Source organism: Ascidia mentula, chromosome 7 (assembly GCF_947561715.1).
Source record: "Ascidia mentula chromosome 7, kaAscMent1.1, whole genome shotgun sequence".
Taxonomy (NCBI): domain Eukaryota; kingdom Metazoa; phylum Chordata; class Ascidiacea; order Phlebobranchia; family Ascidiidae; genus Ascidia; species Ascidia mentula.
Genome location: NC_138572.1, coordinates 1,309,918 through 1,423,831, shown reverse-complemented (window position 1 = coordinate 1,423,831; position 113,914 = coordinate 1,309,918). Strand labels below are relative to the sequence as shown.

The 113,914-nt window shown below is 37.8% G+C and overlaps 14 protein-coding genes and 1 non-coding gene across 18 annotated transcripts; 7 read left to right on the top strand and 8 right to left on the bottom strand.

Annotated features, from left to right (window-relative positions):
- Window positions 1-6,101: 6,101 nt before the first annotated feature.
- LOC145908858 (uncharacterized) lies at window positions 6,102-14,585 on the bottom strand. The gene is made up of 11 exons (XM_082996180.1): window positions 14,431-14,585; window positions 11,483-11,567; window positions 11,187-11,316; window positions 10,758-10,960; window positions 9,986-10,086; window positions 9,388-9,646; window positions 8,121-8,672; window positions 7,115-7,277; window positions 6,925-7,039; window positions 6,411-6,616; window positions 6,102-6,179 (listed from the first exon to the last, which is right to left on the bottom strand). The coding sequence occupies exons 1-10, from the start codon at window positions 14,583-14,585 to the stop codon at window positions 6,430-6,432; spliced, it is 1,950 nt and encodes a 649-aa protein (XP_082852306.1). The 3' UTR covers window positions 6,102-6,179; window positions 6,411-6,429.
- Window positions 14,586-17,104: 2,519 nt separating this feature from the next.
- On the top strand, window positions 17,105-26,477 carry LOC145909129 (uncharacterized). Its single transcript, XM_082996443.1, has 11 exons — window positions 17,105-18,174; window positions 18,746-18,809; window positions 18,935-19,104; window positions 23,964-24,031; window positions 24,192-24,319; window positions 24,561-24,635; window positions 24,708-24,806; window positions 25,008-25,184; window positions 25,312-25,392; window positions 25,632-25,704; window positions 25,778-26,477. Exons 1-11 carry the CDS (start codon window positions 17,182-17,184, stop codon window positions 25,845-25,847), a joined length of 1,998 nt encoding a protein of 665 aa, XP_082852569.1. The 5' UTR covers window positions 17,105-17,181; the 3' UTR covers window positions 25,848-26,477.
- Window positions 23,217-23,949, top strand: LOC145909130 (mitochondrial glutathione transporter SLC25A40-like). Its single transcript, XM_082996444.1, has 3 exons — window positions 23,217-23,477; window positions 23,592-23,761; window positions 23,861-23,949. The coding sequence occupies exons 1-3, from the start codon at window positions 23,411-23,413 to the stop codon at window positions 23,876-23,878; spliced, it is 255 nt and encodes an 84-aa protein (XP_082852570.1). The 5' UTR covers window positions 23,217-23,410; the 3' UTR covers window positions 23,879-23,949.
- A 1,824-nt stretch (window positions 26,478-28,301) lies between the features above and the next one.
- Window positions 28,302-38,246, top strand: LOC145908563 (inter-alpha-trypsin inhibitor heavy chain H3-like). Its single transcript, XM_082995863.1, has 20 exons — window positions 28,302-28,433; window positions 28,739-28,944; window positions 29,255-29,417; window positions 29,833-29,933; window positions 30,006-30,134; window positions 30,376-30,515; window positions 32,044-32,226; window positions 32,383-32,508; window positions 32,815-32,962; window positions 33,240-33,420; window positions 33,705-33,849; window positions 34,267-34,387; window positions 34,744-34,939; window positions 35,250-35,466; window positions 35,799-35,961; window positions 36,018-36,092; window positions 36,289-36,462; window positions 36,988-37,170; window positions 37,449-37,654; window positions 37,942-38,246. Exons 1-20 carry the CDS (start codon window positions 28,385-28,387, stop codon window positions 38,126-38,128), a joined length of 3,093 nt encoding a protein of 1,030 aa, XP_082851989.1. The 5' UTR covers window positions 28,302-28,384; the 3' UTR covers window positions 38,129-38,246.
- Window positions 38,247-38,785: 539 nt separating this feature from the next.
- LOC145909264 (cyclic AMP-dependent transcription factor ATF-7-like) lies at window positions 38,786-49,772 on the bottom strand. Of its 3 annotated transcripts, none has more exons than XM_082996607.1 (17): window positions 49,647-49,772; window positions 49,265-49,370; window positions 49,027-49,136; window positions 47,856-48,008; window positions 47,353-47,548; window positions 45,954-46,006; window positions 45,616-45,747; window positions 44,962-45,116; window positions 44,287-44,437; window positions 43,994-44,086; window positions 43,685-43,744; window positions 43,159-43,325; window positions 42,728-42,809; window positions 42,239-42,300; window positions 41,072-41,211; window positions 40,662-40,765; window positions 38,786-40,255 (listed from the first exon to the last, which is right to left on the bottom strand). In XM_082996607.1, exons 1-17 carry the CDS (start codon window positions 49,722-49,724, stop codon window positions 40,187-40,189), a joined length of 1,911 nt encoding a protein of 636 aa, XP_082852733.1. In that variant the 5' UTR covers window positions 49,725-49,772; the 3' UTR covers window positions 38,786-40,186. The 3 variants fall into 3 exon arrangements, with proteins under 3 accessions (XP_082852733.1, XP_082852734.1, XP_082852735.1); XM_082996608.1 differs by having other exon boundaries at window positions 43,159-43,322; XM_082996609.1 differs by having other exon boundaries at window positions 44,293-44,437.
- On the bottom strand, window positions 49,771-50,890 carry LOC145909265 (SUMO-conjugating enzyme UBC9-A-like). Its single transcript, XM_082996611.1, has one exon. It carries the CDS (start codon window positions 50,769-50,771, stop codon window positions 50,292-50,294), a length of 480 nt encoding a protein of 159 aa, XP_082852737.1. The 5' UTR covers window positions 50,772-50,890; the 3' UTR covers window positions 49,771-50,291.
- Window positions 50,891-52,177: 1,287 nt separating this feature from the next.
- On the top strand, window positions 52,178-60,333 carry LOC145908205 (uncharacterized). The gene is made up of 23 exons (XM_082995429.1): window positions 52,178-52,357; window positions 52,680-52,787; window positions 52,854-52,899; window positions 53,100-53,187; window positions 53,353-53,506; window positions 53,720-53,840; window positions 53,950-54,049; window positions 54,160-54,236; window positions 54,294-54,459; window positions 54,635-54,730; window positions 55,053-55,178; window positions 55,559-55,709; window positions 55,881-56,005; window positions 56,169-56,357; window positions 56,799-57,731; window positions 57,866-57,979; window positions 58,084-58,218; window positions 58,281-58,468; window positions 58,613-58,708; window positions 58,776-58,877; window positions 59,133-59,228; window positions 59,383-59,546; window positions 59,615-60,333. Exons 1-23 carry the CDS (start codon window positions 52,247-52,249, stop codon window positions 59,726-59,728), a joined length of 3,600 nt encoding a protein of 1,199 aa, XP_082851555.1. The 5' UTR covers window positions 52,178-52,246; the 3' UTR covers window positions 59,729-60,333.
- Window positions 60,334-60,589: 256 nt separating this feature from the next.
- LOC145908857 (cytochrome P450 2B1-like) lies at window positions 60,590-64,453 on the bottom strand. Its single transcript, XM_082996178.1, has 9 exons — window positions 64,190-64,453; window positions 63,663-63,808; window positions 63,129-63,231; window positions 62,933-63,042; window positions 62,498-62,622; window positions 62,224-62,348; window positions 61,850-61,994; window positions 61,091-61,254; window positions 60,590-60,904 (listed from the first exon to the last, which is right to left on the bottom strand). Exons 1-9 carry the CDS (start codon window positions 64,451-64,453, stop codon window positions 60,590-60,592), a joined length of 1,497 nt encoding a protein of 498 aa, XP_082852304.1.
- Window positions 64,454-66,343: 1,890 nt separating this feature from the next.
- Window positions 66,344-70,950, bottom strand: LOC145908856 (cytochrome P450 2U1-like). The gene is made up of 9 exons (XM_082996177.1): window positions 70,773-70,950; window positions 69,907-70,052; window positions 69,496-69,598; window positions 68,615-68,724; window positions 68,140-68,261; window positions 67,879-68,009; window positions 67,460-67,604; window positions 67,004-67,167; window positions 66,344-66,661 (listed from the first exon to the last, which is right to left on the bottom strand). The coding sequence occupies exons 1-9, from the start codon at window positions 70,833-70,835 to the stop codon at window positions 66,344-66,346; spliced, it is 1,302 nt and encodes a 433-aa protein (XP_082852303.1). The 5' UTR covers window positions 70,836-70,950.
- A 2,181-nt stretch (window positions 70,951-73,131) lies between these two features.
- LOC145909131 (uncharacterized) lies at window positions 73,132-74,176 on the bottom strand. The gene is made up of 3 exons (XM_082996445.1): window positions 74,020-74,176; window positions 73,593-73,739; window positions 73,132-73,310 (listed from the first exon to the last, which is right to left on the bottom strand). The coding sequence occupies exons 1-3, from the start codon at window positions 74,174-74,176 to the stop codon at window positions 73,132-73,134; spliced, it is 483 nt and encodes a 160-aa protein (XP_082852571.1).
- A 1,654-nt stretch (window positions 74,177-75,830) lies between these two features.
- Window positions 75,831-83,328, bottom strand: LOC145908855 (regulator of G-protein signaling 6-like). The gene is made up of 15 exons (XM_082996176.1): window positions 83,232-83,328; window positions 82,689-82,756; window positions 82,055-82,126; window positions 81,022-81,229; window positions 80,373-80,494; window positions 80,130-80,181; window positions 79,348-79,409; window positions 78,660-78,736; window positions 78,381-78,562; window positions 78,244-78,316; window positions 77,907-78,026; window positions 77,184-77,387; window positions 76,683-76,901; window positions 76,464-76,487; window positions 75,831-75,909 (listed from the first exon to the last, which is right to left on the bottom strand). The coding sequence occupies exons 1-15, from the start codon at window positions 83,326-83,328 to the stop codon at window positions 75,831-75,833; spliced, it is 1,659 nt and encodes a 552-aa protein (XP_082852302.1).
- Window positions 83,329-85,839: 2,511 nt separating this feature from the next.
- On the top strand, window positions 85,840-93,473 carry LOC145907870 (putative ATP-dependent RNA helicase DDX23). Its single transcript, XM_082994963.1, has 17 exons — window positions 85,840-86,111; window positions 86,334-86,427; window positions 86,503-86,568; window positions 87,046-87,184; window positions 87,551-87,669; window positions 88,024-88,145; window positions 88,396-88,539; window positions 89,206-89,316; window positions 89,439-89,556; window positions 89,780-89,925; window positions 90,341-90,518; window positions 90,777-90,918; window positions 91,123-91,220; window positions 91,434-91,585; window positions 91,911-92,019; window positions 92,299-92,473; window positions 92,864-93,473. Exons 1-17 carry the CDS (start codon window positions 85,945-85,947, stop codon window positions 93,085-93,087), a joined length of 2,304 nt encoding a protein of 767 aa, XP_082851089.1. The 5' UTR covers window positions 85,840-85,944; the 3' UTR covers window positions 93,088-93,473.
- Trnat-ggu (transfer RNA threonine (anticodon GGU)) lies at window positions 86,833-86,906 on the top strand. Its single transcript has one exon. It is a non-coding gene; the product is annotated as a tRNA-Thr (tRNA).
- A 363-nt stretch (window positions 93,474-93,836) lies between the features above and the next one.
- Window positions 93,837-98,713, top strand: LOC145908090 (prolyl hydroxylase EGLN3-like). Of its 2 annotated transcripts, none has more exons than XM_082995273.1 (7): window positions 93,837-94,568; window positions 96,222-96,412; window positions 96,774-97,004; window positions 97,183-97,302; window positions 97,490-97,629; window positions 97,780-97,866; window positions 97,969-98,713. In XM_082995273.1, the coding sequence occupies exons 1-6, from the start codon at window positions 94,466-94,468 to the stop codon at window positions 97,862-97,864; spliced, it is 870 nt and encodes a 289-aa protein (XP_082851399.1). In that variant the 5' UTR covers window positions 93,837-94,465; the 3' UTR covers window positions 97,865-97,866; window positions 97,969-98,713. The 2 variants fall into 2 exon arrangements, with proteins under 2 accessions (XP_082851399.1, XP_082851397.1); XM_082995271.1 differs by lacking the exon at window positions 93,837-94,568 and adding an exon at window positions 95,587-96,086 and having other exon boundaries at window positions 97,780-97,867.
- Window positions 98,714-105,318: 6,605 nt separating this feature from the next.
- LOC145908853 (uncharacterized) lies at window positions 105,319-113,440 on the bottom strand. Its single transcript, XM_082996175.1, has 12 exons — window positions 113,299-113,440; window positions 112,924-113,054; window positions 112,198-112,268; window positions 111,828-112,000; window positions 109,412-110,298; window positions 108,825-108,957; window positions 107,568-108,367; window positions 106,872-107,289; window positions 106,634-106,702; window positions 106,273-106,424; window positions 105,817-106,003; window positions 105,319-105,608 (listed from the first exon to the last, which is right to left on the bottom strand). The coding sequence occupies exons 1-12, from the start codon at window positions 113,375-113,377 to the stop codon at window positions 105,319-105,321; spliced, it is 3,390 nt and encodes a 1,129-aa protein (XP_082852301.1). The 5' UTR covers window positions 113,378-113,440.
- Between the last annotated feature and the right edge of the window lie 474 nt (window positions 113,441-113,914).

The following is a 113,914-nucleotide window of genomic DNA, read 5'->3' as shown; positions in this document are numbered from 1 at the left end:
TATAGAACTGATCTTTGACCTTCAAATATTTCACACAAATAGTTTTGAAATGTAAGGTTACTTACGCCATTGTTAATTTTGCTGGAATATTCCAACCCCCAATAATACGTTAGCGACAACAAACATAGACACCCTGTCAAAGGGTACATTGGTAAACATAACATAATGGGAGGATGCTACCACGAAACCAACGACGCCTCTACTTATTTCCGTTTAAAAATTTCCTATACAGCTAACGCTGTTAGTTTTTTCCTTTTTCATGTATTGCTCAGTAGAGTGCGTTGCCTTACTGTTGATGCTAAGCAATACCAATCAGAAGCCAGCAATATTTCATGTGTAGGACGAGTTCAGAAGTGATGGGGCGATTTTCGATTGTAACATGCAATTAACCAAATGCTGGAAACATTTTTTGATAAACTAGTTGTGATTATGCATGGCCACTGACGTCATGCTTAACAAAGATTGGGAGTCAACGAAACACTCAAGTCTCATTATCGACAACGAGTGCAGATTTAAACAAGTAAAATTACCAGAAAAGGTCGGAGAATGTTAAATTTTTACCAATAGTACCCACAGCCTATCCTTGCGAACACAAGACGACATTTTCAAGCAAACCAAAAATAATGTATCACTTTATTTAGTTTCGGTCATCTACCACCCAAATTAGTGAAAATGAACGGCAAAGAGATAACAGCGACAGTTCTATCAGCTTTGGCTTTAATTCTTACCTTGGTGGCTGCTCTAAGTCCCGGATGGCTTCTCAATACCATTGGACTGTTTTACCATTGCATTGGAACCCACTGTGCTTTTACCAGTAAGTAGTAACTTCCCAAAGACAAAGTGCTGCAAAAAAAGACATACTATATTAATTAAAGCAAGCACTTGCTGATATTTTTTAAAGTAATGTTTTCACATTTGTATCTATTCGTGAAAACGTTTGGCTTGAAAAATCAAAAACTGAAAAGATTGCTTAGAATTTGGCTGACTTCGTTGCATGAACACATATTTCGCTGAAGTAAGCATCGTCAGTGCCTTACTTTAAAAAAAAAGAATGCCACTGTCAAAAAAACTGATTTTAGGCAGCGGAAACAAACGTTTCAAGGCTGAATGCGAGACGATGTCTTTTTGGGTAAAAAATAAGAAAGTTAATCTCTTCCATCGTAAAAGAGGACGATTTTAATCCTCTCGTATTGTTTGTATTTTACAGCAAGTTTTACCCCCCTTCTTACAACTATTCTGGTAATCACTGGATTGGCCGTGTTGCTGCAGTTGGTTGGAATGGGGTTTGCTTTGGCAGGATGGAGAAGCAATAAATATAAGCATTTCCAAACCTCTGGATCTCTTGTTATGCTTGGAGGTAATTTTAGACACAGTGTATTTGAGTTGTAGAAATCTTGTAAGTTTGTAACAATGTACCCGGTTTATTCAGACAAATATTATAATTTCAATCAGCTGCGTCACTAAAAAGCACCGTGCTTATTTTTTGGTCTAAGTTTATGACAAGTATATTTATATATTTCATTCTTGCAGGTATTTTGGTATTTATTACTCCTGCTGTTTACACAGCACAAACAGTGAATCAATACCAAAGTCTTCTTCCAGTCATTAAATTGTTTGGGTATAGCTATTGGTGTGCTTGGGTCGCAGGCCTACTTGCTGTTGTCGGTGGATTGCTAAATGTGTTTCCGTTGAAGCAATGATCATCAAGAGATCAGTAAAATTGAGAGCAATGCTACGCTAATGCAGTCTTAACATAGCTTGTTCTGGTGCAATGGTTATATTTACCTTCTGTTGTGTTGTGTAAGGTACGTTGTTTACATGTATTTATCAACTATATTTAAAATGTTTTTTGCGTGTACGGCTCGTATTGTGCTTTATTTTGTGCAAAGGTTCGTTGTGCTATATCTCAGTCGTTTATTATTAAACATATGCAATCGATCTTATAATTAGGTAATAACAACCCATGAAATAAACGCTTTTGCTAACCGCTCATCATACTTGTGCTTCATGTTTGCGGAAATACATATTATTCAAATGTTATGTGCGGATGTTTAATGCATAATTACGACTCGGACCAACTGTGAATCATACTTGTGTGTTTTTACCCCAAGCATGTAGCAGTTCTACGCTTGTAATGGTTTAGCATAAAATAACCGGTAATCCTATTGCAATGCGGCGCAGTAAGCGTATTACTGTGAACAACAACATAATCACTATTATATTTGGGGTCTAGTGTACTATTGTACGTACCTGTCTTCTAAAAATCGGGGAAACCCCAAATTACGTCACAATGAAGGTGGGGTCAAGTTATAACGTCACACCAAAAATTACGTCACTAACCGAAAATATGCAACGACGAAGTTTCTCGCCTACACACACATACGCGGTTCTCCTGCAGGCATCTAAAGATCGGCAAAAGGCACAACAGCAACGAAGAAATGCGTTTTTACGCTTCATTGATGCCTGAAATTGGGTACGATCAACCACAAGGGTGCGTAAACCAATATATGAAAAAATGTAAGTCGGGCCTAACGCGCTTCAGTGACGTAATGTTTGGTGTGACGTCATAACTTGACCCCACCTTCATTGTGACGTAATTTGGGGTTTCCTCGATTTTTAGAAGATAGGTACGTACAATAGTACACTAGACCCTTATATTTGTTCTGTTTAATACAGTGTATACAGAAAACAGCTAAATTTATTTGAGAATTATGTCCATTGGTGACATAAAGTACTTACTGCAGAAGAAATTGAAGAATTCTTGAAGCTGTGGTCAGTTTCCGGCAGTGCACAGCCAAAACGTTGAAGCTCTATTAATTAAATTTACGCAAAGTTGCACAGCGTACATCTACAAACGAGCTAAAAAATAACAAAACAACTGCAACTGCATGCTTCTTTCCCTAACCGAAAAACGGACAAAGCTGGAGGCATTGAAACGTAATTCTTTAATCTTTGTGACGCTACAAGTTCTATTATTTAAAGGTAAACGAGTAAAATACAATTAAAGGGTAGTGGTAGGATTTGTTTTTAAAAAGTTGAAATATTGCGTATTTAACTTATGGAAGAACATTTAAAAACACCTGAAAAGGCTGCCAAAACTTTAATGAACTCCAAAAAACAGATTGGTATTATTCTGCATCAATTGCATCATAAAAATTTATTTGCATAAAAAATAAATATCGCAGTAAAAACACACAAAAAAATAAATATTGAGATAAGCATAATTTTTAATAAATACCAGCCAAACAAGCATAAAAACATTATTATACGAAATTAGAACAGAAGCATTTTAAAGCCCTCTTGTCGATTTGAGCCATAAGAGAACAAGCTCTTTTATTCCAGTTGTCTTTATTCACAAAAGTTTTTCTCTTTTTTGTCCCTTTCGTTTTTCCACCGCTCTGGCAATTTTTGCAGAAGCGAAGCTTTTTGCGAAGATGTTTTATCGAACTTATCTTTTTGATGTTGGTCTGTGACAAAAAAAACATTAAAAGAGCAGGAAACGTAGGGTGCACTCCTTGTTTACCACAGTTTTCATTATTTCATAACTTTTAAGTTTATAAACAACAGTATGGGCGTCCGCAGAAAAAAATTTTATGTATTTTTTGTGTTTCCGATTCACGCCCCTACAAGCATATTTTAGTTGTCGTTTTGAGAAAAGCGTTTAGGTTTCTAAACCTTTTTCTAGTCAAACAATACCGGAAGTTTGAAATCCACAGGTTGGCCGAGAAGTTTGATGAGTTGGGCTTTGGAAAAAATTTCCAGATCTTGTATATTTTGCGGTTCGTAAGTTGCATTGCAGTGTCTTCGATGCTGCAGTAAAAAAAAACATAATAGTTTGTTGAAAGATGCGTTTTCAACCCGGCTATAAACTTGCATGGACGTTAGATAAGGATTTTAAATTTATTGTCTCTTGTAAACAACGAGTAAATCTCAAATATTTCGAACAAATGTTTCTCAAAAAATTACGAAATGTTATTGACAGAAACAAACCTTAATCTTTCTCGAAGGACAATTGAATGTTTCAACTTTCGCCTAAAAATATCAAATTGTTCACTTATTTTTACATTTCGTTGTATTTTGCGATTTTAAAGTTAACAGTTTGTTTTGAACGTATCATTAGGGAATAAACAAAGAAATTTGGCAAAAATTCTCAACATTGACACAAGACAAAAGTAGTTGCGCTGTCTTTATAGTCACAGTATAATGTAAATGTGTGTTGCGATACCTAACTAGTTTATGTAACTTTTTCGTGATTACTTACTGCTTTCATGTGATAGATGATTGACTCAGCAAGAGTAATCACCCGGTGAAGGTTCACTCCATATCGTAACGCATCAACTTTCCATGAAGGCAAGTTTAAACCCTGGAATAAATTTCCCATCCGTTTAAAGACCGCATAATACTTTGAATATACGATGAAACTTTTCAACTAACTCGTAATAGCTACCATCAAAATTGTATGAGTGTAATTAATATTTTTTATTCAGATTTATTGCCAAAAACATCATGAAAATAATTTAAATATTTTTAATCATACATCGTACCTTTTTCCTTTTGTTCAGCTTAGTCACCCAAAACTTTTTTGACTTCTGTGCAGAAAAACAATAGAATATAAACCAACTTATGACGTGAAATAAACAAATACTCTTATTACGTAAAACTTATCAATTAAGCTGTACCAGTCTTTTGCTACTTGACACTAGAAAAGAGCAATCATAAACATTGCATTTAGACAAGATTGGGCTGTGGTTAAAAATGAGTTTTATTGCATCAACTTACGCCGGCACAATGTTTGTTGATGCCCAACTCTTCCAGTCTAGCTTCAATTGATGAGGAACGTTTGCAATACTCAATAATCTGACTTTTGTTCAGCGATTCCAAAAGTCCGCAACTTCCGTGGCTCACAAGTGCCCAGCATACAAGGGCCAAGCAAGTCACCGAAGCTATGTGATTCATATTGCTGTTTTGTACTAAGTATACGCTGACAATGCTTGTGTTCAATCTAATAGATTTTGTTCGGTGATGTAACGTGCTTTTATATACTAACCTTCGTGTCGAGTACCTTGGAAAATTTCCGAAACGGAATTTTAAAAGGGATTTTGGAATAGTGACGTAGGTCTTTCGTTATTTTCCACGTGTAAGGACCATCGTCTGGTGGAAATGTGGTGGAATGTCGTAGTACAAAGCAATGGTTTGCACTAAACGAAACCGTTGCTCCTTGGAGCATTTGCCAGAACATAAACGTGCGGAAACATATGCTGATATCAAAGTTTGAGGCCTTTATTTAAAATTTATTTATAAGCAATGGTTTCCGCGACAAAATTACATTTGCGGACGGAAATTTTGACTGTGCTTTCCGAACGCGTCTTGTTTGGCTTTCCAGACAAACAAAACACAAATGTTCAGAGGCAGGAAGCGAAACTAGTGGACATGAGAGAAGGCAAACATTCACGATCGGTCAAATCGATCTCTTTATATAGTTTAATGCGACAAACATGGCATACGTCATTTGTGTTGCGTTATTTTGTACTGGTAATGACGCAACTTTAAAATCCAAAAACGGAACCGATTTCGATTTTATCGATTTCCGGGCAAGGCAAGGAAACGTCTTTTGATAAAAACAAACGCAAAACTGTGTATTTAGTTCCCTTCTATAGGTTTGTGAGGTACTTTTTAACGACAACTCAAAACATGTTTCGACGCGTTTTGAAAGTGGAGTAAACAAATGAATAGCTTCAAAAGTTTGACCGGAATAAACAAAGGCATGATGTAATAGATGACGTAAAAGTATTACGCTGTAAGGCCAAACATATGTTTATGCAGTTTAACGTCATAGTATTGCTAAGAATATCACGGAATGGAGTTTTTCTCGAAACAGATTGAATTATTAGACAATTACAGCTTTTTCTTGGAGGACGCTGTGCTCACTAAATAAGTAAGTGGAATAATTGCACTCAAATCTTCTCCATTCAATTCGCCACTTTTTATTTCATTCTGCTGGTTACAAACGACAACACTGACTTTTAGAAGGAAAAATATGTAACACTGTCAGTATTTGGAAATACAGTGAAAAGTTTTTCGAGTGACAACAATAAGTCAACGGAAAATGAAAAGGTAGTTGTAATCTATTTGCTTTTGAACTGGCCGCTTGGTGCTGAAAGTTGAATAGATGCCATTCTCTATAAAAAAAGTAATCTTGTCATTTAAATTATATATCAGTATTGTTTTAGGCCAATTTAAAAAGCAAACACTTTCTGTTCGCAGTACGGAGGTTTATCCAACACACGTAATTCCCAAGACATTGCTCAAAGGAAAAGTAAAAATTCATAATCGGGGCATTCCCATCCGGTACTTCACCCCTTGAACAACAAATGTGAAAAAGCAAAAAAATAATCAACTTTTAGTCCGACCTGGCGATAGTGAATCCTCTCACACGAAGTCGTCGCCGCCTTCCACGGCCACGTTTTCGGTAAAATCCCCTATATCCATATTCTCGTTGTCGAACATGGAGCTGAGGTCTTCCGAGTTGAACGACTCCTGATCATTAGTGGAGTCGGAATCTGATGATGAGGAGTGAGTCTTGCTGTCGGAGGAGCTTTCATAGTCGAAGTCGCCGCTGAATAAAAACGAAGGGTTGTCAAACTTTTAAATGTGGAAACAATCGTTTTTACAGACAGGTATTTTGTAGATTAATACGTTTATTCTGCAGAAAAAAACTCCAAAAAGTTGTAAGCTTTTGTAAGACTATAATTTTACAACCAACGGCAACCTTCTGAGAGTCAGTCGAATGCGGCAAATTTACTATGAAAGTTTAATTTAAATCCTTTTAGGTGGGTTTAATGTTCGGTAAAAAGGCAAAAAATGCTTGCTTGGTGTTCACAAGGCACCACTGGCGGGACTCGAACACGCAACCTCTTCACTTACTTCCTTGCTTGAATGTATTTCGCATATCTGTCCAGCAAGAAAATATCATTTGCATCGCATTTCGTTTTCTTCTCTTTATTCCCGGCGTGGGTTAGGGTTGCCAACGAACCTGCTCCTGTGTCACAATACCAATTATAGTTATGTCACAGAATTTATAACCAATGCCATTGTGACGTAACAGCAGCATTACCTGCCAGTTTTTGTTTCATTCGTTGGTCACGCGATTTGCGACACATTCGCCAACACAACATGACGATCTCGTGCCACGTGAGGGCGATACAGAGCGCTGAAACGCCGAACATGAAATAAAGTAGAGTTGATTTTTCTTGAGGTCGGGAAATGAAACAATCGACCTACGTGGAAAAAAAATCAGCTTTCGAATTGTCAAACTCTGGCCAAAAATTCAACACAAAATTCTTCCATGAATTCAACACGGTAAACTGTTCACAAAGGTGTTACAAGTTGTTTGGGAGAAACTTTTGGACGTTTAAAGAAAAAGTTTGTTTGTGGACAACGCATTTTTATGTACCCTATATTTCTTTTTACCCAAATGGTTGTATTATAGAAAATGGTTTTGAGAATAAGATCACATTCTTATGGTTTGCATCGAAAAATAAAAAACAAAAAAAGGCAATTTGTCTCAGGGATAATTCAGGAGTTGTTCGAATTGGATATTCGATTTTATTGCCTGCTAATACAATTGGAAATCAAGATTATCTCCTGACAGTGATTATTGGCTGTCAACCACATCACCATACGCAATAACACACATTCCTGTTACGTCACACTGAGTGGAAAATTCACAATGGACAATAGAACAGACATTGTACTATGGCTTTGTTGTAATAGAATGGCATGTGTTTAAACAATGGCATGTTTTGTGCCAGAACAAAGAAACGAACAATCGATAATGGTTTTATGGCGGTTCGATACATTTTTCTATTTTAATCTCGTTATATCTTAATCCAAGCAGCTGGACGGGTGACAACACAATTGTGCCCGTGTCAAAGGTGGCAAATATGGACGTTGGGTCATATGGGGTCAAAGCACCCAGACTTTTCAGCCACATTTGAATCAAGACAATATATAGGATTTTGAACAACGATAATATTTTACTCGCAAATTTAGAAATAGGAATATGTTAAACAAAACTTTTCTCCGAATGTGAAACAAAGGTTTAACAACTGTTTACTTACGACATGCGGACACGGAGATCTTTCACACTGGTAGATTTCTGGTACGTGGAAATTAAACATAAGGTACTGAAGAGCGAGGAAGGCTGTCTCCAGGAGTAGTCTCAGAATGCATTGCATCAAATACGCTATCGCTATTCTATCTTCAAGTCTCTTGATGACAGCTCGGGCCCGAACTGACCTGTGACACGACGAAATCCTGCTGGGCGTAAAAAATCTACCAGAGCATCCACTTGGTGCTCCCGCGGTTTTACTTGGGTCGCTGTTAGCGCTATACTTGACGTCACAATGGGAAATCGAAGTTGGAGCACCTTCCGATCTTTGCGGTTTGTTTTGTGACGTAACAAAGCGCGTGGAGTGCGTATGAATAGAGCTGCATCGTTCAGTGGCCGCCGCGGGTCGCGGTGACGGTTTCATGACGTAAACACCCTCTGATGACGTCGATTTTTCAGAAAAAGCGCTGTCTACTTCTGATTTCATCGTGGAGGCAATGGCTGGTTTGTGTCGAGTGCGACAATCACTCCAAGAGTCACTTCTTTCCCTCCAGATATCGTTCTGAGAATATTGATCGTACTTAAGGTTTGAAAAATCGGATCAATTTAAACTATAAAATGTCCAAAAATTAAATTCCTCTAGCAACCATTAAAGGAAGTTTACATTTTCACGTTGTACTTTTTTCAGTTAATTCCCATTGCAGTAAATCGTAAGATGAACTCCAGAAAATTTAACAAAAGCTTGCATTTTTAACCATCTCATTCACCGGACCCAAGTCGTTTGTGGCAACCCACCAAATGCTCGTTTTCACAAAGCTTTTGATTGACGGAAATGGGCAACAGTTATTCTCCCTAATTAACCTCTGCAAATCGCCTTCGAAAATCTGGTAATCTCCCAATAGAGAGGCTTCGGCATCGCGCGCCAACGTTCGATTGATCGAAGAATGCGGCCAACACCCAAACAAGGAAATTGCGGGCTGGGATTTACTAATGAAAACCATTATAACGCTAACCTGTTTAGCGAGGTAGGTTCGTGGTTTATTTGCCAAGGTTTACTTTTGTTTTTCTACGACAGGATTTCAGCGTGATATTTCAGCATTATTTCAACATGATGCAATAGAGTAAAATTCTTGTTGCCCAAATGTAAAATCTCTTTTTATAAAGGCCCTATATTGTTGGGTCAAATATATTATCACAACCGCAACGGTATCTCTGCAAATTGATTTACACTGTTTCTAATTCAAAATAAACAAAAAAGGGCAATTATGAAATCTCACCAAGCTAAATTCCTTCGCCACGGTGTAGCGTCGCGATGTGACGTCATCATATGACGTCAGGTCACAAGAGGATCCAGAAAAGGAACCGAAATATGTTTGGAAACTACGCTTCCCTCCGCTTGTCGGCGTGATGTCGCTTTCACTGTGACGTCGAACCCGGCGTTTCGGAAACGATCGGAACTTTCCGGAAAACGGGGAGAAAGGACTCTTCTGTGTTCCACGCGAACACGTCTCTTTGGGAGTGTACAAGTCATCTTGGCTGCGTTGTACGTAATATTTTGGATGAACAAGTTGCTTTATGTGAAATAGGTTGCAAAATAAGTTGTTAAACTTGATAGCGTAGGAACAACTATATGAGAGGTTTGCCTGTTGGTAAATCTACTAAGTGTGTAATGTACGAAGCCCGCGAAATAATTGCCACATTGATTTTCCAAATTTTCACTTATTTCTAACAAAATGTTATACCCACGCACCCCAAGCCTCTAAATGAGCTTGCGACGCCCAAGCAACATCAAAATGCCACACTATGTAGAAACCGCGGACGTTAGGACAAAAAGACAGAATCACTCTTTACGATTACAGGGAAAATCAAACAGACCTTGTTTGGCTTCGAACGTTCTGTGAGTTTGGGAGAACGTTTCCAACCGAAATTTCCTTGTAATAGAAGCTTGGATGGTGGTTATAAGCTGGTGGGCTTTCCTGCTTAAATCAAAGTAAACACAGTCTTAGTGACAACCAAATCAGTAAGGCAGATTTAAAGACGCACATAAAAATATAAACAAAATATTCTGAATCAAACAGGGTGAGGATATGCTGTCATTTTATGAACACGAAAAGAACCTAGTTTTTGAAATATTGTTTAAAATAATTTATATGAATGCCCTTAAATTTATTCAAGTAAATTATGTTTAAAACTTGTTTGAAAAAGCATCAGAACAGAGGTCAATTCCTGGCGTTACAGCCGAGTGCTAAAGTGTGTCAATTAGAGCAAAGCGGTAATTAGCCAAGTGGCAACAGAGCGTTGAGTAAAGCTGCGAATATCGATCTCATAAACGGTCGAAGGGTGATTCCATTCATTTTCTACCATTCATTTATCACACCTACTTAATTTAATTGGATGCAATCTTCAGCCCATGGTCCAGTTTCTGCGGCCAACCTACGGTTCTGGACACGACGCTATTTAAATTTGCCTTACGACACAATTCGAAAACCACTTGAGGTAACGCCCCTAAAAGGTGCTATCTCTCTTTTGTCATAATCGTGTTCTAATAGTCAATTGTTTGTTAATTGTTCACTCATAAAACTAAAAAAAAGTGATTTGTTCTTTAGCTCAAGTTCCTTTAACTCAAGGCAGAAACATTTATTCTTACCCGATCAGAGTCCTCGATTATGTTAGGGTAATCCCCAAAACTGATGACGTCAGCCAGATGTCCGCCTAAAAATCGTCTCTGTTTGAACGGTTCGTACTCGTTGACTTGTCTTTGTGTTTTCGATGACATAGTTTTTTCGTCTTCACCGGGGAATTTCCCGCTGGTGAAAGTGCTTTGCTTGGGTGGTAAAGATCCGGAACAGCCTGGAAATTTGAAACGTGTTACTTGTACGGAATCAAACATTTCAAGAGTTTAACGATATAGTATTCTCATAGGTTAAAACAAAGAGTTTTACTTGTACAACAAGCGGCGTTGAAAAAAGGGGGAGTTCAGGAAGAAATTATTAAACCTTGCAAAAGAGTTACAGCAAGGTGCTTTCAACTACTGATGCTATGTTTGATCAAAAACGGAACTAAAATCCGTTCCAACCTTTCTTTCTGTTCTTAAACGTTGTCACTTCCACTTGCCGTCCGCTGAGACGGAATATCCGAGGCAACTTTGATACGACGTGTAGGGCGTAGACGATAAAGATCATAGATGGAGTGGCAACAATTATCACCTGAAAATTACGGATCATTTGAACCGTTTTTTTTTCTGACAAATATGGTTTGGAATTTGGGTATAATCAAACACGATGTACAGATATTCCATCATGTATTCTTTTCATTGAAAACTCCATTAAATTTAATTGAACTTTACACTACGGCGTAAAGTTACAGACTTACTTGAAACCCCCAAAAGCGAACATGAGAAATTGGAGAGAAATCGTTAAAACAAACATTTTCGCACCCCGGTTGTTTGGTGTTGCATCTACAGGAAGAAAAATTAGAATAGTAAAAGTGGATGAAAAATCAATGTTTATTCTTACGAACATAACTCATGGCTTTGTGAGTCTCCGGGACAATAGCCAATATAGCCAATATGGCTTTCGTGAAACTTATTTGCAAACGTTTCAATGGTATTTACAATAAGCAGTTTACATTGGCAATGATTGTAAATCCAATCGAATCGTTTACCAATGAATTTCACATTACCTATATGGGCTACATTGTCCTCCAGGGATTCAATGTTATTGTTCTTTGTCAAGACGACCAGCAGGTAAAACGTGAATTACTCTGGGAGAATAATTCAGTTATTGAGCGATCACATTCGTGTCGCAAAGTCATGATCGGCGAACAATTTAAAAGCGTTTAAACAGATTGCAAATCCATGTTTATTTTGAGCCAAGCATGTAGGTCACTATCACAAAACCTCAAGGGTTTTCAAACAGCGGCTTTTCAATTTATCTTCAACGAATCAATACTGTTATGACGAAGTGGAGAACAAGGGTATTTAATCGATAAAGGACATCTAAATTGGTCGGTTAAGTCTACACAGGTGTTAACATTTTGCCTTTGGCGCTGGTTGGCCCTCACCCTTTATTTTCCGAAACAGCAATGTCCATTTCGTAAAGAAAAATGTTACAAATAATAATTTAGCGACAACAAAAATATTTATCCATAAATACACTGGTTGTTATAAGAGATAGCGAGAGTATTTAGTGCCCTAAAGCATGCACATCCTTGTTTGTGCAAAGGTTACGGAGGCCATGAGCATCTGCGGGATGATTTGGAACCAGAAACAATGTAGACATTAAGAAATTTATGTGAAGAGTTCTTTGGAAACAAAGCCAAGTGCTTAGCGCACGATTTCCAACGCTTCGTCGCCTTTCCAACTGAAGAACTTTCAATTTCGTGCGATTTCTTCGTCTGCATTATTTATGTGAGGATCAGGCAGTTTTATATCGCTCGACAAAAAGACAGATGTTGCAGAGGATGCCGCTAAATTCAGTTCCCAAGTGGGAATCCTCGTTACGGGAATAAGATGTAAAAATATTGTCGGGTTGATAGTTAACGATCGCTGCTTTATCGCTGCCATAAACAAGTTTGGAACAAGTTAATACATCAAATTGAATAAGAACAACCTCGGGTAAATAGGAGAAACCTATATATTGAACCCAGTTGACCTCATCGTATAAGTTCAGAATACGTTTGACCAACAACACTCTTGCCTACAGCTTGCCCAAAGGCTGTCTGTTTAACTTTTGTATATCACAATATAGATATAACATCAAATGAACGATGGCACTTTCAGAGTTGTTTATTTATTGTTTTTTTTACAACTTTGGCAAAATACATAAAATAAAAGTCAGTCACAGAAGATCGTTTAAAAATGTAATGCGTTTTTTGAAAGCCGCCGGTTATAAATATTAAAAGCACTCATGGGTGCTTTCACGAAAAGAAAATGGATTTTTAATGGTACCCAAATGCATGACAAATGTCGTTGTTTTCGCGAAGAATAAACAAAGGTAATATTCTATTGGCAACAAGCAGCTGTTATGCGAAACGACTGAAAAGTTCGACTGGTTACGTTTTCGTTGTGAAATTTAAGCCAATGTTTTCCATGTCAAAAGTACCTCATATTGAACATCGGGAAATTTTCTACAGCAAGCGCATTTCAACACTTAAAGTAATGAAGAACGTCAATTTTCCACCCGTTTCTAATCAACTTAAGGAGACATTAAACCGGCAACATTACGTCACTTACTATGAGTCACGTGTCGCATACAGGGGAGTTTACGTTGAAAATATGGAGTAGTGATTTTGAAATGGCATGAGACGGCGCGCAGAGTTACGTTTGTCCTTGGAATAAAATTTAAAACAAAGTGCCACAATATTAAACATGGCATAATTAGAATATTTTCCGAATGGCTGAAGGCAAGGACAACAATAATGGCTTGATCCGCGCCTAGAGGGTATAGCTACCCGTATTGTATTGTAAAGGAGCAATGAATTATGAATGCGCGCCATTAAGAATGTTTGCAAAGATGTTGAAGCAGGTCTTGGCGTGTCTTTGTATTCCAACTGTTGTTAAGGGTGGCAAATTTCGCACATAGAAATTTAGATAAACCCTTTGGACCGTTCGTATTCACTTAAATCTATATTTTACATTACGCCAGACAAAACACTCTGAAATGAATATTTTTGCCATTCAATAAAACAGAATTGGCAAAAGGTTGGGACAATTTAAAACAAGTTTTCTGTGCAAAACGAGATTCCAAGAATGACAACAAACTTATTTAACCGCGAACATTTCCCATATACTTCAAAGGTTTGTCCGTGATTCAGAGTGTTAAATTTAATGTTGGAGTTTAAACGATGATGGGGCGAATTGAAGGACTTGGCACGGGATAATTGAATCTCGCGGCACTTACGACCGAATGTAGGGGAAATAATTTTAACATTTTCGTCACCGAATGCCCGAAATGTGAATTTCAAGTTTGTCTATTTTGGGATTACCGCGATTATTTTTAACAGTCAGTTATCCATTAGAAATTTTCAAAATAGTCAACTATCAAATGCGTTATTTCAGAATATTAAGACACACTTTGTTGTAAAATTACATGCAGTAAAATTTGAAGAACGTATTCGTATGCACCTGTTTTTTATCACTAACATTTTAGGAAATTAAACTTCCTAAACTTCAACTGCAAAATATTTAAATACCCTATCCGCAGTTCAAAATAATTTTATGCAAGATCAGCGTCGCACAGATCCAGTTCAAAGACATAAAATGTTTTACCAAAGATGAGATGCTTGAGGACTTTCATATACCGTGATGATAAATGACTTACTTGAAGGCGGCCTGTTCGTCGGCGTAAACGGTGTCCGCTATGCGGGTGATGGCAACGATTCTGAAGACGAACAGAAGTGTGATCCATACTTTACCCACGAATGTCGACTGTTTCGATACTTCATCGAGTAACTTTTCCAGCAAATGCCAAGACATGACAGGTTGTGGCTGTTGATATTATTGTGATCATGCGCTGATTGCCACTTCATTACATCACACTTTCAAGTTTCAATTGGATGTAAGACTGCTTTGCGAGTTTTACGACGACAGGAAATTGAACCCATGTTTTTAACAGCTCTGCACGACAGTAACATATATGAATACATTAGTATAACAGAAAGATCAAAGCTGTGTCTATTTGCATTCCTTCGTTAACTCACAAAAGCCCAAATTAATACAGTTTTCTGCACGTTATAACAAGTATACTTATAACTATAGTTTAGACCAGGTACCAAAAAGCTTCTGTTTGACAAACAAACTACGCCAGATTCTGCAAATGCGTTGCGGGTTTTGTAATATACACTTCACATAGTTGCAATGAGCAGACTTTATAGGTCGAAACAGTGACATCTGTATGCAGCTCACATAATTCATATTATTGGCCCCATGCTTATTTATACACACTTCACTTGATCCTACACTTTACGGCTAATAATAAATCTCTCGAGCATTTGGAACGTCGCAGTACCTCACTAAAGAAAATGGACGCTGGAGAGTTGCGCTATAGCTTGCAACCAACTCCCAAAACGAGATTTTGCTTCTCAAAGTGATCAATCGTAAAATGCTATTTGCCAATTGCTGACCACCCTGGCATCGTTCAGCTCATTGCCCGCAAGACCGCCACACGACCTGTGGGCTTACAGGCGCCTTTTTTTCTTTTTTTGCACGATGGAGAGAAAAGAAAAAAAGCAGACATGCGTTAACGGATTGCTTACATCTGATCTTGACAGAAAAACTTTAAGCTTGCTTTAATAAGTAGTCTGTGGACCTAAAATCGTTTCTGCAATCGCCTTAATTATAAAACCTATATTCCGGGTCATTGCAGAGTTATATAACTTTGTTTCTTTCAAACAGAAGCTACCATATGTCGGGTTTAAAATATTGTTGATTAGACCTACTAATCAAATAGATTTGTTGCTAAATCCTGATCAGTGCGACGTAATGCAGACCTGATGTAGTAATGCTACAACACAAGCTGAACTGCTACATAGCAACCGAAACGTTGATGTAATAAAATTATTATCAGAAGAACTGTATTGTAGCGTTACGACATGCCTGGTAGCATCAATGGTAATTTAGCAGTTCGAAACGCTTCACTTTTTTCGTGACAATAGACCAGTGATTCTCAAACTTTTTGTTCACCCGTTTATTCGTCACCGTCCCCTTTATGATGGCAAACGCCCCTGGGTTGGGAGCACCGCGGCGGTATCGTTGAACTCCAACCCCTTCCCATCAGCAGGGAAGTGGAAAACACAGAATGTAGAATACCTTGCAAATTGCATGCAAAAGCAAATGATCATCACGAAGATGACTGCGCCAGCGTGACATGTTAAATGCTTGAACGCTACTGTTTAGCGCTTGCGTTTAAACGATCCAGACTTAACTTTTTTCTTAAATTTATTTACGCGTGTCCACAAAAAACACATTCACCCGTGTCCAGTCCGAAGCTAAATAAAACGTCATTCATTACCAATGCCCGCAAATTGAATTTGATTTAAAAAGATCTTAATTTCGTTTCCAGGGTGCATTAAAAATTATTTATATATAGCGACTGCCATTCGGCTTCCGTTAGGGTCGTTCAAACCCTCTAGTCTGTAGTTCTATGAAATGGCAGTATTGCAGGGATTCGTCAATGATTTGGTGGTATTCTAATATAACGTTTCGTATGAATGCATCAAAAGCACATGGTTTTTCTTTTATCTTTACTTCTCTACAGTACCTTAATAGTTTGTTACAAACCGATTTGATACCTTAGGCCGCATGTAAACTATCCCTCCAGCCCCCCTTTAGGGCCATCCAGACTTAAAATAACGCAAAAATGCCCGCATTCTTATGCAGTAGCGCCAACTAGCGCTTACATCCATCTCTTCGGGCCAATAATAATTTTTTTATTTGGCGTGACTTCTGTGTATTGCATCAGCTGCCCCTTGAACATTGCACTCAAAAAGCAAAGACAATACAGATAGAGTTTTTGTTGTTTTGTCCGTTTGACAACATTTTTTATTTATTGTGTTGCGACCTAAAAGGTCTCATCAGTGCAGCTGGTGTGACGTTCAGACGACTTTGCTGATCAAACAGCCAAGCAAAGACTTTGTGGTGACAATACAATCACCGTCATCGGTCGTCTGAAAGTCACACGAGCTGCACTGATGAGACCTTTTAGGTCGAAACAGTGGCCATCTGTCTGCAGCTTTGAGTGCAACTTCAAACCCTAGGTTTCTTTTACTTGCAGAATTTTCCTCACAATATTTCTCTGCAGTCCGGATATTGTACCTTTTTTGACATTAGGTAATTCTCTCGTTTTGCAACATGTGTTGATCACTGATCTTTATGGTGTCTGTTGACGATGCGTTCTCTCCTTTGATAAGTTTTTCCAAGTCTTCACGCTTTGTTGGCGAATTCGGGTTCCTCGTAGTTTGATGCTATGCAAACTTGGTATTCCAGCTCCCTAGTAAACTGATGCTTTACTTTACAAACTTGGTATGTTTACAGACCCCGTTCTTTTCTTAGAAATCGTTGGATAAATATAAAAATGTCAGTTGAACAACTGGAAAAGAAGATTGCGGCTCTTCAAGAGGAGAATGCTGCTTTGAAAATGGCTGCAAAAAATGCGGAACAAAGCAATGTTAGAAGTAAAATTGAGACTATGAGTTCTGAAGTTGTGGACAGTAATCCATACAGTCGCTTAATGGCTTTAAAACGAATGGGGATTGTTGACAATTATGAATCAATAAGGGATTTCTGCGTGGCTATAGTTGGGATAGGTGGTGTTGGGAGTGTAACTGCTGAAATGCTAACCCGTTGTGGAATTGGAAAGCTAATTTTGTTTGACTATGACAAAGTGGAGTTGGCTAACATGAACCGCCTGTTTTTTCAACCCCATCAAGCTGGTCTAAGCAAGGTCCAGGCTGCTGAAATAACGTTAAATAACATAAATCCTGATGTTGAATTTGAAGTTCACAACTACAACATTACGACTATGGACAATTTCCAACATTTCATGGACCGGATTCGCCTTGGAGGAAAAGTATCGGGTCAGCCAGTTGACCTTGTGCTTAGTTGTGTAGACAATTTTGAAGCCAGAATGGCAATTAACACAGCATGCAATGAAATGAATCAAGTGTGGTTTGAATCTGGGGTGAGTGAAAATGCAGTGTCTGGCCATATCCAGCTTATTAAACCAGGTGAAACTGCTTGTTTTGCTTGTGCACCACCATTGATAGTTGCAACTCACACTGATGAACGAACACTTAAAAGGGAAGGAGTTTGTGCTGCAAGTTTGCCAACAACAATGGGTGTAGTTGCTGGACTACTTGTTCAAAATACTCTCAAATACCTTCTAAATTTTGGAACTGTTTCAAAGTATCTTGCTTACAATGCATTGGTGGATTTTTTCCCGACCATGGAAATGAAGCCGAACACAGACTGTGATGACAAAGCTTGCATAAAATGTCAAAGTGCTTGGCAAGAAAGGTTGAAGGTTTTAGCTTCAATGGAACCTGTTCCAAAAGTGGAAGAAATAATCGAAAAACCATCCACTGAAAACACTTGGGGCATAGAGCTAGTATCAGAAACCACTGAAGAAGAGTTAAATGAGGATTCAAAAATTGTCCCAAACCTTCCAAAGGGGGTTAAAGCTGCGTATACCATACCAGCAAAATCAAATGATGAAAATTTACACACTGTTGAAACCTCTGCCAATGGTGCATCTTTAGATGACCTAATGGCTCAAATGAAAGGCCTATAACCAATGCTGTTGATAATTATTCTTTAAATATATTGAGGAGAAAGTACTTTTTCATAGATTTTACAGAGTTTGTATTTATCGATGTGTAATTTTTTGTACATTTCGGTGTCTGTCATACGGTTTGCAGCAAAAAAACTCTTGACAAAGATAAGGAAAAAGTTTTTTTTAGGATTTTTTCTTGATAATTGTGTGATTGGTCGTTATACGGTGTGCAATTCAAGAGGTTGTTGTATTTGCAAAGTGTTCTATGTTGCTTTTTTTCGAAATAAAGTGAGTGGACCGATTTAACTTTTGTGTTATATTGCAGATAGTTTCTTTTAAATTAAAAAATATATATTCATAAAAAATGGAAATTACTGCAACTCAGCAACTTATATCGTCGTGTTCAGGGGCGATTTTAACTTCACTTGTTGGTATGTAGACCTAAGGAAATTGTCTTGCAGGCCCAAAATGTTTAATATTCCTAGTATAGTATTTTTATGCATGAGCATGTGTAATTAAATATCATTCCACAACTGAAATAACCATACTTTTACAGTTACACCCCTCGATGTTATAAAGATTCGACTTCAATCGCAGAAGACGCAGAGTAAATGTTTTTTGTACTGCAATGGTTTGATGGACCATATGTGTTATTGTGTCAATGGAAATGGAGGTGGTGGCAATGCTAAATGGTATAAAAGACCTGGCCAGTTTAATGGAACCATTGTAAGTAGCATATTCTTGGTTTCATGCAAATTTCTGCATCAACAATTTTGCGTTGTTTGATCAACATATTTTTATATGCTGGTTTTTCTTTGTGTTCCTATTTGTGAAATACAGTTGGTCCCAAATATGTGTTAGGCTGAGTTTAAATAAAAAAACAATAGTGTGTCAATAAATGTTATTTTTTTCAGTATGCTATGATCAAAATAGCACAGAACGAAGGAATAACATCTCTATGGAGTGGATTATCACCAACATTGTAAGCATTTTTTGTGGCAATAAAATCCAAACCTATTTACATACAACATAGAAGTGTTTCACACCAATGTAGAATCACTCCTGTGGGCAGGACCTTAACTTGGTGATCTTGGGTATCATATAACGATAGTAAAGTTCATTGGCATTGCAGCCATGTTGGTATAGCCACTGTTCTGATCCTGATTGACTTCGATGCTGTTGAACCTTATTAACATACATGAATTATTTTCAGGTTGATGGCTGTCCCAGCAACAGTTATGTATTTTGTGGTATATGACAACCTTCGAATTTATTTTACCAAGTGCTTTGAACCTTCGAAGCAACAGTTTGCTCCATTGATAGCAGGGGCAATTGCAAGAAGTAAGTGTTCTCGTGTTTTAGGATATTGGTGATGGTTATACATTATGGCCAGTGTTATCGTCTGGCACTGCTGTGCCACATGAATTTATGAAAACACAAGCATATTGGCATAAAAAAAAATAATCCAAAATTTGTGTTTCCTAGAAATCAGCACAATTTTATTTTTTTAAGCACTGTCCATTCAAATAAGCCCAACTCTTAGAAATAGGCATGTACCCTTATCAACTAGCAGCGTTAATTAAACTATTTGAATATTCTCCGAATTAGACATGTGCGTTTGGTAAATAACAATGTAAAGTTTTTAATAATCTGCAAATATTATTGATGCAAAATAAACACCATGTTTATTGTTTCTTTAATTTAGGTGGGACTGTTGCATTTATTTCACCTTTGGAGTTGATCAGAACCAAAATGCAATCAAAGAAACTCAGCTCCCGGGGTAAAACATAAAGTTACTGAAAAAATAACACGCTAGACAACATTTGGATGTTTGTTCTTCAACAGAAATTGTGAAAGCTGTACGAATATCTGTCGATGTTAATGGATATCGGTCTTTATGGATGGGTCTTGGACCTACTATGCTACGAGATATTCCATTCTCAAGTAAGTATTTAAAATGAATGCAGCAAGTATTGAACTAAAACTATTAAACATGCCGTATCAGTCTTTACATGGCTATGAACTTAATTCTCTTGATTTGGCACTATTTTAAAAAAAGACTGACTTTTGTATCCAAAAGCCTGATGAAGCAAGGGGTACTCGCGAAAGATAGTGTGCATTTTTGAATACAAAAGTCTGTCTTTTTAAAAGAATGCCAAATCAAGAGAATTAAGTTCGTTAACTAAAACTGTATATGTTACATTGAAAAAATTCAATTACTGGATAGCAAACCAACAAACAATTTGGGTTTGTTTCAGTGCTTTATTGGTATCTTTATGAGCGATTTAAAGCAGCCATAAATATACCATCAGTGTTTGGAAGGTCTTTCGTCAGTGGTTTTATGGCCGGCACATTAGCTGCTGTTGCTACGCAGCCACTAGATGTCGTCAAAACAAGAAAACAAATTACACTCGGAGAACTTGAAATGATGGGAGGTGAGCAGAGCAATGAGACATAAGTTTGTTAATGACAAATAAATTTATAAAAAAATATTTGTTTATCAATGTCTTTGTATTAAGTTTGTTTCCTTGTGTGGAGTTTTAAAAGGTTAAATATTCTGAAAGAGAAAAATGTAAATGAGCATTTCGAGCAACTATTTTATGTCTATTTTAAGAACTTTAGCACAATTGTTTTTTGCGACTTTGTTGCAGTCACAGCAAAAGGAAGAACCACGACCTGGAATGTGATGAGACATATCATCAATGACAGTGGATACAGAGGTCTTTTTGTTGGTGAGCAAACCATTTGGCAATGGTCACAAATATTCAAGATACAGATTGCTACAACTATTATTATGGCACCTGCAAAATTTGATGCATAATAAAATATATAAGCAAAGTGGAGCCAATAACATGCAATCTTACAGGTTGAAACATTGGCCGTCTGTCTGCAGCTCACAGAATTTATAATAAAAAATTATAGCGCACTAGCATTTACATAACAACAAACTATGTTATGTGACCATGTTTCTTCTTGTTTTGCTTTAGGGATTCTTCCCAGATGTGCAAAACTAGCTCCTGGTTGTGCGATTATGATAGGTTCTTATGAACTGGGTAAAAGGTAAGGAATCTGTGCAATTTATTTTTTTATCAGAAATTTTTTATTGGTCCTTGTTGGCTGACTACAATAATTTCATGCAAGATATTACCCTGTTTATTTTTGTTGGTAAAGATAACCATATGACCTGTATATACATGCTATGTGAAAACTGCAAAATAACACAAACAGACAGTAAGGGTCAGAGCACTTAACATTGCTTGAGCCAAAACATATAGGTTGCTTGTGTAGAAAAAGACCTTAAAAATAAAGATGTATGTGCATAAATAAGGACAATAAGGCCCTGAAATTAGGATGGCATGGAAACCCTGGATATAATCCATTTGTTTTTCAGCTTTTTCCAATCCCGCAATCAACTGCTTTAAATGCAAGCAATTTCGAAACTTCAGTGATTACCAATAGCAACAAAAGAACAATGCGGGATCTACAACCTTCTTGAGAAGGATTGACCTTGAATATGTTTTTGTAAATGTTTAGCATCGCAATATGCAAATATTAGGAACATTTGACTTTGCAATGTTTGTTTTTACCTTTTTGAAAACTATGCAGTTGCTTACTTTTTTATTTATACGTCAAGAATTAGTAAACGTGACGACTCTCAATATCGTTAAAATTTAAAGGAATCCTTTTTGTAAACTAACCAAGCCTCTGTCTTCAATCTATTTAAAAGGTTCCCATCCATTGTATTTCGCTTCAAAGGTAACGCACTGAGGTGGAATTTGGTGTTTGAATCTTCCCCTCAGCTATGCAATATTTGTGTATAACCGCTATGCAAATCTGCCGCCCAAGTGTTAATATAAGTGTGCTTATAGTGCAAACTCGCATTTGCTTTTTTAGTTTGTCGCATCCAGTGTTTTGTTTTATTGATTGCTAAAATAAAAACTATAAAAAGCGAATATTTTATGTCAAGCGAAGCAGTATTTCAACAATTTCAGAATCACTTGGATGTTTGGGCACGTTAAACTCCAATCTCCTCCACATTCAGTTGACGTTTCAAACGTGGAATTCCAAGCAAAAACAGATAATGATCAGAGGGCAAGAGTGCGCCAGTGGGCCATGTGAAATGGCTGAAAGCATACATTAAGGCGCGAACGATATACTGCGTATTCAAGCTCGGTTATGTTTAGGACATAACCCATTAAAAATCGATTTGGTGGGAATATTTTACCCCACTTCAGCCGGCTCGGCGCCAGTAATGCGAAAATATGACTCTTCCGCACTAATCAATTTTGGAAGCTATGAAAGATGACCCTTGCAGTGGGGTCTGACCAGTGGTGGGATTTAAATTTGTTGTCAGCTGGTTCTAACACAAAAGTCATATTTTTCAGCGGGTTCTGTTACAAAAACTCATATTGACAGTAACCAGTAATGCTAACCGGTTCGCTGATTTCATAAAATTTTGTGAGACAGTTCTATAGAACCGGTGCGAACCGGTTGAATCCCACCACTGGGTCTGACGCCAGGCGCCAATCCCGGCATGATGTTTCTTGTGCAACAGCGCCCACTAGCGCTTATTCTCTCCGGACGAATAAAAAAAATAATTCCGCTTCATTTCCATGAATTGCATCAGCTGGGTTTTAAACGTTGCACACAAAACTATGGAATTTTTACCAAAATATTTCTCTGCCGTCTTGATATGTCCTTTTTTTGACATTAAAATAATATCTCGTTTTATAACATGTGTTGACCAATGACCACTGATCTCTATGGGACCATGTTTTGCACAAATGAGAAAGTTTATTTTATAAAATGACTTCATGATTGTGCAATTGGTTGTAAGACGGTGTGCGATTCCTGGGGTTGTTGTATTTTCAAGATATTCTTTGTTGTGTTTTTGAAATAATGTTGCAGAGAAACTGTTTTATTTAAACGTCATTTTTTTGTGTATTGAAATTCCGTACAAAGCGCAGCAATGAGCAGTCAAATTTAACTTTTGTGAATTGTTGCAGATGATTTGGTTTAAACTACATGAAAAATGGAAATAACCCCAACTCAGCAAATTGTATCATCATGTTCAGGGGCCATTTTAACTGCACTTGTTGGTATGTAGACCTTGTTTATTGTCTAGGCAAGCCAAATTCTTTCACAACATACATATCTTTCATGTGCAATTGTGTTTGTTATCATTTCACAACTAAAATAACCATACTTTACAGTTACACCCCTCGATGTTATAAAGATTCGACTTCAATCGCAGAAGACGCAGAGTAAATGTTTTTTGTACTGCAATGGTTTGATGGACCATATGTGTTATTGTGTCAATGGAAATGGAGGTGGTGGCAATGCTAAATGGTATAAAAGACCTGGCCAGTTTAATGGCACCATTGTGAGTATAACATTCTTTTTATGCAAATTTCTGCATTACAATTTTGCATTGTTTGATCAACATATTTTGTGATGCATGTTTTTCATTGATCTGATGTAGAGTTCTTTATGGTTGTGAATTGCATACATCCCTTGTTTGTTGAGCCTAGGTTTAAAGGTAAGACGTCAATGTAAATAAAATTAATTATTTTTAACATTTTCAGCATGCTATGATTAAAATAGCACAGAACGAAGGAATAACATCTCTATGGAGTGGATTATCACCAACACTGTAAGTTTTTTTTAAGCAAGATCAGGTTTTCTTAACTATGGACTGTGCCCCCCTGCCAGTCTGCAGAGTATGCCAGTTCACTAAATATTTTCCAACAAAAGGTTGAAAACGACTTAGGTTTATTTGCACATGCCTACTTTCTTACAAGTCTCATTTGAAGGGTGATGGCTATTCCGGCAACAGTCATGTACTTTACAACATACGACAATTTGCGGGTGTATTTTACAAACCGAATTGATCCTTCCAAGCAACAATTTGCTCCCGTCATTGCAGGAGCACTCGCAAGAAGTAAATATGCTTAAATTTTAGAATATTGGTCGAAGAATGTGGCACAATTATTCAACTTAAGGTTCCTGTTTTTTGACTGATAAAACGAAATTGGCAAATCCCGATAAATATTCAACTTCATATGATTGTGTCAAAGTTCTGAATTAACCGATTTTTAAAATTTTGCTGATTTCGATATGCATACAGTTAGATTTGTTGCAGTGTGATAAACTGTAAATACTTTGTTTCTTCCTTGTTTTAGGTGGAACTGTTACATTTATTTCACCTCTGGAGTTGATCAGAACCAAAATGCAGTCAAAGAAACTCAGCTACCAGGGTAAAATATAAACTTACTGCTAAAATTAAACACTGCAGACTTGAGACATTTTGATGGTGGGTATTTAAATAGAAATTGTGAAAGCTGTTCGAACATCAGTTGAGATTAATGGATATCGGTCTTTATGGATGGGTCTTGGACCTACCATGCTGAGGGATATTCCATTTTCAAGTAAGTAGTTGGAACAAAAGTAGTAAACACAATTGACGTGTTTTTTTGATTAAAATTAACCTGTCAGCCATGCTACTAAGAGTATTTGGCTGGTGTTATAATTTTTAATTAAACTACAAAATGAGCATGCAATTACATGCTACTTTGTATAAAATTCAATTACTTGATACTAAACCAACAAACAATTTGGGTTTATTTCAGTGATATATTGGTATCTTTATGAGCGATTTAAAGCAGCCATAGATATACCATCGGTTTTCGGGAGGTCTTTCGTCAGTGGTTTTATGGCCGGCACAGTAGCTGCTATTACTACACAGCCACTAGATGTCGTCAAAACCAGAAGACAAATTACACTCGGAGAACTTGAAATGATGGGAGGTGAGTAGAGTGATGACCATGTGATGTTTAATAAAAGAAACTTTTTTTTGTAAATAGAGTTTTGTAAAAAATTTTGTAAAAATCTTTTCAAAAGATTTTAAGCCAAAAAAGCTTATTTTTGTTGCAGTTACAGCAAATGGTAGAACCAGGACATGGAATGTGATGAAACAAATAATTAATAACAGTGGATACAGAGGTCTTTTTGTTGGTGAGCAATTATCTAGTTTTTCAAGTAGGCACATAACCTTAAACAGCTGCAACAGTTTTGAGTAAAACTTTTCGAGGCCACATGCGCTTTTTTTGGCAACATGCTTTGCTGTTTAATGCGATTGACAAACTTACATTTGTGCAAGAGCGATAGCGACTGCTTGTACGTTTTATTGTTTCCTGTAGCGTTTGGGATGTACAATTAATTTGTTATGATTTCATAATCACCTATGTTTTCAGGGATTCTCCCTAGATGTGCAAAAATTGCTCCTGGCTGTGCAATAATGATTGGTTCGTACGAACTAGGCAAAAGGTAAGTGGCTACAAAAAAACAGTTTAATTGATGGAAAAACTTCCTTTTTATCCTATTCCTGTGTTCCTTTCAGCTTTTTCCGCACCCGCAACCAACTTTCTTCAAACGAGAACCAATTTCTGAATCCCAGTGAGTTGCGGTGACGTCTGTAGTATGAACGATGCAAGGACTTCAGATCTCGTCTGATTGGCGCCGTCCCATCAACGTCATACGTGAATATCCAGCATCGCCACATGCAAATGTTCGTTTTAACCTTGCGTCTTACGTACTATGCAGTTTCTTACTTTTGCTGATTTTCATTTTTATTTGTCTGTGTGAAGTAGTGAACCATGACGCCTGTCAAAATGATCAAATCACGAACTAAACAAAAACCTCCTAACTTCGATAAAAATAATCAAACCTCGATCTTCAATCCATTTAAATAGTTTCCATCAATCGCATTACGCTTCAAAGGTTCGGTGATGGCTAAATACGTCCATAGGCAGCTTTGAAATTTGGGTGTTTAAACGTGATACCACAAAGCGTCGCTGTTATTATACAAGTGCTTATGGTGCAAACCGACATTGGCTTTTTAATTTATCGCGTTCAGTGTTTTTTTTTTGCTGAAATAAAAACGATAAAAAGCGAATATTTTGCCTCTTTATTACGTCACAACCGAAGTTCAAACAATTTTAGATTCACTCGAATGGTAGCGCCAGAGGGCTACATAGGCTTCTACAAAGTCGTACTAGTTCAAAAATTGGTCGATTTCCCCGAGATTCTTATCGGTGTCTGCTGTAAACGATGACTTACATCGAAACACGTTGCATGCCAACTTTCACGACTGCATACTTTGCGATGAAATAACTATAAATCAACGTATTCGCGTTACCACCGCTTGTGTTTGATTTTTTGGTTAAAAACTAATAAAAGTTACAACTTTCCTCATAATGAACAATGGAATTACCGAGATAGAAAACCGGTTGTCCCAGCTTGAAATGTTCAAATTATCATAAATAGGAAAATGGATAAAAATTTCGAAGTGGGCGAACGTAAATCGTCGCCACCACAATTGCCGCGTGTGACGTCATAATTGCTGCAAGGCCTTATCGCGGCAAAAGACGATCTTGTTTTAGATTAAACGCCAGCGTCAGGAACGACTTTCTGTAGGTGTTACTTTTAGAACAACCTGGATTTCTGTCCACTGGTGGAAGTTAGATCCGAAGGAAGGAGCAAGCATTACGGGAATTTATAGAAACAATTGTAATGATAATTCTATGTTTATTTGTTTAACAATATGTTGTGTTCTGGAATCTGTAACGGATCTACGAAGGTTTGAACATTAGTTCTAGTTATCGCGTGTATTATTGGAGGCAGATGGTGTCTTGAGTTTCACCTCCGCTAGCGTGTAAATTGCATTTGTATGAAAGATAAAACGATTTACAGGATTAGTTGAGATATATCTTATAAGTTAAAGTTATTCCATGCCATTTGTTCACCGACAGCTAATCTAAGCAAAGGTGTTTCAGACATTATTGGTTTAGGAAAATGTTTTCATAGATGATAAACAAACGGGCTGAGAATTCCTCTTTGAGTCGTTTTTATTCGTTAAGTTTCAACCAAAGAAGCGCGCGCACGTAAATGGTTCCTGCGAAAGATTTAATTGTAGGACAGCACAGCAGTAGCCCCATATACTTTCACAGTTTATTTTAAATCACGCCAACTACACAAATTTTGTCAGCGCTTTCCGAATAAGGATAAACATATCCGACAGTAACTGATGGAGTTGTCCTAAAATTAACTCTTTTTATATGTTAAACCAGGAGAGCGATTCTCAAACTGCATTCCGCGCAACCTTAGGTTACCATAACAAAATATGAAGGGTTCCATTTCTGTACGTTGTAATTAAACTAGAAGAGCATAAAAAAACGTGAAGTGTTTGATTGAAAAGTTGTTACATCCATTAAGTCTTGGGGGTTCCTTGTAAACTCAAATAACCTTGCAGGGTTAAGGGAACAAAAATTTTAGGGAAACACTGATCCGGGTGAAGTTTATGTTAAGAAATATTCACACGCCGTAGTGCATTGTTTGCTGTGAGTAAAAACCTTTGCCAAGGGAGCGATGTTTGTTTTTACTCCGTTTGTTGACAACACAGAGCACTTGCCACACAAAGCGACCCCACAGAAGGTGTTCAAAGTTAAAAGATAAACATGGAAATAACGACTGTCCGAGTTTGACAAGAGAGCTGACAGTTGTAGTGTTTAGATTATGATTGATCAGCAGTTCGCATTAAAACCTTCGTGAGAACAGCGTTATTGTTATCGAAGCAATCTAAGAGTTCATTTTGAAGCAAAGAATATATCATCAATGACGTTATATGTCGTCACCTCATTTTCAGAGTGAGAGTGGCCTACGTAACAAATAACAATTTAGGCAACTCGAAAAGTTTTGAAAGTTGAATCTTGAACGGAAGTGCGTTGAAAATTTAGGCAGTGAGTGATGGCAAAGTCAGTTACTCACATTGTTGCTTATTTCTCTTTTGCATGTCTGGTCTAAATCGTGAATATTTCAATCAATCTTTACTATTTGTATTTTGTTCTTGTAATTATTCTGACTTTGACTATAGCGAAAACAGCGTTCTGGTAACAGCAACAGACTAAACGCGCTTGAAAAAATGGATTAAAACGAAGAGTGGATAAACATGGATGAGATGTCGACCGACAGAGTGTGGCTACGTCTCTTCCTCGGAGGTAAGTGGGAGGAAGACTCTTTTCGTTGTCCTTTTGTTTGTCAAACCAATGATTTTGAAAGTAAGTTAATTTGTCAAACTCTTCCATCTGAAGTGGAAAACTCTGACAACATTGACAATATTTCCTCACGTAAAATTGCATTCTCCAAATCTTATTGACCTCATTTTATGATAATTCCGAACCGATCGTTTTCACAAAGCAGAAATGTAATTGTTGGTCAATATTTGTTGAAGTTTTAAGAAATGTCAACATTTTCTTTGATGTTCTCGCATATCAACCGACTAAAACAAACATTTCATTTTCAGTTACATTTCTTGCATTATCGCAAGTTCAGTCATGCGACGTCACCCGGTATTCAACGTATCATGCCCAGTACATAAACTCCCCTAACTATCCACAACCATACGACAACGATCTCCACTGCTTCTGGTTGCTAAGGGCGCCTGACGACGAACAAGTTGAATTGGTTTTCGAAGATTGGCAAACTGAACAGGATTATGATTTCATTCAGGTATCAATATACCCACTGTGTTGTTCGTGAACATTGTACGTTTGAATGTGAACCACAATTGTGTAAATCCCATGACCCTTAAGACCTGGAGTGATTTCACATAAACTGTTCAGGGGGGATGTTATTTTCTGTCTCCAATGAAAAACGCTCTTATTACAAACTTGTGTACTTTTTCTGCTGCGTATATCGCTTATCTTACGGTCAGTGGCTTATGTGAAACGGTGCCGATGTGGGAACGAACAAATGACAAATTGACTGTAAACAAAGCATTTCCAAATAAGTTGGGGAAATTCCCTTGTTCCTTCACCAGGTTAGAGATGGTAGCACGGGAAATTCCCCGCTACTGATGACCATCCAAGGGGAACAGAAGGGAAGCAAACATGAGTTCGTTTCTTCCATGGGAGTTCTGACCGTTGTCTTTACATCGGATAGAAGTGTGACGGAGCGTGGATTCAGAGCCTTATACAGGACAGGTATAGAGTTGCACAAATATATCCCAATAAGCCCTTGGGCCATGTTAAGAGAAGATAAATGTCTACTTTTAATAAGGCCAATACGCCGTATTATATTCTGGTTTCCAAGCTTCCATAGTTTCTATTGCAGTTCTTTTAAAGGAAAAAACCAGTCTGCCATAAGTCTTGTACTAGAAACTAAAATCACATATAATACTTTGTACAACCCCGGGACGGCCATATTTGCTACAAGCGAATTTGTGATGATAATCATGTATAGTATACAAACTATCCTTATCTCTATGTATAGTGAACATTAAGGTAAACTACCCAGTACTCCATTCCAACAAGCAATAGCGAAAGCACCAAATATACATACTTTACCGTACGATTCCTCGAGTATTTTTAAGCCCAATGTACACTTTATGTGTTCCAGCAATGAAGACGGAATTCAACATCACGGCTGTGATCCAGTTCGGCTTCGCAGACACAAGGATTTCCTGCCGTGTTGTCAACCATGACAACGTCACACGGGAAGTGAGCATAGGTTCCAAATTTAACATTTTTTCAACACATCTACAACGAAAATCAATTCCATTTTTCGCCCAGATAAAATTCCAGTATCTATTACCGAAATCCGCGTCGGTGACGTCATTCGATATGACGACACGAGGAATGACGTATCGCGGTATATTGGAGGTTAAAAGGGAGGCGTTTGTGAAATACGAGGAAGCTTTTGTAAGTGCAATTGTGCAAGTATGAAAACCGTGCCGTTAACGCAGTTCCCAATAGATTTTATTTTGTAAAATTTGTTGGTAAATGAATGTAAATTATAAACCACATTCAATAACACAACAATATAGAAAGTATTTGTTTCGTTTTCGATACTTTAACCCGTCAGTAAATATTTACTGTGGTTGTTTCCAATGGTTTATTGTCGAGTTTTGCGAAGATATTTATTCCCTTAATATATGTGCAGATCCAGGCAATAACTACTCCGTATGTGAGTGATTTGAAATTGTCAATGAAACGTTTTGAAACTTCTTTAAATATTCAACCTGGAGACGAGGTCGTGTTCGTTCTAAGGTACCAAGAAATTCTTCCCAAAACACACTCCAGGTACGGTTTGTCGTTCGTAAATTCATGCTTTAAACTGTCCAACAATAAGTAACATAATAATCAAGCTACATTTTTAAGTTAGAAAACATATTTTTTCATGAATATTTTGTCATGCAACAGGCGTGATAAAAAAAAGATTATCAGGAAAGTTCAACTTGAACTTTAACGCAAACTGGTCTTCGGTGGCCAGACCAGCAGCCTGTGGACTCAGTTGAACCTCCTAAGTCTACAACTCTACAAAGAGGTCACTGTGTTTAAAAACTGCCCAAAATATTGACCAATTGTTACTAGGGGGAAAGTGGAATCCAAGGCAAATAAAACATAGCCATAAAATGGACAAAAACTTGCCAATAAAAAAAAAACTTTGTCAAGTTCAACTGAGTTCAACGAATCAATACAATCGTATTTATAGTAAAGTGAAACCGTTCAAACAGATTAAGATAAGGGGCAAATGATCGACGAACAATAGCCTGAGACGATATGGTTACAGAAGCTGTAACAAGATGACCGAAAACCAAACACATTTATCTCAAACAAAATGGTGCGACGCCTCTCCCCCTGACCGTGACGGTAGATGTTTACGATAATAATCGCAAGAAAAACATACGGTCGAGCAGCGGGCAATACTTCATAGCTCGGGGCTCCTGGAAACGTAATAGGATACCGAAAGTTTTTGGGTGCCATCATACGTCAACTATCGGTGATTGACCTTTATCCCCGCGGTCACGTGGTCTAGCGAAAACGCTTTTTTTTGTCAGGGAGTTTGTTTTGGACATTGTTGGCATTGTTCCCTGAATTTTGCTTTTGCCATCATAGTTGCATCCAGCAATCCATCCATTCCGTTCAGAAAAGTTTGACTATCAAGAAAATGACGTAGAAAATAAGTGCTGTATTCATATTCGCACTTGATTTATGTTAGGTTTGTGCACTTGACCTTCACAGCAAATTGCTCAGACTATATTCAAATTACATGTTTCGCAGACACAACACTCGTTTTGAGAAACGTGTTCCACCGCTAGTCCGACCGGTTTTCAAATACATGTATGGACCGCAATGTGCTGTTGGCGGGCTATCTGGAAAGGGTTTTTATCGCCCCTATATCTACACTGGCCTTTAAATAGCAAGATTTAACCATTCCGACACGCTTCCGGTGATCATATCTACAAAAGTGCAAAGATAGCCTGTTTTTTCATATTTCACAATCCGGTTTCAACTTCATTTTGTTTGCGTATTCCGTTCTAACAATTCGTTACTGATGCTGCCAGGCATATTATGAAAACAAAAAGGCATCACTAGTAAAGATATTCATAAAAATAAACGTTTCGGTTGCTATGCAGCAGCCTTTCATTATGATGTACTCGTATAAATGTGAAAAACAGCGCGGTGAAAAGCCGAGACGCATATTTTCTTTTGTGTATTGCTTATTTGAAGCAAAATTGCAGAGAAAAAACGGAAATTATCGCGATTTCGTTGGCATGACGTCGACGCACAACAAAAGCTTTAATTGTAGGTTTCATTATGCCCTCAGGTACACATACAGAGCAGCTGTGTTGAGGACGCAGTTGTTTTCATCCATTCTGGTTGACATTTACCTTTGCGCGAAACGTGAACTCGACTTGCTCCGTTTGCCTCCCATCGACAGCGCCACCAGATTAATTGAGTCAAACTCATCGCTCTCTTTGCCAGCGGGGTACACCATAACCCGAAGAAGGTAACAGTACCAAAAACACATATGGGCTAGGTTTTTAGACGAGGTTGGGGGTTGGTATTGTGAATTGAATCACAATTAACATTAGACGTAAAAAATTGACAATTAGGAAATTCTATACATTTTTTCACAGTGTATCTCATTTCAATCATTTTTCAGAAACTTTGTACACGTTTCCTACCGCCCTCCAGCGGTTAGAGAGCTAGCGCCGTATGGTGGCCAGTTCGAACTTCAATACAACCTGACGTCACAGCTTCGGGCTGGTACTTTTTACATTCAGAACGGGTGAGTGCGTTCAAAGTATTTTTTACATAAACATGTCAATTATGCATAAGCAATGGATCCAATATTATGTTTGAAGTGACATCTCTCTTCACTATAGTAACCGAGCTGTACTAGGGAGGCCTATAATAGGCCGAAACAGTGGCCTTGTTTACAGCCCAAACATGGTAAACTAAGTTAACTGTATTAGTCATTGCGGATAATATGACAGGGCAAGTTCCTTCCTGCAAATGTTGAAGGCAATTTTGTAGCCATAAATCACATGTAAAAAACATTAAACCTTCTTTGACTTTTGAATATGTTGGTTAGATACTTTCTCCACACCTTTGCTCCTGACCTTCACGAGATCCACCGAAGAATCGTTTTTGTTCTCGATATATCGGGTTCTATGGCCGGGACGAAAATGAATCAAGTTCGAAGCGCCGTCCGAAATATCATCGACGCCATGGATAAAAATGTAAGTAACAGAAACAGGTTTGGTCTGGTTGTCAAGGCGAGCGTTCTTGTGGTCATGGCGTGGTAGAAATAATGTAAAAAGCAATAGTTTTTAAGACGAAAAAAGGAATAGAAACTATGCTGGATCCGTTAACCAAGCTACCTTGACAGACTGGCGATCTATAGTTTCGAAGACAGTCATTTGAATTTTATAGTTGATTAGATATCAAGACATTTCCTGTCGAGAAAATGATTCTACATGAAGTGTATAATGTACATTATTTTTGCGGTCGCTGCAGGTCTTGCTGAACATCGTGCTTTTCGAGTCGGTGATTCGAGTTTGGAAACCCAGAGAAGGACTCGTCCCAGCCACCGAACAAAATAAGAGACTTGCTTTGAGATTTATGAATAGTCTCGAACCAGACGGCGCCACTAATATTAACGACGCGCTGTTGACTGGCCTGAGACTACTTATTCAAGGTAAACTTGTGTGAAAAGTGGCAATGATAAGTACAAAACTAAATCTTTAGAAATACCACTACTGTTTGTTGCTTTACCTGTTTCATGATAACTTAAACTCACAAAAGTTGACAAATGTTGTTGTAAATCCAGCCGACAACGTCATCGTAACCGCCGAACAACCATTCGTAAAATTATTTCTGAAAAACCTATGACACGATTTTTTTTTGCAAAACCAACAACTTCGCCAACCTGAAAAAGCAGATATTTTGGCAAAGATTTGTAATAAGTTTCTGTTATTCCAGATACCACTGTGGAAAACCGCCCTCTCCGTTCTTTCATCCACCCAACCACAGACTACATCATATTTCTCACTGACGGAAAACCAACGATCGGAGTGAAATCGGCCTCAACCATTCTCAGAAACGTGCAGAGGATAAACCGTAAAGGGTAAAAGACAAACAATTTATGAATCAAGCCACATGAGAGAGAGTGCAGCCGGTCCCATATCAGTCTAGGCCCAAGACTAGACTCTTATGGCAACCATGAATGGATAAAGGGGGACCCACGAACACCATTGTTTGCTTTGAAACTAAGGGATTTTGTATCGTGAAGACTGGGTTCCACTGATATTTTCACGTGATCTCCATTACAAAAGATCCACGCATCGCCACAATTTTTATCTCTCAGGGCCCTGCTATCCATAATAGAAGAGTAAATATTATTTTTGTCAAAAATACACAATTCAAATAGGCCCATCACATGCATAGATGCAAGCATCAGTAGCAATAGTTTCAGTGATGTAACGGTTGTTAAGGGGTAACCATTTCCAAAGCGTGATCATAGCCACTGGTTTTTTTTGTTCAGATACGGAATTTATTCGATCGGTTTTGGTGAAAACGTCGATGTTGATTTCCTCAAACAACTTGCAACTAAAAATGGAGGAACTTGGAAACAGATTTATGAAGATACCGACGCCGGAATTCAGGTAAAGAAATATGTTCTGTCCTGGTGTGTTTTAAATATTGATTTCTAGGAAAATAACAGACGTAAGCCAGGCATGAGCACTTTCGACAAACACCCATTATCTGTTGTTTCATATACTTTTACTACAACTGAGCTCTACTTGTCTGTGTCCCATATAAATAAAACAAAATTGAAACTTCGTTGGTCGAAACACCGTGCATTGTCAGCACCTCACTGACCATTATGACTTAATTACTTCTGTAGACGCAAATTATTCTAAAAAAAATTCAAACTGGACTGTTTTGTCATTCATAAGTTATACAAGTGGACCAATCACATCAAACAACCCCCGCACCAATATTGGATATTTATTCTCAGATTCAGAATTACCTTGCGACCATAGCGGGTCCACTCTTGGTCGAGCTGTCAATCAAATACCCCAATGGCGTGGTGGGAAATACGACACAGTTACAACATTACGTGCTGAGGGTGGGAGAGGAGATACTAGTGACCGGAATGCTCCATAAGAACTCTACACTGAGAGACGGGGATGAAGTTACTATCACAGTAACTGGTAAGTTCAATACATAATATTAAACTTTACAATGTAACCACATGGTTCTGACTGATGTCATGTAACGGTGCATGGCAATAGGCAGTTTCATGGATACATAAATCCTTGATGGCGAGATACATAGATAAATCGCTACATGGTGATATTTGATGTAGAAGGTGTTCACCGGTACATTAAAGGTACTATAAAATATAATAAAAGTTATAAGCAAACGTTCTTTTTAGAAAATAATTCATTATTTCTGTGATATAAAACCTGGCTTCGATGAAACCTGGCAAAATGAAGACACTGAAATAATTATTTTTTCAAGGAATGTCCGAAGCAAGAGATAAGACGGTCGACTACAACCTAATCGTGAAAAACGTTACGTCATGCCAACAATCCGAAGTTTTCCGAAGCGTTCCGAAAATCACCGACCGTATATACGCGTTGATGCGTCTCAAAGAACTTCACCAGAAATTGGAGGCGGCCGAAACCGAACTGGAGCGACGAAAGTACAGAAAAGAAGCAATATTTCTATCCATGAAGTAAGTATTAAAGTTAAAAGTGATCAATTTAATGAATGGGATGGACGTAATGAAAATATACTGCTGCATGTTGCAGTTGATGACCTTTTGTACAACAAAAAAACATATTAAGAGAAAAACTACACAAATGGCATTGTTCATGAATATTTAAGGAGGAACACAAAATTAGACACTCATATTTTCGCTTTAAAACTTAAATTATGATGTAATTTCAATACAATCGTAAAATTACTAGAGTTAACAATCTCTTCAAGATCTATCGTGTCCGACCTTTAAGGTACAACAACTAACAAAAATATATCCAGCCAATAAATATTGTGACCTCAATACAGGTACGGGTTTGTTACAAACGTCACGGCTCTGGTCATACGAGCAGACCAAGGTGACGTCACAGGAAGTACGACGCCACCGTCAGAAGTTGTGACGTCATCACCGCCGGTGACGACAAAGCTTGTCCGACCGGAGACCAAGCAACCGCTGCCGTGGATATTTCAAGTGAGCAAAATGAAAATAAAGCTTTCGTCAAGTTGTAAAGTGAGTTTTTGCTTTAGGGAGATCCCCATTTCATTATTAATCTTCACGATGACGTCACTGTCTGTTTTACCTGGGGTGGGAAACCTGGAAAGGTAAGCTGGCAAAATACAATTAAGATTAAAAGATTGTCCTTAAACGCTGATTCTGCAAACATTTTGAAAAAGTCTTTGTTGATAATGAACCCCAAATACTAGACCAAAGTTCGTCCGTTTGTTGTTGAAATTCTAATATTTTTACAACAGTTAGAACAACTTAGCGGCACTCCATTAAACCTCCACATTGTAACAGATCTACGACCTATTACATTCACCGAACCATGGTCTGAAGGTAAACGGGTTGGTTGTGAAGGCGCCACCTCGTCCACCAGATGAGGAGAAGAAAGTGATTTGTCCGAACTACGAGCTGGAATCATATTTCTACTCTCTGGCTCTTAATTTCGCAAAACTAAGAGTCGCATTTGTGGTAAGGTGGTTTTATGAACTTTAACAGAGCAAATGTTTTTCTGCAGGAGGTGCAATAGTGAACAATACACAGGTTTGAAGCCAACATAGGGAGAACAAGTCAGTTGTCTTCAAACTTAACTTTTGTGACCAAATGTCAAACCACGAACCACTTATAAATTCAGATCCAATGACTTTTGTCACTGTGTCAGTTTGTGATTTACTCAACCGGTTACAACTGATGGGGTAGGGAGTAGAGGTTGCCAACCTAAGTAGCTTGAAAGTTTGTTCGGGGTCGCTACTAACTTTGATTTGTGAATATCTTGGTTTTCAAGTTATTTTATTATTTGTTACGTCAAACTCACTGCATGCTTGGGTCGCAAGAATTTTGCGAAATAGAAATCTTATTAAAAAATATGGTTCGCCTAAAAAAAGTTGGGAACAGCTGGGGTAAATCCCTTGACTGAGACTGACCACTCGAGTCACAGAATCTTACCAAGTTGATGTAGTGTTACCCTGTTGTTACCAGAAAGTTTTCCTTGTGTAGGTTTCTCCACATAACATCACAATTTACAACGCAACGGACAAGAAACGAGTGAAAATAGAAGTAATTGACGCCTCGGACGATTCCTTGACATTCGAATACTCAGCTGTCAGGCTCACAATATACGATGTTTCACGAATGCATTCCATGGTGAAGATAACGTTGAAAGGGGTTACGGATTTCATAGTGAGTGCTTTTGCGCGCGTTTTTCCTTTTACAACCTGCAACGACCGTATTTTCTACTTACCAATTTGTGATAAAACCTACAAATGGTGTTAAGTTGGAATTGTCCCCACGAAATTGACAAATTGTGGTAAAATTCCTTCATATAGTTATATTTATTTATGTCTAGAACCAAAATTAAAACCCCCTTTATTGGCTATGACGTCACAATTATCAGTTATGACATTACAAGTGTGCGTGTTCTCGGCCTCGCAACAAATCAATTTAACAATTGCACGCAGATCAACCTGCACCGAACACGTGACAAACTGCTGCTCAATCATCCGAAACCGATGGGAGACCACGTGGATCTGGTGGTGGACAACACGCAACGACTCTCTGTTGCCTCAAGTGGCATATTCGGAGAGTTTATGTCACGCAAAATGCAGAGGCAGTCGAAAAGAGCGCGTGTATTTGAACGAAACAACAAGGAGTTTTTAAAATACAGGTTGGTAGATAGAAAGATACATAATTTCGCCCACGAAACAACATAAAGTTGTAAGAAGAGGACATAGGGGTGCTAATCACAGGCAACTCGTGCCAATTCTGACACTATGGGTTTAATAACGACACAAGGGCTAATTTCTGACTTAGAAAGTCAGAACATAAGCTTTTGCAAAATGCATCACCCCTGAAAAAATCACACGAATGCTTGTCACGTGACGAATAATAACAACAAATATCGCGTAACTGTTTTAGTCGTGCAACCCGGGATTAAGAGATATTTGGTTTCAGACAAAGGCACGTCCAAGTTCACCACACATTGATGGTGGATCCTGTGACACCACGTGGTCAACTCCAGTGTTTCTACATTTGCAACGCAACCGATTTCCTACGACGGGAGACGAAATTCTACGAAACTCCTCATTTGATCGATCCATTATTTACCGCGAACAAGAAAGAGGAAAAATTTACCACGTGATGTTCGTGTTTTAAAATCGCAGTAAACTCGATTCCATTGTGGAATTCTGACACTTTAAGAATGACTGAAAATAACTGCAGTCGGGCTATTCTCTGTTCAATGTGATACAGGACGATACCACAATAAATACTCTTCCAAAAGTCACAGTAATTCATAACAACACGCGATACGAACCAGCCTTGGAGGTATGGTAGATTTATGAAGCATAACGATGTATCAGCAGAAACCACGGCACAGAAATAAGACAAGTTTATTGGTGGCTGCGGGGGTGCAACAGGTTTTGGTTGCTGTGGTCACGAGCCGCGTAGAATCTTGCAATCATGACCCATAAATTGATCTTTATGTACGGATCGATACAGATTCGCAGCCCGGTGGGTAGGGACCCTGGCCCCACGAGAGGGGGGAGCAGTCAGTCCGGCGCACCAGGACTCCTACCCGTTTAGGGGGCCCATTAAGGGATTTCTATCGTAAAAGGCTGGATTTCACCACTTTTTTTTTCTCTTGCCCTGTGGGGATCCCTGTCTATAAGGTATATGATTGAACATTTGGCAAATTACGCACAAACCAAGTCCGCAAGACCTTCAGCTTCCACTTCAAAATGTATGCATTAACTCTACCACTGTTCCTGCTAACTCGTAACACACAAGATATAGAGAGGAAAAGGCGATATGCTTTGTTAATACAGCACATTTTCAGCAGTCGCAATACACTTCTATACAGAAAATATATATCGTGCATAATCAACACAATACTGATTGTATTATTGCCGCTGTTGCTTTGGCGGGTTTTGTGACAGAAAGTGTTGTGTTCGTGACAAATTAGCGAGGCAACAGAATGACACACTTAAAAGTTTTACACACATAATTTTCCATTTTCATATTCGGTATTCATCCTTTAAAGAGGTCACTACTTTGGAAGCAAACCCAAAATAGCTTTGCGAAATTTAAGTGAAAATAACTGTTGTCAAAAAACGTTCCAAAAATCCAGTACAAAAATAAATATTGTCTGTGACGTAACAAACAGACGCCAGTCCACGGACAAAACACAAATAAACACATATCTTTGGAACATTTTTTACTGAAGTAAATTCAAATAGACTTTTAGTGTAAAATATCGTTAAAAAACTAAAATATCACAAACGTGGCAACTTTTTTGTACCACTTGGCCTTAAGCAGCCTCAGCAAGCATGTGGAGGTTTGAGATTTGTTCAGATTATGACGACATAATGGGATAAACTCGTAGTTCAAAACGTTAGCAAGAAACAAACAATTGGGTTAAGAAATAAAAGTGATTAGTAGAAGAACGGCGAGATTTTGCTACAACGCAAGAGTTTGTATTAATCGGCATCAAGGGGAGGGCAACGATACGTCATCAGTGACGTCATGAACGACCAGAGTGATGTATTTGATCAATTGCGTCGTCATGCATGCAAGAGAAAGCCGGGTATTTGCAAAACCACGTGTTGTGACATTTAAATTGTCATGGTTCGTTATTTTGTCTGTGTTTTGTGAACTCGATGTGGAACAGTAATGGCCACGTCCCTGGTCACGTGTGTTTAGAGTTGCCACGGCAACGTAATTGTGACAATGTAAACGTGAAAACCCTGAAGATTTGAGTGATTCGGCGTCGGGGTTTGTATCGAACTTACACAATTAAACTTGTTGGTTTCGGACGGTTTCGATTGTACAGAAGTTGCCACCAAAACTTAAAAGGTTTATATTTCACATTTTAAGACTGTGAAAAACCACTTGAAAAACTTAATTTGTGATTGAACGGAACAACGAATACTTGAGTTCCAATACACCTAAATCTTTTACAACAAATTAGGTAAAAACGACTTTGGAACATTTTTTGGTTTCAAGAAAAGAAATAACAGCCACGAAAAAGCGCCGCGCGCCGGTAAAATACTAGAAAAAATAAACGAACGAAAGTTGGCAATGCACTGGATAAAAAGGCAAAAAGAAAAGTAAAAATAAAACTGTCGATGTACCATAAAATGCCTGCCCGGAAGATTTCACGAAGGCCGCATTGTTTGAAAACAAAGATCATTGTCGGTGGTCACGTGGTACCGGCCGATGACGCAATAATATTGGAATACATCATTTGACCGTTTGACATTGATCCTGCCTAAAAAGTATAAAATGTGATGTTTATTTAAACAATGAAGACTGGTCGTTTTGTGGGTTCCTAGAATTATACCTTACATCACAAGCAGCATACGAACGTTTCTTTTCGTAAATAAGTTAGCTTACTTACTCAGGAACAAATATATTTCGCTAAAATAAACATCGTAAGTGTCTTATTCAAATAGTACACAGTATACAAGGTGGAAATTGTGACAGCGATTGCAATAGAACGGTGAGAGATTTAAGAATCAATTACAACAGATATAAGCGCCCTAATATTTTGAATAAGGTAAACCCACAAAAAGCAGTGCAAAAAATCATTAAGTGCACCAAGCAAATATTTCAAACAATCCAATACCCCCCAAATAGTTAAAATAACGCCCCCAAATTTGTGTTAAAAGCCCTACTTGTGTAGCTGGTTGTTGCATGGCAAGGTTGGGATTTGAATTATGTAAGTTTTCGTCCATGGAACCTGTTGAATGAGTGGCAGTGAGAGATGGGTGCGGACCCTCTGGAAAAGTTGAATGCAATCTCTTATTACCTTTCTCCATGTATTTACAGAATGTTTAATTGATTTAGTATACAATAGACATGCAACATGAATATTAATGCCACCCTAGGTGATTTGGGTGTTTAAACTGTTCAAATGGAAAATCTTGTAGTAGACACAAAAATACTGGCTAAGTCATTCACATTTTGATATAAATTTGTAAACTGGCATGTTGCATTTTAAAACATTGCCGATCCCCTATAGTATAAGTGAAAATGGTTAAGTTGTATATTAGACAGTTGCAAATATGAAAGCATTTAAACTTACCACCTCCACTGGATCCAGGAGATTCCGATTTTACCATGGAATCCAAAATAATAGTGGATGGCGTGGAAGGTTCGAGTGTGTTTAGGTTTATTCCGGCCATTGCCATACTTTGTTGCTGCATTTTGGTGATTGGACAATCTCTGAAATGTAGAATATGGAAAATGGTTGCAAAGAAATAGTTTTTAGTTTGCTGCATACAGGAACCAAAGACTATTTTATCTGACCAGGTCTTATCAGTTTAGCTTTGTGGTGACAATACAGCGATCTTGACCATCAAACGGCCAGACAAAGACATCTTTGTGCTGACACACTTAATGGGTATTGGCCCCATTGCTTATAAAAAACGTTTTAATTTGTAATGCAAATCACATAATTAACATTTAGCCAACATCTAGGCTACCTGTTGGGCTTCACAGATTTATTTGGTTGTTGCTCTATCAATCCTGAATAGCTGAAAACTCAAATTAGAAAAACTTTCTCGAAATTCTAGACCTTCATATGCTGTTTGGCAACATACTAAAAACCAGAGATAAAACAGGAAATATCTTCTGTACATTAATGAGAATACTCTACAAAATATTTTACCCACTGATACATCTCTCAGATATTCTTCTTCATATGTCAACTAGCCAACACCATGACAGAGCAAGACACAGTTACTGCACTGTTTATCTTAAATAAGCAAACTACTTCCAAGCACTCACATAGTCTTGAAATAACTGAAATTCTCAATTCTTGCATTGTTTTGCCTTGCTCAAAACTTCTGTGACACCACAGTAGCAACTGACATACTCAACAGGATGTGTGAATGCCTTTATATAAAAACTATATTAGGCATTTACATAGGCCTGCACCAACTAATATTCCCAGTTCTCTTTGACCAAACATAATTTGGTCCAAGAATGTCTGGTTTTCTGAATTGAAACATGTGAATAGACTTTTGTTGTGACTTGATCAACCCAATACTGTTTTTTGTTGTGTTCCAGCAGTACTTAAAAATCAGCCTATCTTCATTATAAATTTCTAAAACCCTCAAGTTATAATCTTTACCTTGTCATCAAATACAGTGTACCACAATCCTGGTCCAACTGCATAACTCAACTTTATACGCTTGTTACTTGAAATAATAATTTCACAAAATTTCTGAAAATCAACAAACAAACTCACCGGTGTGAGAGTAGCAACTGCTTCAGGGAGGCAATCTCATCTTTTAAGGAAGCAATTTCATTCTAGAAAAAGATCAAATATTAATTTAAAATGATTGGAAATAAAAAGAATGCAGTTTTTGCAAAAAAGCATAGAATGAAACCATGTAGAATGCGACGCATACAAATAAAACTTTCCATATGAACATGTGGTCAACAGAGTACATAGATATAAAGTAAACTAAGGCAATTAACAACACACCCAGCAAACACACAAAATATTCTATATTCTGGATTCGGTTTAAACTGTTCTAGGACATTTTAGTCAAATCTTGCCACCTTGAGCTATAAGATTAGAACATTCTAGTATAGTGTTTTATTCTATATTGTCCATGCCTATGAGAAGAATAGCTTTGGTGGTAATTTTTTTAACCACAATAAAAATTATGGTCAAAACCACCAATGGAAAAGAACTTTAACACTCATCTTCATTTAAGAATACTGGTCTCACCTGAAGTTGGACGTTAAGATGTGTTAAGCCCTTGGCTTTACTTTCTAATCCATTCACCCATTTCTTCTTTTTATTTCGACACCTAAACATTAAGCAAAAGGAAAATTATTGACATCTATGAGTGGCTTGTCGATTACACCAACTTCTAAATTTCCAACCATCAGTTACATCAGGACTTCTATATTTTACAAGATCAAAACAAAATAACAATAAAGCGTGGGCCTGTGTTTATGATTCAATCTTTAAATGACATTCACTTATCTCACTTCACCAATTTGAACACAAAAAGGGGCCAACTGACATTTTGTAGGACTGGCCACAAGCAGCTATTGGTGGGCCACAGATAAAAAAAGATTGGGAACCACTGGTTTAAACCTTTTGAAATGACCACTTACTGAACCTGTCTTGTCAGAGAAACACATGAGACATACCTGCTTGCAGCTGCTCTATTACGCTCAAGGAATCGCTGCCTTTTAATATCAGGGTCAATGTCAAGTTGTTGGCGACCTCTTCTACGTAGAGGTTTCATGTCATCGTTATGTGATGTAGATGCAACCGGGTACGGAGCAGAGGAATCACTTGATGAGCTGACCTTCTGCTAGGACAATACTGTTGGGTAATTCTGTACGCTACTTAATAGTATGAAAACATATAAATGTGAAAAGTGGTTGAGACATCTTCACAGTATGCGCAGAAACTCTTAAAGAATTAAAGCATAGTAAATTTATCAATAGATGTGAAATAACTGGGAGCAAATAGGGCAGAATAGTAAAGTTAAAAAATTAGCCACTAAAGTTGGTAATGTTTGAAATGTCTACATAACCATGTCCATCATCACCAATGGCTTTACTATTAAAATAAACCCTTAAACTTTATAACTTTAAACATACATAATACCTTTAATAATACTTGAAGGAACAAAGAGAAAAGTAACAAAATCTACATGAGTGTATTTACCTCAGCTGCCATGGCATGCTGTAGGTTTGGGTTGTTGCTGGTGAGAGTTTCTTTTAATTTCTGTTAAAACATGAAACAGGTTTTTTAAAAATCATGCAGTACTAAACCATGATTCAATATAACAGTTGGCAGTAAAATTCTTGGCAGCCAAACTGTTTACTATCCAAGTAAAATTCTTACTAAACTATCAAAGCAAATGCTGCATTTTCTCGTAAGTTTCATTACATTACAGAGACATTACCATGAACACAACAAAAAGGTATTTTTGGTCATGTTGCAGGAACTTGTAAAGAAACAAAGCAGACATACCTGTTTTGCATCTGCTAAGTTGGAATTGCTTCCAAAATCATTTGACGAGGAAGTTCTGCTCAACGGTTGTTGTTGTTGTTGTGGATGGTTTGGCTTCACGACAGAGAATAATTACAATCTAAAATTCTCGGTACTTATTTGGCCACAACAAGCAAACCTTTCTCAAAAAACAGTTTTTGATGTTGCAAATTATGTTAAGCCTGGCCTTATGCAACCATTGTTAGTACACACGTTACCATCAAAGCAAGGTACATACATTCAGTTGGTCGAAACAGCTTAAAAACAAAACCCACCAGGACGGGATGTTGCCCTGCCATGGACAAACTTGACACAGAAGGTAGCGATGTATTGGTCGGCATGGTCATGTGATTGTGGTTTGGCATGGTATTGGACATTTTTCTTTCATTCATCTCGTTCATCATTGAGTACGGCACCATGTGACCCCTGCAAGTAATGTGACCATAAGCTTAATGTTTAAACATGAGGCAAAACACTGAATAAATCACTCCATAAAACTTGTGGCTGTTGAATATGACTCAGTCTATATTTACAGATTGATAAATCTAGAGCAGGGTTACTTAACTATGTATGTTGTAAATCTGTTCTTAGAGGTTCATGCTAAATACTTAAATGCTTGTTCATAAAAATACTCATATTAGAATGGAGAGATGTTTGGTTGAAAAAATACTTTGTTACATCTATGGCAGAGAAGGGGGTGAAAGAAGTGGAAAAAAAAAGAAAAAAAGTTCGCTTTCCTAGAACCTATAAATAACCACAAACAACATTGCTTGTCGTCCTTTTTATGCAGTCTTTTTATGAAACTATCATTGCTATAAACTATCAAGAAACTTATTATAAAGAAACATAACAAGTCTAGTACGCCTTTTTGTTCAGCAAGAAGTTTTTCAAAGCTGTAAAACTTTTAGCTGATCAAATGTTTTGCTTGATTTTTTTGTATGGCAACTTACTGTTGTTCGTATGATTGCTCATTTGAACCTCCTGAAGCTCGCTGTATGACAGAAGTTCCGTGTGACATCGGACCAGAACCATCACTCCCTACAGATGCAACCGACATCGGACGTTCTTGTTTTGGGAGGATGAGGGTGGAAACATTTTGATGGGGCTGAAATTTAAAAAATATAGAACGAATTTTAGTTGGGTTGTAGTTTCATACGAATAATAATGGACAATTGAGAAAACGTCAGAAAGTGAATACAGGAATCAGCCAGTGCAAGTCGGTGACCGACGGATCTGTTTTTACAAATTAGGATAGTAAAGTTAGGCGAAATTAATATTTCTGTAAATAAAGATCTTATACTGGAGCTGATCGTCTTTTACTCCTTTTGGAGCTCTAGGAATATAATAATGAGCAATTGATATTTTCAAAGGTATTGTCGCAAGGTCTCATTGGGTGACATATGTATTAATCTGATTTAACAATGACAAATTAACAATTGATATTATTGATATTATACAGTCTTGGTGACAAATTTTGGTACATGTACTTCTGAAAAATCTTAGTAAGTATTACATTAACATTTTACTCGCACTAAACATTCTTGGTAAAGTTAAATATATAGAAAGCAACAACTTTCAGAAAAAAATTAAAGTGATCAACATACAGCGTAGTTGTTCGAGGATATTGTTCGAGTGGCTGAAACTTCCTTTATTGAGTTTTCCATGGGAGCTGCAGGTTGAGAAGCAGCCGATGTTGCCAACGGCGACGCCGCTGAGGCTGCAGCAGCAAACACGGCCTGGTTTGGGAAAAAGGAAATTGTTGGGTATCACACAAAACCACAGCATCAGGTTACTTATGACACTTCCAATCAACGGAATGTTTGAAACATTGAGTCACAATTATTAAGTGGGCCAGTTTACTTGCGAAAAATTATGTTACTGTAAACTACACATTTCAACAGAAATGATAATAAAGTTTATGAAAGCAAAACTTATATCTGACCTGAGCAAATGCTCTTTGTTGGGCGTCAGCCATCATAGCGTTTGGAATCAGTCCTGAAAAATGCAAAAAAATTGGCAATGAAAATTTTATAAACTAAATATAATGTCTTCGTAAATTAACCAAATCACTTTATTAATGGCTCAGACTAATTTTGACAAAATGTACACAAGCTTTTATGCAAAGCAATGAAGAAAGTTATATTTTACAAGTTCTGGTCGTGGCGTATATATATAAAAAAGTTACACAGATAAAGAGGTTTACAGATAGAAAGACCCAGTTAAGATCAATTAATTTTACAATATTTGTATGTATTGTGGTGCTTAATTACTTAGTTACACTATAAAAAGACTTGCTTTGGATGTGTTTGTGTTTATCATTAGGAAATAGTAAACGTTCATTTGAATGAATGGTCAGGTAAATTGAAAGCTTTCCACACACAATGTGACTGGTTGTGTTTACTCACCGACTGGCATTTTAATGGGAAAATCTCGAAACTATAATTGCCCAACCCTTTTCCTGTAATGATGCAATACATAGAATGGGCAACTGACTTATTGTGTGCTCTGAGCCTATTTATAAACACAGCCATGCAACATTATGGTGGTATAAATTAATGTTCTTCATAGGTTTATTTATAAAATACTAATCATCCCTGTTAAGCTAAACTAATCGCTCATCACAAAACACCACCACGCTGTCACTAAAGCTATTTTCGACAACTTTACTTTAAAGTTTGTCAAGTTTTTAAAAAAATACTACAGTTTTTTCTATTAAACAACATTTTATCGCAAACCTCTGTGCAATATTGTATACCACTATTAAATAATACCACTATAAATCTCCTCCCACGGCTAATTTCTTTCCATACATCTGAATTAATGCTTAAAAGTGAAATGTAAACTGGATACAGAGAAAGAAATGTTCTGGAATGCTCACGACTCAGCAATTAATCTTATCTTGGTCTGCACAGCAGGAAATGATGTCCATTTCCTTTGTGAGTAGTTTTTACAAACAAAACTCATTTATGCCAACAAATATCTTGAAAAAAATGGCCTAAATTTTTTTGGAGGTAAAAGTAGTTGTTCATTTTGTCACCCAAATGTATGTTACAACAAAATAACTACCCTATTATGAGTTTACAGTATATACATTGAAGTGTCGCTATGCATGACAGAATTTAAAAATTTCTTGTAAACAAACCCATACTATTTTGTTGCAAAAAACCCCATAATATTTTGTTTGTAATACCAACACAGCAAACTATAACGTTGCATAATGGAACTTGGAACTTCTGAAGGGGTTGTTATTTTTACTGTGAATATTTTTTTTTACAGCTGATTCTTGTGTTACAAAAGGACACAATTTGGAAAAAAAACATCAAATTTAATGTGAAACAAACCTGTTGGGAAGGGCATTAGAGTTGGACTGAGCAGCGTGGCTGGAACCTGCATAGGTGAAGTTGCATTATATCCTGGCAGGGCAGGAATCGGACCTTGCGGGGACGGTATGAGAGGTGGAAGAAAGTATTGACCAGCCCCAGATAGTAACCCAGGTGAGGGGAGAGTTGGTGTAAGGGCAATAACATGAACTGGTTGCTGTAAAACAAAGTGTTCTTATCTTTAAAAATGCAATGGTGGGAATAGATTTAAGTTGATGTATTTATGCTAAAAAAATAGTATATATATATATATATGTGTGTGTGTAGTAATCATTGCAAAATTAGTCTTAAATTGTTGTTTTTTACAAATAAAAACAAATTTCCAAAACAGATTTTCAGCATATTTAAACAGAAATTGACAAGCAAGAAAAAGTTCCACAGTTTAATTGAGCTTCTAGAAAAGTTTAGACAAATCATTAACCATTACTACAAAGAGGAAGCACAGATATGCCGTAGTAACTTACACTAGTTCCAGAGTGACTCACTACGTCACCAGATGAACTTATACACAAAGGCCAAGTTGGTGTTGTTGGGGTTTTCGTTTTGTGGTTGTTGTTTCGAAGTTGAAGTTGTTGAACTACAGACGCTGCCCTGAGTTGCTTAGGGGTAAAACCAACCTATAAAAACATTGCATGTTTTATAACCTAATACAAAACTATTCAGAATACAGGAACTGGTAAACATATACAGTAATATAAAGCTTAAACGACATAAACATGAAATTAGAAACACAAATCACGGATTTCCTCATAATTCTGAGTATAAAGAGACTGGCGCGTATTGTTATTAACATTGTCATGTTTAAAACAAAACGTTTCGGCAAAAACTTATGCCATCATCAGTTTTCTTTGAAACATGACAATGTTAATAGCAATATGGACCAGTCTCTTTATACTCAGAATAAACACAAATATTTTGGATATTTGTCATATACTTTGTTTACATGTATTTCAACTATGTTTTAAAAATATGGAAAGAATATGAACATATATATCCAACAGTGATATGCCTCTAATATTCGTGGGCAAACTGGTCGGTCCAACATTCTAAGTTTTTAATTCCACCACACATTCCATCGTTTCCCAACTTTCCCGGAAACTTTTAACGTTCAGGAAGTTACGCCTATCATGATCCACAGCCACAAATGATCAAAAATCCGTGTAATTATCAGGGAAAATGTGGTACGTGCAGGCAATTTTGTTATTACCACACGCCAAGGTTGTAGTTATGTGGATAGGGAAGAGAGGTGACGTCATAAGCTTATTCGAATTGGGAGGAACAGTCTCGTTTTGCCTGAGGGCTAGTGACACTCAAGTTCAATTCCATACAAGTACAAGCAAGTTTACACAATAAATCTTTAACATAGGTCACCAAATATGTAACTTTACAACAAGCAAGAGATAACCATCTATTTTTTGTCTTATGATCAAAACTACACAACAGTTTTACAGAAAAACAAAATTATTAACCAAAATCAATATATATTCATAATGACAGAGATGACAATTAAGATCTGAAACTACGTCACAAAATGCTGCACTGAAACTTGATATGAATCAACGCATACATAAATAGTGATGTAATAGACTCCCAGTGATTCAATATTTGTATCGTGGTGTACCCCGCTAAACTTACGTCTTTTTGTGCGGTTTTAAACTCGCGGTCGAAGGGGTTTTCCTTAAGTTCATCAAACAAACCAATCTCTTTTCCCATTTGAAGAACACGTGTGGGTGTTGGAGTTTGATCTAAAAATAAAGTGTTTCATATTTTATTTCTGCGACCAAAACTTCTACAACATTGTCATTAATTGCTCTTAGAAGCACTGTATCTTGCTATGTAGAAGATTGAAGACATACAACAAACACATGTGTACCAATTGGCAGAACATCCTGCAAATTTCCTACTCTTGTGGGACCAAGTTTCAGAGTCATCTGATGTTTTTGTTTGTGTGTATCAAGTCTTTCTGATGTTAAAAACCTCTAAAAACAATGATAACCAATTTAGAAATTCGCAAATTTTACAAGAAGAGAAAACAACCCAACCTAGCCCATGCCAAGTTGTTGATTGTTAAATATGCATTGAGCTCAATCTGGCATGCAAAACATTCATCAGTTTTTAAGGTTTTTAAAATATATATATTTTAAGTTTTTAATACATATATTATTATATTTTAACTAGCTAAGCCTGACAGTTAAATATTTCAGAATCAATCTATGCATTTTTTCTTTTACTTTAAACATATATATATGTTGTACCTGCCCACATCCAAGGGCTGAGCACGCAAACGGTTTTCGTAACTTGTCATCATTTTCGCCACCAGTTGGCTCAGACATTATAGGTGCTTTCAGCCAGACACTACTACTTTCTTATGTTAAAAACCTAAGAAGAGAAAACAAAGTTTAATGTTAGGGCACAAAATCCGAATTTTCACCGATTTCAAAAAGTAGAACATGAACTCAATTGGAAGAAAGAGGGTTTAATTTGCGAGTGGTCGTGCTTCACAATTTTGAAGGCAATTACACTTTTCTATGTTAAAAACACATAGCTGGTTAATAGGTCATTTAGAAAGTGTGGTACATCAGCATGAACTTGATTAAATGAACAGACAACAGAAAGCAAGACCACTAACACACCAAAGCAAGCCTTAAACCAGAATTTTGAATTGAAACTATAAATTTGAACTATATATGGATCAAGCTTTTTTGATCATGTAAAGTAGCTTAACATATTTCAAGCACTATTCATGAATTATCTACAAAGAGCTTGAAGACAACTTTATGTACAATCAAGTTCTGGCAGTTACATCGTAATTTACAGGAAATCATTTTGCAACTTTCATGCAACTGCATTATCAGGCAGTATTGCCTTGTTGTAGGACTAAGGTTTGGGAGATGATTCAACTAATCACAAGCGCGAAACTTGCTTGCTTGCTCCCTAACACGTCTGTCATATTCTGGTCGGTTTTGACTATAGGCAGCATATGCCTCGGCTTGAGCTGGATCACGAATGTTGGGTTCTGTAAGCAAGTCCTGTATTCCCAGTAGAATCTGCTTAACTGTAATAGCTGGTCTCCAATCCTTGTCCTCGTCAAGTATTGATAAGCAAACTGTTCCAGAGGGATAAACATTGGGATGAAACAATCCAGGCTCAAATCGGCATTTGGGTGGAGATGATGGATAGTCATCCTTGAATATCATTCGCAGTTTGTACAAACCACCATCCCATAGTGTGTCAGCCTTTCCAGGGATCGCACACTCCCATTGCATAAGGTTAATGGTGCCGTTTTCGTTCTTCATTGGTTTAGCGACGAATCCATGTGGGTGATCTTTTCTCCATTTTTTCCGTTCTTCTGCGAGTCTGGCAGCGGCAATCCCTTCCATTTTTCTACTCCACAATCCAATACTTTAAACAGAAAAGACTCACACAAAACTGCACAACTGATATGCCCTTAAACATGCATGAAAGTTTCAGGTTAATATACATATTCCTGAGTAAAGGAGTTTTTGATCGGAGCGAGGTATTTATTTTTGCTGTGATTTCATGTACAGTATGTCAACTAGAAAATATTTAACATATTTTAATGTATTAGTTAATTTTGCTCTGCGGATTAGCATTAAATTTAAAACAATTTTTTTTTTTACCTGGGGCATATATGCCAGATTGGTTAAGTTTTTAGTGTGTGCAAAGGATTTTTTCAATGAGCGTTAATTGGGCAGATTATCAGAACATTTTTCTATGTTATTGCATAAGCTAGTTGTTTTGTCAGCAAAATTTCGCAACATTTTTCCAATCTGGTACCTAGTTTATATCTGTCAGTATGGATTTTGTGCAAAATAAGTTTACTTTTCTAAACTATAGGAATATAACTTAGTGGGTTTTAAAGGAAATGACTCCTTTTAATTGCTTACATGCTTTTGATGCTGTTTCCAAATTGAGGGTAAAGTTTTCATGAAAGTTTTCTGTTGGAAACGTTTTTTTAGTGTTAACTTCTTGATTTTACCATTGATCGACGTATCAATTTAATTGGTACGGAAATATCATTATCTCAATCGCTAGCTTAGAACATCATGAGTACAATAACAATAAGTTAACTACACAACCACACTTTTCGAAAAAAAAGGATTGTTTCTAGAATTCCGTATCGCGAAAAACGACAATGAGTGTTAAAAATTACCACAAACGTTCACAACGAGCAAAAAAATATTTATGAAAAAATACAGCAAACTCGTGCGCCTAAATAAATTGATATAATCCTCGTCCCGTTTTGTGTTGTTGCAATAAAAACAAAAAAGTTTAAATATATTATTGGTAGCTGGCAGTTGGTTGTAGAGTTACTAGTTTCTAGTGTAGAGAAGACAAAAAAAACCCTAATTTTTATTTTAAAACGTTTAAAGCACAATTTTTTAAATTTTGAATTGTGTCACATTTTTAAACATTATAAAACTTGATTCATAGCAAACTGTTTAGATTTATAGAAATCAGTAATTTGTCAGCGCAAATCAACTATCGCTCTCTCTCATCCAGTCTAGTGAGGAAGGTACGTTAACATAAGAAACCCGGTACTTGATAAAATGCATTAATCACAAACTAACTGTTTGGCGTGTTGTAAACCAATATTCTCTTGCATACATATACACTGATCATCTGAAAACTGTGTGTTTAGTACTTCAAAAGTTTCATTTGTTAACAAGCATCTGGTTTGTTAATGTCAGCCCCAGTAACCCACATTCATACTTACTTGTATTTGAATATTCGACGTAATAGTATTATCCACGCATATTGGTAGGACTGGTTGGACTTGGAATGAAAGTTTTGCAAGAACAACTTTGCACAACAAACTTGCAATTTGTAAGAAATGTCGCACAGCGGTAAGCATCGGAAGAAAGAAGATGCAAAACACGCATCTCGAAGTAATGTATTCCAAAGGCTAGGTGATGATCAACCCGTACGAAAGTACGAACAGCAGGTGAGGTTTTTTTGACTTTTTTCTTCGAAAATTAGAGGCAACCAAAATTATAAACCAAAAAATAATTCTACACCACGTTGGAATGGTTATTGATAAATCTTTCCAAATATCGTTTGTTCCCAAATTAAGAATGTTGTATACTGACCAGATTGGAAAGTTGGTTGTTTGCACGGAGGATTTGGTTTCGGCGATCGTTAATTGCGCGGACGATCGCAACGTTTTTTTCGTATGTTAATGCATTAGCTCATTAATATTGCCCGGATTATCGGTAAATTTTCGCTAAACATTTTTTCCAATCTGGTATATTGTTCTATTGTTGCAGGACAAATACTACGACCATAAAAGTAAACACGACAAAACGGATGAACCGATTTTAAAGCATAAGTTTGAGAATACCAAAAAGAAAAACAAATTAAAGTCTTCATCCAAGGTACATTTTGGGTTGAATTATGATAAGGCAAACTGTGCCTTAATCAGTGTTTTTCTTGCTATGCAGGATGTACTCCAGATAAAGGAAAAAAGCAAGAAACATGAATATATAGGTAGGTAACCTAACAAGTTATATAACAGAAAACCAGGTACAAGTATTTGTTGCCCATAAGGGTGTTGGTAGATTCTGTACTCATTTAAAGAGTTTTATTGTACTGGATCTAGGACATATTTAGATGTCAGAACACCCTCCCCGCAGAACTGCAACAAAATGGCCTTTTTGACTTGATTACTAAAATATTTCTTTATTTAGATGAAATCCCAAGGCATTCATCGAAAGTTCGTCGAGAATTTGATGAACACAACAAAGATTTTACGAGAGACCACCAACACCACTCAAGGTGTGCTGGCAACATATTAAAATATTTGTGTTTCATTTTTATATATTTAAAGTTTGGTGCACCATTACTGTTTTTACACCCATTGCTTGCTTACCAAAATTTATAGTTTATTTTGCAGTGGCAAAATCTTGTTTTGTTTTAATAATTTTGTCTCATTGAATTCAGATCAAAGGCGGATGAAGCTCGGGGTCACAAGCGAAAAGTTTCACGATCTTTGTCTCGCAGTTCTTCTCCTACATCACCACCTCGTCAAATTAAACATGTCACTAAACGGCAAAGATACCAAAGTCCTTCTCCTGAACCAATGTACAGACCTAAGGTTAGTTACGAAATGTACATCAAACAGGGTTTGTAAAACTACACACTGTAGTCCACAAATTAATATGTAGTAACATGTAATGTGGTTTTACAACAAGCAAATGAAAACCTGTTTTCTTGGCTTATTACTTACCCTAAGATAATTTTTACCATCTCCTTTTGTAGTAAACACTGTTGAGGTACTGGCGTTGAATCTCTGACGTTTTTGCTTTAGGATCAGGAGCGTGGTAGGAGCAGAGAAAGAAGAGGAAAAAAACAATATGATCCTCATCTTGATGTTCAACCACATCCGGACGTTGCAAAACAATCTCGATCACACCACAGCCTTTCCAAAAGTAAATGATTCAATCAAGCTTTTTATTTTATTTCAGCATGTTTTTGATCCTAAGTTTTAATTTTTGTGTAAAAATTAGTTTAATGTCAACATATTTGCATGATATTTAGAGCACGGAGAAAAGCCCGTGTCATCACACGATTCCTGGAGTCACAAGGATCAAAGAAAAGAGGAGGTCATTTACAAGAAGCAAGCAACAGACAAGAAAAAGTATGTTTTCCATGTGATTACATCTCCTAAACCTAATTAACCTTTATAGGCTAAAATTACGCTTGGTTAAGTAAATATTCAGTGATTAAAGTTTCTCTGTAAATACACAGACATTATCAATTGGCAAGAGAGGACCGTTACTCAGATGACAGTTTTTCAAAAGAAAGCAAGCGCTCTTCACAAACAGGTAAATTGTCTAATTTCCCATGCTGTTTTTTTTTGCTAAATCTGTTGTTTTTTTAAGATGATTTGTCAGAGGTGAGTTATGGTCACGAGGCTCATTACCACCGACAACAGGATTATGACAAAGTCCAGAAAAAACACAAACAACAGAAGAAGGAGAAGACCATGGGGTATTCCGGGGATGAGATTATTCAAAGAGCACACCAAGTTCAGAAGAAACATGATCGGTGCGCTGAGAATAAATATTTAAGCTGATTTAATGTTTTGTATAAGCAAAAGAGTCATAATAACCATTGAGAACAGCAGGAAGTAGTAGACACTGTTTAGACCTATGAGGTCTCATCAGTGTACTGGTTATCGTAGTACAATGTTTTGATGTTTTTTCTGTTTTTTTGGCTGTAGTACTCGTCCGATTGAAGAGAAACCGAAGAAGAAAAAGTTGATCGAGCGTCGGGATGAGAGATCAACATCATCTCACCACACAGAGTTTTCATCAAAGTTTGTAAAATGTTTTTCATTCATGAAATAATTATGTTCTATTTTTTTCAATAAGTTTTTTTTCAATAAGAGAAATTGTGTTTAATTTAGTTTAAAAAGTTAAAAATAAATTCATGAACCTTCTATGAACAACTGTATGTGGTCTTGAGATTTTTTATTCACGAAATATTGATACTTACTATAATTTTTCCAGTAGTTAAAGTTTTTAACCAAAAATGTGTCTAATTTGGATTAAAATTAAACGGGACTGCTTAGTATGCCTGACAGCAATAGTCGCACAATATTAGATTACAAGTTTAAAAATAGTTTTTGCTGCTTGTAGTGAGGATGTTGCCAAAGCAGTTTTATCCAAAAAGAAACACAAGGAATATTATCAACAACCGCGGAGTCCATCAAGGTCTATAACACCTGACTACCACAGCAGAAAACTATCTGCAAAACATACAAAGTAAGAATGCATATATTTGCTTGTAAAAAAACTACTGAATTGTTGTGAAAAATGAATCCAAAAACTAGTTTTAAAAAAGAGGAATGTGTTGAACTGAGTATTGAACAGTTCTAACCTGGACATGGTGGTAGGATTCAACTGGAAATTTAAGAACCTATATGAACCTGTTGTTAACAAATGCATGTTTAGGCCTTTATGATTCACTTCAAGCACTGTATTCATGCGGTTACTATGGCACGCTGCTCGTGAGAATACTGGAGCTAGAATATTTGAATCCCACCACTACCTGGACCATGTTCAATATAGCTTTGTGTCTTGGTTTGGAAATTATAATTGTTGTTAACTTTTGATGTTAACTTTTGATGTTGATTTAATCTCAGGCATCTTCAATCACCTGAAAGCGACAGCATGAGCGATCATGGAGCAAAGAAAAAGACGAAGATGAAAAAGAAGAAGAAACACAGGATGACGGAGGATGATTTTGAAGATCAACGTTTTCCTCCAATGAGAAACCAAAGATTGGAGGAAGAGGTAGGCAGCTTGATTTTTTGTTGATCTTATCCAAAATAGAAATTAATTTGAAATCAAACAAAAACTTTAATAATTTTGTGAGGATATTGCAGTATTTTAAAAATTCTGATTTTTCATAAAACTAAATACAATAACCATCTGAAACTCTTTGGTATTTCTCGTGTTTTACAGGATGTTGAAAGTGGAAAAATGAAGAAAAAGGTAAAGAAAAAGAGAAGCAGGGATCAAGAAAGGGACACAAGAAGTAAATCCGAGAGTGAAGAGAGAATCGTGAAAAAACAACGAATGTCTAACAGGTTCACATGATGTTATTTGCAATTTGGTATATTTCAAAGAGTAAGAGTAAAAACCTTACTTTTGTGAATTTCTTTAATGGCTTTTTAAAAATTTGATTTTTAAATCCCACCCAAGTGATTCAACAAGTCTGTTTTCTTCACATTCAAATATGATTAATTTTAGGGAGTTGGAACCCGTTTACAAAGAACCTATCTTTGAGTCAAGAAAAGAAAAGAAGAGAGAGGCAAGAATGGAGAAAAAAGTTCCTCCTGTAATGAGAAGATCTCCAGGATTTAGAGATTTAACTCCTCCTCCAGCCAGAGAAAAAGTTCCTCCAGCAAGAAGAGTTTTATCTCCTAAGAGAAGCGACAGGTGGGATTAAAAACTAATAGCAAAAGTATTCAGTCTGTTTGTAAGCTTACATAACTGTCGTGTTTAGTGATACAGTAACTACTAAGGCACAGTACGACCTACGATTTTATACTCTGTTAAAATCTGTTACCAAGGCTTACTTTGTCATAAAGCTAACAGGAGATTCCAAAAACACAAACTTTTATCTTACTCTGTGGTAAATTAATTTATTTTTCCTTTTTGAGCAACAATTTTTACAAACAAAAACAAATCAGTTTTATAATACTCGATCTTGGTTGGGTCTCTTTAATAAGTGAATTAAGTTACAAAATAAGTTATCTTGGGCCAAACCATTGGATTCTGATCAGAATGCAGAGACCTCAAAAGTTATTTTATTTGTTACCACTAAAACAACCACAAAAATGATGTTAAAACATTACACTAGTTTTATTTTATTTTTAGTCGACATCGCCAAAGATCTCCAGTTCATCATCTCCCGCCTCCGCCAGTGTCTCGTAACTCACATTCCTCTCATGAGCGAGATTCCTACAAACCCAGGGATGACAGAAGAGAAGTGAGAAAGGATTCGTTTATCCAGGAACGTGGGTTGGAGAGAAGAAAAGTCGAAGATGTAAGAGGTGAACATCGTCCTACAAATGAAGAGCGTAGAATTAGGGAAAAGGAGTCGTCTCGTGGAGCTCATGTTGCCGAAAGACAAGTTTACGGCAGAAAGAGTGACGTGTTCGCAGAAAAACAACTCTCGTTTGAAGACATGAAGAACCTGCAATTGCTCAAAGAGCACCTGAATGCAGAGAAACGAAAACCTCTTCGTCGTTCAGAACAGGATTATGCAAAGCGGGATCGACCTCCAGCGATACTAGAACGTCGCATCGACCCACCTCCTTCTCGAGGTGAAAGAACAAAATCAAACTGGAAATTGCCAGTAGTTGATCATCCACCAAAACAAAGTGATTACAGAGATAGGAAATTACCACCAATGAAGGCGGAGCGCGTCCAGCGAGTTCGTGAAATTAGAAAACCATCTCCATATAATGATCCTCCGAGAACTCGACGGGTTCCACCAATGGAATGGCAAAAGAGCACAAAATCATCAAGCTCCCGGGAGCGGAACATATCGAAAGAACGCTGGCCTCCAGCTCGCAAGCCCATTGATGACATCATCAGTGATGACAGATACAAGGATGGCAAGACAAGGAGCATTTCTCGTGACCGAAACCACTTTTCCAGCGAGAGGAACACTCCGACCATTAGTGAAACGTCTGGGACTTACAGGGAAGTGCGAAAGAGTGGAGATCAACACAGCAACAGGGATTTAAGACTCGAGGTGACGATTCATGACAGCGGAGCGAGTGTCGATTATGACAAAACAAAAAGGTAAATTAGTGGTTTAATTTAATTGGGTGTTGTTTTTAATCAGCTTCATTTTTTGTCCCTGTACACAACTCAATAGTCACATCCCTTTAACTTAACATTTACAATTGCGTCCTTACAATATTAATCAATTTTAGGAAGTCCAGACCATCGCCTGCACGTGTTGTGGCATATGATCATCAGAGGACACATGATCGAGCCTCTCAACATAGCATGTTGTCACATTCAAGAAGTGCATCAAATCCAAAAAGGCATGTGTCATTTTTTTTGTCTGCAGGAATTGTATCTTGTTGGACAGCATAAATTACTTATCATTGTCCATATGTCAACCTCACCAATAAACTAATATATTTAGAGCGGACTTACCGAAACGCCCACCTGGTCGACCGGAAAACTTGCACCGCCAGAAGGCGCACGAGAGCAATGTACGTCATTTGTCACATGACCGTCCTCGTAGCCGCGAATATCTAGTCAGGCGTGACGGTAGCAGGTAATGTTAACTTGACCCCGCACAAATCCTCAATGAACTTTTTCTTTTGAATTTCACTGTAGCCGCCGAGGCACTGAACCGAAACCGGCTCTCCGCGATAAGATGTCCGCAATCAACCGTGACAGGTCACGTGCCTCTTCAACTTCACGAAGTTCGACTCGCTCGCCAAGAAGGCAACGACGTCACACACCTTTGGCGCCACGTAGTGGCCGTGCAGACAGGAAATTATCAAGAGGACGACCCGAAAAAGGTTGCTGTTGTGACTCCACATTTGAATAAATTATGTTTTGTGCTTTTTGATTGTGTTTTTCAGTGATGTTATTAAAAATTTTTTCGGAAAGTGAAACAGTTAAAAAAAATCTTGTTTTGTTAAATTTAATATATTTTTGTGCAGATTCCAGGCATCCTTATAATAAACAGAAGAGAAACAAAGAGAAAAAGGCAGAACCTTCTTCGCCTTCGACAAAGCGAGAGAAGGAATCCAAATCTGGTAACTTTTACTTATTTAATCTTGATTACAACAACGCCGCTATTCCCTTCATTTTATGAAATAATAGAAGCTGCTGACGTGTTGGAAGTTGATTGGACGGGACTGGAAGCTCCTGAAAAGGAGAAAGAAGAAATTGATCCTGGGTCCGTCCTCTCTCGCTTTACTCCAGGTAAGTCTTCTGGAACGAATATATTTCAACTGTTTCAAAGTTTCTGATCAACAAACTAAACTACTTTCGAATTTATTATGACACTAATTTATGACCTGTGTTTATTCGTCATGGCTCGTTAAACAACGTCATACATGCAATTCTCGTCGTTACAAACTCGCTTTGAGATAATATGGTATCCTCAATGCGGGCTTCTTAAAAAAATAACTTGTTGTCATGGTAAATTTGTTTGAAAATGTTCCATTTCTTCCCCAGCTAATGTCCTGCTTCGCATGGGAGTTTCGAGCAATTTGCTTCCTGACGAAGTTTTACGAAAAGTCGTGAAGAAATGTGGAGAAGCGAGAGGACCGCGTAAGTTTCCGCATGAGGCCTCTATCAGAATGGTTGAAACACCCTTACATTCAAGATCTACCGTGTGATGTACAACCGTTTAATGGGGACTAGTGTGTCTGGGTCTTGCATTAATTTATAGCAGCCCGGGTCAGAAAATACGAATCTTTTGCAGAAACCCCGTCTTTGGTTTTGGATCAAGGTCTAGGCGCACTCAACCGCAGCGAGGCGGAACGGCGATCGTCATGGTTGAGTAACTTTACGGACAAGTCACGTGGCGCGCGTATGACGTCATTCAGCGACGCGAGATACCGGCAGAGGATATTGGGGATCGATGGGGTGAGTGAAGTTTTCAAATTTAAAATTTTAGAAACTCCATGGGAAATTTGCGTTGATTTTGTTCACAGGACTTACGGATTCCGACCCACACTCCTTATATAATAAACGCCCGCACGTACTCTGCATCCATCAAACACTATCTCACAAAAACGGCAAACAAAATTCCCATCGAGGTGCAGTGACGTCAGTGAATGATGACGTAACTGCTTTGTGGAAAGTTGTTGAGACATATGCGTGTGCGGATTATCTGTTGTGTCTTTGTGCCGTTTGGAACGAATACAATCATGTGGATTGGTTTAACCAAGCTGGATACACAGACGATTATTCAGTGCAGATGTTGTCAAATATGACAACTAAAGATGCATGGAGTGATTGAAGTTGCAACTTGCTTGCCAAGCGCTCGACGAAATTAAACACTAATACGTCAATGCAAAACAGCATTTCCAGCTATTAGCCTGCAGTGCAATTAAGAAGGTGCCGTGTTCATGTTGATCAGCAGCTCTGACCACTGTTGGTATGATACATTATTGCTAATGATATACTAAGCAGAATAGCGCGTTGCTTGGAAGTGAGAGTCCGACAAACTTTCACAAAATGCATCGAAAGAGTAAAATGTAATCGAAACACCCCAAGTCACACACATCTGTTACGCAAATGTTGGCTTCAAATTTCTGTATCAGATGGCTTCACATTTCGACTTGAGTAAGCCAACATGTTCAAGATGAAACATGACATTGTAAAGAAATGTTACGTAGCGTTTGTCTACGCAGTGTAATCCTCCACAATGTCCTTCAATTTCTTAAAGCGGCTAAAGATGTTCGCCCACAATTTCTACAGGTCAATGAACCCTTTTCCAACACCAAATGAAGTGTATTTAATGCAGTAAATTAGCGACAAATTGCCAGCGACTATATACAGTTCGTTTGTACCTTTACCAACAATCATAAGCATGATAAATTGGTGAAATCGTATAAAAGTTCATTGTTCTTAGCATAAGCAGCGATTGTAAAGGCTTCAAGCTATGATGACGTGGGTGGTTTTTCTCATATCTGACGTTCCTCAAACACGACTTCCAGTGCACTTGGAACGTATATAGTTGTAAGCAAGCCGTCGAGGGTGGGGATATTCTCGGGCGCGCACCGAAACTTGAACTTCTGCATGATTTTCACGAAGAAAACGAACACCTCGACCTTTGCCAAACCTTCCCCGGGACAGAAACGTTGACCCATCGAAAAGGGCACAATCTTATCTGAAGCCACAAACTTTCCGTTCCCATCAATGTGGCGATAGGGGTCGAACTTCTCAGGGTCTTTCCATATATCCGGGTCAATGTGGGCGCCCCACAGGCACGGGATTACCTGGAAATGTTGACACAACTTATTAAATGTTGTCTAAGTACGTTTATTATTTTTATGTCGTGTGCCATTTCACACACGTGTGTATTCTAACGGGCTATTTTATTACTTGGATGGTCTACTACGTAAAGAAGAAAAGCTGGAAAAACTACCCAATGTTCGGGTTAAACATAGTGTCCTTTGACTCACTGTCGTATTTTTAGGGATGACATAGTCAAAGAGATAGCAATCTTCAGTTGTTTTGTGTTGGGCGGTCAGGGGCACTAAGGTCTTAATGCGCATTATCTCGTGTAGGAAGGCACAAATGAACGGCATCTCATCACGTTTGGACATTGAAGGAACACCGTTGAAGCCTGAAGACATACGATATCAAATAACTAGAGGTCGACAAGTCTCGCCGTAAATGTCACCGTTGGATGAATGCAATTTACGTTGAAATCTACAGACAGTAGTACACACTGTTTCGGCGTATAAGGTCTCATCAGTGCAGCTATGGTGACTGTGGCACTGGGCTAGCTTTTAAACTAGCTGGCACACTGATTTCCACTTTGTGATACCTTCCGGGTAATGTCAATCCGTTGGCAACCCATCTGGATTCCAAACAACGAACCACCGTGCTTTGAGCGCACCATATCCAAACGGCTGCTTGGATGGTGCTCCAATCGGGCTTCACCCAAATGTGCAAAAGTGGGGTACCCAACAGTATCGACGTTAACCGGAAGGTACCACAAAGAGGAAATCTGTGTGCCTACTAGTTCAAAGCTAGACCAATGCCACAGTCACAAGCTTCACTCATAAGATCTTTAATCGTCAAAACAGTGTGTACACCTGTATACAGCAGCTCTCAATTATCGTTATGGCTCTTTTCGCACATACAATCTACGTTGTTTTGTGCACGAAACACAATTTTTTTTTTAAATTAGGAAAATTGGTTTGGGAATTTCTTGCCAACTGATTCCTGGATTTCCTTCTCAATAATATCCACGTATTCGGGGTGATGCAACAAATGGAGAAAGGACCAGGCAAGGGTTGTACTGGACGTTTCGGTTCCAGCTATGAACAAATCCTTACCGTACATAACCAACTGATCATCCTGCAACATAATGTTGACATATGTTAATATAACAGCAAATGTTAATAGCGGTAATGGACAGAAGTTGGACACTTGGCAAGTACATTAAAAATATCTAGCCCTTAAAGGAAACTAAGGTCTAAGGAGAGGCTTTGCGTTAGTTCAGCTATTTCACCATAACACATATTTTGTGTTGTTTGTTAATGTGGTCAGTCATGGCATGTAGCCAAAGATCGGCGTTCACACACACCGTAAAGAACTTTTTGTTCGCCTCATTTCCATGTTTCTGTTCGAAAATGTAGGCGTCCATGAAATCCCTTAGGTCGTTACGGTTGAACGCTTTCTGATGCTCGGCTACCTCTTCCTTCATAAATTCTGAAAAATAAACGCCTTAAGTTTACGCTTGCACTCAAATCACGTACAAATATGCAACGTCTACGCACGTATGAAATGCAATTACATTGTACAAGTTCCGACCCCTGACGTAAACACACAAAAAAACAAAAGGTACACATAAGACCCACCAACAGAGCTGTGTTGTCGGTTGATGAAGTTGTTGTAAGCTCGTTTAAATCCACCCGGCAAGCAGCTTAGTCTGGGTGAGTAATAAACCCAGAATGTATATAGACCGTCCTCTAAGTCGCCGAACCTGTGAAATCAGAACAAATTATTAAAAAGAAGGTTGGTGTGCAAAAAAATAAAAACACAATCCTACGTTACATTTTGTTTTACAACTCATGTATGCAACTAACAAAAGAAATACATATGCTACATGCTTCTTTGCAACGTAACATATACATTACTTTTTGTGTTGTTACTGGCAATGTGGTGACTGCACAAAATTATTAAGCACAGAAACCAATCACACAAAACTGTTGAATGTTTAAGAAAGGTAAAGGAAAAATGCGTATCGAAATCAGCAATTATAACGGATTTATTTCAAATATCATGGGTCTTACATCAGCTTTAAGTCCTCCAATAAAACGTTGAACCGAGTGTTGTCGTATTCGTATCGTTTTCCCCACACTACTTGAGATGTGATGTTTCCCGTCAAATTAAACAAATATTTCTAAAACAATACAGAGTTTTCGGAAAACCATTTTATATTTTTTATCGTGAGAATTTCGCGAAAAATTATTCGTTCGTGTCTTTCACCTTGAGGTCAAGTGGCTTCCCGATGTTGCTTGTGATAAATTCCAAGAAGTAATCTGCTTCTGTGTGGACAATTTGTTCCATTCGTGTCTTGCCCAGACCGTATCTTCGTAAAAATATACCATGATTAGACTGCACGTATATATAAGTAAAAATCGGTTAATCTAGATTCGATTTATCCGGATTGAGGTTCAACTGTAGCCCAAATACCCGTTTGCCATAATCAATTACCGCTATATAAAATACTCTATTATAACTTTATGATTCCTTTTTGCAGTCTGATTATGTTTATGTTGCCCAAAAGACAAGCAAATAAACGATACAAAAAGTAAAGCGACATAGGCACCGAAACAAAACAGGTTATCGAGTTTGGTGCCCATGTAATGGTAATTTTCTGTAAGATCACAAACGATTTGCAATAATAAACTGAATGAATGACTGCTGCATAAATACATACATAAACACTGCATAATAAAGATACACTTTATTGTCAGATACAGCTTATTATCTTTGGGAGTCACAGAGATACATCCTTACTCTCTCAAAGTTCGCAAACCGAAGTGTTTCATTGCTTTAAAATCGTCCGCGTAATCCTTGAAGAGGATCCCCTTGTTTCCCGTCACATTGCTGAAGATTTCTACGAAGGGTCGACCGGCAAATTGTGAACCCTGCTTCACCAGAGCCTGAAAATCAATGGAACACAGATAAATTTTAGGCCCAATGAAGCCTTGCAGAAGTGTGGTGACAAGGCAGGGTCGCCCCACTGTCCTTGCTTGGCGATCACAGCTATCGTGTGGAGAGCATTAGATTCGCAGGCATAGGAGCCCAGTAGCTATATTTAACATAGACTTGGCAACAAATTTGTTTTCACAGCTTTTGTATGAAAATCCTCAGTCGTTTGTCTTACATGGTCGTTTTGTATATATTTCGCCTGTCAAACGGCATCATCAGTGTATCGCCTTTTCAAGTAAAACTGACAAAAACACAGATATAATGACCCACGTCAGAACAAGAGGATGCATGTCGTAAAAGTGCAAGAGTGCAAAATATGAATGGAACCCAACCTGGTTCAGGGCTTTCCAATTGGTCAAAATCACAACGTCCTCGCCACCAAATCGTAGAGACATCACCGGACCGTATTTCTCCGTACTCATTTGCTTAATTGTACGAGCCGGGAATTCGCCGAGAAAGGGAAGCATCCCAAGGATGGGAATTCCCCTCGGTCCGGGAGGAAATTTGGGATGGGGTTTTCTCCACCATCGTTGGAACAACAACAGGCAGCAAGTTATAAAGACGGCAAGTCCACTTACCGTGTAGTCTAAGAGCATGTTGTTCGTCTGGCGACAACATGGGTTTGGTGTTGGTTTATTGTAATTATTAACACACCATAACACTTTGACCCGCTTTTGTCTTTGCCAGTGTAATAATCTTTAGTGCAATAATCAGTCTTTAGCCCTGTGGACGCCATTTCCCATGAATATGCAGGAATCAGTTTTAAATTAGATTATAGCAAAATACTTGGAGTTGATTATTAGAAATAGAAAAGCCAAAGCTCAATAGCATATTACCTTTGGCTTTTCTATTTCAAGCTTTAATCCTATATATTCACATATAATTCCAACACAATACATAAAGGATGAACAATAAAGTAAAGTTTTTTTTTTGACGTTTTTTTGACGTTTTGGGGGTTCTTTGTCAACTTTTAAACTCTCCGCGTACAAAAAAAAGAGAAACTGCATCAACAGAAAGCACCTAAGCTCAAACACATCCACCTATCAAATAAACATCACAGGCACAATGTCTTGGCCTGTTATATATGGCCAATGGTCAAAATGCCTACGTGTGGTGACAAAATAATTATTATTACGTAAAATCCCAGGTTAGAAAAAAAAATCGGATTTAGTGCAAAAGCGTTTTTCAATGATGAATCACATTTTGTGTAAAACAACAAGACGTGGGAGGTCCCGCGTTGTTGGGCGCAGAGCTTCTCAACTGTTTTCGGTAACGTTAACCACAACTAAAGTCTTGCGCCATTTCATTCACCACCATAATATGTGCGGCGTTTTAGCCGCGATGCCAAAGATTAGAAATTCCAAAAAATAGTGCCAAGTAATAGGGATGACTGCCAGTCCGACCACGGCCAATATTAGTTTAAAACAACAAAGTGATTAACACGAACACAGTGGTTCAGTTCATCGAACTAGTCTCAATACTTGAAACGCAAGAACTGCGCGACCTAACCACAGTCTCGAGAAAGATTCAGACAAAAAAAAACTTTGTTCGTCACTGAACTTGACAAATATTTTCGAGGCAGCTTGAGAGATAGAACTCTTTAAATGTACAGGAATCTCCCGGCAGTCTTATACTAAAGACTCGGTATCTGATGTTTTTAATTTTTAAATCGACATCGTCAGTATCACTAAAAAACAATGCGGTTTGAAATAAAACAAGTAAAACAACACAGAAACTGACATGAAAGTCTAAGGACTGCACACTAATATTCATCCTGTCAGTTGCTGCAGACTTGTAAAAACGTAAAAACACAAACAACTCTGGCAACACCCTTTAAAACCAGTAAAGAAGCTGCCTAAGAGACCAAATAAATCCTCATATATTTTTACAGACAGCAAGTTCCAAACAGCTTTTTAATTTGAGTTTAACCACATCAGCACTGCAGCTATCTTGGCCTTTGTTTTGCTGTATCAGCAATCGCCTATAGGTCAGAGGATGGACGTAGTCGTGTTTGCGAAAATGACGATCAATGTTTGCTATTAGTCTGCTCTTAACTAAGGAATGCGGTTTGGTTGAGAATGTTCATCAGGTTTGTCACCCACGGCATTTTTACAGCGAATTTTACATCCCAGAGTTCAGTAAAGGATATGTATACAAAAACAACACGAAAATTTAAAGTGCCCCTGCAGTCATTTTTTGTGCATAAGTTAAAAATATGTGTAATATTGATTTTAACAATACCAAGTTTTCTGTTATTGGTTGAGTATGTGCGGAGATAACGATGCATAAACTTTTCAAATGGGAAACACTGGTTGAAATTTCGACGCGACCAAAAAAACGCGGTGGTGCACTGGCGTGACGTCATGAGTATTCCCGCAGTAAACAAAATGCATTGCGGGGATATAGCGTAAATCTATTAACAAGTAAATCAATCTGGGAATGCGAAAAACATTGAAATAGAGTGAATAATACTTCAATATCAGCATTCAGGCGTTCCTCTCAGTTAAAAGGACGTCGAAAGAGTAAGGTGCAAATTCAATCATGTTTGTTCCGTTGTCAATTGGAGGTGGTTTTTCGTCTGCACTTCTTATCTCAAAGTTCTGTAAAATCCGGACGAAAATTGCAAACACCTCCATCCTTCCCAACTTCTCGCCAATGCAAAAACGAGGCCCCATTGAGAATGCGATCATTTTTTCTGAGTTTACAAATCTTCCTTCTTCGTCAATGTGACGATACGGATTGAACTCAAAGGGTTTTTCCCATATTGTTGGATCCATGTGAGCCGCCCATATATTGGAAATCACCTAAACATAAAAATAAAAAAAATATTATTTAGCGAACAGGAATCAGTCGGTTCTTGCTAGGTGGTACCGACAGATCACCTAGAACTATTTCTTTTTTGAACACGGCCTGTTGGGATGATGGAAAACTGCCTTCATTGAGTCGCTTTCAATAGAAAATACAACATGTTTTTTTACTTTGCTGCTGCTGTGGGTCTCTAGCGCCACGTCGTGAGTAATGTCAATCTATCTCAATTTACTTGCCTAAATTTCTCGCCATAAGGCTATGTTTTACCATGTGCTAACTTGTTAAGCCATAGGGAACTTAAATTAGTGGCATTCTCAGTACTTTCATTAATTTCTTACCGTGGTTCCTTTGGGAATTGTGTATCCGTACATTTTCGTATTCTCCGTTGCCCTATGGGGAATTCCCAGTGGTGATACTGGTCGAAATCTGAAAACTTCATGCAGGAACGCAAAAGTAATCGGCATCTGATTCTTGAGGGACAGCGACGCCCTTCCGGTTGTACCTGGACGACAACAGCATCTGTTGGTAAAAAGAACTTACCACGCAATAACTTCTACAGGACATAACAACCAATGTCTGATAAAGCACTTGTTATAATTAGAGATATATTACATAGTATGCTAAAATTGAAGAGAGAAAATTAATATAACGCGCCAGCTGTGCTGCAGCTTGTACTCGGGTCATCAACAGAGTATTTTTACGTGTTTAAGCCACTTTGCAGCAAAACAATGTATTCATCATGTTAATGGTGCGTCACACGAACACGTATATGTTATAACGGTAACTTTACAAACCAATAGCATCTGAGATTTCTATGGCGATGAGGTCTTGGAACTGTGGGTAATGCAGTAAACACGTGATCGCCCACCTCACCATGGTAACGGTTGTCTCCAACCCACCTCCGAAAATATCCCGAGCGATAACTTTTAACTCATCGTCCTGAAAATGTTGTATATTGATAAAGCCGAGTTGGATAGGAGGCGAAATGACGGTAAAAGTATGCGTGAAAATGTGCCAGAAGAACAAAATAATTAACATACTGCAAATTGCCTATTAAAATACTGCTTCAAAGTGACAAAAAGAGTTATATTAGGAAATTTTTAACGTGTGTTATGTGGAGTTAAAGTCAAGGCGTTAACAATCTATCGACTCTATTGCTTATACAAGATTTTTAACTCATGTTGAAAACTTATTTCAGATACAAATGACAAACCGGAAATTGAACTATTTCCCCATTCGCTTTCATTTCTTTTTGTTGCTCAAGTAAAAACGCATCGATGAAATCTCGAATGTTGTTGGGATCAAAATTATCTTTGTGCTCCTCTATTTCTTCTTTTAAATGTCCTGCAATCATGACAACTTACTGTAAATATCCTAAACATGTTAAACAAATATGGGAGCATTACTTTGCAGTGTATTATCCGACGATGAAAATAAGGTAAATAAACACATTGAAACACTAAAGTCAATTTACCCATCAGTTCGCTTTGATAAAGCAACCAACGCTCTCTAGCGCCACGAAACGGCGGAAGGAATCGAAGAGAGTAGAACATGGTCAGCATGGAAAAATAAAAAGAATCCTCCGTGTTTGCAAAGCTATAAAAAATCGAATTTGTGGAAATTTATTGCCGGAATTTTGATTTCGAAAAATTGAAGAAATTCAAAGCTTGATAAACAGACAAATGCCGCATGGAATCTGAAAACGTTTTTTTATCCACAGCTGTAATTTGTGCGATCAGACATGCGTACGAAAATAAGAGTTCAGATAATTCACAATTTTCTTTAAATTATTTTGGGGTACATCGAAAGTCTAGGCCAAAGTTGTAAAACTGGTGCCCCGCTGGCCTACAATCTGGCCCACTAAGACGTGTTGTTTAGGTTAGTGAGTGAGATCCATCCCACAGCATTAAACGGGTTCAACACCTCCCTGGTCTAGACCTGTTACTTACGATTTGTGGACGAGCCAAATACATCTTCGAAACGTCGGATCGTTAACATCACACCTTCTGCCGCACATCAAATTGAATACCATGTTACCAGTAACGAGACTAAGATCCGTCTGTTGGAAATCAACAAAAAACAATTATGCGAGCTGCAGACAGGTGGATTTTAAGTGGGAACAGTGTCTGCATCTCACAGAAATAAAATAGAACGGGTTTGTTATATATATTTATAGTAAGATACATACAGGGCCACTGTTTCGACCTATTAGGGTCTCATCAGTGCAACTTGTAGTGATTATAGGCCCTGTTTGCACGTTTACTGTCAGACTTCGTTAATCCGGATTATCTAAACCGGCATTGTATGACGAACCCAGTATTTTGGATTGACGAGACCTGTCTGTGTATTGGGGGATTTTATACTGTTCCAAGCATGTATCGGGTCTATTTCGAAATGGCGAATGTCACGATGGTGTTTGTGTGTTTGCACGAAGTCGTCGCCAAACTTTCCCAACGTATCATTCGAAATGGAGCGGACGACGATCTTATACTTAACTATATGCTATGGTTTACAGGCTCCGCAGCCCAGATATACGATAACTGTGATCGCTGAGTGAGGACCTGCGCAGTAGGGAGACCCTGCCAATCATGCCATTGCATGAAACATTATTACTTTAAGGTTATACAAAATACAAAATGCCAATAACGATTACTCCACTTGGGTCAAAACTACAACGCAAGGAATATGAATCTTACCTTTTACAAGCATTCCGTTTACTTCAAAGTCAAACTTATACCTTAAACATATACGAGACCAACATTTATATTTTTGTGGCGTTATTGAAAACTGATGCTGATAATACATTATTCTGAAACCTGAAGGAATTTACCGTTAGATCGATGGGCAATCCAACTTTATCTCGCAACCTTAGGATGAGCTTGTCGACTTCATCGTTACAAACTTCTTCTAATTCGCTTTTTCCGAAACCAAACCTGAAGTTGGGTGAAGTGAAATTAAATCTGGTTTATAAACTGATCTCAATAAACGTAAGGTATTTCACAAGTCTAAGAATAAAAAAGACTGGCCCATACTGTTATTAACATTGTTATGGTTGAAAGAAGTTTCGGCAAGGTTTTTACATATCAGGAAACACGGAACAGAAATTTCGACTAACAAAGAAAGTATTTTTAAAAAACAGGCAGAGGTTTTTGGGCATTCAAATTTCCTCACCACACTGGTCTACGTTATTTGTACAACCAAACTTAATGATGAGTATACACTACGTGTATGTTACGCGTACTGCTTCAATGTTGTGGATGTAAATTGTCTCATAACCCTGTGGTAGTTGTTGTGGTCGACCATAATAATTCCTTTGTGTTGTGCAATTTCCTGCAACATGCCGATGTCTGGGCGACCGGAAAGCGTTGCGCTGTTCTTCACGAATCCCTGAAGGAAAACAATTAATCCTGTGTGTGTCTGTCGTGTGACGAAATAAAGAGTTTAAAAATATTTAGTTTTCATTACGCCAAGCTTTCATCTCTTTTTGGTGACGTTTACGTATTACGTTAATGTTGACGCTTGCAAAACCCTTGCTGGCATCTTCTATTATGTTGACGTTAGTTTTAACGTATTTATATAAGTTACCGAACTATTTCTGACACAATTCTTGAAATGCTAGTGGGGGCCAAATAATCTAAGCAAGTGAATATTATTGTTTTTAAACATCGCCGTACGAACAAGAAAACGACCAAAGGAGTCTGACAGATTTAAACATTTCAACAAACATCTAACCACAATTTGAATATTTTACAAAAAAACTAAATTTATTCATCTTCAGCTTAAATATTTGAAAGGGGATACGGCAAATCCATCCTTGGTTACGCCAATGCTTCCACGTCAAACTTTAACATACCTGATATATCCAAAATAACTCACAAAGAATGATTGACGATCTGCGTCAATGCAAGCTTTTATTTAAAATTATACACAGAAATATTAATTTCGCCTTGTCGGCATCTCAATTTGTAAATAAAAGATCGCTCTGACGCTGATCGTCCATCATTCTTTGTCAGTTATTTTCGATACCTGACAAGATAAGATAAATCCGTCGGTACCACCTAGCAAACAAGGTGATACCTGTTGTCTGGATGACATTTTTTAACATACCTGATATATCGAGTAATAGCTGTTGAGGAAAACGACATCTTCAAATCCCATCCTAGCTGACATCACAGGTCCGTGTTTCTTCAAACCCCAAGAACGTATCGCCCTTTCCGGGTACTTCCCCGCAAATGGAAGTACACCCAATATGGGAATTCCCCTCGGCCCGGGAGGGAAGTTTGAGGGTTTTTTGTACCATTTTATGAAGAGCAACAAGGTGATGGTCCCTAATAACCACCAGCCGGTGAGATAGGACGATATCGAACTTACAATGGAGAGAAACATAATCTGCAATACACGTTATGAAACTTACGCGTGTTCTTAAACTGTTACACGATGTCGGACTTCGTATGCATTCCAGTTAAAAATTGCACCGGAGCATATCGCAACAGAATTCCCTGACGTTACTGCTGTAATGACAACCTGGAATGTTTGCCAAACTATGACACTGATATGACAATGAGTCGGTATAGCCTTGTTTAAAATGTCACACCTTCTTTTTGGAAGCTTTAGAATGGTGAACGCAGTGGAATTCCTCTACATCCTTATTATTACAATAATAGTTACTTTGCCTATCGGACAAACTTGATATTAAGACAGCAATGAGTCCACTCTGCTTTGTTCAACATATCCCTGCAATTTAACGGCATATTTACATTTCTCTGCATAAACAAGTATAGCTTCGTTAAGGCTTTGTTAAGGCTTCGTTAACCCAAACGAGCGAGCACGAATTTTCAGCACGCCTTCCCTTCTTCAATGTTGTACAAGCAAGAAACGCCACCAGCACACAATATTTGACAAGCGGAAACATCACTTTGCGCTGTCCCATCGATCTCCGTTGCTCTCGCCGCGAAGTTGTTTTACACGAAGTGGGGAACTCCCTAATTGCGCAGTGGACGAAGCTCAAATTTTGCGCGTGTCATCGACTCAGCGTCTCTACCTATCTTATTACATCGGTCGTGTTATGCGAAACAGTCAAGAGGTGCGTTATCTCGTTTCGTCACATTCTGCGCATTGTGGTCGATTTATCATATTAACATCGAAGGCCTCGTCACATGATATTAAAGCCGAGTTAATAATGACAAGGCGTGAGTAAATGCCGACTGTTTCTGCTGCATTCTCAACGCAATTTGCATTATTGACTGCAAAACTTGATGAAAAAAGCCTGCAACCTTTTTTCACATTTTAAAGTTATGTACAGACTTGCACCGCATTTTGCCGCATCACCTTACATTGCCAGCATGCACTTAGCGCTTGGTTCCACTTCAACGTTTCCAGTCATTGCCATTCGCCCTGCAGCAGAAAAAAATGTAGCATTTTGCTTTTTTCTTTTCACATTTCGGTGCGAAATAAACGCCGACGATTTGCACCCAAAACTTTGAGGCGCTCAGTTCTTTCTTTTTTGCGGCCGGGCGGTGACCGGATTTAAAAGGAAACCGACAGGAAAAATTCCTTGGTATTACCTTAAAGGGGAACTTGAAGTTTCTTTTCATTGCAACTTTATCGGTGTCCATGCTACTATTATTTTGTATAATTATTGTTCACGTATGTTCAATTGTTTTTTGCAAAGTGAAATTGAATTAAATTTTCCTTTTCTTGAAAAACAGTCAAACTATTATCATTTCATGCCACAAAAACAAGACCATTGGTCCTGCACCATCGAAGACTGGTTTAATAATAATAATTAAATCTACTAAAACTTATCATTAAATAGCTGTCGCCAATTAGATTGCTATCACCTTAGCTATCACCAATCCTAAACGACGTAATTGGTTTAGCATTTCAAGTATATGATAATTATAACAAGAAAGAAGAAAAAGTTAAATTTATTGCATAGATAAGAAGCGATCGTTAAAACACCATAAGCACAATGTACACCACACAGCCGGCAACAATATCTTATTTCACACACGATGATAATAAACACAGGAAAGAGCTTTGCGGAAAAACGTTTGACGCTTTTGTCATTTTATGCTTTCCGTGCTATCAGACAGCCGTTGTTAACGAACCACGATAAACAGCTTTATTACGTTGTAAGTAGAAGCATGTACAACTAAATATATGCAAACGTGTATTCTGATGTCTAACAGTGTATATCTTTCTTATATAGACCATTAGTAGCCGTTTGTCATGAGAAATTTTCCGTACATAATTAATCTTTACTGACAACGAAATTGCATTTACAACAAAATAAATACCGCCATAACATTTTGCAAATTAAATAACAACAAATTCAATAAAAAAACGTTTTCCGTTTAGCAACAAAATAACCTATTGCAGCCTTACAGGAAGCATGCAGAGCCTATAAAGGAAATCCACGTGCATTTTTTCTCATTGAGTCGCAAATAAAGTTTTGGAAGATCGCCTACAACTCATTTCCCTTGGCTCCAGCATAAAAACCGAACCCACAGGCGATCAGACCGGCTAGGGCACTCCCCCAACACAAGTAGAAACTGTATCCAAAGTAGAGGGCTCCACCCTTGGCCACCGTCTGATCGATGCTCCCAGCCACGTACACTATGCCAGCTGTGATTGCGAACAAAGCTACAAAGAAACAATAAAGTATTTAGGTTTTGGTTGTCATGGCGACAAGTGGATGATATTTGCCCACATTGAACAAGCTGTAGTTGCTGTCCTGGATTTCACAGGAAGTTTCGTTTTCCTCACCAAAGTTTATATATCCTGTGTCGCATAACATTGCTTACATGAAATCCACTCTGGCAGAATCTTACTAAACGACGCTCTTTCAAGTAGTAGATTTAAAGAGCAACGAGTTCAAAAACGTAGCTTTTTAGACAAACTTTTGTACAAAGAAAAAAGATTTACCTGAAAATAAATACAAAGTAGCTGCTGTCAGGCCCTGTTGTCTAAGATATTTGTTGAGGAAAACAGCAAAGAAGATGATTGCAGAGAGGGCAAATGTCGCACTCACAATGCAAAGGATGGCTGTCACCAAACTGATCACTTCATTACCTGAAAAAGAAAGGAACACAAGTTCTACAGTAATCAGTTTTTTAAAACACAAACAAGTTTAATTATTGATACATTTGATAAACTTTTTGGACAAGTATAAGTTTCATGTAGATGTCTCAGTTCTAAAACAAACACATTTTAAGCGAAGTTCAGTTTATTCCGTAAAACAAAATGAATTATTGTGGTTTTGACGGGTCATGCTGTCAAGAGAACTAAAAAATCATCCTGGTCTCCTTTTCATTGGCAATGACATAAAACGCATCTTTAAAGTTAAACTTACCAAAAACTCCTGTACACCCAATCACTCCTCCCCCGGTTCCAACGCAGTTTATGAAGATCCCCGTTCCGTTGTCGAGCCAGGCAGGGGTGGCTGCCGACACAATTATTAAGACAAGACTTAGAAGCCCGAACACCACTGTCATTACTACGTCAAACATCTTCAACCTGGTAAGATCTACTCAGCCACTGGCATTAAACCTTACTTTAAGTTTTGCTACACTTGCAGTTGCCTGGAGAAGAACGGTCAGAATATATACACTTTAAAGATTCCGTTGCATTGAGATATTTTTTCATGATATACCGGGAGATCGACATGTCTTTCGCACATCAAACGTTTCACAAAATTTTCCAAAAGTTACAAATTTCTTGTCTGACTATCGCGATGAAATAAATAAAAAGCGAATTTTGGGCGTTTCTCTATTCGCTAAAGTCACGTGATCGGCTCCGGAAAATGCGTCGATTTCCTTTTCGGAAATTCTGCGTCTTTTCCGTTACGAGAAACCGCGCGTGTCGTTATAATAAACATTGTCACATATACTGGGGAATAATTGTTTTAAACAAATACATGATGTCCCTTTTTCGGTAAACTAAATTGTACATTAATGTTATCAGCTAAATATGCCAATAAAGGTTGTGTCTGTTCGTAAAAAAATGACAGAAATACACATTTTTTGAAACTAATTTCTGAATGATGGGAAGTAAAGTAGATGCCTCATTACAAAACAACAAAGTATACAAATGTTAACGAAGCATTTTATTCTTATTCACACGAAACAACATTTGTACAAAGCATGGAACATCAGGATAATGACGAAACGGAGGTAAAACTTATTGCTCAAGTGGCGCTTGTTTTTCTACAACGAAAATTGTTGCCATTGGTTCCGATCGACAAGAAAAAAGAATAACAATATAGCGCTACCACGTGGTCAATAAATAGCCCATTGTTCGCCGACGAAATTTGTATTTAACAATGCAAATGATTCAAAAATTGTCGGAATCATGTTTGCCTTTCAATTACAAACAAAATTATGCACACGGTAACATCGGTCGTGCATCGATCCTTTAAATTCTCGCAAAATGGTTTCGGTAAAATGATTTTATTAAAGTTCGAGACAATAAAATATAAGAGTCTTCCACTGGATTCACGGACTCAAAATTTCTCCTCTGCAACAGGAAAAGAGTTTGGTTTAACCAGCAGGCGTCACTTTAGTAACCAGTTGAGTACCTAACGGAAAGTTACCACAAGTGGAAATCTGTGTGCCTGCTAGTGTAAAAGCTAGCACCATGTGCCACAGTCAACAGCTGCACTGATGAGACCTTACAGGTCAAAATAGTGTGTACACCCTTATATGCAGCTCTAAACGCAAGGAATCTGACACATGTCCTTATTATGTGAACATCATTCATTTGAGTATAAAGAGACTGGCCTATATTGTTATTAACATTGTCATGTTTAAAAGAAAACTGATGATGGCATAAGTTTTTGCCGAAACGTCTTCTTTTAAACATGACAGTGTTAATAGCGATACCCGCCAGTCTCTATAAACTCAGAATTATGAGAAAACCCGTGAGTTGTGTTCCTAAGTTCATCATTCATTTGGTTTCATAAGTGCAACTTGGTGTGACCATTGTAGACGATCTCTTTTGTGGTGAGACTATAAAATCACCGTCATCTTATTGCTTAGAAATATATGCCTGTATGAGTGGTTTTTCATATTTAACATCGCAACTACCTTCGGATTGTGTGTCAGGGCATTTTTGTCATCGGAATCATATTTTTTTGTATTATTAGGTCTTAAAAATTCGCCCTACTCAATACCTTTCCACGTCTCCATCGATGGGCTTCTGTTTTGGTAGAAACTGGGAAAGTCTCCAAATCCTTAAAATCACTCTGAATTACAAAAAAAAAACGTCTTTCTACAAACTACTTTCGCTACTGGACAAGTGTTAAACACAACGTGCAAGATCCAAATTCTCCTAGTGTAAAATGAGAGGTTTGGGGTAAAATGCAATTCCACGCGAAGTTCAAAAGGTCACCAATTCAATTACCCATACCTTTTAGCCCAAATTAACGCATATATGTTTGCGATGCAAAATCTTAAAATCAATTTTTAATTTATTTTCTCCCAGGCGTTTTTTTTATTCTTATTCCTTAGAAACTGGAGTTACATCTATTTGTTTAAGCATTAAAACACTTTCCAAAACCAGAGCACAAATAATGATTAATTAAACAGAAACCACAAATCAGACACTCCCATAATAGCTAATTGCTACTTCACCACACAAAAAACGCTAAAACGACATCAAAAGCTTCGTGGAAATATCCATTGAATTACTTTTGTTAGTGTTGAAATGTACACGCTTTTGAAGGAGTTAGAATAAGAGAATAATTTTATGCATTGATAAAATTCTATAGCAACGAACACTACTCTCTAGCATACTCACTTTGGTAGTCGCATTTTCTCTTTCCTACACAAGAATAAGAACATATTATTATGGGTTCTATGCCAGAAAAATACAAAATCTTTAATTATTTATGTTTAAAACCCAAGTCCAAAGTTGATCATAGGTAGCGTGTAATGATAATTCAGCTACTTGCAGCTTAAAGCCAGCACATTATTATTATTATAGATAGTATCCAGCAACAATGTGGTTTAAACTCACGGAGGTTTTTTGGGATGATTGGCGTTCGCCATTGCGTCCTTATAAATGTTTGAGCTGAGGAATCGTTTGTAGGAATCTTTCTTCATTAGTTTGTAGATGTGTTCCAACGCCGTATCGAACGTGTAACGCGTTTTGTTCTTCTTCATCTCTTGTTTGACTTGATTCATCGTCTGTGTGTCGATATTGATCGGCGTCGACGCGTTCGAAGACACGAATTCACTAAAATATATTCCAGCGTTTAATATGAAGGATCTGAACCTAGTTGGGCACCCAACGGATCCCGAAAGTGAAAATTTTATACAACTGCTATTTTAAAAACTTGTCTTTTTCTGCAAAAGTTCTCAGTAGAAACGTTAGCCCGCTTAGTTGCAAATGTTAGAAAACGTCATAAAAGAAAACTGTGTAGTGGCCCTGTCTGCAGTTCATTAAAAAAAATTCTAGGCTTTCTTTCTTGTACCTTATTCTCTTTGTTGATTACGTGAATATAAAACAATTTCGCACCTGAAGATTGTTTTAATTAACTCGTCCACTTCGCTTTCAGGGGCGCTCCTGAGATAAACACAGTCCAAGTAGAACGACAAATTCTCCTCGCTGAATTCTTTCTTTAAATGATCAGTGAAGAAATTGAGTCCAAGGTCGTCTTTCAACAGAATGTCGAAGTTGAGTCCCCAACTTTTGCACTGGGTAATGTAGGGTCCGGTTTCTCTGTCAACAAAAGTGATGTTTATTTGCAGAAGGAACTGTATGAGTACAAAGTGAAATTTAAATAAAAAAAATTGCTTTTTTTCTGTTAGGCATTTCTGTGGAGGAAATATTTTAACAAAGGAGCAATGGTTACGCCATGAAAATTTGGTCAGTTTTTCTTGCGACACGATTGAAAATTAAACAGAAAATTCTTAAATCTTCACGAGGACAAAGTGCAATAAAGGTATATTTAAAACAGTTGCGTTTTTCATTCAGATATTTTTGGTTTTCGTGTTCAGATAAGCTGTTATCTTTATTAACACGATGTCACCAAAGGGCAAACGTCTGTAATCCCCTGAATTTTAAATCTGGATAATCCAAATCCGGCTGTAATCCTAATGAAGGTTGGGCCAAAGCAGGGATTACAAATCAATCGCAATAACAATCCTGATTGATGCACAACAATCCACAATGGTTATGAAAACAATTGCCTTTCTCCAGTTTCAGTCGCAATACACGAGAGACTAACAATTAACTCACTCCGTTGGTACAACCGGCCAGGCGCCCGCCACGACGTCCGATTTCCATGGGTTGTAGTAAAGAGGGTCGGAGATGACAAATGGATCGAAACTCGACCAATCCGTGCAAACCGTGCATATTCTAATTAAAATTAAAATAACCTTGATCTTTACACGACGCATTAGAACAGAAGTTCGCATATAGTGAGTTGTTTAATGCTGTCGGGCCAATTTTATTTTCATACGAAACTGCGTGACCTTACCTCGAGTGCAATGATAAAAAAAACGATTTAACTTAAAAAAGACTATATTTTGTTTTTAAGGACATTTTAAGTGCAAATTGGGACGGCCCTGCTTACCTTGTGCAACTTGATTTCAGTATTCTTGAAGGGGACGCCCCAAGGGTTTTTTTCTTTTCTTTCTTGTTTGTTGCTGTAATAAAGTTAGAAAACGTCGAAAAATAAATTCCCAACGAAAACCTGTGTAATTTTCTCACTGTTTGGTTTGGGATTTTCCGGGGGCAGATTTCTGTTCTGACCTCGCAGACACGAATTCCAATTATCTGTATTGAGGCCTCCCGCGAATCGTTTCAAGTGCTCAGGTCTATTGATTCGCCAAAACGCAAATTCCTGCCACTTTTTAATGAACTGGTCAGTGATGCAACATTGCTGCAGTAGCCTGCACAGAAAAACTGGCAATTAACACGCGAGTAATTGCGTTTGTTTACATTTTCTGCCGCTTGGTTTAGTCTGGGGGAGTAGCTCTACTGACTTACGTTTCTTGAACTGTGGTTGATTTTTTCGCGAATTCCCATTGATGACTCAGCATTTTTTCCAGTTTGTTTAGACATTTCTAAAAAAAATTTAGCCACATTCAAAAATATAACCACTATTCGTCAGCAATTGCTGGTAGTTTTTCTTGATGTTGTTGTGTGGTTTTATGGGTGAACTACATCTTTCACCATTGTTTTTAGTGCTGTTCAATGACGTCGTGCGTTTATGATGCTGGTTGTCATTACTCTTTTACGTGCTCACGTGATTCGCACTTCCTTATCTTTCTGCCTCCGGTGTTAGAAAGCCTTGCACAGCAGTGCAGTTCGTAGTTGTGTAGATGCAGTGGCAGGGTCCACAGTGTTCACCATTTTTTTTTTTTATTTGCTTGCCTATCTTGTGTAAAGGTAGCTTCGAGTGCTTTATTGCATTTTATTTGCAGAAACTGATGATGCCTTTGTAGGCGAAATCGATTTTTCGTATTTTAAAAATAAATCGACTGACGATAATCAGAAACACTTGGTTTCAAACATTTGCTAACCACATTCAGTATATTTTATATACTTCTACGCAAAAAGTTTTAAGCCATTTTTAATCTCCATGCCATATATATACTTGTTTGAAGAATAAGAAGGATTAAAGTAGAGGGATAGTAGGTGATGGATGAATCACTTCATAAATAATGTAACTTACTGCCTCGTATTCATCCAAAGGACAAAAGTCAGGACTCATCTCTCTTGACAGAAGATAGCAAGCTGTAAGGCAATACATCAATAACGCATTTATTATTCAAGGCATAAGCTTAAAACTAATGTTACTGAATTTTACGATAGATTTCTGCAATAATAAATGTAGAAACGCAAAAGAAAAACGCCTGAGCTATGATATCTATGTCATGAGCAAAACGTATTGAACACTGTTGTGTTTATCATCAGTGCACAAAGGTACAACGGTTTGCACAGAGCACGTTACCGCATTACAAATTAGCTCTGACGTTTCGCATAATTAACTCCGTTTTTCGCACATAGAAGTAGAAACCTTGGTTAAGTATTATTTTCAAATCAAATCTTTTGTGTGCAAAATAAGTGGTGTTGATAACTTTGAATAAAAACGTCAAAGCTAGGATGCTGTAGTACTGATGATGAACCAAGTATAGGTTCGAAACGTTTACCTAAAATGATTAACAACATCTTAGCTTTGGCTTTTTTACTCAAATCTTTTGTATTTTACGCAAAATAGCTTCTACGCGGATGAGGGCAAGAAAAAAGAACGACACAGACACCGATAAAACCATAAATGTTATTGAGTCAGACGTTTGTGGGTAATTATTTTGACTGTCTAATATCTAACATAAATAATTTTGGGCGGAAAAAATTTTTTGGCTCCCTCACGGAAAGTCAAGCAAAAATTTCCATCAAAACATGTGACTTTATCACACTATTATCTACCAACAATTACATTCTACACAACCGTACCATGGTCACTTTCAGTAGCAGTGAGGTTCTCCGACGGCCAATAAAACGGGGTCTAAAAAGAAAATATTACAATTTAAGACACATTTATGGAAACCCGTATTTGCGAGGTTGAAATCTATGGGCTTTCAAGTATGACATTTTTTCACTAGAAATTTTGCAATTTGAAATTAAAAAAATCATTTTATTGAGGGCGACAAAGGGGCATAAAAACATATGTTAAAATCAGCAAAAGAAATTCCATACCTGGTATCTGTAAAGAACATGGTCATCTTGCTCTCCAACCCTAATCTCATGTGAGTTCCAATCAGTTCGGCATGGAAATATGAAACCAGCTCTACATAACATTGTCGCTAGATGGCAGGCTTCTGCAAAAACATATCCTTCACTGAGTCTTAAGCATAGGCGAAATATACATAACCAGAAATAAAGTTAAACAAACGACTCAGGATTATTTACAAGATTTGGGTTCGAAACCAGTTTACCATTTACTAGATCAAGTTTCCGTTTGGTATATGGGTCAGGCGCCTTAGATGTGTACATTTTTAACATCGAACCGCACTGGTTAACACATATGCGTCAGACGCCCTAACCCAGGGGTTTTAAACTCAAACTTCTCAGAGGGCCAAAGAAAAACTAACAAGGGAAACTCGAGGGCCGCACTGTAAGAACTATGTCTATGATAAAATGTCACCAAAAGTTATACACAAAAAGAATAAATTTGTAGTTGAAACATTGTGCCGTAAAATGGGTACAGATCTGCCGCGAAAGTTTGTCAGTGAACAATCATGTTTCAGGATACGTTGCAAAATATCGCCCGCTTAAGTATAACCACATACGAAACGTTGTATGAATCAAGGTTTCGCCGTACATGAAACAAAACGTAATTTCCCACCTGGGTACAGGGTGATGTCCAATTCCGACATCAGCCACTGGATGAGAGAGGAGGATAGAAATGCATAAGGAACTCCAACCTTCGCACATTCAGCGTTGATTCCACAGGTTTTCTGGCACCCGGCGACATCGCAAATGTTCTTAAAATTTTGATTCATGGTCGCAATTCCTTTGTTCTGGTCTTGCATCTTCATAGTGAGCGCAGCCAACTTCATACAAATCAAAATTCAAATCACTTAAGTTTTGGGTTTGAAGGCTTGGCAGCCCAGGCATAGATCGCGATACGATAGCTGTGATCGTCCTGCGCAGTGGGGCGAACCTGCGCAGTGGGGCGATCCTGCCAATCATGCCATTGCATGAAATATTACTGCCCTTAAGTTTTGCACACAAGTTTTGCATAAGTTTCCAAGCTCATGAACAATAGATTGAGTATTTACGATTAGATTGGCACTGATAAAACCACAAGGGTTATCGAGTCAGGCGCCCATGTAAGGTGATTTCCTCACGAATGGGTTTGCGAGAAGCTGCATATAAAGGTTAGGTGGCAACCTGGTCGTGCTGGCCAAAGCAAAACCCATCACAACGCTACGCCAACTCATGCACACAGATATGTAAACGCCAAAACCTTCGGAATCACTGATTGCACAAAAACAACCATTAGGAAATTTACGAAACTTCGTGCGAAATTAATTTATTCTGGTGCGAATGGCACTTATTTAAATTTTCTATTTTATTAACATGGTCTGTTTATTGTAGAGAGCGATTTTAATAATTCAATTTTTTTATGCGAATTCAATTCTGAATGGGAAAACCAGTGCTAGAAGTCTACTTGTAACCATGGAAACCATCCATGTTCATTAACCTTAGGGCATACACCTAAAATGGCTGGTATTAGCGTTGTTAATAATCTTGCAATTGCAAAACAAATAATCCGGGTTATGACCAATGGGAATAGACGCGGCTATTGGCGTCATCGTATAGAGCTATTTGTTGTCAACTGATATCGATTGCAAAGTCAAAACAGGGTAATTTACCCTGGCGAAAACGCTCTGGCGAGGAGGGAATTGAAGGCCCTGTTCTGGTTTTCCTTTTGAACTATCTTCGTCCTGTAATTAAATGTCAAAGTTCAGTCCTAATGCACTGCACGTTTCTTGGGCTATTTCTTATCGTTCATAATGGGATCAAATGCACTGAGATACATTTATAATGAATGGCTCAGACGATTTCTACCCAAAGTATAATTACAACATTTCACGAAAACCTTAAAACTAAATCAGTTAGCTTGATATTCTAGATTAAAGATCTTTAGTACAAAATCATTTAAAATACCTGGCAGTTTTAAGCTAATGTAACCAAACACGTGGTTGCTGCACCCGTTTCGAAAAAGCTGTTTCACAATGTATCGGGATTTTATATTATTAAAACAACAAGGTTTTACATATTTGTATCTTGTTAACTTTGTGCTCACGTTTATGAAATCATGTATTTCCAACGTTAAATCTGTTGGCTTTTACATAAAACATTTCGTGTAAGACGTAAATACTTTTTAGCTAAACATACTTGTCTTATGCGAAAGCCAACAGATTTTAACCTTGGAAATACAGGAATTTTAACTTTCGCAAAATGTAACGGATTTTTTTCACAGTAAGAAAGAAAGATTGATTTCACCTGGTCCAGAGCTTGGACATTGAGAAGGACTCCGTCCTTTTCGCTGCTGATTATTAACGAACCATCACCTACAAGAGCATAACGTTGTGATGCTTGTATACACTGTGCCATCAAAGCCAACTCTGTGTTGATGGGAATAATATTTTTATTTGAAAACGTTTAGTGGACCCTGCAGGGTTGTCCAAATAAACCGTTTGAATTGATTGTCGGTGAAAGCATATGTTGTGTAATGTAACAATGAAAACCTTGAAACGATGAAATGCCAGCAGATATTTTACACAAATTAAGACTTCATCAGTGTTATGTATTGAACCTTGTGAAGTAAAACTTTGTTACACGATATGATTGGGATAACCAGGCGTAGTTACACGATATGATTGGCAGGATCGCCACTGCGCACGTCCTTACATGGCGATCACAGCTATCGTATCGCTTGATTTTTCAGATCTCGCTCCGACTTGTCAGAAAAAAGTGTCTGATGCAACTAGGCTGCAGTGCATGCATGGGCTACCTTTTAACTTGTTACGCCTTGTATAGACTCACCAAATAAGGGCGATATTAATGCTCCTTCGAATGCTCTTTTCCATGTGGTTCTCGCCCACTGTGATCCACGTCTTCTTTGGCTTGAATTAGAAGCCATAGTTCAGGTTGCTACACAACACAGTTAGTTATCTTACTTAAATCAAAGCATCTGAAAAAAAAGTTTTGTGGTTGCAAAAATTGAGTCAAACTTCATAAAATTATTTTGCTGTCTCTTTTGCTGTCTTATATTTTCTGGTAATGTGCAGCTTCTACTGTTTGTCATTTACCCGGAGACAAAAATATTATTCCAAATTCCATTGAAGGTCAAGTGCATGTGGTATTGCAGTAGTATTAATATGGAACAGGATGCAAATACAAGTGCTGAATAATTTATTTCATGCGGAGTTATAACAGAATCATCCGTATGCAGACACATATATTCCCCGTCTTTATTGTTACCTGTCCTTTCCTTTCCAGATGCATTACGCACTCCATGGCCTGAACTATATGTGGCGATCGACCCGTTTATAATCACGTTAAGACAACGATAAAGAAGGTTAGGAGAAGAGTTGGAATGCAAAAGAGTTGTCAGGGGAAAATAAAATCTTCATATTGCCAGAAGGCTGCAATTAAACATTTGTTTACACTGGACAGCTACAGGGCGCAAGACAATTTAACCTTACTTCATTGTAAATAAATCCGAATCATAAATTCAAAAGCAACTCATCTTCAAACTCATGTCTACGCTCTTTTGGAACATAACTCACGGCTTTATAAACCTTCAGGACAAACAACATGGCAAATATAGCTGATGCAAAATTTATTCGCAAACGTTTTAATCTTATCTACAATCGTTCCCAATGCACTATAATGAATCATTCTACGTTTATTCAAACAACTGCTTTGCGTATCGTTCGCAAGCCGCCTAAATATGCAAGTAAACATTTCATTTTGATCGGATGAAACGATTCCATCTCACCACAAAAACAAATTGACAGATGCAATGCACTTAAATTTGCGTAAAATTTTCGCTACATTATCCTTCTGAACTTTCGACTAAAGAAGTCTCAAAATTTCCCCAAAAGTTCTTCGACATATAGCTTATTCACTAAAACTATTTTATCCACAAGTTACAGTCTTAGTGTTTAACCTTTCGAATATATAGTTTTCGTGACATTGAGGTTGCACGGCGAATGCGGACAGCAGTTTGCCCTCAATGCCTAAAAGTAACACTTTCTGTAGGGTCGCGGCCAGTGGAAGAAAAAAATACCTTGATCGTTCAAAATCGATACCTAAGTATTTGCGGGGCCCATCTCGTACTCCATATGAGGGATTGCTTATTATTATTGTAATCAGAATTTGTCCAGAGATAATCCGTCATCTCATCCTACAAAGACGCAATCGTAAGTTAATTGCTGTCAGCTTTCGAGATCGATAAGAAATGAAACGATCAAAATTTCATTAAGTGCCGGCAAGACGTACTCTCTTTTGTCCCATGTTAAATAGCTTTATAGAGACAGTGGGTTCCTATCAAAACTACTCTAGGTTTTGAGGTTCCGAGTATTTCAGCTTAGTGCAAGAGTGTAACTCAAAGGTTGCCAACTTCAATGAACCGCTGACGTACTCATCTCTAACTAGTTATTATGACGTAGCATATCACTGCTACAGCCGAAAGGTTATGGAAATAGAATTCCTTCTGTTTGTCATGGAAACATAATTTTTCCAAAGTATCCAAATAACCTTGCGCCTCTCCAAAATCATTAAAACGACGCATCATTTGGGAACTGACTCTACGACCATCCATGGTTAGAAACAGATCAATGCACGCATAATAAATGTCCCCGCCGAACTAAAATAAACCTGCGTGCTAAGAATATATAGCTTTAAAAAAGGAAAACATACCTTTGCAACCTGTGAGTAATGGTGCTTTGCCTTATTATTAGGATTGTCGCTTTATTTAAAGAAAAAACTTGGATCTGGATAGTGTCGCCTAACATCATACGTATTTCGTATAGTTGTGTATCGTCAATAAAGTGAACAATTCTGTTGGGATGGTTTCACATGGTGACGTTTGCGGATTTCGGTACACAAAATTACTTTTAGAGATAAAAGTCGATCGATGTTGATGTTGGCTCAAAACTACGCTGGTGTTACCGGCACTTTACTTGTCTGGTCTTCAGTCAAATCGCAGCTTGCAGAATCCTGTTGGGCATTTTTGACAGTATTAAACGGACACTTCGCAACAAGGTTAACAATATTAAGTTATAATACATCAGATGATAGCATGTTTCTGTAGCCGTGAAGACGAGCTGGAACATAAAGACACAGTCTGTGAAATATTAGGTATATTGCGTATTTTTTGCAGCAAAACTAATATTAAATTACTTTACTTGGATTATTTCACCATTCTGTACTTTGTGATACCTTATTTAGGGTAAATAAACAACATTTACAACAAGCATAACAAACGTTCAAACTAAAAATTGTAATTGTGAATATTGTATTAGAGAAAAACAATCGCTTGATACTTCAATAAAAATAAAATTAGCAAAAAACGTTCAAATAAACAAATATATTGTTGTCGTATATTTAAGACCCGCTTGAGGGATTTTGCCGGCTTTGAGAAAAATAAAAACGTTTTGCATTCGCAGTTCGCGTTTCTGCAAATTGTTGCTGTTCATGCAATAATAATACCACATTTTTCTCCTGAAATTAATCAGATTATTAATCCAAGATGGGTAGATCGCGCTCTCGTTCCAGAGAACGTAAACGATCTCGTTCGAGAGAACGCGACAGAAAACGTGAGAGGAAAAGATCAAGATCACGGGAGCGCAAGAGATCAAGGTCAAAAGAAAAGAAATCAAAGGAGAAGAGAAGATCAAGGTCAAGGGAACGGAAACGGTGAATGCCCAACTTTTCAAAATATCATTTAAGTTGTGAGGCCAAATCGCCATGTTATTAAATATTAACAACCTTATGATCAGTATTTTATGTAGACTATAGAATATTTTGAGCTATGTATTTATGTGTTAATTTAGCAAACGTTATTGCCGTATGCAGCATAGCTAATACATATTCATGTTACAGTGCCAAATATCACATACAATTCCTACTTTATTACAGAGCTAAGCGTTCAAAGTCTCCGGTCGGAAAAGGAAAAAGTGAACGAGTGATCAAACAAGAAGAAGAAGTTGAAGATGATGTCTCAAAAAAGAAGGTATTTTCACAAATCAAGCATTTTTTGAACTTATAGTTTTGTGTATTTTGTGCAGAATTGTTGTTTTATGTGTAGACGCAACCTCTCAGTTTGGAAGAAATGTTGTTCAAAAAACAGGCTGAAGAGGCTGAAGCTGCTAAGGTAAATTTGTGTTTGTTGTAATTATGTAATTGGAAAAGAATGTAAATTGTCAAAAAAAACCTTGATCTTGACTGCGAAATGTCGAATAAAAGTGTAAATGGCATTTTTACACTGAAAACCTTTTTTGGAAAATAATTTGTTCTTATTGTTTGAGATGTCTGATTACGGTGGTGGAGATCCTCTACGCATGTGAAGGTCGCCTGACAAGTTGTGCGCTTGCGCACCAGTGTACCTTGGCCACAATACACCCCGTGAAGCCACTGAGCTCCTGTAGCTCAGTTGGTAGAGCGTTGGGCCTGGTTAGCCCAGGGTCGTGAGTTCAAACCTCACCGGGAGCTTGATTTTTCAGATCTCGCTCCGACTTGCCGGGAAAAGTGGCTGATCCAGCTTGGCTGCAATGCCTTGGCTGCGAAGCCTGTGAACCTTCTTATTGTTTGAGTTTGATTATTTGTTAATATTTGAAATCTTGTATTTCAGCCAAAGTTTTTGAGCAAGGAGGAAAGAGCAGCTGCTGCTTTGGCAAGAAGACAAGAGCAAGTCGCAAAACAGAGGCAAGAAGTTGACGAACTTCGTAAAAAGCAGCGTGATATATTCGAGGAAGGAAGAAAGCAGCTAGGTGAGTAGTTTTTGTTTGAAAATCCCGGTCCATAGTTTTATTATTTCAGACTTAGTTATTTTTTTAACACTGACAAACCTTTAAATATGATATTGCATTATTTGAAACAAGATATTTCAGATTTGAATCCACTAGTTTATTGTGAATAATAGAAAAATTAATTTCACCTATTGGTCATCGTCAGTTATTGCAAACAGAAAAATACAGCTAAACAGAGAAAGCTATACATGGTATTGCTAGTGCTTTTGGGCCTTATAGAAACATGTCGATCAACTACCAGTGTGTAAAAATGTTTGTATATTAGTTTTTTATATGAGGGTTAAAGCAAAACGTTGATCAGCATAATGGCTTTATTTCTTGAATCAGAGGACCCTCGGGAAAGAGACAGAAGAGAACGTGAAGTCAGACGTAAGCAGAGATCCGCTGGTGAAACTATCACTGAAAATGGCAAACGACCCGACAAAGATTCAGAAAAAGAACTAACAGTAAGTTATGGAATATGCATTTTTTACAACTTTTACCATTTTTATTCCAGAAGTGTTATATTTTTATTCACTTTGATGTCATCATTATCATTAAAAAACAACTTAATCATTTTAACACAAAATCCCAATTAAAACACCTTGAAGTTCCAAGTTTAATTGTCCTATTTTGTCCAGTCAGAAATATATTTCTATTTATTTTGGCTTCATTTAAACATGTGCAATCACTAATTTCTATTTCAAACCAATCAAATTTGTCACTAAATCTGACTTTATAAACTAGTTGCAAAGTCTGTCAATGTTATGATTTGTGAACGTACAAATGCACAGAATATTCTAAAATTTTAAATATTTCAGGCGATCAAGGACAGATACCTGGGTATTGTTAAGAAGAAGAAGCGTGTAAGGCGCTTGAACGATCGCAAGTTCGTGTTCGATTGGGACGCTGGTGATGACACATCCGTTGATTTCAACCCCATGTAAGCCATCCTTCACGCAGTAGTTTCAAAACTATAGACTGGTATATCGTGTAAAGTATACAGAAATACAAGTGCCATTTGTGCTGTTGCCTGTTAAGAAAAACAATCATTATTGTTGCATTTTGTGGCAAAACTCCAAAAACATTCTCGAAAATTTGCTGGTTTATGTCTGGTAAAACAAAACAACCACTATTTAATGTGCTTTCAGGACAAAATGCAGCATTGTCTTACATTTGTGCAATATTTTTAGTTACAAAGAAAAACATCATGTCCATTTGTATGGGCGAGGATTTATTGCTGGAATTGACATAAAATCACAGAAGAAACACCAATCAGAATTCTACAACGAACTCGTTGAGAAAAGGAGAAGCATCAAAGAGAAAGAACAAGAGAAGTAAAATTACTCACATTGCATGCCTAAGAGTTCACACATTTGCATGCCTAAGAGATCTTGTAAAACAAAATCTGATTGTTTTAAAAATACTATTCGATGGATAGTAAACAACCTATATGGCAAGGATATTTGCTTGAGTTGTAAACTGCTGATTTACATTAAACTGTCAAAAATGCTTTTGAAGGATACATATAAATGGTTAAGTGAGGCATTCCTGCCTTGCTATGCAAAAGCATGGCATTACTTCTGCATTGTCTGATTAAGGTTGTGGAGATCTCTCCTTATGTGAAGGTCGCCTGACAAATTGTGCGCTTGTGCACCAGTGTACCTTGGCCACACTATTCCCCATGAAATCACTGAGCTCCTGTAACTCAGTTGGTAGAGCGTTGGGCCTGGTTAGCCCAGGGTCGTGGGTTCAAACCTCACCGAGAACTTGATTTTTCAGATCTCGCTCCGACCTGTCGGGAAAAGTGGCTGATCCAGCTTGGCTGCGAAGCCTGTGAACCTTATATAAATGGTTAAAACGCTATTCAAAAATATGCTAGTTAGTTGACTTGCTTTGGACAAAGTCATCGCCAACATATTATCTGAGAAGAAAAATTCTGGCTTACTGGTTATATTTCTTTCTTCCAACTATTTCACGTTTTAAAAACCTTTTTCATTCAGAAAACGACAGAAAAATGTTCAGAAGAAAGAGAGAAAGAAATTATGGGACGATCGTCATTGGAGCAAAAAAGATGTCAGTGAAATGCAGGAAAGAGATTGGAGAATTTTCAGGTAAATATTCTCTTTGTTTCTTACAAAAGTGTTTCAATAAAAAACAATAATATCAACAAAAACTTGTTGGATTAAAAAAGCGCCAGTTTAGATGCAAACAAACCATGTTTTTTTCGTTCCAGGGAAGATTATAATATCAGCACAAAAGGTGGAAACATACCAGAGCCGATCAGGAATTGGAAAGAATGTGGTGATCTGCCAAAAGAACTTCTTGATGTTATCGACAGAGTTGGATACAAGGTAAGTCATTTGTCAATTTCATGTTATTTTTGGAGGAATTTTGCAGTTAATTGGGTGGTTTTAGTCGGTCAAAACAAACACTGATAAAAAGTTTTTTTCAATGCATAGATGTAGTGTGTGTGTAGATTTGTTGTGGTCTGTCATTTCTACTTACTGTGCGTTACCTATTGTAATTTTAATCACATCTGCCACAATAACAACTCCAATGCAATTAATCCAACAGGAACCAACACCAATTCAGCGGCAAGCAATTCCTATTGGTTTTCTTAACCGTGACATTATTGGTGTGGCTGAGACAGGATCTGGAAAAACTGCTGCATTCCTTATTCCTTTGCTTACGTGGATTATGTCTTTGCCTAAAATCGAAAGGTGAATGTTACAACAGTGGTCCTCAACTTTTTATGCCTTGTGGCCTGCTATCAGTAAGGTTTGCAGCCTGTTGCCTCTTGCTTACGGTACCTGTAAAAAATGCAAATGTCAAACAAAACCATTTTCAAATAATTTTTATATAACACAATCTAGTGCACCCACAAAAAACCCATGGCCGTCTAGTGGGGCCCACAGGCTACCATTGAGGAATTGCAATATGTATTAAAGCATTTGCTGATTTCTTTGGGATTTTATCTCTAAAACCCTGTACCTGTTAAGATTGGAAGATGGAAATAAAACGGAACATTTTTATACAATGGGGGGCATGGAAAAACTATGTGCTGTATTAACATCAAGCACTTGCAGCTGAATCTTTAGAGTTTGCCATGTGAATAATTGCTTTGTACCCATTAAGATTGGAAGATGCAGACAAGGGACCTTACGCAATAATTCTTGCCCCAACTCGTGAACTCGCTCAACAGATCGAGGAGGAAACGATCAAATTTGGAAAGGAGTTGGGAATTCGAACAGTTGCTGTGATCGGAGGTTTGTCCAGAGAAGATCAGGGCTTCAAACTACGCATGGGGTGTGAGGTAAGATCTACAAAAATGTTACACCTGTTCTTTATAAATATTTGGCTGCTTAATAATGGCTAATAGTTTTACAACAGGGTACATTATAGTTTAAATAGAGAAAAATTTACTCCTTTTTTGTAAATTTATGAAAAATAACATTTACATGAAAGCCAAAGCTAATATGCCCTCCATTGTTAAGCAAATATTTTAAATACTGCTGTGCTCACCAGTGCTTGCAGCAAATTATTCAACTGCTTTCTACACCTATATTTTCAGATTGTGATTGCTACTCCTGGTCGTCTTGTGGACGTGCTAGAGAACAGATACATTGTGTTAAGTCAGTGTACGTATGTTGTACTTGATGAGGCGGATCGTATGATTGACATGGGTTTCGAACCTGACGTACAGAAAATCTTGGGTTAGTATCTGCATTTTTATTATACTTTCCTAGTTTTCCAAGGCTAGTTTTTTCCTATGGAGGTTTTAATTTGTGTTTATTCAATTACAGCTTGCTTTATACAATATATGCAACCAGTTGTCCCTTACTTATGCCTTCACTGTGGATCTATGTGTGATGTATTTAGTTATTTCGTTGAAATGAAAACATTATATTTGTTTGCAGAACACATGCCTGTAACAAACCAGAAGCCGGATGCTGATTCTATGGAGGACAAAACTATCTTGAAGTCAAACTTCCTTTCTAAACACAAATACAGACAGGTTTATTTTCTGCCCAATTTTGTGTTCAAAAAAAATGTTTCATATATTTTGTTATTTTTGAGAAAAAGGCAACAAAAAAGGCACTTGTCGGTATAATTTTGTAAAGCATTGGTCCTCAATTTTGCAATTTTAAGTGACAGCAGGCTAATTATCTTGTTATTTGCCGTTGAGACTTTTGCACATTTGTAACTATACCTCCGTATACTTATACAGACAGTCATGTTCACTGCCACGATGCCAGCAGCAGTGGAAAGGCTTGCGAGATCCTACCTTAGAAGACCAGCTGTCGTATACATTGGCTCTGTGGGAAAACCTATTGAAAGAGTCAAACAAATTGTCTATCTTGTTAAAGAGAATGAGAAGAGGTTGGTTTTTGAATGGGACATAGATTTAATCTTACCTGCAAATTTAAAGGTGTTTGTATGGATTCCTTCTCATGAATAGGTTAATATCAGATGTAATGTTATGTTGTGTGATTATGTGTGCGTCAAGTTGGACTGACTGACATTTAGATTAAAATAAGTTTTTAGGACAGATCTGGTGATACCTGCACCTGAATAAGTTGAAATATAAAATCCAGAAATTCTGGAAATCAGGAAGTTTTGTTAGTTTAGGTTTATTTTATGCTGCTTGTTTTCAGTTTATCATGTTTGTATACTTTGTTTTAACCAATGGTTTAAATATTTGCAGAAAGAAGTTACTTGGAATACTTGATGCAGGAATCACACCCCCGATTATTGTGTTTGTTAATCAGAAGAAAGGTTGTGACGTACTTGCTAAATCACTTGAGAAAATGGGAGTAAGTTATTTGAGTAATTATCCTATTTTTCAAAAACTCTACTTAGTGGCAATGATTTGTATAAAACCAGACATAAGAGCGGCTTATTTGACTACTTTTGCCACAATGTTTAGATGGTCAATACAAAAAGGCTCTGTTGCTATGCAGCAGCCTTCATCAGGATGTACTCGCATAATTGTGTTTCATCTCCAAATTCTAAAAATAAAAAAATAAACGTTCGTAAACCAGCAATAAAGAACAATGGTACAGTGACATGTAACACCGAGCTTTGCTTTCCAGCACAATGCAACAACTTTGCACGGTGGCAAAGGTCAAGAGTTAAGAGAGCTTGCCTTGAGTGGATTAAAAAGTGGAAGCAAGGATATATTGGTCGCTACTGACGTTGCTGGGCGTGGTATTGATATTCAGGATGTTAGTATGGTTATTAACTTCGACATGGCCAAAAGCATTGAAGGTGAGTTTGGTTTGTTTTTTTAAACACCTGAAGAACTGTTGGTGTTTCTAATTACTATTCTGTGGCTCTGACAATCACAGCTATCGTATTGTGATCATTAAACTCGCTGGCATAGCAACCACTTTTTTTAGCTTGATTTATCTGATCTCGCTCCCAACTTGTCGGTAATAAACCTAATTCAGCTTGGTTGCTATGTCAACGAACCTATGCTTTTTAAATTATGTTACACAAAGAAACGTTTTGAGCTAAGAAAATTGAAGTTACAGTTAGGTCAAAATAGTGTGAATTTTTTTCTACTATCTAATTATTGTTGACCCATAATGCGTTTCTACATAAAGTTATTGTGTTTTAAACTAGTTTTGTGTTATGTTTCGTGTTATATTTCTATAGATTACACTCATCGAATCGGTCGAACTGGTCGTGCTGGAAAAACAGGAACTTCAGTAACTTTCCTCACACAATCCGACTCTTCCGTCTTCTACGACCTCAAACAAGCGCTAATGGAGAGCCCGGTATCGACTTGTCCTCCTGAACTAGATCGACATCCGGACGCCCAACATAAACCTGGAACAATCCTCACTAAAAAGCGGAGGGAAGAGACCATATTCGCTTGAGCGCCCACTGGCGGTTGTGTTTTTTGCTGTCTCCGCCAATTGACAAAACGTTCCAAACTTGTAGTTTCAATCATACTCAAACCTACAGTTTCAGCCGGATTGCTGTCGGGGCTTGTTGAACATTAAAAAAAACGTGAGCCTACTTTGTGTCAAGGCGAGCATTTTCTTCTGGAGAATAATCATGTGTTCGGTGTAACAACGTGCATTGCGGAACTACTTAAAGACCGACTTTAAAACTTTGAGCTTTACGTGTTGGATGGACTTTGAATTTGAGTCGTGTTTGTTGCAAACTGTTATTGTACAACGTTTTACAACAGCTTCCAAACTGTTATTGTACAACAGCTTCCTTTCCGAAACAAATAGGTTCCACATTAAAACGCATAAGCGAAGAATAAAAAAATGATGACGATTTTGGAGTAATGGTCTTTACAACTATACTTTTGAGTTTCTTCTAAAAAATCATACAGCAACTGCTTGAAGGTATACCAGGTTGATTGAACGTAAGTGATAATATCATCGTATTTGAAAAAACCATAGCTGAGCAAGGTCGAGGTCTCACTGAATTTTACGCCCGCATTCATCGCCGTATGTAACCTATGTTAGACCGTACCTATTACGCTGCGTGCGATAGACAACAAATATTAATACATCTTTCATAGCTCAGGGCGGATGAACATGTTGACCTTTTGCTGGGGTACTGGAAGATATACGGTTTAATTCACTATCTGTTCTTCAACCGATCGATACACGCGTTGCGTTTGGGTGAAAATGAAGCAAGCAGAAAGAAATGCGTGGGTGTAACTAAAACATTGTAAGTGAAAGTTGTTAAAGAGGTAGATAATATCCAAACAGTTCGAGTTGGTATTTTTTTTATTTCGTTTGAAACATACAATAGAAATCTATGAATAACGATTGAAGAAAAACATTTAATCAACCAAAAAAGGTCATGCGTAGGCTTGTCATTTTAAAGACCAATAATGACGAACACGGCTTTGATCATGAATAAAGTAGCGTTACGACTTCGCTTGCATAACCAGACACGTGATGCAGAATAGAACGGAAATATCGTTTTTCAAAGTTGACAACGATCAACTTCCTTCGGGCACTTCTCGCGAGCATTCTGTTCAGCACCCTGGCATCCGGCAGCAAAGCTTATTGGTGTTTTGTTTGTTAACGTAGTTGCTTTTATAGGATGTTTGCAATTAACTGTGCGAACAGCAATCAGCTTTGGTCTTGAGCTTACAACGGCACGCGACCGTTTGCGAACTGAACCGCTGGCGTGTTGATCAAATAGACCCTCGACTGCTTACGTGCCGAATGGAACGGAATCACTCATGAACGAGAGCTGCCCGCTGAATACATCGCCAAAAACTTCCGAATGCAAGAGGACGCAGAAATAAAGCCGACTTCTTTCTTCTATCGACAACCAATCGAGGGTCAAGCGACCAAACTGGATGCAAGCTCTCGTGCAGGTTCAGCAAGTAAGCTCAGCTCAAAATTTTTTACTTGTTAAGGGCACGAAGTGGTAACCTATATCAGACCTTCGTAACGCATATTTGCTGGAAACAGTGATAAAAGAACCTGCTGCACATTTGTTCATTCTATGCCTGTGCACAACAATATCGCAATGTACAAACTAAACTAAAACAAGCGCTACGATAAGTACGTGACCGCCGCCAGCCTCATAATGGATGCAGCGGATTAGTTTTGTTAACAATACTCTACCAGAAAAACAGCTGAGTATCGCAGTTGTTCGCTATGACTTTACTAATAACTGACCTTTTCCGAAAAATCTAAAAGCTGTATGATTACAGGTAAAACAAAAACATACCTAAAAAATTTCACTGTCATCTAAAAAGTCCTTCCGCAATGTCATAATAAAAACGTTTTTTTCTAACGTTTGGCAAAAAGATTAGTCGGCCCAGGCCTAGTTTGACTTTGAAATTGCGAGGTTTTTATTGAAAAATCAAACTTTTTCTTTACGAAACATTTTTTCGTTTTTGTGCCGTTCTTGACAGACTTTTTTTATGTTCGCGGTGGTATGTAATACACAATGAGCGCTAAGCGATTATGTTTAAAAACGTTAAATTAGTCAAATTTCTTATTTGTGCACTTTGCGCAAGTTTAAAGGTGCGACGAATTACCATGGTACAACTATTTGTTCCAAAATCTTCCAAAAGAAATATCAATCGTTTGGGTCAAATACGTAAATTAAATAGATTTTTTGGTTTCATAAATCATAGACTATTTGAGCAATTGTGGACCAATCTTTGGTAAAATATTATTAAAAGCGGTAAATATTTGCAATAAAATACAGAGGGCATGGTTGTGGTTTTGCGGATACTTTTTATGTCCTACAGTACAGCATCTTGTGGTTACATAAGTTTCATGAGAGAAACGTGATTTTTGTTGAATGTAGTATGGCGCGTTTGTGTTGCGTGACTGGTTGTAGGGTGGTCTGGCCAATTGGAAACAGGCAACAGCTACCGCCCCAGAACACAAAAAAGTATTTGTAAACAATGGTTGTAACCAGCAAAGCGTGCTTTGTCATATAAACAACTTACATTAAATTAGCACTTTCTAGAAAAAGTGCTTGAGTTCTTTACTAAAATGTTTAATTTCTGAATGAATGTTTTCACAAAACGAACTTTAGAAAATATTTTAAGATATTTACACTTATCTGTGATGTGTTATGGTGTTGGTCTGAGGATGGTTGTGTTGTGGAGGAAATGATGGTCAAACGGAAATGTCAATGAAGTGCCAAGTTTGTGGCAGCGATGGGAAAGTTCAGTGGTGCTCTCGGTGTCATAAAGTTGCATACTGTGGCCGAGAGCATCAACTGAAGGACTGGAAAGTCCACAAAAAGACCTGCAAGAAAAGTGTCGAAAACAATGACAAAACTGATAACATTGACGCCAGTCTAAACGAGGGTTTGTCTCATTTATCTGTCGGGAATGGCATGGAAACCAATGGAGATGACAAGACGAATTCAATTTCTGGCAAGACAGTTCTTACATTTCCCAACTACAAATCTTCTTGTACTTTTGACTTTCATAGGTTTTGTACTTCTGAACTACCTTGTTGTCAGTCAAGATAAAATGAAACATCAGAATATAAGCCTTGTTTTTTTTTAGAGGGCTCCGGGGTATCCAGACTTCAACAGACAAAACTCTGGGCAGCTCAGAACTCTGTGAACATGGAGCCTTACATTGAGGCAGAAGTATTGGATATTGATCGTCAAAAGGTTGAAGCTATTTGGGGAAGTATGATGAAGACAGGACTTTGCATTTTGGATGACTTCTTACCCAAAGACCAGGCTGAAGATGTATGCCTGTATATTACTTTGCAATACATAATGAACATTCAGATCTCATTTATTCGACTACTCTGTTTGTCGCATAATATCAGCTTAGCTTGGTATCCGAATTAAGGAAATCAAAATGTAATAACGACAACATACGAAAATCCAAGTTTATACTGTAATGCATTTAAGCTGTGCCTATCAGGCTTAATATACACCCAGCTGTTCTTTTGGTAGACTACCAAAGATTTGGCATTTTTCTGCAAAAGCTAATGTAACCTTGGCGCTGGGGTGATTATATTTTGTCTGTTATGCAGAGCAAACCTATAAGGCAGAAACTTTTATGTATAAATTTGTTCCCAGAACGACATTGTTTATGTGCTAGCTCTTGCAAGATGTGAAAGTCTTGTACTCCAAACCGGATGAATTTTCTGACGGAGAAATTGTCAAGCAAGGAAGCAATCTGAGCGCAAACCGCATCCGAAGTGACCGTGTAACTTGGGTCGATGAGGAATATACAGAATGCAAAGGAGTCCGATTTCTATGCAAACAGATGGACAAGTTCGTACACCTGTGCAGTCGCTTGGGTCATTGCACAATACTTAATCGGACAAAAGTAAGTGATATTGTTTTGTTCAAAAAAGTTAAGAAATCTTGTAATTTATATACTGGCCCAAAGATTTTTCCAATGCAAAGAAGTGCAAACTTTATTTGAACGCTCTTGATTTTATTGTGCAAATAAAATTTAAGTCAGTGTGAGCAGATTATTTTTATGAAACTCATTTGTTTTGTAGCCAATGGTTTCGTGTTATCCTGCCAACGGGACACACTATAAAAGACACGTTGACAATCCTTCAAAGGACGGAAGGATTTTAACTTGTCTGTATTACCTTAATAAGGGGTGGAATACTCCGGTACGTGTGTTATTGTTGTAGTATAGTCAGCACAAGTTACACAAAAAAAAAACCCAAGACATTTGTTGTAATTATTGCGTTGTTTCTCTGATATATATTTTGCCTACAAATATGCATCGTCAGTATCACTGAAAAACAACATGTGACTGAAAAAAAGCATTCTAAAGTAATCTTATTTGTGTTACAGACAGATGGGGGGGCGTTGTGCATTTACCCAACTTGTTTGAATCAGAAGAAAGTGATTTGCGAACCAAAATTCAATCGTGTTATTTTGTTCTTTTCCGACGGGAGAAACCCTCATGAAGTTCTTCCGACACATCGGGAAAGGTAGAAAAAAAACTTTTTTTAAGGATAACTTTTGTTGAGTTTTAAGGATTCTGCACTGACAATAAAACAATTAGCCGCAAAATACAGTGTGTCCTAAAGATGTAAGCAAGAGTTAATATGTTGATGCATATTATGCAAATTATTTTACAGGTTTGCAATAACTTGTTGGTATTTTGACCAAGAAGAGAGGGATCGTGCATTATCGCAAATGAAGCAAAGCATGGGAAACAATTAACAGTGAGTTCATTTAAATTCATAGAAAGCAATTTAAAAAAAGAGTTTTAGTTTTAAAACGTTATTTAAAAAATAAATTTTTAAAACTATTTTTTTTCTTTTAAGGTCAACATTTCTGGATTGGATTGATATTATGATATACCAACTTATTGATTCTAGGCACCCAACGTACAGTATTATGTACATTTTGTACAGAAATCATATTTATGTCCTAGATCATTTGTTATTTGACATGTTTTTATTTTTACAGTAACGCAAGTTTTGTTTGCGTTTTCAATTACAGCTTTTCCTGCATAATTTAGAAATAGTCGTTGCTTGCATTTTCCGAAACTTAAATGTTTCATTATTGTGTTGTACTACGTCTTTCAGTACATACTATAAGGTCTTCTGCATCAATGCAATAATTGTCACGGTTTTGATCGACCACCATGAACATGATTGTCGCTCCCTATGTTCACTTGTGTACTGCTTTATCTGGCTCAGTTTTTACTGTTGTCTACCAATGACTAAAATGTTGCTGGGACAAGAGCTTCATGTGGATATCGTCCTAAGCTCTGTATGAAGTCTAATTTGAACACATATAGAAACGAGCTGTTTCTTTGGAAGTAGCAAACACGTATGTTGTTGGAATACCGACTGCCTTACACCACCTCTTGAACCGGTAGCAACAGCAAACATCTGTTTAGTCCTGTGTAAAGAAGAAACCGTTGTTGAAGGGTTTACCTTTTCGTTACTATAGCGACTGCGCACGTGTTGCCAAATCGACAATTGAAACGAGCCATTCTCCTTTTCTGTTTCTTGCTTCAAGCGTGCTGTCCAAATTTTAAAATAAAGTGTTTCGTTGACTGTCTTCTACCAAAATACTGCTTGTCTACCACTTAGGCCTTGTTAGCTTTGTTTACGATGGTATGGATATAAGCAAACTGGTGATATTATATCGCAATTGAAATATGCCTGTTCCAGGTTAATGTTTATCGTGCCAGATATTATTTCGCCCAAAAAAAAGTTTCCGTCAGAGGGCGCAGTTGATCTCTTCAGGATTGTTTCCAGTGCCTCGACATGGAGCTTTTTTTCGGATTTAAATAGTTCAAACGATTTAATACACATTTTTTAGCAATAGTTTTCAAATTTTCTGACACAAAACAGATATTTTATGTCCATCACAAGTGCGCTACATTATAGTTGCAAGGGCCACGCATCTATAGAAATCTTATTGATCAAAAAGGACAAGAAAAAATGTTTGACTGCAGGAATCCGCTTGTGCAGGTCGGATCTGTCTTTGTACGCATTAGTACATTCCGACAAATTTAATTTTCTTGATTTGGCACTCTTTAAAAAAGACTGACTTTTGTATTACAAAAATCACACTAGCTTTCGCGAGTTCCCCTCGCTTCATCAGGTGTAAATAAACACAATGCGATACAAAAAAGCGCAAGGCAGTCTGAGAAAAAGGCACTGTGAAACGATGAGCTGTCGTTAGTTGGCGTCGTCGTGTTGCGCATCGTTCCTGCGGCATCATTTAGTATATTCCGGGACGGGTGATTGGCAGCATTAACCAAGCGCCCGACCCATGGACCAAGAATAAAACCTGATCGGGTTTCGTGCCCAGGTCATCCTGGGTTCAAATCCCGGTGTGGTAAAAAAAAAATTAGTATATTCCGGAAACTCAAAAGGAGTAACAAAAAGATCCGTGTTAGTGTACGTGAAAACAGAAATATAAATTTGAAGTTATTAACTCCACTTATTTTGCACCCAGAAATATAAGTTTCGGCTGTTGGCGTCGTCAGTTTCTGCCTAAAAACATAAACAAAGGGGATTGTGATAAATTGCCTCAAATCTGATGAATAAAAAACAAGCCGCAAAAAACCTGTTCACGAACCCTCTAACAGCAGCAACCGGTTATAACAGAATCTTCGATTTTTCGAGCTGACAAGGAAACGAAAGCGACCCCAGATGTCGTTTTCAGAGTCGCTAATAACTATCCAAGCACACAGCGGTTCGTATGCCGTCTGCACGACGACCGGGAAACAGTCCACAAAATCGATGCCTTTTATTTCTTTTAGTACCCTCGCTTTTATTTTGGTGGAAATTCGATGATTCGTCTGCTGGGTGAGCAGAAAAAATCGCCCGGCCTGAAATATCGAATTTTTTGACGTCACTGCTTGTGATGATCACTGGGGCAGGTGTGACGCGCTTCTTGGTTCTTTTTAAATGTTTCTTTCCAGCGCTGCTGTGTAGGCCATGTTGAAGTTGGCGAACAAATTGGACAGCAGCTTTGTGAAGAACATTATTCATTTTTCCATATTAACACAACAGCTTGCTTGGGAACTTCATCAATTACAATACGTCACTTTATTGTATAATTTGCTTTGTTATAAAACGACGTTTATTTCGTAATTCGGTGAGATTAAGGCAAAATTGTTCTGTGCAAAAGTCACCAACCATAACTTTTAGTTGGGTCAAGTGCCTGTAGCGATGTATAGCTTAACTAAAATTTACAACGCTTTGTAATCGTATTATTGCTGGGATTTTTTAGAACGGTCCGGTGCCCTTCATTATAAGGATGCAATAAACAAATCATTAAACTGATAAAAGGGTAATTTTGCTTCTTTAACGTGTACGGAATTTTCTTGGTGCGAAAAAATAAGACATTAAACATCTGCGAAAAAACCTGTAAAATACCATTTTCGCCCCATGTGCAAAGCATGATCGCGTAACATATGTGCTTACATTTGCTCAAGACCGTCGCCATCTGCCCTATGAGTAAACAGTTCGCCTTATTGCTTCACATATGACGTCGCTGCGGTTTAATACGTCGGAGACGCCACCGTTTTTCTCCCCTAAATTTCACCACAGGGCTTTTGTGTTTTGGGTTTTCCTTGGGAAAAGTCTGACAAAACAAAGGTGCGCCACCGGAAAATTGTTCCCTTTCTAAGGATTGTATATAGCAACGGCGTGACCTTTAAGGGATAATAGTCACCTTGATAACCTTTTAAGTATTCGCTTAAAACGTATCACGCGCAAAAATAAAATCAAAATTTAGGAACACAAAATGTTTTGTAAATCATTGATATAACGTATCAACTATATATGCGTCATATTATTTACATTGAAACCATAGAATGTTACAGGTTTAGAGTAAGAACTATTATAAACTCGCTACTTATGCAGGTATGAGCGTCAATAATTAACTACCCCAGGTAGAAGGTAATCAACTACTAGCTTTAATTACAAACTCTCAAGGTTTTCAACTTAGTCTTGCGCAAACACAGCGATTGTTCAAACGGAACAATTATTTTTACGATCGGAAATGGTTAAACGTTTCATAAAACTGTCGCCAAGTTCGGATGTTCAAATTCATTCTTGCAAGGCATGGGTTTAACCTCGGAGACGAAAGGCATGTTCAGACTACAAATGATTGACAGATTTCCGATAGATGCGTTCCCTGAAAATTCTGTGCTTGTTCATTGGTTTCTACGCCATTGCTTTTTGCCCAATAATAGAATTATTTTGTGTCGCTAACCAAAATTTTGAAAAAGTAGGTTTTGTTGCACTCAAATCGTGATAAGGATTGTGAAAAAGTTTTTGTGTAACACTTTTGGTAACTTTGCATCGCGGCAGCCTTTAGACTTGCGTGTTGCTAAGCTCCCAGTTAGTTTGGTAGACCTGGTGAGTTTCTGGTTAATCTTACACGTGCTGAGGTATGAGTTCCTGGAGGTATTGTAATACATTATATATTTTTTTGGAGCAGTTTTGAGTTATAAGGTGCTTTTAGTGATAGCAACCATTTAATTTGCTTCTATGGATGTCATTGGCTTATGGTCCTTGTGCATTTTCCATGAAGACAGAAGTGTTTGTGGGTGAAAGTAAGATTAATTTTGTTCGTTTAATTCCAGCATGCTATGTTGTTTGGACTCTTGGTGTTCGTTGCACCATAAAAAAAGTTTACAACTTGACCAAACACTTGAGGCGCCAGTATTAATTACTCAACTAACACATAAACCTTCTTTCACTTTGTCTTGGCCGCAACAAAATGTCGTTTTGTTTTAATCCCGACGCAAAGTAACGACTTGTTTGCTTTTCCGTTTCCGGCGGTGTTAAGCCTTGCGGCTAAACGGTTTCTTTTGGTAAGACTTGCTCATTTATTCTGAGAGAATCTGGCCGTTAGAGATTGTCGTTTTCATGGTTCTGCGAATGGTTTCTTTGAGGAAATAAAAACAGTCAGAATCCTTAGAAAAAGAAAGGTTAACATGTCTCGTACATAATATTTTTCGTACATAATTTTCTTGTATTCCGTCCAGTTTGACAACCAAGTAACTTTGAGAGACTTTTTTTCACCTGATCTTCATTAACCTATACGTTAAGCGCAAGACTTTATCAGCGTGCCATAATTTTTACTGTAAAACATTAACTTCTTTACCTTCTGTTCATTATGACCTTTTGCCCTAATGACGTCATATATTTCAACAGCAAATTTTACTTCCCCCGCCAGCGTTTATTCGCGTAAGATGTTGAATATTACCAATATTTAGAGATTTTTTTTAAAAGCAACTGAGGAAGCAGCTCCACCAAACCGCCAACAAGACCGCAACTGGCGTTGTTTCCAACGGCAAAAATATCGCACAGCAAGGGGTATAGAGACTCGTAATTTTTAGTGATAATAGGCAGCGTATGGCGTTGTTGTCTCAGCAAATATGAGCAGCAGGTTGTCGGCAACATGCCGCCTAAATTGGAAGTAACATGTGACACAGCATCCAAACCAGTGGGTCGATAATTCGTCGGCATATATAAAGCAAGGTAGAAAGGCTTGTCGTTCGTATCCAGTAACGGTGTATTAGTGTCGGTTCAAGCGATAAGGGATGAGTTAGGCTGTAGTTCTATAAGGAAAGTGGAATTGAAAAAACTATGGGTCAGACAATATAAAATATAAAGCTAAAAGGATGTTAAGAAAGTCAAGAAAATGAAGGTAATTATATGTAGTTAAGATAAGATTTTATCTGCCTGTCCAAACCCAAAGTGTGTAATTAAACAAAGAATGCCTTGTAGGGTTTACAAAGGCAATCAAAACGACAAAAAATAGCTTTGTGGTTCCAACCTTCGGCAAATTTCAAACATTTTAGCGACTCAAACTTTTGTAAACGTGACTACATCTCTCTCTTGTGTAGAGGACACTTACGTCCAGGGCACAGGTCAATTGTTTGTTGTTTGATGCCAATATTTGGTTTTCGGGTCAGTGGCGGAATTAACATTTTAGTAGTTTTTGGTTTTCCAGTTGCGCAATCGCTAGAAGCATGATTGTGCGTGAATTCGTGTTTGTCATAATTACCAAATGATGACCTAAAATATAGGTTTCGTGCTTACATAATTCAAGTTACATTCCGTGTGTGCCTTGAATTCAACTTAGCGACACCACTTACAAAGTAAACAGGTTTAACCCGATGTAACAATCAGGTAAATAAAATACCGACAGTCGATTTGCGGTATGGGTTGGTAAACGTTGTATCTAATGTATTTTTTAACAAATTGTGTTGCCGTAGTAACACCATAGCTGCTGTTCAAGCCAGACTGTGTAGCACATTTTTTATTGCTTTTAAAGGCTCGTGTAAAAACAGTACATTCCTGCTGCAGATCACACATCCACGCTAGACATCCTTTGTGGGTGTCTTCTGCGTCGACCTTGATTGGCGTTTCCATAACCTGAGTAATCCCCTATATCGAAATGAGAATCTCGTCACAACCCTTTTGTTCCAACGTAACCATGAACACGTGGCAACGGGCGGTCTTATCTGTGTTCCAGACGCAAGGGTTGAGCTCGAATGATTGTCAGCGGTTAAAACGAGATATTCGCCGTGCTGGCCATCTACATAGTAATCTGCTTATCACTGGCCAACTCATACTGGCTAAAAATCATCTACACCTGTGGTGGCCTTGGTAGATATTGTTGCCATGCTACTGTGGCTGGAAGTGCATTGGCAGAGAACGTTAACTAAACATGTTTTGTCAACCTTTTTATGTGAAACAAGATGAACATGCTTGATCATACAAAGTATAAAATCAACTTTGCTCCGTGTATAAAACCGACATACTAATAAAACAGACAAGTACAAAGTAATTGTCCCTGCTGTATTTTTGTATTTGCATAAAGCCGTACAATATGTTGTCTGGTACGACGACTTGGTTACGACCTCGTAAACTCGACTTTTGTTTGACTCCAGTTTTCATTCCGGGCCTGTCATTTGATGTTGCAGGTGCTGATCGAAACGTGCGGTTGCTTCTCGGTGCCATAGATGCAAACATTGATGTCATCTGAAGCGGTTTTGTGCATTTGGCGATGCAAGTTTCATTCCTTGCCACCAGTTTATCGTATGACTAACGTAAGTACGAAGTCAGGTTTCAACTGTTGATGAGGAGACTGGTGTTTGTGACTTTTACCTTACAAGCAGGTGGTTGTCTCTTGGGAGCATATATATGGCAAGAATGCGAATGTTTTTTAAGTTATGTACATAAGACTTTGAACCCAGTCGGCTGTAGTGGATGATTCCTTGCACACAAAACAGAGTAATTAGTTGAAGTTATTTGCGGTTCGTGGTTTCTGGATGTTTAGATAGCAGTGTCTTGGCGAGGTGGCGATGCTTTAACATATACGTTTATTTCTTTGGTTGGTGGAAGGGGGTTGAAAGCGTAAGGTTGATTTCAACTTAGTCGCTGTATAGGGGAGGCTTGTGTGGAAAATTTGAATAGAATATATGGCGCAGGGAATTGTAAAAGTGCCCCCTTCAAAATTTATTATGCCACTGGTTAATGCTTGTTGGCGTTTTTCTCCTTAACCCCAGTATATTTGCACATACCTCGATGGTTTCGATCCCATAGGCGTCTGTTTCGTGTATGAAATCTTTGATAAATAATTAACTTTTTTGCTCTTTTAACCCCTTGGTTTGAGAGCACTAATCTGGTGTTGATAACTTGATCAAACTTACACGGGTAAAAGTCAATTTACTTCAGTGGATACAACTTTTTTAAATTCCTGCTAATACAAATTCGTTTCCATCTTAGATGTTAATTTGTAAAGGGACATTACGCCGTAAGGTATTTTTTTGTGCATGGTCTGCTCTTTTTTGTCAGCACAAAAATCTTTACGTTTGCCACGAAAAATCTGCTCTCGGCACCAGCTGGCGGAGACAACGTCGGTCGTGCGACCAAAGCTAGGTGGCGCTCTTACATCGCCCGCCTTGTTCGTTCGGCTCGCGTCTTCTACGTCAGCAAAACTTCAACGAGAGCGTTTAACCGCATGTGTTGATCATTTAAACATTTTTAACCTTAAAACTGCACACAATTCCACGCAATGTCCGAAATCCCGAAAAAAATTCAGCTATTTTATTATTTTTTAAACAAAACGTTTATATAAATACTATATAACCTTGAAAACAATAAAATTGACATTTCAAAACGTAATAATTATAAAAACTGTGCATCATTATCGGGTACTGTATTACAATTAACCACGGCGATTGCTTGCAGCTCTTTGCCGCCCAGAACTGGTGTATTAACTGTTCGATGTCTACCGCTCGGTGGCGTTAGAGATGTGGGATTGTGACTTGGAGTCCCAACCGGATACGACATACTACGCCGCTGCCTCATTGACGTCACAAAGCTACTTGTATTGTGACGCAACTTCCGCCACGTGAGTCGGATGAGCGATCGGCTTTCCTCGTTTTCAACGACCGTCACGAAAAAGAAAAATGCACCTGTGAAAAAAATAAAATAAAAATATCTATTTGATTGAACTTGTTTATATTTATACTTAGAGACTGCATTCGCATACAAGCAATGAAAACTAAAATCCCACTGCTTGTTTAGTTTATTAAGGTTTATTGACATAAAGACAAAAGATAGCAAACAGTAAAAGATGGGTCACTACTTTGAGATATTTTATTTCAAACCACAACAAAATACCTTGAGTCCCATTAATGCAAGTATGAACGAATATGACGTAACACTGGTATGGTTGCGGAACAAACGAAGCAACAAAGCCGACAATCCACGGAAACCCAAGTAAAGGATTGAGTTTAAGAAAGGCAGCTAAAGATTTTCTGAGTGCTCTGGCGTTGATTTGGGCCGGGGTCCCTCTCTGCCCGCTTGGCTGTGAAACACAGGAAGAAATACACAGATTAAAACTGGAATCCATTTTGTTGAATATAAATGCTCTGTCCATTTTCTAAACTAATCCAAGTTGTTTTGTCCGGTGAGATTAAAAATATTTAGTGAATATAGAAAGGAAGTTTTTATGTCAAACAGGCAATTACAAACTATTTGCGTAAAACCATAAATTCTCTGCAATGTCCAACGTGTAGGTCAACTGTGAATGTCATATATGTGCAGTTGTTTGTTTAAGTTTGTAATGTAACTTACTCTGTACAAACGGCTTTCTTTTGTCAAACGGCTGATGACAGCAACCAATCTTATCGCAATGACAAAGTTAAGTAGAATGCTGACCAACACTGGAACGAAAGCTGCCCATACAAGTTGATTGGACAGATAACAGACGTAACCGTTCCCTGCATCTGCAAATAGAAGGAATATTGCGTAATAAAGGAGTATTATTGCGTAATAATGATAATAGGAATATATATGAATAATTCGACAACATGTTTTTTAAACCACTGGCTATATTGCTTGTACGATGTTTAGAATTAAATAGTCGTATCATTTAAACATTTTAAGTCCGAAACCCAGCTATTACATACATCGTGCATAAATAATAGAAAATTACCGTTGCTTTGTGATATTTGTGAGGTGCTGTTCGGTTGGTCGGTAAGATCTGTTTGGCGAACATACGGGACTGAAAAAAAAACACATAATATTGTTACACTAACATTCAACTCATCAGAAATACTGAATAAATACATGCACAAATAATCTCACAGTTTTCTGTCTGCAACGAAACTTAAAGCTGGTTGCAAGACACAAATAAAAAAATCATCACCGATCAAAGAACGCCCATGACTTACTTTTTGTTGCCATAGCAACCCCAAACGTCACACCGGCGGTAGTCATGGGAACGCCCCATCCGATCACGTGCTTCAATTTGCCCAACCTCTTGTTGCCAAGGACGACCAGAACATACAGAAGAATCCCCTCCACTGTCATCCACGCGAAATTGCATAACAAGAAAAAGTGCGTGAAAGCCGTTATGACGTAACAGAACCAGTTTGCGTCGTCTTCTGTAGCTCTTCCTTGCGGCAGAGTAGCTTGGTTTGATCTGTCCGCTAGGAGAACGATGTGCAGGCAGAGCATTGATAAGGCGAGGCACATGTGGACTGTGTTCCGTTCCACGGTTCTTTCCGACCTCTGACGGGCGTACGCAAAGAATGCGACGCTCACTCCAAGAAATGCGATTGAAAATCCCCCAACAATGTAACTCACCATCTGTAGAAATACAACAGTTCGTTCGAGTTGACAAATGTTAGGGTAAACACGTGATAATCGTAAAAAGCCAGAGAAGTTAATTTCGTTCGGCATTATAAGTTTGTTAGTGTTGAAGTTAGTTAGTTTCGAATAAGCCATTTCCTTCATCACCCTCAACAAAATAAGCCTTTAACAGACAAAATTGCTGCAAAAAAATTTCATAAAAAGTATTTTACAAAAACAGAAGGCAGTTGCGTCACAATGTGCTATTTATTTGGCAAACAATTAATGTAATAAACCTGTAAAGTGGTTCCGCAAAGTTCGTTGCTTGGAGAAACCGCGTGGTTGTCTACTGATGACGTGAAAGTTTCCTGCGTAATGGGGACGAGAAGTAAAATGGCGAAGTTGGTCGTGTGATTACAACGACACGAGTAATTCCCATCTCCGGATTGCGTCACCAGACTACAACCGAAATCCGACCAGAGAAGTTCGTTTGTGTCGTAATAAACGCACTTAGTCACGTGATTTGTGACGTTCGGATGTTTTTCAGTCTCCCGGATGTGGAACTTCACCGGGATGTTCTGTTTTCGTTCACCGTCGAACGCTGTGATTGAAAGAACGTTTGATGACGTAGGAAAGGACCATACGGCTTTGGGTGGTGACGTCATGTTGTCGAACATGTGTTCACATAGTGAATCGGTCACCAATATTCCGTTTCGCGCGCACGCATTTCCTGTATTGTCGACGTCGGACAAGTCTGCAGGTTCTTGTCTGAGACTAGCCGTCGAGACGTCAACACAAGTCTCCAGAATGCGCGCAGCGCTTTTGTAATTCGCCGTCACGATTGTTAAAAGCTCGTCTTCGGTTTGGTTTTTGCTCAAGGATCTTTCCTTCCGCCTTAAGGTGGTTTGAGGAGATAAACTTCCGTCGGCTTGAACTTCAACAAGAACATCCCGCCTCCTTTCCATGTATTCAACTTTAACATCTATTACGTCACTCGAGTACGCGAAGTTTTGTCGCGACTTTTGGGTCAAGGATAAAACAGAATATTCTAGAACTGTGTCCATTTGTTCCATCAGCGAAGAGGGCGTCAGGGCGTCTACAAATTTGTTTGTTTGAGTAAAATAAATGAAAACAAAACTGATTGTATATACTTTTACAAAACAGGGTGTGTACATGTACTATTTCGACCTGTAAGGTCTCATCAGTGCAGCTGTTGACAGTGGCACTGTGCTAGCTTTTGGTACCCTTTATAGGGTAACCAATAGATCGACGTTGACAGGCACGATACCACAAAGTAGAAATTAGTGTGCCCGCTAGTGTAAAACCTAGCACAGTGTCATAGTCAACAGCTGCACTGATGATACCTTATCACAGGTCGAAACAGTGCGTGTACACCCCTGTCTGCAGCTCGCCAATATCATGGCTTTTTTTGCACATATCTTTCACAAAACGTTTGGTATATTTGCTGAAGCCAATCTTGGATTGCAACAGACCTTACAAGGACGACAACTATTTGAAGCTTTTTACAACATAGAAATAACAGGCAGACTCACCTTGGCGCGATTTGTTTTGTGTCAAGATTGTTTGTTTCCATGATTCAGTGTTGATTGGGTTGAGCAAGTTGCTAGTGATCCTCATGAAGCTGAGGGCGTATTGTGTGATCTCATCATCTTCTGCTGCTGAATCCTACATAATTGGGATTAAAAAATTATCTCAATATCCTTTTACTATAAGCAGTAGAGCCAATACTGATTTTACAGTGCACTGCAGACATTCTTTTACTATATTGTTACAGCATATTGGATAAGAATGCTTTTGAAACTTGCTTGGAGGCAAAATTTTATCAGAATCAACTATTTTACCGTTTTTGCGTAATTGACACTGAACAATATATTTCACAACAGTAAATACTGGAACTGTGTGACAATGTTTTTAACTTTAAACTGCAGCAAGATCTTGTAGGTGCACCGCCGCGTTTTGTGGCCCACAACGAAATTGCAACCAGTGTTTCCCATATAAAAAGTTTATGCATCGTTATCTCCGCAAACATTTTTGAAAACTTCGTCTTATGCATAGAAAAAAATGACTGCAGGTTCACTTTAACGCGAGGCATGCTTTCAACTGATGAAACGTCCCGTACCTCGACTGAATCGCTAAAATCAAGAGGTGGTTTTCTAACGTAAACCGGCGCCAGTTTGGGAAGCAAACTTTCCCCGATATCGAGTAAATCTTCCGGCGTGATCGGTTGCACGTCGGGGGAATCGCCGTCAACAGGTTCCTCCAGTACAGAGCTGATGTTGTTCAACAATTCCGATGCTTGGGGGAGTGTTTGATGAAGATTTACTTGTTTAACGATGGCGGGAATGTTTAAATAGTTGGGTGGTGGCGGAGGCGGTGATTTGAGTTTAATAGTAGATTGGTTGTTGGTGGAACTTTGGTTGAACGTATTCGTTGTCTGTCTAAAGACGTGGGAGTTGGTTTGAGAACCACCTGTATCCGGTTGATCTGAATATTCCGAACGAAATTTGTTCGTGGCAAACCCAACAGTTGCTGAATCCTCGTCAAAACCGTTCGCATTATTGCCATTAGAGTCATTCGTATCAGCATCTTGATGCAAATAGTTTGTTTCGTCGCTAGCGTTAAATCTTGGCCCAAAAGTGGCGATTTCGTCGTTGGCATTGTCCGTGGAACTTTGATTTTGGTTTTGAGTTACAACTTCCGAGTTGTTCCCAATACCCAGTGTTGTATCCCTCTTTGCCAACATCTGCAAATGCTGCTTTGGGGGTGTTGAATTTCTGTTGCGAGGCAGAAAGGTTGAAAAATGCCTCTCAAAACTTTCCAGTACGATTTGTTTTTGTGTCTCGATTTGCTCTGGCGTGAATATCTGGAATAACTTCACTGTTTTCGTCGCGTTTCTTCTTTTGCCAGGTTCCGGATTTCTTCCTAGGTCTGATGTAGTTTTGCGAGTAAGGGACGATGGTGTTTTTTCTCTGGCGATGGTTTTTACACAAACACTGCTTCCGTTTCCTGAAAGAAGAAATATATTTTAAAACATTTGCACCCACATAGGTTATTTCGGTGGCAACGGTGGACAAGCGGCTTGATGTAGGACAACAATGTCTTTAAATTAGGGATATCTTTATGTTTTCTTCACCTGAGGAACATTGGTAATTTACCATATATCCCAGTGGCCAATACTTAGTTCCAATTTACAGCAATACTTTGGAGTTTAAGCAGTAAATGCCACATTTGTTTGCCAATTTACCACCAACCATAATCCCTAAATATGCCAACAGCCTCCTTAATCGCGATGTCTGCTGTTTTAAATTTGTTTTTGGACATTTTAAGCTGTTTTAAATAACCAGGCGGATGTTTCCATCAAAACACCCATTTGACCGGGAATAACCCGTATGCACTGTTGATCGACCTAAGGTAACCGCGTGTATCTGACGTAATATCGGCAAACCCGTTGACGTTTATCAACCGCAGATTGCATATTCCCGCGCCTCGCGTCACGTGATAACACATAGTGACGTGATCCCTGATTCGGGACGATATTTTGTATCATACTAAGAATGCCAGTTCATCACACGATTTCATAAAATTTATTTGCACGGAAATTCAGGGTTTCAATTCTTGTACGTCAGTATACACTTACGTTATAATTCTTGCGGTATACGCTTATATACAGGAGTTCCATGTTTTCAAAATTAATTTGATGATATACAGAAAACTTCAGGTAAACCGGATTCAAATTGACTAATAAAATGTGTATAAACTGCAGACAGATGGCCACTGTTTCGACCTAAAAGGTTTCATCAGTGCAGCTTGTAGCAACACGCATGTTTCCCTACTTAATTCTTTACACATTTGGAACACATACGGACCGAAGACTGCAGACGGTGTTAAGCTTTCCTGCAGGAGCTCCCACAAGCTTTCTGGCATCCTGCTGGACAACACATTTTTCTGACACTTCGTTATAAAACGCCCATTTCGTAATCCTTCGACAGTCTAGTCTATAGTCTACTCTCTTGGTCGCTCGTACTCTCTCGGCCCTGTCGTTATTATCGCCGTCGCGCTGTAAACGTTCGCACGTTCTTTTGTTAGTTAATTCGCTGCAGTTCTGTCACGTGTTAAACTCTTGTCAAACGAACTTGAACCAAATTAAACTTTAGCCACCTGGTATTGCAATCGTGTCTTTCAATTAATAAACAAGTCTGCCACGGATTCGAACTTAGTAACCAATACAGCAAGAACACGCAAGCAGATTTTAGCTTCAGTAAAGCAGCCGACCGGGGATTCAATTTGTACGCTGCAAGCTGGCGTGACTATCAGACGACTTTGCTGACCAAACGGCCAAGCAAAGACTTCCACTTTGTGACTAACAAATCACCGTGTTTTGAAAGTTGTACGTGTTTTTTACGTGTCTCAAGCAGCGCACTTGCAAAAAATTCATTTGTTTAAACTTGGAAGTGTAGAGTTTCGCTAAGCACTGGAACAAAGTAATCGCAAACTTACGTCATTTTGACGTTATTTTCAAAACTTTCTTCTCATACCTGATTTTCTCTGACAAAGAAATCCTCTCCCATGTCCAGAATCTTCAGAGAGTTTCAGAGCAACACTCATCTCGTGGAGTAAATTTGAGGCGAAAATCACGTGATACGGTTCGACATGTTTTTTCACCTCTTTGTTCAACGCACTTCCATCCATGTGTTGGAGTTGGCCCCATCTGAAATGATGAGGGAAGGTTTTTGTCCGTTACAAAGTTTAATATTATTTTTGTAAAGGTGTATTTTTTCGTTGTCGCAGAAAATTTGTATCAACGTAAACTGAAACTAATTTATGCACGTGTGATTTAATAATCGACATTAAAATCAGAAACTTATATCGAAACAAATTCCACGTTATTTTGTAAAATTTATATACTTTGTGTGTCTGACTCCCACAACAGCTTGATTCAATCCGAAACTTTTTATTTTCTTTCGAATGAACTTGATCTAAAAATAATGGGATACCATTAATTTTGTTTGAACATCTAAAATCCGAATCAAAACAATATTCAAATCATTAAATCCAACTAGTTTTGCTCAATATTGTGTGTCAAGGAAAAGAATTATCAAAAACCTATAAAACGCATTGCATTTGTTAGATTCCAGTTGTACAAAGTTTGTTTGTAATTAGGTGGAAGTGCTGATACTTCCGATAGCTCGAAGCGCTACAAACTGTCCCCCAACATTCATGTAATTAACAACCTCCCAATATTCCGGTAGAGAAAAAATAAGTTTATTGATATCGGCTCCGGAACCCAGCAGGCAAAACAATTGGCACAAATCGGTAATTAGTGATTTCCTATTCCGATTTCAGCGAATTTGAACTTTCCTCGAATGTGCTTTTCCAGCATCGGAACAGCTGCACTGTTTGCTGATAAGGGAATAATTTAAATACAGTGAGTCACCAAGTTCTTGACACTGCGTGTTTTGGCTTAAATTCAATTTCTATTTGATGCTGGAGCTACGTCACAAAGCCCAGTGTTTACTCATTGAATAAAAACAAAATGGACTCCCCAGGATAAAAATATCGTTTGTCGCATTGTTAAGATCTGAATACGAGCTTTATCGTCTCCCTATGTTGTTTATTTTGAAATAAACCCACTTTTTCGGAACTTTCCAGTGACGCAAGTTTTCCACCAAACAAACCACAGACGTCGGACGCGTTTTGATGTGAAATGTGTTTCGTGAAGAACTTGTATTCTGTCCCGTTATCATCGCAAAAAAGTGCCAAATCTGAAAATAGATGAACAATTGTGCTTTGTATTCTTATTAATCAACATGCCCACAAATTGGACTCTACACAATTTAATTATTTTGCAGTTTTAAAGCGTATTACAAGGATACAACAAAATTAAAGGGGCAATGGATATGAAGCCAAAACAACTATTTTATCTCGATGTTGAAACTTAAGTCCAGATAATCTATGTTAATACTGTTCGTCAACATTTTTCGCTTCACTATTTTAATGCATTTATACCTTGTTTGTTTGTTTTCGTTGTGCCTCTTTGGACCAAACCCATGAAAAGGCAAAGAAAAGTAATTTGTTTCATTGTCATTTATTTTATTGTTGCAATTTGTTTACGTTTGGACCCTGGTTAGAACATGTTTTAAAGCAAATCTTGAACAGCTGCAACAAAAATCAGATAAATTTAATAAAAACGAAAAACCTTGTTCTGATCCTGTATAAAGATTCTTCACATATGGCACCTCTGACAAAACACACTTATTGTATAAACATTTCGGTGTAAAACACCATTAAGTCTTACTTTGTGATACCTCAATAGTACAAAATTTATTACCAGTATACGCAAAACCGAAACTGACAATTTAATTTGTTCAAAATAAGTCGTGCCTAAAGTTACAACAGCAACTTATCATTACATCCGCATGCCCGCCATTGTGGGCGCTGCAACTCAGTTATTTAGTTCACAGCACTGATGATGAGCCCAGCAGTGTTCGAAACGTTTGCTTATAACAATTGGCACAGTAGCTTTTCTATTCTGTGTAATTAACTCTAAGTTTTTTGCGCCAAAGTTAAAACAACTCAGACAAATTTGGCACCTAAATAGTCCCAGGGTTGGAAATAGGTCTTC

Coding starts and splice junctions, on each gene's coding strand:
- LOC145908858 (XM_082996180.1), bottom strand. CDS start 14,585: ATGTCTTGGCATTTGCTGGAAAAGTTACTCGATGAAGTATCGAAACAG. Junction 10,961..11,186: donor GTTTAAGAACAGAAAGAAAG/GTTGGAACGGAT, acceptor TCAAATTTCCAG/GCTGTTCCGGATCTTTACCA. Junction 6,617..6,924: donor AAATACATTCAAGCAAGGAA/GTAAGTGAAGAG, acceptor GTTTTTATTCAG/CGGCGACTTCGACTATGAAA.
- LOC145909129 (XM_082996443.1), top strand. CDS start 17,182: ATGTCAGTTGAACAACTGGAAAAGAAGATTGCGGCTCTTCAAGAGGAG. Junction 19,105..23,963: donor GCCAGTTTAATGGAACCATT/GTAAGTAGCATA, acceptor TAACATTTTCAG/CATGCTATGATTAAAATAGC. Junction 25,393..25,631: donor ATACAGAGGTCTTTTTGTTG/GTGAGCAATTAT, acceptor CTATGTTTTCAG/GGATTCTCCCTAGATGTGCA.
- LOC145909130 (XM_082996444.1), top strand. CDS start 23,411: ATGGAAATAACCCCAACTCAGCAAATTGTATCATCATGTTCAGGGGCC. Junction 23,478..23,591: donor CATTTTAACTGCACTTGTTG/GTATGTAGACCT, acceptor CATACTTTACAG/TTACACCCCTCGATGTTATA.
- LOC145908563 (XM_082995863.1), top strand. CDS start 28,385: ATGGATGAGATGTCGACCGACAGAGTGTGGCTACGTCTCTTCCTCGGA. Junction 29,934..30,005: donor ATGACAACGTCACACGGGAA/GTGAGCATAGGT, acceptor TTTTTCGCCCAG/ATAAAATTCCAGTATCTATT. Junction 36,093..36,288: donor GGGGTGGGAAACCTGGAAAG/GTAAGCTGGCAA, acceptor ACATTGTAACAG/ATCTACGACCTATTACATTC.
- LOC145909264 (XM_082996607.1), bottom strand. CDS start 49,724: ATGTCTGAGCCAACTGGTGGCGAAAATGATGACAAGTTACGAAAACCG. Junction 48,009..49,026: donor TTAAAACCGCACAAAAAGAC/GTAAGTTTAGCG, acceptor ATGTTTTTATAG/GTTGGTTTTACCCCTAAGCA. Junction 42,810..43,158: donor AATAGAGCAGCTGCAAGCAG/GTATGTCTCATG, acceptor CTTAATGTTTAG/GTGTCGAAATAAAAAGAAGA.
- LOC145909265 (XM_082996611.1), bottom strand. CDS start 50,771: ATGGAAGGGATTGCCGCTGCCAGACTCGCAGAAGAACGGAAAAAATGG.
- LOC145908205 (XM_082995429.1), top strand. CDS start 52,247: ATGTCGCACAGCGGTAAGCATCGGAAGAAAGAAGATGCAAAACACGCA. Junction 53,507..53,719: donor AACCAATGTACAGACCTAAG/GTTAGTTACGAA, acceptor TTTTTGCTTTAG/GATCAGGAGCGTGGTAGGAG. Junction 56,006..56,168: donor AAACAACGAATGTCTAACAG/GTTCACATGATG, acceptor GATTAATTTTAG/GGAGTTGGAACCCGTTTACA.
- LOC145908857 (XM_082996178.1), bottom strand. CDS start 64,453: ATGCTCTTAGACTACACGGTAAGTGGACTTGCCGTCTTTATAACTTGC. Junction 63,232..63,662: donor GGTTTGCGAACTTTGAGAGA/GTAAGGATGTAT, acceptor ATTTTTACGAAG/ATACGGTCTGGGCAAGACAC. Junction 62,349..62,497: donor CCGACAACACAGCTCTGTTG/GTGGGTCTTATG, acceptor TTTATTTTTCAG/AATTTATGAAGGAAGAGGTA.
- LOC145908856 (XM_082996177.1), bottom strand. CDS start 70,835: ATGTCAGCTAGGATGGGATTTGAAGATGTCGTTTTCCTCAACAGCTAT. Junction 69,599..69,906: donor ACATCCACAACATTGAAGCA/GTACGCGTAACA, acceptor ACCCAACTTCAG/GTTTGGTTTCGGAAAAAGCG. Junction 68,010..68,139: donor TTATCAAAGCGAACTGATGG/GTAAATTGACTT, acceptor TCATGATTGCAG/GACATTTAAAAGAAGAAATA.
- LOC145909131 (XM_082996445.1), bottom strand. CDS start 74,176: ATGTTTGACGTAGTAATGACAGTGGTGTTCGGGCTTCTAAGTCTTGTC. Junction 73,740..74,019: donor TGGGTGTACAGGAGTTTTTG/GTAAGTTTAACT, acceptor TTTCTTTTTCAG/GTAATGAAGTGATCAGTTTG. Junction 73,311..73,592: donor TACTTTGTATTTATTTTCAG/GTAAATCTTTTT, acceptor GTTTCTTTGTAG/CTTTGTTCGCAATCACAGCT.
- LOC145908855 (XM_082996176.1), bottom strand. CDS start 83,328: ATGGCTTCTAATTCAAGCCAAAGAAGACGTGGATCACAGTGGGCGAGA. Junction 78,317..78,380: donor GGAAAATCCCAAACCAAACA/GTGAGAAAATTA, acceptor ACTTTATTACAG/CAACAAACAAGAAAGAAAAG. Junction 78,027..78,243: donor CTGAAATCAAGTTGCACAAG/GTAAGCAGGGCC, acceptor AATTTTAATTAG/AATATGCACGGTTTGCACGG.
- LOC145907870 (XM_082994963.1), top strand. CDS start 85,945: ATGGGTAGATCGCGCTCTCGTTCCAGAGAACGTAAACGATCTCGTTCG. Junction 87,670..88,023: donor ATTCAGAAAAAGAACTAACA/GTAAGTTATGGA, acceptor TAAATATTTCAG/GCGATCAAGGACAGATACCT. Junction 92,474..92,863: donor CATGGCCAAAAGCATTGAAG/GTGAGTTTGGTT, acceptor ATATTTCTATAG/ATTACACTCATCGAATCGGT.
- LOC145908090 (XM_082995271.1), top strand. CDS start 95,834: ATGTCAATGAAGTGCCAAGTTTGTGGCAGCGATGGGAAAGTTCAGTGG. Junction 96,087..96,221: donor CAAGACGAATTCAATTTCTG/GCAAGACAGTTC, acceptor GTTTTTTTTTAG/AGGGCTCCGGGGTATCCAGA. Junction 97,303..97,489: donor ATAAGGGGTGGAATACTCCG/GTACGTGTGTTA, acceptor TTTGTGTTACAG/ACAGATGGGGGGGCGTTGTG.
- LOC145908853 (XM_082996175.1), bottom strand. CDS start 113,377: ATGACAATGAAACAAATTACTTTTCTTTGCCTTTTCATGGGTTTGGTC. Junction 112,001..112,197: donor GTGGGAGTCAGACACACAAA/GTATATAAATTT, acceptor TCATCATTTCAG/ATGGGGCCAACTCCAACACA. Junction 110,299..111,827: donor TCTTTGTCAGAGAAAATCAG/GTATGAGAAGAA, acceptor TTCTTCTTTCAG/GAAACGGAAGCAGTGTTTGT.